The sequence below is a fragment of the Carlito syrichta genome, unplaced genomic scaffold, assembly GCF_000164805.1.
Source record: "Carlito syrichta isolate Samal-C Ts95f unplaced genomic scaffold, Tarsius_syrichta-2.0.1 Scaffold303726, whole genome shotgun sequence".
NCBI classification, from domain to species: domain Eukaryota; kingdom Metazoa; phylum Chordata; class Mammalia; order Primates; family Tarsiidae; genus Carlito; species Carlito syrichta.
Window position 1 is genome coordinate 771773 of NW_007247822.1, and position 129234 is coordinate 901006.

Sequence of the window (129234 nt, forward strand, 5' to 3'; positions counted from 1 at the left end):
TCAAGCCGGGCTCAGTGGCTCAGCCTGTAATCCCGCGCCTTTGGGAGGCTGAGGTGAGTAGATTGCCTGAGCCCGCGGGTTCGAGACATACCTGGGCAACTTGGTGAGACCTCATCTCTACAATAAATCAAAATGAGCCAGGAGTGGTAGCACGTGCCTGTAAGTTCCAGCTACTTGGAAGGCTGAGGCGGAAGGATCGCCTGAGCTCAGTGTGTCGAGGCTGCGGTGGCCGGGAACGGCCACTGCATTCCAGTCTGGGTGACAGAGTGAGACTCCAACTCAAAAAAAAAAAAAAGGTTTATTCAGTCTTTTCGTCAGGTATTTACATGATGCATATTTTTTCATTGTTTTACTTTCAGATTTTTTTAAGTTCTTAGTTTTAGTTTGTTCTCAGTCTTGTAAAAAAAAAAAAGGACTAGATTTTTTTCAAATCTGTTCATCTCTGTATTTTAATAGGTAGGTTCAATTACACTTATTATGCTTCCTGATATATTTGTATAAATTTCTATACATTTTCTGTGTGTGCGTGTGTGTGTGTGATTCCTATTTATTCTGATTTTCTCGGCTTCTCTTTCCTCCTTTTGTTTTTTAAACATCTTATTTGATTTAGAAAGTACTTGCTGTTCTGTTTTATTCCTGTCAATGAATGTGGAAGTTAAAAATTAAATTTGTGTTCTTTTTTTTTTTTTGAGTTGGAGTCTCACTCTGTCGCCCAGACTGGAGGCCACCGCAGCCTCGACCTGTTGGGCCCCGGCGATCCTTCCACCTCAGCCTTCCAAGTAGCTGGAACTACAGGTGCACGCTACCATGCCTGGGTGATTTTTGATTTATTGTAGAGATGAGGTCTCACCAGTTGCCCAGACGGGTCTTGAACCCGCGGGCTCAGGCAATTCACTCACCTCAGCCTCCCAAAGCGCTGGGATTACAGGCTTAGCCACCGAGCCTGGTTGATATCTCATTTTAAAATGGGGTAAGATGATGCTGAAGATGAAGCCCACAGCAGCAGATCAGCCACATCAATTTGTGAGGAAAAAATTAATTTCGTTCATGCCTGATTGAAGAGGACCAACAATTAACAGCAGAAACAATGGCCATCACCACAGACATCTCAATTGCTTCTGTTTTCACACGTCTAACTGAAAAATTTACATTGAGTAAACTTTCTACATGATGGATGCCAAAATTGTTACAACCAGATCAGCTGCAGACAAGAACAGAGCTTTCAGTGGAAATTTTAAACAAGTAGGATCAAGATCCTGAAGCATTTCTTTGAAGAACTATAACAGGAAATGAAACATGGCTTTACCAATACAATCCCAAAGACAAAGCACAGTCAAAGCAATGGGTATCAAGTGGTGCAAGTGGTCCAATCAAAGCAAAAGCAGACTGGTCAATAGCAAATGTCATAGCAACAGTTTTTTGGGATGGTCAGGAATTTTGCTTGCTGACTTTCTGAAAGGCCAAAGAACAATAACATCTGCTGATTGTGACAGTGTTTTGAGAAAGTTAGCCAAAGCTTTAGCAGAAAAATGCCCGAGAAAGCTTTACCAGAGTGTTCTTCCCCACAGTGACAATGCTTCTGCTCATTCCTCTAATGAACAAGGGCAATCCTGAGAGTTTAGACAGGACATCATTAGGCATCACGTTACAGTCCTGATTTGGTTCTTGATGACTTCTTTTTGTTCTATAATCTTAAAATATCTGTAAAGGGCACCCATTTTTTTCTTCACTTAATAATGTAAAAAAATAGGCTGGGGGCAGTGGCTTACATTTGTAATTCCAGCACTTTGAGAGGTCAAGTCAGCAGGTTTGCTTGAGCTCAGGAGTTCACGATCAGACCTTGTCTTTACAAAAAAATCAAAAATTAGCTGGGTGTAGTGGCACACACCTATAGGCCCAGCTACTTGGGAGGCCGAGATGTGAGGATCCTTTGAACTCAGGAGTTTGAGACTATAGTGAGCTATGCTAGTAGCACTGTACCCTAGCCTGGGTGACAGAGTGAGACCCTGACTCAAAGAAAACAACACCACCAAAAACAAAAACGAACTTCATTGACCTGGTGAGAGTCCCAGGCTTCTCAGTTTTTTAGGGATGGACTAAATGACTGGTATCATTGCTGACAAAATTTCTCAAATTTGGTGAAGCTTATGTTGAGAAATAAAGTTTGTATTTTTATCTTTTAATTCCATTTTATGAACTTTTGGAAGTCCTTTTATATGTCTTAAAGTATATTTATTTTACTCTTAATCTTGAATAGTAGTATAACTGTAAATAGAATTCCTACTACAGTTATTTCCTTTCAGCACTTTGTTATTGTCTTCTGGCTTCTCTTTTTACTATTAAGAAATCTGTTGTCACTCTAATTGTAGGCAATCTTTCTTTGTAGATAATTCCTGTTTTCTCTTTTCTTTCTAGTTTTATACAAGATTGTTTTTTATTTTCTTATAATTTTCTTCAGAATTTTATCAGTGTAAACTTAAATTAATTTCAATATAGTTTTATTTGTATTCATCTTATAATAATGCATAATAAAATACTACTGCTTTCTCACTGTATCTTGTGAATATAAACATTTATATCTTCTATCAAATATGGAATGCTCGCAGTCATTATCATTTTAATTTTTTTAGAGACAGAGTCTTGCTGTGCCACCTAGACTGGAGTGCAGTAGTGTTATCATAGCTCACTGCAGCCTCAAACTCTTGGACTCAAATGATCTCCCCTACTCAGCTTCCTGAGTAGCTAGGACTATAGGTGTGCACCATCATACCTTAGTATTTTTTTATTTTTTGTAGAGACAGGTTCTCACTATGTTGCCCAGGCTGGTCTCAAACTCCTGACCTCAAGCAGTTCTCTCACCTTGGCCTCCAAAACTGTTGGGATTAGAGGTGTGAACCATTGCTTCTGGACCATTATTCCTTTAAATATTGCCCTGTCATTCTTTCTCTTTGTTCTCTAATTCCTAAATGCCTATTAAATGTATATTGGATCTTGTTATTCTATACTGTAAGTCTCTTATCTGCTTTTACATTTTTCCATTTCCATATGTCTTTGTGCTGCATTCTAATTTCCTCAGACATATTTTCTACTTTGCTAATTCTTTCTTCAGTTGTGTCTAATTTGCTGATTAATCTGCCCCTCTAGGAGCTTGCAGATTTAATTATTTAATAAAAGAAAAAACTGCTCCTGTGGCAGGTACTAACTGGGCCATTATGTTCCTAACTGAAATAAAGCAATGCTAACAGAATAAAAACAATGATTAGATAAGGCTGCTCCTAGTCAATGGTTAGAATAAAATAGAAAGAACACTCTGCAGCCACAAAAATGACTACACATCTCATTCTTGACTAATATAAGTGACTGACTATTGATCCTTTGCCAGTGATAACTCCTCTTTTAGTACTCCTGTTACTTATATAAAATTTATCAAGATACTCAACCATCAAATTTTCTCTACTTCTTGACAACATCTGATTCAGAACAGACTACTGCTTTCTTAACCCCTGCTTACAATTATCCAGTTCAAGTACAAATCCTATAATAACCTCATCTCACAATTCCTCTAGTGTGTACTCTCTTTGCTTCAGGAAACCAAATAAAATCTAGTTTTCTTGATGAGCTTCAAAGATCAGATATGTCTCTGTTCTTTGGTTAGTAGATTTTAACATACTATATTTTTAATTTCTATATGCTCTATTTGGTTTGTTTCTAATTCTAACTATTCTGTTTTTAACTCTGTGTTTTTCTTTTCTATGTTTTCTATCCCTTATTTTGTAGTTTAACGACTTTAAACATATTTAATTTTATCCAGTTCAAGTCTATCAACACTTGTATTAACTGAGGTTGTGGGATATCATTCTTCTCTTCATTGTCTGCTAATTTTGTTCATATTGAATTGTTTCTCTGTGTATTTTATAATTTTCAGTTGTAATCCCATCTTCATTTTGAGACTGTGTCCTTCCAGAGTGAATTTGTGTTTGCTCCTGCTAGGTGAACTAGGAAAATTACCATTCCAACACCACCTATTTTTTATCAGTTAATTTTTTCAGTTATATTTTACATATGATGCAATTTACCTTTTTTTATGTGTTTGATGAGGTTTGACAAATGTGTACATTTGTGAACCATCACCACAGTCAAAATATGGAACATTTCTATCAAAGCATTCTCATGTTTGGCCACCTTTCGAGATACCATGTCATCTTGGAGACTTCTGGGTCATGTACATCTTATAAAGTATGTCTGTGAACCCTAAACTTCATGAGGCTTAGGTCTAGGTTATAACTTTTCTAAAGAAGCTCTTTAAAAAAACCAAACAGAAATCTGAATCCAATCTTAAGTAAACAAACTTCCTTGCTGTCTATTTATTTGCTGGTAAGGAGACTTTTCCCTCTAGTTCAGACTTTCCGTGTAGATGTAACTTTTTGATGCTTCCAGGATCTTGTAGGTGTCTTAGTTACATCTTCCTGCCTTTTATGGTCTCTCAAGTCCTGTTCTTGATAGGCACTAAACTCAAACTCCATGATTAATGCTTCTGCCCCAGTTTCAGCTGCTGCCAGACTTACTCTTCTGGTGTTTAGTCACTCCCTTTCCCCCTTTTGTGACCTATATAGTTCACTGAATTATAACATGTACAGAAAGGTACACCAGTCATAAATATATATAGTTCAACACCTTTTCATGAGAGAACATACCTAGGTAACAAGCACCCAGGGAAGGAAAAAGAACATTACTAGAAATCCCTTAGGATACTTCCAGTCACTACCCTCTCTCAATGCGAATTATTATTCTGACTTCTAACATTATTGATTAATTTGCCTATTTTTGAGCCATATATAAATGTAATTGTACAGTATATATTCTTTTACAGTGGCATCCTTATTATCTTGTGTGTGAGATTCACTCATGTTTCATGTAATTAGAGTTTGTTTTTTCTCATTGCTATTAATATTTATTATTCTCTTGTATGAGTATAACAGGATTGATAATGTAGGTGGACATTTGGATTGTTTCATTTCCCTTTTTGTTACGAGTGTGGAATTTCTCTTTTCTTTCTTTTGAGCCGTTGAGTATTGAATAGGATTTAAACAGCACTTCCTAGTCAGCAATTCTAGGTGTTCTGTGTCAGGACAAGTTTTAGGTATTACTGGCTGCCACAGTTCCAGACACATAAGTCATGTTTCACTTTTTTGCTGAAATTCTTTTTTCTCATTTGATTTACTTTAGCTGATGACTTATTCCTTTGGACGGCCATCTGTATCATGGTTTTAATTCCTATGAACCAATAATGAGTAGATGAAAACAGCAGGATAAAGATGAAATATGAAATTAATCTTATAACATGATCTCTTACCAAGGTGAGATGTGCAAGACTAGTTTAATGTTAATAAGTGCAAAATATTGAAAAGGCATGTTATAAAAATACAGTGACTGAAGACAGCAATAGTAGAAAGTACAGATGTGGGTGTCTGGGTCCAGGATCTCTTGGCTAATTGACGCCGGAAGTATAAAATGAGAGAAAAATTCTCTTGACAACTCAGCCATGTGCAAACAACGTACTGTCAGAAAAGCCACTCTGAAATGGAACTGACTTTGCCCTGCAAACGTCATTGTTCTACTAAATCATTTGTTCTCAACTGGGGGCAGCTTTGACGATTGACAATTGACAATTGGCAGTGTCTGGAGAAGTTTTTGGTTGGCATACTACTGGCATCTATTGGGTAGAGGCTAGGGATACTGCTAAACATTCTACCAGGCACAAGACAGCCTCCCACAACAAAAATTGATCCAGCCTCAAGTGGAAATATTGGCAAGGTTCAGAAACCCCTTGCTAGACTTAGAGACTAGACATAGCCTCTAACAAAGGTGTATTTAAATAAATATCTATGAATTACTACTTTTCAAGAAATGATAGTCTTACTCATTCCTCTATAATTTTATTCAAATTCTGACACTCTGTGATCACCCAGCTCATACTTGGCTCTCTACAAATCTTTTCAAAACTGTAACTGTGGGTACCACGATAGCTAAATCCACCCAGAGTTTTAATAAGATCACTCGGATCTAACATTAATGTAACTGGATATGTACAACAATTTATTTATAGGTATTAAAAATTAATCACGATTTCTTATGATTTATGCTATTATTTTGAAAGCACTAAAGTTCCAAGGCCATAGAGTAAATAAGCTGTAAAAACGGCATTAGACAAAGAAAGATTTTTATGTTGTGCCTTGCATTTAGACTACAAGATATTTTCCTTTGTTCGTGTATTTTTGCAGCTTAAATTTGGGGCAAAGCCAAATTTCATTATTTCTCCAATGGAGGTGATTACCTAAATTTGTCCCTTCTTCCTCCATATAGCACATACTACCATTTATTCTTCTGATTCATTTCCCCCTGGAAAGCTGAGAAAGAGTTTTATAATGATATTATTGGTTTTGTAACTGGTGTTTCCATTGTAATGCTATTACTGAACGAGTGTTGTGATAAATGATCTGTTTATAAGGGAAATCACTTTTACAAGAAGTAGAAAATTAGACACGCTTCTGCTTTGCAATAACAATAAAAACCACAGTGAAAAAATATTCCCCAGTTTATGCCCATCTGTACCAGCAGGGAAGCTTTAGAAGATGGCTTTCCCCTTCAAGTCTTCCAAACACGATTACTGCCTATGAGCACCATGTCAAAATGCAGATTTCCTCCAAATCTTATTGAAGACCAATGCATTCTTAAGCTTACCATGACGTGGGCCCTTTAAGAAAACCAGGCGCTTCAAACTCCACCCCTCTGCCGACTTGAAGCTGTCTGGCTGCCTCTCCAAGGCTGTTAGTTTTGTGGTGAAGCTAAGGGGGAGTTAATTTGCTCCCTGCTCTGCCTGGAAGGAATGCTCCTGTTGCAATAAACTCTAAAAGTGGAAGGTTTAAGATACTATGGGATAGGGAACAATAGAAACTTGTGAGGTATGGAAGCCAGACCTACTCTTAAAGATTCTATCACAGTGAATAAAGTGGAAAAATGCTGTTAAAGCTGAGTTTTCCCCCTGCAGTGCTCCTCCCTGCTAACTTTACTCTTCCATTTCACCCTTCAAGTGAGCTTTCCAGAAGCTGTTTCCAACTTGACACATTGGTTGTCTCCTGTACTAGATCCCGAAGAGAAATAGTGAAGGAGAGAAATCATTTTCAGTGAAAATTAAGTTGGATCACTTGTAACAGAATTATTTAGATTAGCTATATGTTTCTGAAGAGTAAAGCCAAGCACTTTTCTTGCTATACCAACTGAGTTCAAAAGCCCTCTAGTGCTAAACTCAGAAATACTTGGGAGAAATTTGGGTTTTAGCTGCAGTTGGCATTTCTGAGCTGTTTGCTAGAAGCAGCCATTTTGGTAAAAGATTATGTCATTTGGAACACTTAGTGTTATAGAATTTATTCCGAGGTACTAGTGTTCATGAGTTATTGAATCACAGTGTAATCATTAGATCAAATTTTGGTTTAAAGGCAATGAGGGAGTGGGAATAAGAATCATTTAAAATTATCCCATTATTTTTCCTAACACTTTAGAAATCTTTTTAAAAGTTCAAAGCAATAGAAAAAAATATATACTTTTTTTTCTGTTTCCATGTGTTTGTTCCTCCATTGACTAAGCTTGGATAATAAAACTAGTCTGGTCAGTTTCACTTTCCAATTTTTATACACAAGTGAAAGCTGTTTTGTGTCAACAGGGTAAAGGGTTCAGAATCATCTCACCTGCTGGGCCAATTTCCTGTAAGCCTTTCTTTGAGAGAAAGGAAGGGGAATAAAAGCTAGACCCTCGAATTAGACTACGTTAGAGTAAAATTTATTTGTTTTATTTTTACATACTAAAGTTTTCTGGGAGTGAGCAAGAGGATAGCAAAGGGGTGTGATGGCTATATTGTACTCTCACTTAATCGTGACTATTTGTATAGCATAATGTTACCTCTACAGTTATTTTGGAAAATTGGCACTTAGATGGTTCAACCCTTCCACAAAACATGTTTCTGTTTTCTTTTTCTTTCTTTTTTTTTTTTTTGATGAGACCAATGTTAGTCTTAATCCGATGTCGTGATGACGTGCTGGAAATGTTCTCAAGAGGCAAAGAGAGAAAGAAAAAAAAGTTGCACTTTAAATTGAGCGCAGTGTGGTTTATGAGATTGTTAGAGGGCGGTGTGCTTTTCCTACAAATTCTTTCTTAACAAGGTTAACCTGTGGCTGTTGTTGTTTCACCCCCCCCCCCCCTCGGCCCCTTGCAGGAAAACTTTCTGCCCTCAGCGCCATCCAAACCTTCCCAGTCGAAAGCACTTTGCTCACTGAGCAGATAAAACTGCGCGTACGTGTGAAACAGGCAGAGGGAGACACGCGCGCACACAGTCGGGTGGAAGCTGGGGCCACAGCACAGCCGGGGCTGGGTGCCCGAGCCGGGCTGACCTTTCCACGTGTCCCAGCACCTGCGAGGCTGGTGAAGCATTGGGTTTCCTTTTCCCAGGGCAGGCCGAGCCCAGACGGGGCTGGGCGGCCGTGGGCTTAGGCCAGGGGGCTCGGAGGCCCTCCCGCGGAGCACGTGCGGCCGGCGAGCTGGGCGGGGCGGAGGGTGGCCCGGCTTTCCCGCAGGGCCGTGTCCGCGCGTCCTCAGCCCGCCGGCGGTCGCCAGGCGGCGGCAGCGGCAGCGGGCGGGTCCCCGCGCTCCCGGCCGGCTTTGCAGGGCGGCCTAGCGAGCGCGCCAGGCCCGGCTGGAGCGAGCCCCAGTGCAATACTGCCCGAGCCCGGGCGGGGTCTCTGTTCTCTGGCAGAGGAGGTCCCTTGGCAGCGGGAAGCTCCCTCTCTTTCTCTCGCCGCCGCTCGGAGTCTGCGCCCTGGTGCCAGGCGCCCAGCTCGGCGCTCCCCTGAGCTCGCCGGCGCCCACTCATTCGCAGCCCAGCCTTCGCGGCCGCCGCCTCCCTGCTCCTCCTCCTCCTCTTTTCCCCAGCCCGCCGCGGCCATGGCGGACAGCGCCAGCGAGAGCGACACGGACGGGGCGGGGGGCAACAGCAGCAGCTCGGCCGCCATGCAGTCGTCCTGCTCGTCTACCTCGGGCGGCGGCGGCGGCGGCGGCGGCGGGGGCGGCGGCGGCGGTGGGAAGTCGGGGGGCATTGTCATCTCGCCGTTCCGCCTGGAGGAACTCACAAACCGCCTGGCCTCGCTGCAGCAGGAGAACAAGGTGCTCAAGATCGAGCTGGAGACCTACAAACTCAAGTGCAAGGCGCTGCAGGAGGAGAACCGCGACCTGCGCAAAGCCAGCGTGACCATCGTGAGTGCCCCCCGGGGGCGCGCTGCAGCGCCGACCTCCGCCCGCCCCGGGAGGGGCTGCGCCGGGATCCAGGCAGCCCCCCCCCGGCTTCCCCAGACTCCCGGGGACCCGCAGCGAGCACACTCCCTTCGGAGACCTCCCGGCCTCCGGGGAGAGAGGGAGGTGTCCCTTCGGGGCCACGCGGGTCTGTCCTCCTCGGGGGCTCGGGATCCCCGCGGAGTGCGGTGAAAGGCGACTGGGGGCAGCCACCCGTGGTGCCTTTTCGCCTCTAGGAGAAGGCCCCTTTGGGGCAGGGCTGGAGGCTGGCGGCGTGGCTGGGGGGCGGGGTGGGACTTTTTTCAGTCCTAGCATGCCAGAGGGGTGCGTCCAGAATCTGGGGAACCCGAGTCTGGCGGAGAGGGAGGAAACTGGGGTCTTTTCCTGGGGCCTGTCTCGTGGTGTTGGGAGTGCACAGCTGGGCTGGGCACTCAGCTGGCATCAGGACAGCGCTAGCTGGATCGCCCGGGGAGGGGGCGGGAGAGAGTGGCCAGGAATCCGGGAAGTGGAGTTTTCTGGCCAGGATCGAGAGAAAAGGGCGGGTACCGTCGCTAATGCTTCCACCTCCGTTGGAAGTCCTTTCCTTTGGGGTGGGAGGATGGACGGTGTACAGCAAGGAGAGTGCAGCATCTTGGCCTGGACAGGGCTGGGGCCGAAGCCAGGGGAAGGGTAGCGACTGTGACTCCCTTGCTGAGCCAGAAGTACGTGTGTTTACTTCATTGGTGGTGGAGTGGTTGGGAGTATCTTGCCTCTGAGTCCAGATACTTGACTAGAGAACAGGCCATCTGTTCGGTTTCTACCTGGCCTCTGGAGGCTCCCCAGAAGAGGGTATGATTAGGTCTGTAAGTCTGTCTCCCAGTGTAGCAGACGGTTAGAAAGGCCCCTATAGCAGTGATGAGGCGAAACATAACTAGAAAAAGTACACTGTATGCTCTCACCTAACATCCCTGCCAGCTCATCACATCATTAACATGCAGAATCCCCGCACAGACAACTCTATTCAAATCAAAACAGTTTCCTTGCCAGGAGCAGAGAAGGAAATGTCAAGAAATCAAGGGGATAAATTGCCACAGCTGCTGCACAATAGCTGATTAGACTGAACTTTGAGATGAAGAAAAAGGGATGAATTTGGGGATGGAGGGTCACACCTTAGAAACGGGGCGAGTTTGGGATGCCCCTGTGCCAGGAAAAGGTCTTCGGGAGAGGAGTGAGTATGTGCTTCCCCAATGATGGCCCATACATAGAACTAGATGGCGTTCTTAACTTGTGTAGAAAGCAGGTTTCCACCAAAGGTCATTGTGACCAGCATCCTATCTTACAACTGATTGCAGAAAGACAGTTTGCATGCTCAAATCCAGTCCCAGTGAATGGAATTGGAGCAACTTTCATCTCAGAGACCGTAAAGTTCTTGAAGTGCCCTTTTGGTAGGAAGGGGGAGGAGTTTGCAGAGGCAGCCACTTCCAAGCCTCCTGTGTAGCTTTCTTGGCTGAAAGAGATGTCTCTGCTGAGAGGGGTTGAAAAGAGAGAGAAGTTGGTGGAGGCAGTTTATTTAAGGTTTGAGTTAGTAAATGAGAGGGTTAGCTTCTTGGAGATTGTGAACCTTGGAAAGTAGTAAAACTTAGAGGAAACAAAATCTTCAGCCTCCTGCATACATTGAGCAATTCAGTCTGTTTTTGTTTGTTTGGGAAGGAGAAATGAGGGTAGAGAGACGGTGAAAGGGTTGTCTGTTTGACACTTCGACCATCTTATAAGTAGATTTGTAAATTGTGCACAGACATACTGGCTTTGCAGCGACAAACATGTTCATTCCTGGTGTGTAAGATCAGAGGCCTTCTGAATACTTGGCTTGAAGAGTGTATAAGGTGGTGGCTTTATTTCTTAGCACTAAGCCTCAAATAAAACTGACATCCAACCAAATGTACTTTGTGAAATGTTCTGTGGTGTTACTGCATGCAGTTGCAAATTTTTTTAGATGACAGCGTACAAGTACCAGAGGCCTCTCAGTTCTTTAATCTCTGACTAATGCATTCAGGGATACAAAAAAGTACTTGTGGTTTGCCTGGTTCCTAAGTACTTGGCAGGTGTAACCAAGGAGCTAAATGACAGATGCAGAAAAGAGAATTCTTGCCTCGAGACCCACCTGGGCAACTTGCGAGACCTCATCTCTACAATAAATCAAAAAACCAGCCGGGCGTGGTAGCGCGCGCCTGTAGTTCCAGCTACTTGGAAGGCTGAGGTGGAAGGATTGCCGGAGATCAGCAGGTCGAGGCTGCAGTGGCCGGGAGCGGCCACTGCACTCCAGTCTGAGCAACAGAGTGAGACTCCAACCCAAAAAAAAAAAAAGAGAATTCTTGAAGCTTTTCCTGTGTTGGGGTGAGCTTGACCTCTCAGGTATGTAATTTGGGAGGAGAAATGTGTGTGACTCCACAAAATAGGCTGTGGGTATAAGGAGTTCACTGAATAGCACTGTTTCATAGTTTATGTCAAGGTTAATCTGTACAATCCCTGACAACTCCAATCCAAGCATTACCCTTGCAAGTAGTTGCCAAGGAAGTCTATGACAAGGTCGAGATATTCTTGTTTTAATTTTAATTTTAGAGATGTGGGGAAGGCCTAGATTCAATTAAGTGAAGGTCTTGTTAGATTTTCACTATTTTAATTTCAAGGGAAGATGGTACCATAATCCTATTACTTGCCTTCCTGGTTCTTTTTAGTTTTTATAATTATGCTATTAACACTTACGTTCTTGAGCACTAAAGGTGACAATGGTTGTCTTTCCTTTTCCTTGAACATGTTCAAGTAGGTACCTTGCCTTTATGCCACACCCCGAAGAAGAAAGAGTCACCCTCTTCTTCTTTTTTTTTTTTTTTTTTTTTTTAAATAGACTTTATTTTTTAGGGCAATTTTAGGCTCACAGTAAACTGAACATAAGCTACAGAGTTTTGCCACATACATCCTACCTTCACACGACACAGTCTCCTCCCATCAACATCCTGCACCAGAGTGGTCCATTTGTTACAGTCAATGAAGCTACATTGAAGCATCATTATCACTCAGAGTCTACAGTTTACTTGGTCTTATATATTCTGTGGGTTTGGACAAATGTGTACTGACATGTATCCACCATTATAATATCATACAAAATAGTTTTACCGCCCTGAAAATCCTCCGTGCTCTGCCTGTTCTTCCTGCTCTCCCTCTTAACTCGTGACAACCACTTGTCATTTATTCTCTCCATGGTTTTTGCCTTTCCCAGAATGTCTTGTAGTTGGAATCAGACAGTATGCATCCTTTTCAGATTGGCTTTTTTCACTAAGCAATATACATTTAAGTTTCCTCCGTGTTTTTTTCATGCTTGATAGTTCACATTTTTTTTAGTGTTGAATGATATGTAATTGGATGTATTATAGTGTATCCATTCACCTACTGAAGGACATTGTGGTTGCTTCTAAGTTTTGGCAGTTATGAATGAAACTGCTGTAAACGTTCATGTGCAGGTTTTTGCCTGGACAGAAGATTTCAGCTCATTTGGTTAAATACCAAGGAGCATGATTGCTGGATCATATGGTAAGAGTATGTTTGGTTTTACAAGAAATTGCCAGACTGTCTTCCAAAGTGGCTGTAACCATTGGGTAAGAGTTGCTTTTGCTCATCAGCATCTGGCATTGTCAGTATCTGAAATTTTTTAAATTTAATTTTTAAGTTTTATTTTAGAATTGTGGGATGCATATGAAGATTTGCCACACAAGTATATATTGTGTGAAGGCGAGATTGGGCTTCTAGTGAGTCCTCTCTCCTGCTAGTAGTGGACATGGTACCCAATGGGTGGTTGTGCATCCCTTATCTCCCTTTTGTCCCTCCCTTCTTTTGTTTTTTTTGAGTTGGAGAGTTGGAGTCTCACTCCGTCGCCCAGACTGGAGTGCAGTGGCCGCTCCTGGCCACTGCAGCCTCGACCTGCTGGGCTCCGGCCATCCTTCCGCCTCAGCCTTCCAAGTAGCTGGAACCACAGGCGCGTGCTACCATACCCGGCTAATTTTTGATTTACTGTAGAGATGAGGTCTCGCCAAGTTGCCCAGGCGGGTCTCGAACCTGCGGGCTCAGGCAATCCACTCACCTCGGCCTCCCAAAGTGTGGGATTACAGGCTGAGCCACCGAGCCCGGCTGTCCCTCCCTTCTTTAGCAGTGCCCAGCATCTGTTGTTCCCACCTTTGTGCCTATATGCCCAGTGCTTAGTGCCTACTTGTGAGTGAGAGTCGTCTGGATTTTGACCATTCCAGTAGGTATGTAGTGATCTCATTGTGCTTTTTTTTTTTTTTCCCTAAGTCCAAAGGTCAATAGAAGCTCTTAACCAATGGTCTCCTCTGGTATATAAGTATTTATTCTGATCGAGCTACCCATTTAATAAAGAACTGGTTTATGGATTTGTGTTCTCAGCATTTTACAAAAGAGGTAATCATTGTCTGTGGGGAAGGGAAAACTGGAAGAAGTTTTTCATCCATGTCTACAAGTGCTAGGTGCATCTGTGAGTTGCACCTTGCCCTAGGCCATTTTATTTGGAACTTAGAGGTGAAATAGATTGTTTTGAGTGATTATCCAATTTCACCCATTAAATCGGCAGGAGAACCAGGCTACTGATTTCAGATCATAATTTCTTTTTTTGGAGTGGGGAAAATAAACAAAAAACAAATGCTTAGTCACCCTTTTGAGTAGCTTGTATATGTTAGGCTAGATTCATCTATGGAGCTTGTCCTGCGACTGAGAATGTGCTTGGAGATTATCTGATTCAGTGCAGGGAGGGTTGTGAAGGAGTGATAGTCTCTGAGAAGGCGAGGAAATGCAATTGTGGGCATTCATTAATGACTTCTGAGTTCTCATCTTGTTCCTGGTATGCTCAGAGAATATAAGCAGGGCCACAGGTGGTTCTCCAGGGTGTGTGCCTCTTCTGGGTAGGTTTAGACCTGTGGTATGTGCTTGGTTTGGAAAGAAAAGCCTATATTAAATCACTGTAAAATTAATTTTTCATCATAGAAGTTTAGGGAAATACAGAAATACAAAGGTGTTTTGAAGTCGTAATAGAAAAACATATTGGTATGGCATGATTAGAAACCCTGAACATCAACAGTGTAATAATGGTTTCATTAACCAATAAAAGCCACCATGTAGTTACTGTTGTGTATTTTGGATTCTTTATTCTGGAAGCCTAAAATGCAATTTTCAATTTTTAAGACTTCATTTTGGCAGACTCTCTGAAGCTATCAGGTCGACATTGCCTTGTAAAGAGGTGTTATGTCTTCCCCTTCTCCTGCACCCCCAGTTTAGAAAAAGTATTTCTTAGGTTCTTTTGGAAACAAACAGCTTTAGACACAACTTTGAGGAAAGTATGACTTCACAGGTCCAGATGTCCACAAGTCTTCTTGAAGAGGGTTTTCTTGTATTTCTCCTGCATTGAAAGTTTTTCACATTTGTAGGTACCTTCTGTGTGTTTCATATAATCTATTTGTATTTAAAATTTTTTAAAAATTAAAGGAGGTCATGCCAGTCTTTTACAATGCTGTCCTTATTTATTTGCTGGAAGTGGAGAATAGAAAATCCATAGTATCTCGTTTGTGGTGACTCTTGTTCAAGACCTGAGAGATTGGTTTACAGCAAAAATCTGAGGTCATTGCTTGCTTAAAAAATATTCAATGGCTCCCCATTGTTCTTGGATCCAGGTAAACTTTCTGGTGGTTTACCAGGCTCTGCATAATTGGAAAGGGCCCACCTGCTTCACAGCCACACCCCTTGCATGCATTTAGAGTCCAGTGTGCATTCTCTTAGCTCTTATTTCACCCCTTGAACTAGTAGCATGCAGAATTTCAGTAGGTTTCTCTGGCTCCTCAATGATGTACCACCTGCCTTTATTTTTTATTTTTATTTTTATTTTTTTGAGTTGGAGTCTCACTCTGTCGCCCATACTGGAGTGCAGTGGCCGCTCCCGGCCACCGCAGCCTCGACCTGCTGGGCTCTGGCGATCCTTCTGCCTCAGCCTTCCGAGTAGCCGGAATTACAGGCGTGCGCTACCACGCTCAGCTAATTTTTATTTTATTTTATTGTAGCAATGAGATCTCGCCTGCCCAGGCGGGTTCCGAACCCGCAGGCTCAGGCAATCCACTCACCTCAGCCTCCCAAAGGCACGGGATTACAGACTGAGCCACCGAGCCCGGCTCACCTGCCTTTTAAAAGCTCTTCCGTATACCTCCTCTCCCTTCTGCCTCTTAAATTTAGGTAGACTGTACTGTCTCCTCCACCTGAACAACCCCTTCCTCCTGTGCCCAGGCACTGCCACTTCATCGGCCCCACACAGGGGTATGCCCCTGCTCTTGTGGTTCCATGGCAACCCTCTGTCACAGACCCGCTACCCCGTAGATCTTCCCCAGTAGTTGTGTAAATTCCTTTAGGTGCAGAATTTGCTTTGTTCATCGCATTCCTCAATCCTGGCATGCGAGAGACACTCAGAGATCTGTTGAGTTGGCTCCAGAGGCGTGTGTGTGTGTGTGTGTGTGTGTATTTCTGGGGTGAAAGTGCTAATACTGTTCTTCTGTTCCAATACGTTGTCTTCAAAGAGCCACTCTCCTGCCACAATGGCAAACACCTTTATCATAGTCAGTGAAACAGACTGGATGGATGAGTAGATACACCGTATAATTTGGGGGACCACTGGACCAGTGTGTGCCCTAAGCCCTTGCCTTCTAGCCTTGGGTGATGTTGGAGGCTAACTTGTAGCACACACCTAGACATGCCCGATAGTTTTCATCTGAAGGTGTCTTTAGGTTCACCTTTCCAAGGGTTTCTCAGTAAGACTTAGAGGAAAAAGTAGTTCTGTTGGAGGTGTTCAGATTTGCTCCCTTGGTAATGATGACCTGTCATTATCATTCCAGGCATTTCCTGTGACTTTCCTTAATGTTAAAATGCCTTACAACTGCCACTGGAAAACAACTGTGGACCATCAAAAGGGGACACATAAATGCAAGCATCTGAAAACAGGATGGGGAGACTTGCCGAGTCCTTATAGATGTCTATGTGTGCCTTGCAGAGTGAAGGTGGGGTGGTGGTACAGTGTCACACACAGTGTACTTGTGTTCTGTGTGTTTTTTCCCCCTCTTAAATCATGCCTTGCAGAAATAATTGCATTTACACCTGGAAATGCTAATCTGAGCTATGAAACTGCAGCCGGGCTGAGTCAGGAATAACAATCATCTTTCCTGCTCCCTCTGCATACTTTTTTCCTCAGTGGATAGGTGTTGCCTTTTGTTTTCACTCACAATGTGGTTGTTTAGGTATATTGAATTATTGTCAAAACTGGCGAAGTAAATGTTCCCAGGTCAGTACGTTCCTGCTTGGTGGTGGTTGCAATTTTCTTGACAGAGAAAATAATGCTCTGGAAGATATTTTAATCATCAGGATCTTGGAGTGGTGTTAACTTGCAGATTCTTCTTACTTCCCTAAGACTGTCGAGTTTTCTTTTATGGCTGTCAAATCCACAGCCATGAAGTTCCTTCCAACCCTCATACCAATAAATTGCACATCACTCATCACTATAGGTTTGCTCTTTAGAGATAAGAATGCTAAAAAAATAAAATAAAAAGATTAACAATGTGATTGGTTGTTTAGAGTTACCTCTCCCCTTTATTTTTGGTTCCTAGATCCAATGTTTAGAGTGCAATTTTTAGTGATTTCAATCCATCACAATACTCATTTGTTTAATGCTGGGAAACTTTCTGAAACTCCTCTCCCCTGCCCCATCTTTGCTTCCTCAGTAAGTCACAAAAGGGCATGTAATAAATAGAGTTTTAAATAGGCAGGATTCAGCCTTCAAGAGCTTATTTACGACCTACTGTATGCCAGATACTCAGAAATATCCAAAAAGAATGTTAGGGCTATTCCAGTAGCCTAAGCAAGGATTGCACTTGATTGTCATTTAGCTGTAGGGATTTCAGAGCTGAGGAAAACAGTCTGTTTCTCTCTAGTCCAGAGGAGTGTGAAGTCCGAAGTAATTAACATATAGGTCGAAGCAAGCAAGAAGGAAGTTCAGGCAGACTGAACTTAGTAAAGTACTTCTCAGGAGTTCCAAGGGAGGGGAACTTTAACTTCCACCTTCCAAGATGAAGTTCGTCTAGCTCAGTGAATACCTTTAAGGAAAACAACGTGTCATATTCATTCACAGTTTGATTAGCTTGTAGTTTATTTTGTAAGGCAGAGACTGGAGAACTGTTGCCCAATTTATGCTGAGATAGCACATGGAGGCTTTTGGCTTGTTTTTAATTTTCTTTTTTATGTGGTGATGATTGAAAAGAAATGTGTTTGATATTTTAATTTTGTAACTTGTTTCTGTTAGTAGATTGAAATTACCAAGGTTTTTTTTTTTTTTTTCCTCTTTCTCCTGTATTCCTGTTATACTCTGGGGTCCACCCGTGTTCTTTTCATGGAATATTGTTGGATGAACCAAATTTCCTAAATGTTGAATCTGAAACTATCTGAAAGTAAAGACCTCTTATGGCAAAATTAATTATACTATTTGATGGACAATTTTGAATTCCAGATTTTTAAAGGAAGCAGGGCTGATTGATGGGCTAATCTTCCATGCATCTATCTGTTCCAGATCAAACCAGCCTCAGTGGTGCCAGGTGTGTGTCCAGAATGATCTGGTTTAACACCCACCAGGGCATTGCAGGGCACTGGGGATCAAATGAGGCCCCTTGGTACTGTGGAGCAGAGTTGGGATGTTCAGCCAGACATAGGTCATAATTCAAAAGTTTTCCATAGAAGGAAAGAAGAGAGTGAAAGAATGAAAACAGCAGGGATTATGAGTGAACTGAAGAAAATTCTTAGAAATCTAGTTACCTGTATTAAACACTTCACATGTTGCTTTTTAAGTGAACAATTTAAGTCTTTTATACCATCTACTTTTTGAGGTTGAATTAGAGGACTAAAAGGGACAGCCTTGAGAGAAAAATAATTATATCTGGTGTTTTATGTAGAAAGAACTTTCAACTCATGAAATTATTTTTATGTAAGCAGTGATTTCTTATTTCTGTTATTTTAATATACTAGCTCAAGTGATCATATTTATTTTTTGTTTTTTTCTGGGGGGATGTTCTTCACTAAACAAGCCTTAATTTATCTAAACAAAGATGTGCTGAGTTAAAACATCCTTGTTTCTGCTTCACTAAATATAGTTCCACTAAATGTTAAGGAAAAAAATTGACTAGATGAATTTTAACATCTTCGTTAACCAAAGAGTACAGTTTTAAGTATATACTCTGTAAAGTGGAGGGTTGGGCTTACTCAGGTGCAGATAACTAGCTGGAAAGGGGCCATTACCATTTGAAAAGTATATTAACTGTTTCACACCATTTTGAATCTTGAATACATGGAGTTTATTATCAAGAAACACCTTAGGTATCCCAAGAAGCGGGCCAGTGACTTTTTGGCAATTAAAAATAAGTCTGGGAAAATATATACAATGTACAATTTACCCCTTTAACCATTTGTAAGTGTACAATTCAGTGGCATTAAGTACACTTACAATATTTTGCAGCCATCACCATGATCCATTTCTGGAACTTTTTTCATCATCTTAAATAGAAACTCCTATCCATTAAACAATAACTCCTATTTCCCCTTTCCCTGGTAACCTCTATTCCTCGTGACTTTTAAACATTTTTATTTTTTAAAAGAAAAACTTCATCTGATCTACAAAAACAGCTAGTTGCTTTTTATTATCCTGGCATTGAAGTTATACATTTGGACTTAAAGTGTTTTAATAAGAGCACCACCCTTGATGTCTTCCTTCAACTTAGGTTTATATTGGCTATTAGCTGGGTCATGCATGGTTCTTTTGTGCCATTCAACAAATGTGTACGGTGCCTTAGCCCTGTGCTCAGCTCGCTCTCCTAATTTGTATTTAGAGTAAGCACCCAGATATGGAGGAGGCTGGATGAGGGAATAACTCCTAGGGAGGGCTTGTCCTTCAAGAAGGAAAGGACTTACCCCCAACACCTCACAGGTGATAGTTGCCTTTTCTTATTTTTTTTGGTAATAAAATGTGTTGTACGCATTTACTTTCCCTGACAGCATTTTGAATAAATCATAATTTAAGAACATTTGAAGGGAAAAAAAGCTTGAATTTGTATTCACTAGCCTTGTCCCACTTGCTGTCCCATTTTCAAATCTTTTTCTGTTACTGTGATAACAGCTAATGTTTATCCAGTGCTTACTATGGGATGGCATTGTTAGAAGGGGTTTGTGTACATCCTCTCATTTAATCCTCACCACAGACTATGTGATCAGTACCACTGGTATTCATAGCTGTAAACTTGCAAATTTAGGTCCAGAGAGGATGTATCACTTGGCAATCAGGTGGAGCTGGGATTTGAACCCAGGTCTGGCTTTAGCTTAAACACAGAATACACTGTCTGTGTGTTGGGAGTGGGAGAATATTATTTTAGGAATTTAGGAACAGTTTTTTATTTTCCTTTCCTTTTTTTTTTTGAGTCGAGGTCTCACTCTGTCACCTAGACTGGAGTGCAATGTCACAATCACAACTCACTGCAGCCTTGACCTCCTGGACTCAGGCGATCCTTCTGTGTCAGCCTCCTGAGTAGCTGAGACTACCGGTGCGTGTCACCAGGCCCACCTAATTTTTTATTTTTTATTTTTATTTTTGTAGAGATGAGGTCTTGTTATATTGCCCAAACTCCTTGATTCAGGTAGTCCTCCCACCTCGGCCTCCCAAAGTGCTGGGATTACAGGTGTGAGCTACTGTGTCTGGCCAGCAGTTTTATCTTTATCTCATTGTGGGCAGTTTCCTCTTAGTGGCTTCTGCACAGCTGTGTTCCTTCAGTTTGGGTAGTCAGGGCTGCCCCATTACCTCAGCAAATTCCCAGGATGCCAGGCCTGAGGGAGTGTTGCCAGGAAGCAAACTCCCTGTCTTGAAAAAAACAGTGATGGAGAGGGTGCCTTCACTGCATAGAGGACAGTCTCTGCTCCCCCTTCTGGATCTGTTGCCCTCCAGTTGGGCCTTGGTCTGTGCCACTCCTGCACCCCATCCAGCATACCCCAGGATGATGCCACCTCTGCGCATAGCATAGCCATATAACTCTTCCCCCTGTCTCCCTATCCCAGTCTGGAATTGGTTTCTTCCTTTGTATTTAGGTTACAGCCTGTACTTAAAAATAGTTTGATTAGCACAGTATAAGGGGATTTTTTAAACAAACATATTGAGTGCCTGCTGTATGCCAGGTAGTGTGTGCTCATACATAACAACTGGAATGAGACTGTGCCGGGGGTGTTGGTGGAAGGCCCCTGACTCAATCCAGGAGTGGGGGCCGTAGTCAGAGAGGTCTGGTTCTGGAAGGAGGGGATTTCTTAGCCAAGATCTACAGAGTAGATCGAAGTTAATCCAGAAGTGAGGGGAAAGTGGGGTTGGGACAAGGCACTCTTCCCATGCCCGAGCAGCACTAAAACATCCCAAGAAAAATGAGGCCAGGGAGGAGAGCAGGGGCCAGCTGGACAGGTGTGATGGGCAGTGCTCCTGGGTTCCATCCAGAGCTCATTGCAGAGGTTGGAGAAACACTGGGAACATTTCTGCCTTTTAGATATCTACTCTGGCTGCTTAGTACAGACATTTGTCTTTTCCTTCTGAACTGTTTGAAAATAGGTATTTTGTTATTTGTCTTCTGCAAGATGATCTGTCTTATTCTATGATAACTGCCATATGTTGCAGTCTTACTGTGTGCCCTGGTCCAGTTTTCAACCTTTTTCATTTAGAGACTCATTTGGTCCTTATGACAACCCTTTGTGATCTCCAAATGACAGGTGAAGAAATAAGATATAGGGAGTCTTGGTAACCCCTTGCTGATGGTGGTAGGCGGCAGAATAGGGATTTGAACATAGCAGTCTGATACTACCTTAGGTAACTGGCACACAAAAATCTCTGCTATTTGAAAGGTCTTTTGTGTTTCCCTACAGCCTTAACACGGTAGCAGTTCAACAAAATTTGTGCAATTTTTTTTGGGAAGTGCCCATGTTTACTCTTTGTACACTCTTTAGTGGAGTATAACATACGTATTGTATAGTACACACAAATTCGAATGCACAAATTTATTGAACAGTGCTCACTGAATTTAAAAAATTAGTTCACTGATGTAACTGCCACCCAGCTTAGGATACATGCGATTGTCAGCTCCCCTGAAACTTTTATGTGCTCCGTTCCAGTTAGTACCTCCCCTGAAAGTATCACTGTTCTGACTTCTCCCAATATAGATTGGTTTTGCTTGCTTCATATAATGATACACAATGTATTTTGTGTGGTCTGGATTCTTTGATTATCCTAGTTCGTTTACTAATATTAGACGGTATTCATGTTGTTGCAAAAGCAGTAGTTAAGTGTTTTGCTGTGCAGTAATCTGCATGAATATCTGTGGAATTGCAATTTTAGTGTCTGTCCCCGAGCTGGCCCCACCCAACTCCCTCAATGTTGATTGCTGGGCATTGGGATATTATGAAAGGTGTGTGGCACAGCAGAACTCACACAGGCCCCACAGGACTTTGGTTCCAGTTAATTGTGGTTCTAGCTGCCTTCCTAGCTAAGCTATACTGCTTTCAGAGCTTTTGAGCCTTGGTTTACTCACCTGTTGAAACAACAGTCTGTAGTTAACCTTGCTTCCATCTCGCTGCTAGGGGAGTCCACTGAGACGATCCACATATGGAAGTGTTTTGGGAATTTGTGAGTTATTCCCGTAGAAAATGATATTAAAGATTATCTGTCCTCCCCCACCCCCACACCCTTCTATTGTCCTCCAAAATACGTTTTAAAATCAATACTGCTCTAGATAATCCCATAAGATGATGATAGAAAAATAACCTCTTGAAAGCTGAGGGTGCAGTTGAGATGGCACCAAGTTCCCCTTTCACATCAGGCCGTGGAATGCCTTGGCCCAGCTCCTTAAGGCGGTGTCTCTCTGGTGCTTAGGGATGCTTGGGAGAACTTGGGTTTCCTGGGGTTTGATGAGCCAGGATTAAACTAGCCTGTGTGAAAGTAACAGGACTGAAGGAAGCAAACACACTTCCTAAAAGATCAATTTTTTTTTTCCTGAGGGAAGACTGTCATAGCAGGCTTTTTTGACCTGTGACTTTTGACCCTGTTTTGTGGAGGTACAGATTCCAGAAGGTGGACTTGGATGGCCAACGCCCTAGTGCCACTTCTGCTTAGCTGCTGGTTTAAAGAACAGAAACTAAAACATGAATCTTTAAAATAGGCTTACTTCGCAGGCCTGCAGTACCCACGTGGTGGAAGGACAGCCCCAGGTGATGAGCTGGTGCCAGGTCTGTGGAGGCAGTATTTTTCTCTGCAAGGGACTTCTCAAGTGACCTGTTTGCCTCTTGTTGCTTTGGATTTTTCTCTAGCAATAGCATTGGTAGCCTGGGGACTTTTTGAAGTATGAGGCGCAGGCATTCTCCCCAGGTACTGTTTTGGTTGTATTGGCTTTAGGATGATGAGAGAGGGCAAGGAGGAGGAGATCTGATCTAATTCAGGGACTCTGCTTGTGTTGTAAACAAACAAGTTAAAGTCAGCCCGAACTGAAGCCAGGAATGCCCTTCCCTATTTTGCTGTGGTCTGTGCGCCAGGGACATGGGGCTCTAGCCAAAACTGTTGCAGATTTCTGGTTTCTCTGCCTCCCTCCCTGCTACTTGTCTGAACACCTTCCTGTTGAACTCTTTTTCAGGTAAGGAAGATTAGCTTTAATGACAGTAATCCCTTACGTGGTTGGTTCTTACTTGGCCCAGAGCCTTGCAGTTCTGGGTCATGGTACCTGATGGATAATGTGAAAAGGGAATTGGGATTCACTTGTTAGCCCACAAATGAAAGCCAGTAGGTTTTCCTGCTTTCCATTAGTACAGCATACTCTTTCCCCAGTTCCCAAAGTCTTTTGCAGGTTTTTATGCCCTTTATTTTATATGTTGCAGATAGAATTCTCTATTAGGCCATCTGTGTGAACTTTCTGTCCTTACTATTTTATTCATGAACTCCTTCTGAATTTTCCTCCCCAGGGTTATTGGGAGGAACTCAGAATAATGGAAAGAGACTTAGAAACCAACTAGGGTTGCCAGTTGGCAAATAAAAACACAGGACACACAACCATATTTAAATTTCATATAAACAATGAATAATTTTTTAGTATTTGTATGTTCCAAGTGTGGCGTAGAACACATGTATTCTAAGAAATAATTTGCTGTTTGTCTGAAATTCAAATTTAATGGGGCATCCTGTGTTTTATCTGGCAGTCCTAAAACCTAGAGGACTTGTGTTAAAAAAACTCAGTTCTGCTTCTTCCTGGCTGTGTGATCCTGGGGCAACTTAGCTAACTAGAAGCCACCTTGCCTTCTCTAAAAAGGGATCATGATATCTTACCTCTTCAGTTTTGGGAATAAATGACGTGACTTATGAAAGCCCTCAGGAACCATTCAGCATGGATCTGTCTTCTCTCACTTTATCCAGTAATTGTGGGTTTGCTTCTTGCCTGTTTTCTCTCTTTTTCTTCTTCGTGGACCTGAGACCAGGTTGCTGTCTCGGAAGAAGCCAATGCAGTGTCCTCTCCTTCCTGGGGCTCTTTGGGGTCTTCTCTGGATGGTACCTTCACTTCTTCAGCTTTTCTCAGTTTGTTTTTGCCTGTTCTGTCCTTCCACCACAAACCCCCCTCCCTGGAAGCTGGCTTTGACTGGATGGCTCCGGTGTCACCCTTTTCTTGGCCACATGTTACCACCCTCCAATCACATGTTTCCTGTCTCCTTCCCTTGTGGCACAGGGAGAGCTAGGCCGCTCAGCCTCTCCCTATCTGTGGGACCACATATCAATCATGTATTTTTGGGGAGCTTCATTTTTCTCTTTGGTTTACTGAGAAGGTTGTGTTTAGAATTCAGGGTTTGCAAACTGGCAGCCTGCGTTTGGCCCACAGGTGAATGGTTTGGCTCCGAAGTTTGGGAAGACCTTTAAAGAGAATGCCTTAGTAAGGGCATAGTGTTATACTTTGTCATGGGCATTATCTCTCCCTGTTGTATCTCTCATCCCTGCAGCTTCATGTGCTTATTTTCTTTTCACTCTGATGGCAGTTGAGTTTGAGACCCTTCGAGTATGCTGTGGGTAATGACTAAGGACTGATGTGCACTACCTAATTTAGCCCTTTAAACAAAAACCACGGGGCACAGTTATTGCAATGTTCTGGACTGAGCCAAAGTGCAGAGAAGTTAACTTGCCGCAGTCATTCATCTGGTATGTGGTGGGGCCAGGATTTGGCAGCCTGGCTTGTGATCCTCTGATCTTAACCACACTGTGTTGTGTTCCTCTGACCACTTGCTGTTGTGAGTGAGGGTCTGTGACATTCCTTGTAGGAGTTTAGAATATAGCCCCAATTTGTTTTTTAAAAATTCATGACCGGGCTTGGTGACTCGGTCTATAATCCCAGCACTTTGGGAGACCGAGGCAAGTGGATTGCCTGAGCCCACGGGTTCGTGACCAGCTCGGGCAACTTGGCGAGGTCTCGTCTCTACAATAAATAAAAATTAGCTGGGCATGGTAGCGCATACCTATAGTTCCAGCTACTTGGAAGGCTGAAGCAAAAGGATCGCTGGAGTCTAGCAAGTCGATACTGGGGTGGCCATGTGTATGCCACAGTACTCCAGCCTGGGCAACAGCGTGAGACTCCAACTTAAAAAAAAAAAAATCTAGCCAGATGTGGTGTCTGATGTCTATTATCCCAGCACTTTGGGAGGCCAGGGTAAGAGGATTGCTTGAGCTTAGCAGTTCAAAATCAGCCTGGACAACATAGCGTGACCTTGTCTCTTTGTCTCTACAAAAAAAAAAAAAAAAAAAAGCTACTTGGAGGCTGCGGTGGAAGGATCATCTGAGCCCATAAGGTTGATGCTGCAGTGAGCTGTGACCATACCACTGCACTCTAACCTGGGTGACAGAGTGTGGCACCAAACTCAAAAATAAAAATAAAAAAAGCATAATCTTAGTCTTTGCCCTAAGGTCTAGGCGGTTGCTGTAATTCATGGGTGTTGAATCTTTATAATCAATTTCCCCTCAAAATAATCCTTCTATGATGTAAGTATGCTTCCAAAGTTTTTCTCTTCTTGAGACCTTCCTCTTTAACTTGCAGAGATTATGAGGTGTCCAGGCATTCATTTAACTTAAGAGTTTTAGAGGACGTACTAAATGTCAGCCAGTTATATACTTGGGATGCCCTTTTGGGAGTAAAGCAGGGTATGAATAATATCCCAGTGCCCTGTCCTGGACTGTGGGCATCTGAAGCCCGGGAACGCCTTGTGCCTGTTGTGAAGGGGCTCAGAGGCTATGGGAGAGTTGTGGAAAAGGGTGACTGCACAGTGGGTGAGGGAAGACGGTCAGTTTCTCATTCAGGGTTCACACAGGAAAAGAAATCACATGGTGTGAGAGGAAAGAATGTAATCCAGGGACTTGGTTGTCCCAGTGGTAAGTAGGGTTGCTGAGAAACCAAGGGTGAGGGCAAGTGGTGAGACCATCCAAGGTAAGCAGTAGCAGGACACCACTCCCACAACTTCTCTGGAGGATGAAGGGAGGGGGCAGTATTTTCAGAACCCAGGGTCTGAGGTCACCCAGAGAAAGCTGGAACCACAGTACACCTTGAGACAGAGGTGCTGTGCTGTCCAAGGTGGAGAAAGGGGAACAACACCTTGGGTTCTCTGTTCCTTCCACCCTTCCGTCTCTTGCCAGTGCCTCTCATTGGCTGAATCCCACTGGCTGACTTTGGGAACTGCAGGGTGCAGCCACAGAGGTCACCCCTACCTTGCAGAGCAGGAGAAGGACAATGAAGGCATCTTGGGCCAGACAGACCCAGTACTGACCCAGGAAGAAATGAAGATGGGATGACTGTGTTTGACCTGGGTAGTTGTTGAACACTCCAGATAACACAGACTTGGAGAATTCATAGATTTTCTATTCCCTCAGGAAGAAAAGGGTGTTCCAGAGGAAGGAACAGCCTGGACAAAGGCATGGCAGCTTGAAACAGCAGGCTTGCCTTGTAGCATCACATGCAGCTCCGAATGGCTCGATTGTGCTTGCAGTCTTTCTCATTCCTCTTTCTTCTGTTTCAGAAGTCCCTCCCATAAGAGGCTTTCTCATGTGTCCATGTTGTCATTTGTCATTTATGGCTGGTGCACATCTTCCTGCAGGGATGCCAGATGGGAAACCCTGCACCTGAATATCTTCCAGGCCAGCTGCTTCTGACACAAAGCATGTACCATTTAACTGGTGGTGAGCAGCTTGGGGGTGCCCCAATAGCACTAGAAAGGAGCTCACGGACAGTGCCAGTCACATTTTTGTTGAGTGAATGATGCCGGGGTCCCGTGGTCCTAGGTCTGATGAGAATGCTGATGTCCTGGGAGAAGAAATGGTTGTCCAAGTTAGTGACTTAGAGACCTTTTCTTCTAGCTCTGAATGCCTGGCACGTGATGAGGCTGTTAGAATACTTTTCTCACATTCTCCTGCTATGACATTTATTTTTATGACGATAGTGGATTTCGTTTAAACTTTTTTTATTATGGAAAATTTCAGGCAAACACAAAAATCTATAAGCCACCTGCTTCATCATTTATTGACACATAGTCTTGAAGCAGTTTCACCCATAAATAGTTCAGTTTGCATCTCTGATAAGGACTTTATAACCAGCATACCATTATCATACCTAACAAAATTAACAATATTTCTTCTGGCAAATTTGTGTCTGAAAGGTAAACAGCACAGGCTTTTCTGGGGTTAGATATTTTAGCCATGCTTCCTCTGTGCTCTTTAAGCCTTTACCCCTGTGCGCTGAGGCCGCTGGCCCCAGGTTTAAGCCTCTTCTTTCCCCCTAGAGCTGTTGAAAGCAAGCTTGGGGACCTTTTACCTGCTGCCTTATTCCCTGGTCCCCAGCCCCAGAGCATCCCAGTCCTGCTGGTTCTTCCCTCAGGAGGTATGCAGACTGACTCCCAGTCCCCATGACCCAGCTGCAGGAGTTTCAGGTCTCTACCTTATGTGTGTGGAGCAGGAGACCTAGCTTTTGGAGCGCCACTGTGAGGCATCCTATGCAATTTTCCTTGCTAGCTTCTAGCTGAGAAATGTCAGCTGAATATCCTGGGAGGGGATCATGCTCCAGGAGGAAGATGAACTGGCATCTAGGTCTTCCGGAAAGTCTGGCACAGTGTTAAGTGTGAAGCCACCCAAGGCTGGAGGGCACCAGACAGGAAGCTGTGGGCAGTGTGTGCAGACACATGTCTTCTGCACAGGTGCAGTTAATGAGCAGTCTTGGCCCAGAATCTCCAGCTCAGAAATCTGCAGTTTGGGCAGTGTCTATGGAGTGGTTTCAGCTAAATTATTTCAGCTGAGACTCACAGGAAGTCTAGGGGCGTAGTAGTGGGAGCCTTCTTCAAAACAAAGGATCTGAGTCTCAGGTGAAATGTTAAATTATTGGTCAGGGATCAGTGCTGGGACCGGTAGGGTTTCAAGGTAGGTGACTTGACTCCCGGGCCAGGCTTGTTTCTCCTCTGTTCGCTCCTTGACAGAAAAGACAATAAAGGGGTCTGGTAGTTTAGCACTTTGAAGTAAAGAGAATTGAATTCAGAACTTCTAAGCAATTCCAAAACTGCTTTTGACCCAGCAACAAAATTTGGGAACCATTAGTCTATGTGGGTTCGCATATTAATTTCTCCTGAGGTATGAAATAATGCCCTCCTTTTAAAATATTTTTCCAATAGAATATTTTGAATAAAAGAAACATCACCTGGTATTTTCTTCCCTTGCCTTTAACACAAGGTGTTGTACACCATACTATGTTCTTGCCTTTTCCCCGATTTGATTGTATTTTGGAGATTTTTTCCATGTCAGTACATTGATGCGTTCCTCATTTCCTTTTTTACAGTTTTATAGTAAGCCATTGGGCATTTAATTTGTTTTCAGTCTTTGGTCTCATAACGTTGCAGTAACTTTGAACTTGGATCTTCTTGCATGTGGGTCAGTATCTCTGAGGAAATAGTTCCCAGCTGCTCTCTTAAACCATTTCCTTATATTGACTCAATTCCCATATCAGTCCTGTGAAGTAGCTAGTATTATTATCCCCATTTTACAGATGAAGAAACTGAGGCTTAGAGAGGTTGGGTGCCTAAAGTCACATCCCAGAGAGTGGCAGTGTCAGAATTCAGACCTAGGCAAGCTGACTTCAGAGAAATTCCCTCACTTTATGATACTGCCTTTATGGGTAAATTTGTGGAAGTGACGTTGTTGGGTCAAATACCCTACATTTGTGTCATTTGAATAGATGTTGTTTGTACTGTTTACGCTTCCATTAGCAGGATGTGAGAGGGAGATGTGGCTTCGTACTACACTGTCAGAGGGTCTTATCAAACTGGGGTATTGTCAGTCTGGTAAATGGAGAATGACATTTTAGTACAGACTTTGCTCTCAAGGGGATGGTTAAACATCTTTTCCTTGTAAGAGCCATTTGTACATATTTCTTTTTCTGTTCCTGTCTCATTCATATCCTTTCTTATTTGTCTTTTAGAACTTTGGTCTTTCTTCTACCCATTTTTCTCAGCACTCTTTATATATTACAGTGGTTTGCCCTTTTTTTCAATTTTGAGTTGCAAAAAAATTTCCCACTTGTCATTTTTCTTTTGGCTTGGCTTTTGGTGTTTTTTTGGTTGTTGTTTTTTTGCCACAGTGAAACTTCTTTTATGCTTTCTTAATGTTCTTTAGAATCTACAGGAAATATTGTTAAGATGTATGGTAAAACTTTACTGTATGTCTACTTGTATATAACAAAAGTAGGACAAACTACTTTTGTTGTGTTTCTGTTTAAATGATATGCAGTGCATTTATGGGAGATGCAGAAGAAAGTATAAGTAATGATATTGGATACTCTTTTAAATTGTATACAACTACTTGAATCCACAGCTGAACATTAGAGGCACATCTCTTGGTGTCTTCCTCCCTCCCCATCTTTCGCTGTAATAACATTTTATATTTCATATAAGATCTTGAGTTACTATAATCTTCTATGACTAGTTGATCAATTACTGAATTGTTTGCATTTTGGATACTATGATTGTAGCCCTTTTTCTTCTGTCCAGAAGCTTCTTAAATGAACTCAAGTGTAATTGGCATTATTTCTCTATCCTGGTCAGTTTCAGGCTCTTTTTATCTGGTGGTTTCATTTTACTCTGCAGTATTTTCCATTTCCCCTGCTTAAAGATAGATTTAAGGTTGTGGCCCTTAAATTTAATCTTCTTCCGTATCAGCCAGTCGTCTTGGTTCATCTCACAGATATTATTCATAACACAAATATTACAGATCCTCTTTGTTCATTCTATAAATATTACTGAGGTTATTCTGTATGTGGGGTTATTTAGTTGTGCTAAGAGTTTTGGGGACAGTCCCTGCCTCTTGGAACTTATATTTTAGTGGGGAAAAATAGACATCAGACAACTGATTTCACAGTTACAGAATTTACACTGTGGTAAATGCTTTAAAAAATATGTGTTTCTTGGAGGATATGATGAAGAGACTGAATTACTTTGAGGCAGGCCAGGGAGCTTCCCCGAAGTGACATGTTGGCTGCCATTGTCTGTATATCATACAAACAAAAAGTTAACCATGAAGAGAACTGGTAAAAGAATGCTCTGGGCCAAAGGAAAAGGGCAAGTTTGAGGAACTGAAAGATGAGTGTGGTCAGAGTAGCCTCCAGATGTGGCCTGAGGAAGGATCTGGAAGTAGGTGGGGCTAGGTCTGACAGGGACAATTAGACCTGAATCTAATTCAAGGAGTAATGTGCTTTTTAAGTGAAAATATGCCCCCCTTCTCCTTGGACTATGCCAATCCAGAACTTTCTTCCACTAAATAAAGTACAAAAATGACACTTTAATCCACTCTTTTTAAGTTTTTCATTGGGATGTATTTTTGCCAGCAGTCTTCATGTTTTAAAATCCAGATGTGGCAAAAGAATTTACTGCTTTGTTAAGCAAACATCCCGACTTGGCTGAGGGATTGAAGAAGGAATGAAGAGGGAAGGACCATAGATGCAGCAAGTGTATCCAAAGTGGATTTCCTGCTTCCTCTCCGTGATCGACACTTTATTTTCTTTCCTTTCTAAGTTGAAAGGTGTGTAGCTCATTCTGTGCTTTCTTTGGACAAGTCAGACGAATATACCCTCTACCATCTACACCCCCCCCCCATTAGACTCTTAACTACCCTTAGTGGGATTTATTGGCATCATATGTGTTGAGAGTCCTCCAACCTGCACATCAAGTGAGTCAAAGACTCTAAGACCTTCCCTTATTGGAGCCTGTGGGTTTTTTTTGTTTGTTTGTTTTGTTTTGTGGTTATCTCTAAAATGGCCCCCATGCACATTTTGGATCTTGGCTGGCTATGCTGGGAATGGAAAGGAAGTCTGGAAGAGAAGTTGTGTTAGCCAGAACTGTAAATAAGGTGGGCTAGAGGCTGGGGTCAGAGAGGAGGTTAAGGTGAGCTAGGAGGAGCAATTAATATTAGAATCTTGGCTAGGCAGGCTCAGGTGTAGGAAAATTCCCTTGTGTGTGGATCAGCCACCTAGGGAGTTAAATGGAGAAGAATCAGGTTATCTAGGCATGATCTGGTTCTGCAGAGGGCACCAGGAGCAAGAGTGGACTTTGCTTACTGTAGGAAGTTAGTAAGTATAACTTCTGTGTTTCTTGCCCAGAGCTGTTGTATCTCTGTGTATGACTGGATTCTGGCCTGTAGGTGAAGAGCACCAGGAGTACCCCGCTGGAATTTTCCCCAGGAGATGCTCTGCATTGTTTCTTTACCCTATCTCATCAGTAAATGTAACTTACTGCTCATCTCTTGTCCCCAGCACTGAGCCTCTGCTGTTAGTTACTTACTTTGCAGGGATGTCTGAGGCTCAGCCTTCACTAATACACAATGCTTGGGCTCCATGTTAAAACTGCAAAACATAAATGGGTAGGTTTAAAAAATTAAGTGATGCGTATGGAACACAAGCCATTTAAAATTGAAGGGTAAGTCTCCCTTATCCGTGACCTTAGTTTGTCTCCATAGAGGTAACTACCACTGTTACTAGTGCCTTATGTCTTAAGTGTTTTTGTGGATATAGTTTATGCAAATAAAAGTGTGTACCTGTATTTTCCTCTTAGAAGACACTTAGAAGTGGGAGCACATTGTGTATGCTGTTTTGTATCTTGACTTTGTATCCACTTAACAGATCTCATGAGTTCATCCCTATCGTCAGGCATGGAAATCCCCTATTCTTTTCAAGGGTTTGCTATGGAGTGTTCCATGAATTGGGATCACTGTATTTATTTAACTCTTCTACTGATTGCTTCCAGTCTCTTGCTTAACTGCAAATAAAGTCACAGTCAACATTCTTTTAAAAAATTTTTTAGCGTAAGTCTTAGCATCAGTTTGTATTGTCTGTAGGATCTAGGAGTGAAAAGAATATGAACTTTTAAAATTTTCTTGTGAGTAATCATTTGGGTAGAATTCAGTCCTCTTTTACTTATCATCATCTGTCTGTTGACCTAAAATTCCTTCTTCTTTTTACACTCTTGCGTTTTTGTCCTGTAGGAAGAAACATATTTTTTGAATTTTGAAGGGATTGTTTTTACTTAGAAAAATCTGCCATGTTGGTTACACTTTTTTTTTCCTCCTGAAACTTCATCAACTTAGCATTGAAATCTCCTCTTTTGTTTAAATAACTTAGAAATACGTTGGAGAACAAAGAGAGTGTTTGACTTTATTGTCAAATTCTCCTCTTAGTAAGAATCTGAAAATTAGTAGATATTGGGAATTCAAAATTGTTTTTGGAGCCCCAATGAAGACCTGTCTCTTGCGTGAATCACTCCCTCAAGTCACATAAGAAGGTAGTGTCCTTTGTAATATACTAGGAAATGTTAGGTAATTTATTCAAAGTGTGGGGCTCTGTTAAAAGTGACGGCTTTCAACTTTGTCTACACATGCTCTATCTGGTTTATACTGCATACAGTTTCTTAAAACAGGCGCTATCCTGATCACCATCAGTTCACATGATAGGAATCTTTGCCCTCTGTTCTTAAATATATTTTGGAGAGTTTAAGAGCAAAATGGATTTCCTCATTAAATATATAATCAGTTGAGTTCACTCCAGTTTGTGTAAATTAAGTCATAAATGGAACACACCTTTTAATATTATGTTCCAGTTGGATTTATAATTTGGGTAACTTTGTAGTAAAACTTTTTAATTCATTAAGTTTTTTCCTATCATTAAGTTGGTGATTGATAGAATTGGAAAGAGCAAAGTGAAGAAAAGGGAAAGCCTGGATTTCTAAGCACAGAACCTCAGGAGGAAGGTAATGGCTCCCACAAAAGGTATTAGTACTGCTTCTAGTAACACTCTTGATAATTGGCTCATCTGGCTTAGTTTTTGACCCTGTCATCCTTTGCCAAGGTATTGATGCCATCATTTCACTTGGAAATCATAAAAGGGGAAAAGTATATTTCCCTTCCTTACTCCCTGTCCCTCAGCTTTCAATACCACATTTAATTCATTGCTATACTTTATCTAGTCTTTTGCACAGCTGCCATGTCTGTTTGATGCAAAGACCCATGGTGTTTAACGCAAAGACTAAGCCTCAGGAGCTATTGATGGCAGAAAAATGGAGACCACAGTGGGCTGTGGATCCCGTTGACATGACCATTTGGAGTCCCTGGGACTCACATTTTAGGGGTAAGAACATATACTTTTGTCTCCCCCTTTTTGTACTGAATTAAAAAGTGTTTTCAATTAAAAAGTAGATCAGTACAAGTACAAGGAACACCCTTCTACTCCTCACCTAAATTCGCCAATTTTTAACATCGTACCACTCCCACGTCACCACTTCGGCATCTCTCTGCCTCTCCCTCCCTTTCTTTCTCTCTCTGTTCCCTTTAGCCCAACCATCTGAAAGTAGGTTTCAGATATCAGGTCATTTCATTCCTAAGTATTCAGTGTGCCTCTCCCAGGGACAGGGACAAGGACAAGGAGTGAGGATATTTTTGAGGCTGCCATCCACCCTGTCACATAGTGTCCCCTTTATGGAGACTCACAGAAGAAATTGTTTTCTTAGGTCTTATTACCAAGTAAAACTCAGTTTTTGGGCGACAAAAACTACTATGCTTCCAGGACACTTAGAACTAAGCTTTCAAAATGCAGAGGACCTGTTGATTAGCATCTATGTACTTTAACTTTTGGTTTCATTTGACCGTTGGACTTTTTTCCCATCTCTGACCGTCTATGTCTCCTCCGCTTTTAAACTCGTGTACATTTATGCAAAGAACCCCAGTGACTCTTAGAATGAATTTGTGTGTAAAAATTAGCTCAAAATGAATCTGAATTTGTAGTAGGCCCTCATGTGACCCCTACGAGAAGAAAGGGTTATAATTGTCTCACCTCATTATACCTCCTTGGGACACCAAGACAAAGCAGGTGGAATTTCCCCTGTGTTAAGCCCCGATACTTGCTTTTTTCTTTTGGATACGCTGCCCTGATGTTCATCTTAAAACCATTTTAAGTCTTACAGAACACATCACACTTCTTAGGGAGGGGTCTGCACCTCACATTCTCTTAGCGATGGCCCTGCCACCTCTGGCCTGGGCGGCCATCGGTACCAGGAGCCTGGGACAGTGGTGAATGGTAGGAAGTGAGCATGCTTCATGGTGACATCTGTGAGAACACAATGAAACCAGTAGACAGGATAGTGGTTGATGGTGCAGACAGTAAGTGCTGTTGGAGCTTAGAGAGTGGGGATGGCTGCTACGATGGAAGACATTGTGGTGTTGGTCAGAAGGCACATTCAAAAGAGGTGCCTGGTGAGAACTGCTGAACAGGACCAGAGGGTCCTGGTTGGGGGAAGAGTAGTGAAGGGAATGTGTCAGGGGGTCAGGCAGACATTGCTTTGCTGTATGCCAACTTGTGGGAAGGGAGCCATCTCTGATCATGTCAGAGCTGGCTGTTCTCCTCAAGTTGCACAGAGGAGGCCCTGAACAGAGACTGGCCAGCAGGACGTCCAGGGGGGCAAATCGCCTTGTTGTGTGCACCAGGCTAAATTCAAGCACTAACTCAGGTAACTCAAAATGACCCTATGGGAATAAGCGGTTATCCTCATTTAAGATGGAAAATGAGGCTCAGGAGGTTAAGACACTGGCCTAAATTATGGATGTATGCTACCTTCAGTCTCAGTTAAGCAGAGGCTACTTTGTGACATGTTACTACTACTTTATCCTTTAAAAAAAAGAGCATTTTGGGGAGTATGATGTACATAATTTACACATATGATAAGTGTACAGGTTGATGAATTTTCACAGATTGAAAACACTTGTGTATTTTGCACTCAGACCAAGAAACAGAATGTCACTAACACCTTGGATCCCAATGTGCCCTTTCCAGCCCTTATCCCTGCAAGGATAGCCACTATGCTGATTTTGAACTCTACTTTCCTGGAATCAGGCAGTGTGTCTGTTTAGTGTTTAAGGTTTTTAGTGTTAATGTTTTTCTCCCAACGTTATGTCTGTGGGATTTTTCTGTATTGTTGATCTTTTCCTTTTTGAGTTTGGGTCTTAGGACCTAGAGTATTCAGAAAAAACATTTATACTATAGTGGTATAAAATCCCCTTTCTGTGCATTTGGTATCTTCAGAACTTGTAAGTTTGAAAATGTGGTTCGTTGATTGTCATGGTCTGCCCTGCTTTGAATTGGAAAAGAAAAAGCTATCTGGGTTTTTAGAGTTCTTGGCATAAGATTCTCTGTATGTTAAAAGGGGACGGTCTTCAGTGTCTAATTTTAAAGAATGACTTAAAAATCTCATTGTATTCAGAGTTTCTGCCAGAGTCATTTTGTCTTATAGCTATAACATGCTTGTCAGCAATAGCTAGGATCCTGAAAAGTTTATTTGTAAATGAAGTTAAATTTGGTTTTATCAAAATTTAAGCGTATGGTGGAGCTTGATGGTGATAGAAATGGGAAATTCATAAAATGAATTATTTGTGCTCTTCAGCCAAAAATCACCAGGAACATACCTGTCATTATAAACAAACTAGGTTTATTGCTCATTTTAGGAAAACACATAGAGTGAAAGGGGATATTAGAAATAATCTACTAGGGGCTTAGGGCTTTGATTGGATAATCTTGGGAGGGGTTGATGGAAGCAAAGACGTTCTTTTTAGATTGGGTGTTTTTAGAAAGTGGGAATAGTCTGTGACTGAGTATTTCTAGGGAGGGCAGATTAGAGTAAGACTAAAGCTGTAATTGGTAAGAAAATAGTAAGCAGAGGCTACTTTGTGACATGCTACTTTAAAGTCGTTAACTTTAACTGGTATTTTGTGGGTTTCACAGTGATCTTGTTTTGTCTCACTTGGTCATGGTCTCTGAGTAACCTTGTTTGATGTAGATGTTTTATGAGATTGTTTATGTCCTACAGGAGAACAATGTGACTTAGCTACTGAGTGTCAGATCAGTTTGTAATAACATTGAGGTCTGGATGTAAGCATCAGATCAACTCCTGAATGTTTTTTTGTTTGTTTGTTTTTTCAAGAAAAAAATTTCTAGGCTCTTGTTTTTCATAAATCTATAATTTATAATATGGATGTTCTTAAAATAGATTGACCGTTAGTAGTTTCTTATTTCTTAAGATACTAAATAACTGTTTTGAATAGGAAGTATATTTAGAGCATTACCCTTTAGATCCATGTTTTTGGACTTCTTAAGTGACTGGGGTTGCCTTACCTGGGCTGGTTTTAGAGGTTTTAGGTAATCCTTGTGAAGTCACATGTACCTTTGGCAATTGCTTAGTCACACTTGACCCTTCTTCTTTCCTTACCAGTTGAGTGAGGGTAATTATAATGTGACCCAAATTTCTTAATGGCCCCTTGTGAAGTAATTGTTGGATCTTACAATGAGATGATATCTGCTTATTTGTACTGCACCTATCTCCGAAAAGGATTAGAAGTGGCCATGAAGATGTGCCTTCCCTCTGAGCACCCAAATGCCATCCTTTCCTTTCTCTCATGGCTTGGCCTAAATGAGCAGTCAAGTCATTAAATAACTCCTTGCTCATGAAGAAAACATTTTCAGAAAGGAGACTCTTCAACTAAGAATAAATCATGGTGATATCCCATGGAGGTAATGAAATACAGTAAGGCCCCTACATATGAACCTTCAAGTTGCAAACTTTCAAAGACACAAACATTCATTGGCATATTCAAGTTAGTTCATATGTCTGGTATACATACAGCCCCTGTATCCAGGTGTTGTACTGTACTGTACTACTGTACTTATCAAGGTATTATACTGTAAGATTAAATATATTTGTTGCATTTTTTATTATTTGTGTTGAAAGTATTATAAACCTATTACTGTACAGCTGACTGTGTTAGTTGGGTACTAGGCTAACTCTGTTGGACTTAGGAACAAATTCAACTTATAAATACACTCTTGGAATGGAACTTATGATTGCTTTTAGTTGTTGTTTTTTAAATTATTTGTTTGTTTGAAATGGGTCTTGCTATGTTGCCCAGGCTGATCTCAAACTCCTGGCCTCAAGTAACCCTCCTGCCTCGGCATCTCAAAGTGCTGGGATTACAGGTGAGCCAATGTGGTTAGCCATAATTGCTTTTAAAGCAGGGTTTGAGGAGTAGACTTGATACTTTGGTGAGCCCAGTGTTCTGGTTGGGGCTTGTGTGTCACATTTGGGGTCACTTTAGACTGCTCAGTCTTTTCACATGGACTAGAAGTGGGACTGGACCTGCACATGATTTTCTCATTTTCTTGCCTAATGGTGCATTTAGCCTGAATTCTCTGCACCTTTTTGCTACTTGAATGCTTGTAAACCATAGCCTTATCTGAAAGCTAAGATTGTGTATGGCTTCTCGTCTGGCTTCAGGGAACAGTACATGAAACTGGTTTATGAGAATATTGAGTTTTCTCTTGCAATGTCCAACCTAACAATATTTCAGAAAGAGAAGGGGGAAGGAAGATGAAGAGAAGTGAGTGCTTGGATCAGTGAATCAAAGCTCAGGCCAATGCAAATAGATGAAATAAACAAGTGAGGAGCTGGACATGTAGATATTAATGCTGTCAAGTGCAGCACTTCTTGTGCATATTTTGAGGTAGATACCGTCTAACTTTGTCTAAATACAGTATATGGCCATTTATCCCATTGAAATGCTTTGAAATGACATCTAAGTTCCATAGATATCCATCTGGTCACATGAATTTTTCTGATTCCTTGATCTCTATTTTGATTATTATAACTCTATAATAGGTTTTGATATACTAAATGGCAAGTTCTGACTTGTTTTTTCAAAACTGTCTTGGTTATTATGATTTTTCTCTGCACATTACAACCCTTAAATCCTCTGGGAATTTTATGCTGGGGAGGATTTATATCTTAACCTCCAGTTTGTCTACCAATTAAGGCTTATTTTTTTCTTCATTTTAACCCTCTTGTGAGGCTTTTGAAAATACTTTCTTGCATAGAAGATTTACAGGTGATCAGTCTTCTTTCTTAAGTGCTTTGTTCTTACCATTGTGGGAGGGATTTTTAAAATGTTACTTTTTCTGTCAGGGGCACTGGCGCAAGCCTGTAATCCCAGCACTTTGGGAAGCCGAGATGAGGGGATTGCCTGAGTCCAAGGGTTCGAGAACAGCCCAGGCAACTTGATGAGACCTCATCTCTACAATAAATAAAAAAATTAGCTGGGAGTGGTAGCACATGCCTGTAGTTCCAGCTACTTGGAAGGCTGAGGCGGAAAGATTGCCAGAGCCCAGTAGGTAGACGCTGGAATGGCCGTGAGCATGCCACTGCACCCCAGCCTGGGCAAAAAAGTGAGACTCCAACTCAAAAAAAAAAAAAAAAAGTCACTTTCTCATTGTACTTAGAAATGATGTTGTGTGTGTTATTTATTTATTTTTTTTTGTAGTTGCTTGGTGTCTGGTTACCTTGAAGAACGATTATTGGTTGGGATTCTAGCACTTTCTGGGTGGATGAAGTCTGGAATGACAGTTTTGTGCCCCTTCTTTTCTAGCATCTTTTTAATCTCTTATTATGGAATCAAGTCATGCTCGAATTTAACTTAATATGTTCGGCTGTTAAGAGAGGGGGGTCAACCCCCTGGGGTTCCCTCCCACTGTGGGAGCTTTTCTGTCCTCTCAATAGATTCTGCTTTCTAAAAAACAACAACAAAAAAGAGAGGGATCATTTAAACAGGGCTGGCTCCTCCACTGTCTTTCTTACTCCACACACGTTTACAGGCCCTGGGTTAGTCCCCTTTCCTCAGCTGGCCACATCAGTTCCCTGTGCTTTGCCACTGGTGCAGGTTTTTCATAGAACAAAATTCCCTGACTCTGCCCCAGCCATATCAGAATCAAAGAAGACCCTACTTTCTGCCAATTCTCACTTACATCTTGACCTTGGAACCTATCCCCAACATAAGAACCTACCTCCATTGTATTTCCTGTTTATTGCGTTAGCTAGAATGTTCTGTACAATGTTGAATAATGATGATGATGATAGCAGGCATTCTTGCTCCCAGTTTTAGCAGAGTGATTCTGGTCCTTTATTAAATATGTTGTCTGATGAAAGTTTTTGGTGGTGCTTGGATGCAGGATGTTTGCTTGTTTTGTTTTTGTTTGCTAGCATGAGTGAGCAGACTTTTGTCAAATGTTTTGCATCTATTGAAATAATCATACAGTCATGTACTATGTAGGGATGTTCCAGTCGAGGGAGGACTACATATATAACAGTGATCCCATAATAGACTATCTTATTTTTCCTATATCTTTTCTATTTTTAGATACACACATACCACTCACTGTGTTACAGTGCCTGCAGCCATGTAGCCTAGGTGTGTAGTAGGCTATACTATCTGGGTTTGTGTAAGTGTACTCTAGGATGTTCGCACAATGATGAAATGATTAATGCGTTTCTCAGAACAAATTCCTGTTGTTAAGTGATGCATAACTATTTTTAAAATCTCAATGTTGAATAATTCACTTATTTCTTAGATGTACCTTACTAGGCTATGATTTTCTTATTTGATACATTTCTGTTTCATATTTTAACATTCTATTAAAACCTTTGTATATTTGCTATATAAAAGTAGCCTTTGTTGTACAGTTTGGAAGCAGGGCTACTTTTGGGTGGCTCTTTTTATTTTTTTTAATGAACAGGTATAGTTTATATGGCATGACAGTTATCTTTATCTTACAAGTTTGGTGGAACTTGCTTGTAAAAAAGCAAAACAAAACAAAACCACACCTGAGCCTGGCATCCTTTCGAGGTAGAAGAAACATCTCAAAAATGTCAGAAACTTTTATGATGGGAGAATAGTGGTGGCAAATAATCTATTTAGTGAGGCAAAAATGACGTGTGTACACACATACATGTCTTGTGCAAGCACATTGCGTATATACACCTGGAATTGTGAAATTTTTTGCTTCTCAAGGTTTTTTAGCAATGATTTTTTTCAGGGTTGTAGAATTTAATATTTTGATAGGCATATACAGCCTCAAGTTATGTCCAAATAGCAATGTCTTTTGCATGATATTATGAAACACATTCAGAATGCCATGTGGTGGGCTTGGGCCAGGCTGAGCTTTTGGCTTGGTCAGTTTTGGCCAGTTTCATGCCTATACAGATCTTATACATCAAATTGAGTATAGTGGTTTCTGTCCTAGTGGTTTCTGTCCTAACATGATATATGTGTCCCTGAAAAGCTTCACATTCTCCAAAATCACATATTCGAAGTATGAGGGCTTGAGGGAACAGCAGGGTTGAAGCAGGCTTCTCACTCAAACGTTTTGGCGTTGTAATTAGAGAATTACTAACAGGTTTTGGTTCTTTGGGAAATGCAACTTGGACTTGTGGAGTGGTTTTCAACAGATCAACATCTTTAAGATGAGCTGTTAATACTTGAAATGCCTACTGTGTGCAGGACTCAGCATTCACAGATAGAAGGATTAAAAAGTCTTTGTCCTTGAAGCATACCTGGATGTGCTCTTCGACTTTTTTTCCCCCTCTTCTTGTTCTTTGTCATCCTTTAGAAAGAGTTTATCTGTCTCAGACCTTTCCCGGTTTAGTCACCAAGGAGACTGTCATGGCCACTTTAGAGGAGCAGATCTCTTCCAGACTTTAAATAATTTTTTTCTGAAGATAAATAGTTATTGGAGACACTGAAAAACAGGTTCACTCTACAAAGACTGAGTCATGAGTGCCATCCCTCATAACCACCTCTACTGTTCTGATTTATGTGCATCTAGTCATTTCTATTTCTTTTTTTTTTAATTAGAGTCTCACTCCATCACCCAGGCTGGAGTGCAGGGTGCAGTGGCACGCTCACGACCATCCCAGCATCAACCTGCTGGACTCAGGCAATCCTTCTGTCTCAGCGTTCCAAGTAGCTGGATACGCAGGCATGCTCTACCATGCCTGGCTAATTTTTTGATTTATCATAGAGATGAGATCTCACCAAGCTGCCCAGGTTGTTCTCGAATCCGTGGGCTCAGGCATTTCTCTCACTTCAGCCTCCCAAAGTGCTGAGATTACTGGCTTGAACCGCCGTGCTCGGCCTATGCTTCTAGTCATTTTTAACACATCTGAAGATTGAGAATTTTTTAAGTAAAGTTGGGATCATGTTGTGGTTCCTAGCCTGTTTTTTTCTTTTTCCTGTTTGGACACATATGACATTTTTCACTTGTTCTTAATTATGGTAGCCAATTCTGTTGTCAGGATAAAGCATTATTTATCGGTGCCTGTATTGGTTTCCTGTTGTTACTGTAACAAACTATCACAAATTTAGTGGCCTGAAATAACACAAATTTGTCATCTTACATCTTAAAGGTTAGAAGTTCAACATGGGTCTTAATGGGCTAAAATCAGGGGATGGCAGGGCTTCGTTCCTTTCTGGAGGCTCTAGCGGAGAATCTGTTTTTTTGTCTTTCCAACTTCTAGAGGCCGCCAGCCATCTTTGTCTGGTTGCCCCTTCCTTCATCTTGAAAGCCAGCAATGGCAAGTGAAGTCCTGCTCATAGGGCATCACTCTGATCTCTTCTCTGTCTCCATTTTTTTGTTTTGTAGGACTTCTGTGATTATACTGGGCCCACCCAGAGAACCTAGGATAATCTCCTTCTTTTATTTTTTTTTTGAGTTGGAGTCTCACTCTGTTGCCCAGACTGGAGTCCAGTGGCACGCTCCCGGCCACCGCAGCCTCGACCTGCTGGGCTCCGGCGATCCTTCCTCCTCAGCCTTCCAAGTAGCTGGAACTACAGGCACATGCTACCACACCCAGCTAATTTTTGATTTATTGTAGAGACGAGGTCTCGCCAAGTTGTCCAGGCAGGTCTCGAACCCGCAGGCTCAGGCAATCCACTTGCCTTGACCTCCCAGAGTGCTGGGATTACAGGCTGAGCCACCAAGCCAGCCTAATCTCCTTATTTTAAGAGCAATTGATTAGTAACTTAATTGCATCTGTTCCCTTAATTCTTTGCTGTGTAAATAACATTTTCACAGCTTCTGGGATTAGGATGTGGACATCTTTGGGGAGGGGGGCATTATTCTGCCTATGCTAGTCTCCTATTGTTGATAAATTGGTTATTTGTGTTTGTATGAATGTGACATTTCCACAAAATCCTTTATACATTGATCTGTTTATCTTTGGTTAACGAGTAGACCACCCTTCTGTAAGTGGAGTATTTCAGAGTGATAATTTTAATATGTCTGATAAGAATGATCAAGTTACTGAAGTTCCAGTCTTCATTGGGTAGGAGAACAGAAGACAAGTTTAGTGCCAAAGAGAAAATTCCAGAACGAGGGAAAGATCCATTTTGTGCCTTTGTTACATTGCTGTTAAAGTGTAAAGTCCTGTCTCTCATGACAGTATTATTATATTTCTTGTACCTTCTGGCATATGAAATACACATAGGAGTTTATCGGTGTATGTTTGCTGGGTAATGTGTAAGGAACATGTTTCACCACTAACCACTTTCTTTCACTTTGTTTGCGTTTCAGTATTAGCTGTCAATAGTTCTTCTCCTTGAATTACTAAGCATGGTTAATTTTGCAGCATTTTGGATGTTGACAGCTGCTTTGTGTCTAAATGTGATACTGCCTTAACATCATTGAAATGAAGAACATTTATTCTTGTGTAAAGCATTTAAGATGTACTTGGATGATTTTAACTGTTCTGTCTTGCTAATTCTAAAGGCTGAGGATATGTCCTGTGTCTCTTTCTCCTTTCTTTTTTTTAAGCATTTATTATAAAATCTTCATAAGTTTAGATAGATACTCTTGTCCAGAAAATAGGAATCAATAAAATCTGCAGTAACTTTGAAATATTCAGAATGAAATGATATTATTAGAATATACCGCTGGGCATGGTGAGTCATGCTTGTAATGCCAGCACTTTGCGAGGCCAAGGTGGGAGGATTGCTTGAGGCCAGGAGTTTGAGACACCCTGAGCAACATAGTAAGACTCTATCTCTACAAAAAATATAAAAATTAACCTGTGTCGTGGTACATGCCTGTAGTCCCAGCTACTCGGGAGGCTGAGGCAGGAGGATTGCATGAGCCAGAAGGTCGAGGTTGCAGTGAGCTGTGATCATGCCACACTACACTGCAGCCTGGGTGATGACAAAGTGAGACACTGTCTATCCCCTTCCCACCCCCCACACACTCACAGAAAAAATTGCAGCCCCTTAGTCTCTTGTCTATGGAGTCAGATGTGTTTTAGAATTAAAGTTTTTTTTGGGGGGGAGGGGGTTTGCATATTAGTTTCCCAGGGATGCTGTGAAAAAGTACCACAGCCTGGGTAGCTTCAAACAACAGGACTGTATTCTCTCAATCCTGGAGGCTAGAAGTCCAAAATCAAGGAGTTGGTAAGGGCTGTTTTTTCCCCAGAATCCTTTGGGAGAGCATTCTTCCTTGCCTCTCCGGTTTCTGGTAGCTGTGGGTGCTCCTTGGCTTGTAGCTGCAGCACTTCAATCCCTGCCTCTGTGGTCACATGGTCCTCTTCTTGTATGTTTCTCTTTGTATTTTCCCTTCTTATAAGGTCACCAGTCTTACTGGATTGGGGCCCACACCAATGACCTCATCTTCCTTTTTTTACATCTGCAAAGACCTTGTTTCCAAATAAGGTCACATTCACAAGTACTTGGGGTTAGGACTTCAGTGTATCATTTTCAAGGACATAATTTATCCCATATAAGGGAATGGGGATATGGAAAGATGATAGATATTGAGCACCTGCCACATATGATGTAACACCCTCAGTGGGGTAGAACAGCAAACACATCAAACACTTCAGCAAAACACGTAAACAGACACACTAAAAGCCGCAGAGCCTCATGGCAACTCAGATCAGGCTTTGCCACCAAATGAATGCCAGCCAGATTGGTTGGTTTCCTGCCAAATCTTGAAACTTCTGGTTTTCAGTCTTTTGAATTTTGGAATTATGTTTAAAGGATTGAAGACCTGGGCTGGGTTTTCACCGTAAGTCCTAACAGTAGATTAGCAAGCTTTTTTAGAAGTTCTATCAGGAGAGAGTTACTCCTCATGAACTGTCTAATGTTGTGAACTTCTTTTTCTTTTTTTCTCTATCTGGGAAGTTCTCCTCTTTGACTGGATGCACACTCTCAACCTCAGGTCTGAAGGTAGTGACATAGTTTGACCAAAAAATCCTCTTGTCCAACCAGAATAGAAACTTTATGTCGAAAGTGAACCCCTTGCTAGAAGTTAAACCTTCCATTCATCCCTCTTTCCTCGCTGAAAACTGGAAAATCATCATACATCAACAACCCCCAAATCACAAAGCCAGCCTTCTAGTTAAACCAAAGCAGTGTGCCTTTTACGTCTTCAAAGGAGTTGGCTTTCCTAGAAAGTCAGCATTCAGGAACCAAACCTCTGGACACCTTTGAATGAGCAAGCAGACAGTGAACCCCACATAAATTGGCTACCATTTTCTAACCGGCAACTGCACAAAAAACGGACCAGCTTTGGAGCTGCAAATTTAGGCAGCTGTTTGGCTTAAATCCTCATGTCCCAACCGAATACTGATAACCAAGGTTGGGGAGTCTGCTGAAAGAAGCATGCAGTTTGTATGGTATCAGACATTGTTCAAGCATGTTCATTGTTGCAGTACCTAGGCAGAAGCTTTGGAAACAACTGGAAGGAATGTCAGACAGTATGGAGATGGTTTTGGCACATCGGTGAGATAGGATATTTGCGACATCAAAAATTATCAGAGAAACATTTAGTCATAGAGAATACTTAGAATATAATAAATGGGGTAAGGGATCCAGTGTGCATGTAATTTTGTAAAATGTGTAAGCATAGAGATTAGAAGGGATGGATAACCTTAGCAGGGCTTTTCATAATTGACTACTTATTTCCTTCCTTTTTTTTTTTTTTCTGTCAGAATCTCACTCTGAAACCAGGCTAGAGTGCAGTGGCATGCTCACAGTCACCACAGCCTCCATCTGCTGAGCTCAGGCGATCCTTAAGTGTCAGCCTTCCAAGTAGCTGGAACCACAGACGTATGCCACCACACTTGGCTAATTTTTTAAAATTTATTTTAGAGATGAAGTCTCACCAAGTTGCCCAGTCTGGTCTTGAACCCATGGGCTCAGGCAATCCTCTTGCCTCTGCCTATCCCAAGTACTGGGATTACAGACACGCACCACTGTGCCTAGCCTCTGTTTTCTTATGCTTGAGAATTTTCTAGTTTTCCATAATCTATTTTTTCCCTTTTCTTTCTGTCTTCTAAGTTCCTTGATCCAGGGGCGTTTTACTTTTGGGGGAGAATTTGTATTCTTATGTTTAATCAGTATGCTGCCTTTTTATCCTGCCAGTTAGCAATTGAGTTTGGGGGATTGCTGTAAGAATCGCTGTTCAAAGTCGCATAGATACCCCATTCCCTCGCAGGGCAGATGATGGATGTGGGAAGAACACTGAGTGGGGAACAGAACTGCTTGAGTTCTAGTTCAGTTCCCTAGTGAGTGACTGTCTTCCTTGGCCTCGGTTTCCTCTGATAACAGCCCTTCCCTAGAGTTCCTCTGGAGTATGTGACTGATTTTTATTAGCTGCTGTGCCATAAAGGACTTTAGATTATCTCACATTTTACAGATGGGGAAATGCAGGCTTAGGAAAGGAAACAGCTTGCCAAGCTTAATTAGGCATTAACTGCAAAGCCAGGACTATGCTGGGGTCTCCCGATTAGCTAGTGCAATTCCTTTCATCTGTTCCACATTCTCCCTAACTGTTCATCAGAACCCATCCCTCAGAGCTGACCCAGCGTGTCAGGTGGAGGGATCTGGGTGTCAGTAGTGTATCAACTTTTTAGAAAAATTAGGCGGTGCTAATGCAATCTTGATACTGGATTTTGGGAATCCATTGCCTGCAAGACAGACCCTTCCAGATTTGTGCGTATGGATACACACATGTAAACACAACGTGGATATTCAGTGTGTGTGTGTATGTGTGTGTGTGTGTGTCTGTTGCCCAGGCTGGAGTGCAGTGCCATGCTCACAGTCACCCTAGTGCCAACCTGCTGGGCTCATGTGATCCTTCTGTGCTACCACACCCGGCGATTGATTGATTGATTGATTGATTGATTGATTGTAGAGATGAGGTCTTGCCAAGCTGCCCAGCTCAGACAGTCCCCTCACCTCAGCTTCCCAAAGTACTGGGATTACAGGCTACCACGCCTGACCTGGATATTCATTTTTGCAGTACTTGAGTACTTTGTGTGTACAAAGCAATGTTCTCAGTTCTGTGAATGTAGTGTGACAAATTAGCCTCTTAACAACTCCAGAAGCACTGTGAACATTGCTTGGGCACAGTTCTATTAATTTTTTAAATATTTACAATTATATACATGATACTTAGATGCATTTATATGATATAAATCATTTACAGTGCATGAATACATTTTATTTATATATTCTTGTTAAATAAAACTTTACTCATGGGATCATAATGTGCATACTCTTCAGCATTTTGCCTCTCTAATTTACTGTATCTTGGGGAACTTTTCATTTCTAAACATAGATCAGACTGTCCTCTCAGGATGAGTTTTTGTTTTAGGAATTCTATTAGTTAGGGTAGAGGGAGTGCTGAAACGGAGTCCCGAAAATACAGTGGCTCAGAGTTTCTTGTGCTTCCACTTAGTAGTCCAGGGCTGGTGGGTGACTTTTTTTCCCTGAGTTGGTTCACTGGAGTCTTCCTATCACCTTGCTCCTCCGTCTTATGGGATGTCAACCTTGCCATTGTGGTGGGAGCTGGCTTATAACTTGTGGTCTGGTTCCAGCATGTGGGAAGGGGGAATAAACATGGATGATAACTGCTTCCTTTCTAAAGATGTGACTCTAAAGCTACATGCCACTTTCATGCACTTCCTCTTTGTGAGAGATTAGTCTTATAGCTTCACCTAGCTGCCAGGGATGCTTGGATAGGTAATCTAGCTTTGTGGTCCTGTGTCCCACCAGGATGTGGGAGGAGCCTGTTATAAAAAAAAAAACAACAAAAAAAAAACGAGGATGAGGAATGTTAACACTGGGGTTGGTTGCTTCCTGTTTGCTGTAACTCAATTCATTATCCAACAGTGGTGGCAGAACGGAAGAGTTAGAGCTACCAAGTATAGGACTATGTTTTGATATTGACAGCAGCTGTGAAAGTGGATGTGGGGTGTGAAAAACTGTGAAGGATCTGGAATTACTGGACAGTAAATTCCTCCAAAAGTAGTGATAGTAACCTTAACTATTTTTCTGTCGTTTGAACTTGACCCAACACTTTGAACTTCAGTTAACAAAGCAGAGGAGGATGGGAGAAAAGGCTCAGAGATTGAGAAGGCTTTTTCCACATCTTAGTGGTGCCCGTGTGTTAACCAGTGTTGAAGTGCTTGCCATGCCAGGTGCAGTTCTAGGCTCTGAAGCAATGACAGTTACCAGCAGACTTACCTCTGCCTCATAAGCCCATATTCTGGTCAGCAGTGACAGGGAACCATAGAAGTAAAAAGGTAAGTCTCTGCAGCAGTGTATACTCTGGATGGGTAGCAGTGTAATGGGGTGGTAAACAGTGGTAAGAGCTTTTGAGGCTTGGTGGTAGAGATAACCTCTTTGGAGAGACCTGAGGTGACAGGTAGCCAGTCTGCCATGTTGCTGAAAGTCTAGCTAGTGTCTCGTTCCCACAGCAGGGAATCATGAACCTGATGCTTCTGGAACAGATATATTCAAGTGGCCAGAGTGACATGAATGTGGCAGGAAGAGGCAGGCAGAGGCTAGATCGTGGGATGGCTGATCCAGGGGAAGGAATCACTGTTTCTGAGAATGATGGAGAAGCTATTGGAGGATTTGAGCAGGGCAATAAAGCAATCCATTTTCCATCTCTAAAAACACTCTGGATGGAGAATGGAGCGTGGATTGTGTGAGCACCAGAGTGGAAAGATCAGCAGGGCTGGGTAGGCAGTTGTTATATAAGCCTGATGAGTGACATGACGTCTGGAACAAAGACAGTGAGAAGGCCAGAGACATTCCAGATCTATGACCATTAGAAACAGGATTCCTGATGAACTAAGTGGGCACAAGGGCAATGAGGGAAAGAAAAAACCAAGGCTCACTTCTTGATTTTTTTTTTGGGGTGGGGGGGACTTGAAAACTGAATGCCTCAATGCTTAAGAAAGGTGAGGAGGAATCAGAGATGTGTTTGGAGTTGGCTATGTTTGAGATCCCTATGTGATCTCCCTTAGAGATGGTAAGTTGGCCACTGGTTAAAAGTCTGGAGGTCTGGGAAGCCTTTTCTGGCTAAGTGGTGTCTTTTCCCTCTTAGTCAAGTTGCACTTTACTGGATGCCTTTGGGTTATAGCTTATACCACTACACTAGGCTCATTAGGGCATGGTAGCTATGAAGAATGGTGTTTCCTATGGCTCCCTTGGCTTTCAAAAGATAGACCAAAGGCATTCTTTTTAGATACATGATGTGTCGGGAATCTCGGGACCATCCCCAGATTTGATGATTTTCTAGGAGGACTCATAGGACTCAGTATTTAGTAATATTCATGGTTACAGCAAAAGATTCAAAGCAAAATCAGTATAGGGAAAAGGTACATGGGACAAAGACCAGGGGAAACTAAACACAAGTGTCTGTGTCCTTTCCCAGTAGTCACACAGGATGTGTTTAAGTCCTCCAGCACTGAACTGTAACCACACATGTGAAGTGTTGTCTACCAGGGAAGCTCATTAGAGACCCAGACCCCAGAGTTTTTATTGGGGGCTAGTCATGTAGGCATTCTCTACTTAGCATGTACCAAAATTCCAAACTCTCAAAGAAAGGCAGGTGTTCATCATAAACCGTATTGCTCGTAAAGTTTAGGCACAGTGAGCCACTTTTATTGGGAGAGAAGGATGGAATTTCTCCCGAAATACAAGTTTCCAGTTACCAGCCAAGGACCAACCTTGTAGGCAGAACTTTCAAAGGATACCAGTTCCTCACTGGCTTGCTGGTGGCCAACCTGCCCCTGTGGCGTCTTTTACATGTCTATCCTTTACTCCCAACAAATACACCTTTATTCTGCGTCTGAAAGAGAAGGAAAGAAGAGCATGTGGTTGAAGTTAAATTAGCAGAGCTTGCTGTCAACACACAGGAACACTACCTGTGGTATGCATGCCATCAGGAAATATGTTTTCTCCCACTCGAATTGATGGTAGCAATAGCAGAAAGTGGCTCTTTTGCAGGTCTTAAAGAGTACCTGTCAGTCTCCAACATTTAGTTACCCTCAGTTTGGAAAGCAAATTGCTGGGTATCTCCTCCTAAAGATGAGCTGCTTTGTGATGCTCAGGCACTGGTGACAGCACAAATAGCGTTAGCTTTTGTTGTAAGTTAGTGGCTTTTGTTGCATGATGCTGCCACTCTTGGATTAATGGAAAGTATCATTACTAGATTATTGAGGTTAAACCATAGAAAGACTAGGAGCTTTGGATCCACTCATGGGTTTCAGTTTGAATTGTGATTCTCATACTTAATAGCTAGAGTCCTCAGGCAAGTACTTGACCTCTCTGAGCCCATTTCCCTGCATATGATGTGAGGTTGAAATGTGTGGAGTCCACATGTGGGTAAAATACAATACTGTGTGGAAGAGCCTGCCACGGTGCCAGAAATACAGCTAATACTTAAACATGGTTGGCCATTATCAAGTATTATTGTCCATAGTTATATGACTATATGCATATATAAAGTGTGTTTGTGTATGCTCCTCACTACTCAGGTGGGTGAGTGGATTATGTGACAGACCTTAGGTCTTGAATAGCCTCTTGTATTTCTTGCGACTGTAGGTGGGCAAAATACTTAGCTTTTTCTTCTGTGCAGCTTAATCCCATTTTAAATCTCTTTATTCTTCAGGCTATTTATATAGTAGCCAAGACAAGATCATTCCAAGGCCAATTCTAAATGTATGGATTAATGATGTTGCTTTTCTTTAGTTGCTAGGAGGATTATATAGCCCTTCAGGGCAGCAGCAGTGTCTGTGTTCCATGCCATGTCCACACAGTGTTTGCCATGTAGGAGATGCTCCGTCATATATGTTGAATTAAGTTTTAAAAATCTATTGATTGTAGCTTCTTTTTCTCCTTGGCTGCTGTTCTGGCTAGAAACTTATTATTGAGGGAGTGGTGGGGAGCACACGGGTGGTACCTTCCAAGGATAGGGTTGAGGTTTACCCTGCCCATGCCAGTGGTGGGGACATGTTTGGAAATACAGGGTTCCTGGTGTAGAGAAGTTTTGTGCTAAGTGCACAGTAAATGGTGCACAGCTAGTGGGCAGTCATTTTACAATCAGTCAACCTTCAAGGTGAGACTGAATGCCAGTGAGATTTATTCTCTGTTTGAATTTTGTTGTTGTTATTAATCGCCTTTAAAGTTTCTCTCTGTCTTTGGGAATGCATCTTGTGGGGGAAGGGTGGGAGGAGCCCTGGATGCCTCAGTCTTTGTAATTGGCTTTACTTCCTGTTCCAGAACTCACTTTATGGCAGAGCTCCCCCTATTGATCCTTTGATGTAGGTGGTGCTTGATGGACTTCTTTCTCTGCACTGGTGGCAACTCAGAAGCCACTGACTTTTCCAAGCATAGAGGGCTGTAGTTATGTCACATCCCTGTTCTACTTTGTAGGCCTCAGCCATTATCCCAGGACCAGATATGGAGACCTTGCGTGTTGGGGCTAGGTAGAGGTGTAGAGGGTGTGGCATTGATGGTTTTCTCGTAAAAACAAAACAAAACAAACCCTAAAAACTAGAGGCCTCCATTTTCACAACACATCTTCCAAGGGCAGCGACTAACTTCCCCCAGTGACTTCTGAGCTCTTAAGATATGTTTGGAGCGTAATAATTTTCATCAACTTGAAGACCATGTATTTAAATTAATCAGTGATGTGAATCACAAACACAGAATACTGATGTGCTCATTTCTCCCCTGTAATTTGTAACCCTTGTTCTTGCAAGTGTATGTGGTTTGAGACTCTGTTAGGCACAGATCTTTTATGTCTGATCTTTTTTATATATTGCTTATACATCTGACAATGTTCATACTGTTTCTCTCATTAAGAGGTGGAGACTAATTCCTATCCCTTGATCTTGGCTTTGATCTTGGGTCTATAGGTCAGGTGAACTTCGAGCTGAATGTGAGTGAACCTAGTGAAACCAGAGAGGGAGCCACCCATCAGCCCACAGCACAAGGATGAGATGTTGTTTACATAGCAATAGGTAACTGACTAAGGTTGTTCTGGGTGAAAATACTTAGGGTTTTATCATGCCCTTTTGCCCCCCCACCCAAACAGCCATAAAGGACAAGAAAAAAATTTTTCACGTTTTAGTATAATTTGGATCAATCTGATTGCTTTCTTCTGAGGAGTTGCCAGTGGAAAGGATTGCTAATTGCTGGCTTTGTTTTGTAAGGGAAAGCAGGTAGCTAATTTGTGGGCATGATTTATTTGGGGGAAAGGTTTGTTTGGGTGTTATGCTATACTGGGGTTAGGGACTTAAAGCAATTTGAGTAGACTTGTGTCATCTGGTAAGTGTAACAATAGGCAATAAAGAATTCTAAGAGGAAAAATAAGAAAATACCAAGGAAACTTTGAACGTTGTCTTAAACTGTTTCCATAGTAAAAGAGAGGGAAAACATCTTCCTTTCTCTTGCTTTTATGGAACATCTGCTTTTAGAACCCAGATTCAGGCTAATTCTTTTCATAGCAGAATTTGGTTACATTATTGACTTGAATGAGTTTTTGAAAGCTAGCCAAAAGAATTAACTGCAACTTACGTTGTTGTAGTTGAAAATGTTATCCTAACAGCCAACTTATAAATTAGAACATTTGTAACTTTTATCATTTATAACTTGGGACTTGCCTTTAACCATAGTAGAGAGGATATTTGAGAATGGGCTAGCTATATTTCTAAATATATCAAAATGATAACTATTAGACTTGCCTAATAATTATCTAAGTCAATGAATTATTATACTGATATAAAGTTAGGGCTTTTTTTGTGGTTTTTAAAATATATATATTACAAATTTAAGTCTGCATCTCTTGATGCTTTCTAAGACCTTTTAACATTTTCGTATTTTATTGACATTTCTGATATAAATGGAAACTTGCTTGTTAGAGAGCAATAATACTGTTTAAGAAAAATTATTAAGATAATTTGCATATAAAATTGTCCCACTAAAATGTACAATGGTTTTTAGTATATTTACAGAGTTGTGCAATCATTACTATAATCTCTAATTTCAGAACATTTTTGTCACCCTAAAAAGAAACTTTTTACCCACTGTCAGTCACTCTCTATTCCTCTCCCCTCCACCCTAATCTTCCCTTCCTCAGACTTATACAACCACAAATCTTCCTGTCTATAAATTCACCTATTCTGGACACTGCCTATAAACGGGTTCATATAATATGTAGTCTCTTGCATCAGGCGTCTATCATGTAGTACAATTTTATCCATATTAAGCTTTATTCATATTGTAACCTATATGCATTCTAAGAGGAAAAATGATATATCTACCAGGGCTGTATAACCATTGTTTAGCATTTTTATTATGTAACATTTTATTCAAATAAAATGATAAATAGACCATATAACACATAAGTTATAAAGTATGTCAACATGAGTATCTGGATTCCCATCACTCAAGAACAAAAGTGTACTGATATCACTGCATCTGCCTATGAATTTCATTCCTATCATGTTACTCCTACCTCTTCGTGTCACAAATGTATCCCTAAACAGTGTATCATTTCTTCTGCTTTTTTTAGTTTAGTAAAAAAATGTATTATTTAGAAGCATCCTTTTTTAACTCAGTACTGTGTTTCTTAGATTCACTCATATTATGTTTAATTGTATTTTTTGATTCCATTACTTTTTAATTTTTGGTGTGAATATACTGTTTTTCTTCCGAATAGGTATTTGAGTGTTTCTAGTATTTTACTGAAGAATCAAGAATGCAATGAATATTTTAGAACTCCTTTCTTATATATGTGGAAGGATTTATGTAGGGCATATACTTAGCAGTAGAATTGGTACATAGTAGAGTTTAAAAATGTTTTTTTCAAAATACTTGTACCAATTTACAATCCCATCTGCATTATATAAAAATTCCCATTAATCCACATTTTTGTCAACAGTGGATATTATCACACTTCTTATTTTTTTGTCAAGTTAGGGTGTAGGAAATTGTGATCTTAATTTGCACCTTCTGGATTACTTATGAGGGTGATTATTGATTTTTCCATCTCAGGCTTCATTTATTTATAATTCTTTATACTGTATACTAGTTGTTACATGGATTGCAAGTATTCTTCAGTTTGTGCACTGTCTTTTTACTATTTTATAGTGTCCTTGTCTCTGGCTGCCTTCAAGAATTTCTTTTTGTCTTTGATTTTCTGTGGTTGCATTATGATTATTAGGTGGTATATGTTTGTTTTCAGTTGTTTTGTATTTATTCTGATTGAGGCTTTCTGAACTTCTTGGATCTATGGTTTGGAAAAATTTTTGGCTTTCTTTTCAAATAATTTTGTTGCCTTATTCATTCTCCTTCCCTCTCTGTCTCTCTCTCTCTCTCTCTGTCTCTCTCTCTCTGTCTCTCTCTCTCTCTGTATCTCTCTTTCTTCTGGAACTGCAGACACACTAATGTTAGCCCATTTGGTATTTTCTCATGGATAATCTTTCTGTGTGTCTCTCACTTCCACCACTCTTTATTTCAGTTTGGATAATTTCTATTGACTTACCTTTCAGCTTACTCAGTCTTTCCTAAACCATGCTAAGTCTACTGAGAATCTCATTGAAAGAATTCTTCATCTCTAGTTTTTTATTCCTGTCATTTTCATTTTACTCTTCTAGTTTCCGTCTCTGTTGTTTCCTGGGTTTATGTATGTTGTTTGCCTTTTCCATTACATCTTCTAACATATTAAGCATGGTTATTTAAAATCATTGTATGATAATTCCTACATCTGGGTCACCCCTCAATCTTTTGTGTTGATTGTTTTATCTCTTGATTTTGCTTTTACATTTTTGTGACTTTTGCAATTCTTGTTTGAGTACCAGACATTGTCCATAGAATAGTAAGACAGATAAATTGTTCTTATACCCAGAAATGACCACACTTCTTTTGTTAGGCCATTAAAGTGGGATTGAGCTAATCTCATCAGTAATTGAGTTGGATTTGGTTTTCTTGGTGTTATTTCCTTCACTGTATACAGGGTTTAAATTCCTCAAGCTCTGGGCTGCTGTTACCTTATACTTAGGGTAAGGCCTCCAGTGCCTCTCTTTCCTCAGTGTTCCTGTTCCACCTTCCCAGCTTTTTTAGGAGTTCTTGACTGCTTGGGCTTTTGAATGCCTTCACTCCTTTTTCTAGCAATAGACCACTGTGGGTTGTTGCTCATTGCTGGGCTCATTGTAGAGGCAGGGGGATGATTCTGTTTCCTTCATCCAGTTTTAGGTCAGCTCTGGGTGCCTGGGTATGAAGATATGGTCATCTCATCATTCCTCCCCCTTTCTTCCTCTGATAGCCAAATTCTGCCTGGAATCTGATGTGGGCAGGAAGGTTTCCTGCCTTTCCTCTGGGGCAGGGGGTCTTTGCCTGAGTTCTGGGGATATTGCCTTATTTTCTTTTTTTCTTCTTTTCCTACCCTGGCTACACAAAGACTTTTTTTCTCCTAGTTTTCCCTTATCCTGAAGCAGTGACTCTTTGCCTGGACTCTGGGGACTGAAAGGTTTACTGTCCCTCTCAGAGTGGCTTAAGTTTTTTTAAAAAAGAAAAAGATATTACTCAAATACCATAGCATTCACCCTTTTAAAATACACAATGTAGTCATTTTGATCATCTACTTGTGGTCCTTATGAATTTGCCTATTCTGAACTTTTCACATAAATGGCATCATATAACATGTACTGGCTAGAATCTCCGAAAAACGTATTTTATCTTAAATTCTGATTAAGACAGATATATCAGGTACCTGATTTTAAGGGTGGGAGCGAAGGGGAGGGGGAGAGGGGCTGCTGTTTGCTTGGTGTACCTTTTCTATTTCTTTACTTTCAACCCTCATATTCAGGTGTTTTAAGTGTTGCTTGCTTCCCCCTCACCCCAATGCCACAATGTAGCTAACTTAGTCTACTTATATCTATTGTGATTACTGATATTTTTCTTATTTCTACCATCTTTGTTCTTTTTTAAATATTTATTTTTTTTATTTTTATTTTTTTTTTGAGTTGGAATCTCTGTTGCCTAGACTGGAGTGCAGTCGCACACTCACAGCCACCGCAGCCTCGACCTGCTGGGCTCAGGTGATCCTTCTGTGTCAGCCTTCCAAGTAGCTGGAACTACAAGTGCATGCCACCATGCCTGGCTAATTTTTTGATTTATTGTAGAGACGAGGTCTCACCAAGTTGCCCAGGCTGGTCTCTTGCCTTGGCCTCCCAAAGTGCTAGGATTACAGGCTTGAGCCACTGCACCTGGCCTTCAGTAATGTTTTTCCTTACTGGATTAAAATTTCTCCATTTCTGTTCTCTAGTTGTTCTTGAACTTTTTACCATATGTATTTAACTAAAATTCTGATATATTAGGTATTAATACAAAAACCTTGAAACATTGTTAATTCTCATCATTCTCTTTTGACTTATGATATAATTGTTCAGTATTTTAATCCTAATGTCATGAATTAGATAGTAGTTTTGCTGGCTTTTTTGCTTTTCTAAAAAAGTCACTGTATTTGCTCACCATTCCTTCATACTTTGTAGACCTTTATTCTGAGATAAACCTATCCTTTAGAGGCCTTCTTACTGTTGAGGATAAACTGTCTCAATTTTGGTTTATATTAGAAATGTGAGTTTTGCCTCTTTCTTGAAGGGTGGGTTTTTTTTGTACTCTATTTTACTGTTTTCTTTCCCTGTTGATATTGAGAAGTAGTTGCCAATCTTAGTTTCTTTGTGGATCATCTACCACTTCTTTCAGGTTGTTTTTGTTATTTTGTTTAATGTTGTGGTTGACTAAGGGGTGCAGGCCTCAGTTTTCCTCCCTCTGTGGTGTACATTGTGGTTCTAGTGTCTACAGATTCATGTCTCACATTAGTTCTGGGAAATTCCTGGGTGTCATCTTCATATATTCTTCCCCTCTTTTTCTCTGTACCCAGTGCCATAGTGTTTTCTTAAATATGCATTAAATCTTGTCATTGTACTTCCTGTGTCCTTTGGTGATCTTTCTCATTTTCCATCATCTTGTTTCTTTATGCCACATTTTGGATTAATTCTTAGGTTTTCTTTCAGTTAGTTGCTTTGCTATTTAGTGGTATTGGATTTGCTGTTGTAATACAAAATCCAAGAAGAATTTAAGCATTTATTTCAAGAAATTCTATATTCTTTTCAAGCCTGCTTGATTTTTTTGTGTTACAGTTACCTATTTTACTTACTTATTTATTATTTTTTGAAAGCAGGATTTTTTGAGAAAAGCTCCCACAGTGGGAGGGGACCTGAAGGGGTTGCCCTCCTATTTTATTTTTTAATGTTTATATCAAGCTATTTTATGGTTTATGAGAATTTGGATGTTTGAAGCCTTGTGGATCACGAGAGTAGGGTTGTAAGTAGTTAGTGTATATGTGTGGGGGCCTAAATGAATTGTTTTTGCTAACTTATTTATAGGGCTTTGTACCTTTGATGTGTGATTTTTGCTTGGGAGCCCATCATGAGACCCTTCTACCATATATATGTGTACATATGTTTATATATGTGTGCACACATGTATATATATATATATACACACACACACATATATACATATATACGTATATGTATATATAAACATATGTGCACACATATATAAACATATGTATATATATTCAAATCTGTTATATCACTTAACCATTTGCTGCTGGACATTTTTTCATGACGGTACATACAAACCACATGTTTTTAATGGCTCCACTATATTTCTTTCCATGGAGGTACATTCTGTCTCTTTTAGTTAAATGAGGGGATACTCCAGGAGCTTTCATTGCTTTCTCCTGTTCACGTCCCCTCTCCAATTTTTATATATTTTGAGGGCTTACTTGTGCAAAGCATTGTGATAAGCTGAATTATTTCAGCTTATCTTCACACCCAGCCCAGAAGGCGGTATGATGATTTTTCCTTTACAGAGGGGAAAACCGCGTCCTGGGGAAGCGTATATCTTCCCGGGATCACACAGCTGGAGATGAGCACAGCCACCTTCTAAACTAGGGAGTCTGACCCTAGAGTTTGACAGTGTGTATGAGCCTCCTCCAAAGAGTAGTCTGCGGACCGACACTTTGACTGTTTGTCACTTGCTGATGAAAACTTAAGTTCATAAATCCAGTGTAAACGTTTAATGACTTTTCTAGCAATTTCTTATTGCTCTATATTCAGGCAAGTGACCAGTAGACTTGTCTTCTTGAAACAATATGGACCAGGTCAGGTATTGTTGAATTTACGTGGTGAAGTGTGTATGTAGACCTGTGTTCTAGTCATGTGTGGTAGGATGTGCACAGAAGGACTTGAGTCTGTCCACCACAGATGGGAAGGTGAGCAGACACTATAACTGGTCTTTTACTACAGCTGGCTTGAGAGGCACCACAGGGTGATAATACTTGGTAACTATTAGAGTCTTTTTAAACCTCAACATTCTGATTTCTTATCTAGAAAGTCACACTTGGTGCTATTTTCTCTTTTATCCTGAAGTTGAGTAACAAAGACCTAGGCTTAGTATCTGAAGCAGAATTAGCTCATCTGCCAGGGTGAATAATGATTCTGCTTTGATCCCTGTGTATATTAGTCACTTACTGGCACTATTGGAGTGGAATAAATAATACGAGTGCTTTAATGTATCAATTAATTGCTTTTATTGTAAGCTAGTATATAGTATACTACAAACACAGACTTGGTCTAGTGTTTCCACAGACTAAATAGAGAATTGTAATTATCAGGCGTGAAATTGACATCCTCTCCTTGGTTCTTCTACAGAAGAAAGGAAGGTACACACAAGTGTGTCGTCTGTGTTCCCCACTACCCAGTCCCGCTGTATTAGTAATGTAATATTAAACACATTTCTAAAGGACAGTGGTATGTGTTGATAAACCCATTGGTATGATCGACATTTGAGCTAATTCTTTGAGTCGCCAGCCATCATTCAGGAGGGATTCGCTAAACTTTGACCATCTCCTAGAACAATCGATACGTACAGTGGTGCACCTAGAAAATGACCATTTAAAATGAACAAGGTTTTTTTTTTTTTTGAGTTGGAGTCTCACTTTGTCGCCCAGGCTAGAGTGCAGTGGCATGCTCCTGGCCACTGCAGCCTCGACCTGCAGGGCTCAGGCCATCCTTCCACCTCAGCCTTCCAAGTAGCTGGAACTACAGGCGTGCCCTACCACACCTAGCTAATTTTTTTATTTATTGTAGAGACGAGGTCTCACCATGTTGCCCAGGCTGGTCTCGAACCTACAGGCTCAGGCAGTCCACTCGCCTTGGCCTCCCAAAGTGCTGGGATTATAGGCTTGAGCCCCCATGCCTGGCCCGTGAACAAGGTTTTATTAGTTGCCTGGCTGCGCATTGGGAGGTACCTGCTGCCCTAGCAATATGGTTTCAGATGGTGTTTCAAACTGAGATTTACGATCATTAAAATTTGTATCATCAGTAACTAGCCAACAGAATATTAGTAAATTTAGATAATTGGAATAACACATTTAAACAGATTCCTACATTGAAACAGTTAAAATAATAAATACAGCCTGCCTGGATTCTTAAGCATTCAAGGTGTTGTAGTTTTATGATTCTTTGTTATTAAACCAAGTCAACACCCAATGTAAGAGTAATTTTTAAAAAATTCTTTCCAATGTGTTACTTTGGTCATCATTTGAACTTTCTCCTGATTAGTTCTTTTACCTTTGGCTGCTATCAAATAGATGTTTGCTTATAATTTCTCTCTCTCTCTCTTTCTCTCTCTTATGCTGAGCAGATCATGAGTTGCATCATCCTACATGATTTTGGTTTTGGCACTTGTATTTTCTCATCAGCAGTTGAGTGCTATTGTGCAGGGCTTTTGAATTCTCCCTTCTATACTAACCCTTGATCTCTAAATACCACTGATAAAAGAACAGAGACACTAAACAATCACACTGGAATCTCCTGTCTGATTTGTGCCCAGTTCATGGTAGCAGCGGGTCAGAACAAGCGGTGTTTTCCTTTTCTGCAGAAAATTATGCTCACTTAGAGTGTGGTCACCTAAATGTGTAGGGACACAGGAGAAAATAATATTTTGTAAGACTTTTTTTGGTGTTTATTTTTCCCAGATGACTTGGTAAATTTCTCCTGTTCTTGTCCCTCCTCTCTTTCTTTCTTTTTAAATTTCCCTTTTAATATATTGGAGTTTTGGTAGGATGAAGAAAATGGTTGAGAAATGCTTTGTGGTCAGTTCTCGCGTTAGCAGACATTGAATGGCCACTGCTGGGTGAGGAGCAATGTGTAAAATAGCAGACACTAATTAGTAAATATGATTATACCAAAACCAAATTCACTTCATTTCTAAACATAGCAACTAGAACCTGAATATTCAACATGAAAATATAATCACAGACTCTTTGATTTTTTTTCTCTCCAGATTTTTGCAATCAACTCTACAAACATAAACAGAACAGTAAGAAAGAGCTTCTTCCTCCAAAGAGTTCCTGATTTTTGCTGTTGTTCACATTTTCATTTGAGAATTGACAGAGTTATAGATAAACCTTGATTCACATATTTGGCTTTGGAAATAGAACTTTAATTTTGAATTTAGATGTGTTTAGGTATGCTGAGATTTTTCAAGCATTTCAAATAAAAAGAGAAATATACTGATAAAGCCTGATGTGGTATTTCATAAGGTAGCTTGTTGTATCTCTCCTCTGTTCGCTGCTGTCTGGTGGATCCCCCAAGCTTTACAAATGGTGGCTGGGGCTCGCTTCTTTGTTCTTTAACTGCTGTTTGTATACCTGCTCCTTGCTGGCTGGTACTGGGAGAAGTAAATTGGAAAGGTAATTTGTATTTCAGCTTAAATGGAAAGTCCTGTCTTGGGATCAGGGGGAGAAAAAACCAGGACTAAGATTGAGATGATCCTGAAAATACCATGAGAGCAAACCTGCAGGGAGAAGTCAGATAGACACTGAATGCTTTTGTATGATGCATGCTTCATTCTCCGATAATTAAGTTTATGCACATTGTCAGGACACTATTTGATTTTTAAAAAATGTTTTTATCTGGATGTTGAATACAGTATCTTGTATCCTCATTTATGTGTGTATTCTAAGATGATCTGTACCAACTGGTAAAGGAGGGAGCTGGATTTTATGTTTGGGGGACCTACAATTTTGTACTGATGGTTTTCTCTGGGAGTTTAGATGCCCTGAGACACAGGGTAGCACCCCCCAATTAAAACTAAAAAGTAGCAAAAACTTCACTAAGGAAGACCTCTGATAAAAGATGTGTTAGGCCGCATTAACCCTTTGTTAAGTTAGTTAGACTTTAACAGGTTTCAGCAGAACAGTTTCTCATGTTCATTCAGTGGTCCTGAGACTGGCATTTTCTATTAATGAGCTTTGCCTAGTAATAAGTGACTATTCTAAAATGGTGAATAATTCTGTTTGCCAAAGCCTCAGCCTCCCAAGACCTGTGACATGTCACTTACTTTGAAAGGCACTTTTAGAGCAGGTCTAGCCCTCTTCAGCATCCCCTCCCCCATCCATTTCACATTTTGCTGCTTCTCTTGGAAAGAATTGCAGCAGAAACCAATGTTCTGTGAAATACAGACCGTGCTAATTATCAGAGTCCTTTTCTTTAAAAAAAAAACTGAGATATAATTCACATACCATAAAACTCACCCTTTTTAAGTGTACAGCTCGATGGTTTTTAGTATATTTAGAAGGTTGTATAAACTGTTAGTATTGGATAATTCCAGAACATTTTCACCACCCCAAAAAGAAAACCTACAGCCATGAGCTACGATGCCCTTTCCCTGCAATCACGAATCTACTTTCTAGCTAAAGTTCTTTTTTATATTACAGTGAATCCATTGCTGTATGAAATACGGGGAGGGGGAGACACAAATAAACTCTTAGGGTTCATTTTCAGCTTCTTACAGGAATAAACTCTTAGCCTCTTATTTACAGCTGGTCACTTCTGGGCCCCTGTGTAAAGGGGAAGATGGTCTGCCTAGCCTCTGAGTTCACTTTATTTACTTTTACTGCTTATGATTAAATATACCAATAACCTAAAATATTAAATGTATGATAATATGCAAGAAGCCAAAACTGACCTGCTAATGGAATTAATTTATGGCAAACACCCTCTTGAATTCTAAGTCCAGAGTCACCAGCAAAAGCATTACAGTTCCTCTCAACCTTTCTGTTCTGTAACTTGTAGGATAATCAGAATTTAAATCATATAGGACATTGCCAGTCAAAACCAGAAAAACAGGTAGCTTGAACAGATTGCAAGCTTGAATATATGTGTCAAATATACCTTAAATAAATGCTTTGGATTCCTGCCCATTGCACTTGTATGAGATCTTGAAGTTGGTGAGTTTGGAAGATGAATGGGGGTTAATTTAAAGCTGGAGGGAAGTACCAATTCACAGCAGTTTCCCTTGACTACAGTGGAAAGAGTAAGACATTGCAAAGTGCTAATGAAATATGAGATGTGTAAGGGAACCACTGGGGGGACCTGGGGACTGCTCACCAGGTGCCCTTGGCTGGTAATACGAATTTATGAGCTGAAGGATGTGTGCTTTGTTGCTCAACTCTCCCGGAATATCCCACAATGGCTTCTTAAAACACTTGAGTGGTGGGCCTTCTCCCAAAGTTTCCACTTTTGGTGTAACTCTGTTTTTCAGTCTGAGTATTACACGTAGCCCTCTTTTGTAGGCTTGCTTGGCAACCAGCTCCAGAAGCTGGCATCCTTCCTCTGGGGCCACAGTGATGGAGAGCAGGGAATGCGGGCTCCACGGAAACCAGGGTGTGGGTGTTGGGGAAGCTGGCAGATAGATACAGAAATCCAAACTATGAGAGGTGGGGGTAATGGTTGAACTTTTTTACAGGAAGAGCTGGTAATTGTTTAATGCAGTGCCCTTTTGTCTCTTGCCTACCTGGCTGTTTTGTAATAATATAAATGACAAGTGCTGGAGGCTTGGAATTCATGTGGCTCTCCTTCCCTCAACTTGGCTGATAAAACAGGAATGTGTTATTTGGGATAAATACATCAAAATGTTGTGGCTTAAAAAGTGCTTTGAACAGAGTTGAGACCATTTGAAACCAGGACGCGCTTTCTGCAAAGATTAATTTCCTTCAAAGATGGCTAGGTTTTTCTGTTTAGTCTATTAAAACAGTCTATTTTTTTGAGGGGGAGAAGGGTATCTACATACGAATATTTTCTTCTCCACCAAGTTAGGCCTCATCCCTTTTCTTCTGTTTTTAAAATTAAGTAATGCCTGTTCTTGCCCTCACCTTCAAAAAATTCCCAATAGGATAATAAAGTAAAAAATAAAACTTCTCTCACCTGTCCTTGCCCTTCACCTCCTAGATTCCCACTATCTTGTAATAACTACTTTTTAGCCTTTTGTTATATTTCCTTCTAGTAACTATTCAGTGATTCAGTGAACATGTAAATGTATCTGTGTGTATCTGTAATACTTTGCAGATGGCATACCTAAACCCTTCCAGTGACATCCTAAATAGGTGACATGACTTTACTTTTAAGTGATGAACTTCACTGCTCCAGTAAAAAAAAAAAAAAAATGTGTCATTTTAAGAGTAAACCTTTGAGATGTAGTGGCATGCAGAGAGTTACCATGAATTGATATCCATACCACAGATTGAATTTGTCTGCTACATGAGAAAGACCCTTCTGTATTATGGTTATTGATTTAGGACTGTTGCTTAAAAACTGCTATATGATCTTTTACAATTTCTTTGAAAAATCTCCTTAAAAGGAAGAAACATACAACGGAGGGAGGCCCTTTGGGGTAACACTAATGTTTACTTTTATGGCCACTGCTGAGTTCTTCTGTTTTGTGTGTCTTGGGGTGTGTTGGTTCACAGCTAAGAATAGAGCTCTAATTAAAATGGGCATTCTCTCTAGAAGTAAGAACTATATCTCAATTAGTAAATTTCCTGTTTTCTTACATGTGTTTTTGTTTTGTTCTCTTCTAATTTTTTTAAACAGCAAGCGAGGGCTGAGCAGGAAGAAGAATTTATCAGTAACACTTTATTCAAGAAAATTCAGGCTTTGCAGAAAGAGAAAGAAACCCTGGCTGTAAATTACGAGAAGGAAGAAGAGTTCCTCACTAATGAGCTCTCCAGAAAATTGATGCAGGTAAATTATCATTTTTACACTCTCATCTTCCCTGCCGGCTTTCCTCTCTGAGAAAAAAACAGGACTTTGATAGAGCACTTTGCTTGAAACATTTGCTGATGAGGTTGTAGCTAAAGTTGTTCGTAGATTAAAAATACCAGGTAAGGATGGCAGCAGTGTGATACCCAAGACTGTGGTTCCATAGCTCATTTGCTTAGGCAAGGTAAGCTGTTTTGTACCCTGAGCATTTCACAAAATTGCTGATGAGCACGAGACTTTAGTATGGGAGACACTGTATGCAGCATTTTGGAACTTTGGGGATTAACACCAAATGTGAGATTGTTTTTCTCCTTTGATATTGAATTGATAATGAGTACATGAACTTTTTGGCACTCATCAGTGGGTCTTTTGTATTAAAATGAGGATATAAAGTAAAATGGCTAGGAAATAAATAGATATTCATGATAGTTAAAAATACACACAATCAATCATGTTCAAGTGAGTGAGTAATATGTTACTGGACAAATATCAGACTGCTAGTAAAACTTAACATTAATCACTAATATATAAAACCACACAAAATATATAGGAACGTTTGATTTCTCTAGTTCAGAGACTGATTTCCTTGCCTTCTCTCCCCCTTCCCTTTATTTTCTTCAAAACTTAACTGGTAAAGCACAAAAGTACAATTTGTTTAGGACAAGTAGTTTGTGGGTTAGTTATTATTAATTTAAGGATAAGTGGGATATTGAGTTTGCTTTGTTTAACACAGCTTGTCCAAAATAGCGAGCAAGTATAAAATTATTACAAGAGGAACAGTATTACCACTTTGTCCTCCTTAGATGTCTATGGAAGAAACATCTCCTTATATTTTCTATTCGTTGTCTTCACTAACAATTTCATTTATGAATTTGGTCCAAATGTATATTTTAGTGAGGTTGTAGTAAGATATCTGAGACTTTAAAAAAAAAAACTTTCTAAATTATTTTCTTACCTCCCCATGTAGAGATGATCCTGGAAGCTTTAGTATAGAACCTTTAATGTTAAGATCATGCAGTGGTCCAGGCAACTTTTATCCCAATTTTTCTTTTATTCTCATTTTTCTATCTAATTACTGAATAAAGATACTGTTAGTCTTATGCAAAAGTTGATTTACATGCTAGCTGTTGAAATGTGAAGAATATAGATACCTAGCCATTACTGTCTAGCAGAGATTTGTGGTACAATTTTTGCACTGCAAGTTTTTGTTTATTCATTTGCATTGTGATTCAGAGAAAAAAGGAGGAGGGTTAGTTTTACCTTTAACTATATCTCACCTTCATAGCATTAGATTAGGGGTCCCTAGGCCCCGGGCCATGGACCAGTACTGGACTGCACAGCAGGAGGTGAGTGGCAGGCGAGCCAGCGAAGCTTCGTCGGTATTTACAGCTGCTCACCATTGCTTGCATTACCACCCGAGTTCTGCCTCTTGTCAGATCAATGGCAGCATTAGATTCTCATAAGAAATCGTCTTTCTTCCATGAGACTGGTCTCTGATGCCAAAAAAGGTTGGGGACTGCTGCTGCATTAGAGGACTTATACATGGTGCTTCTAGAATTGTAGAGATGCCCTTTTATGGTTTGTTTTTTTCCTGAGTTCAATGTTTATTCAGGTGTTCTAATTATTTTTAAGAGGTAAGTTCTTGCTTTTTTGCCCAGGTGGAGTGCAGTGGTGTGATCATAGCTCACTGCAGCCTCAACCTCCTGGGCTCAAGTGATCCTCTAGCCTCAGCTCTCCAAAGTGCTGGGATTACAGGCATAAGCCCTGTACCTGGCCACTCATTTTAACACTGCAATTTTTCTTTTCAATGTACACAGTTGTTGTTATTTGGAGTATTTAACCAGCATATATTATAGAGCAGTCAAAACCTAGTCAGTTCGTGTTCTTTTTCTCTATAAAAAGATTTACCTTCAATGGGAGTGTTTGTGTATAGTTTATCACTGACCTCTCATTCACGTATAACCCACCTCCTTTCCAAGGACACTTGATGTCCCTTAAAATAAGATACTAAAAGAGAATGAAAACTTAAGAGCCACGTGTAACAGAAAAGGAAGTTACAAATATTACATATTTGGTGTAAGAAGGCTTGAACTTAAAATTTAAACTCTGAGTATTCTAAATATAATGTTATAACTTGGAGAAATATTATATTTGGTTTTTTAAATTAAAAAAAGTGGTTTTTTTGGTTCTATTTGGTTTTTTTTCCTAACCAAATAGAACTTTTAAAAGTTCTATTTGGTTAGGAAAAAAAATAACATGTTAAAAAATTAGAAAAATTTATCGGGGCGGGGGGAGTGGATCTTTCTAATGAGAACAAATAGTATACAAACTGAACAAAACAAAGTATCTTTGCCAAAAAGAAAAAAAAAGGCAGTATATAATGTATACCTGTAGTCTTTGTGTGGCCGTGTCTTATGTTTGGTCTCAGCCAAAGCAAAGAGCATAGTATGAAGGTGGGAGTCTGTGAAGACATTGTCTGGGGAGCTATAGATGGGTCTGTAGCTTGTGGTGATACAGTTTGTAGAATCTGGACAAATGGATGATTAGCATGGACCTGAGACAATCTCCCATGAATCCTGTCTTGGATTTTAGGCTTTTTGTTTTAATATCATGGTAAAATGTATATAACTCAAAGTTTGCCATTTTAACCATTTTTGAATATACAAATGCAGGGGCATAAAGTACATTTGCGTTGTTGTACAACCATCCTCACCGTTTATCTTCAGAACTTTTTAAAACCGAAACTCTATACCCACTAAACAATAGCACACCATTCCCTTCTCCTGGTCCTTAGGCTTTTGAAAGAAGATATACAGCAGGTAGTTTGAAATTGAGGTCTTCAGCAAGTTCTTGAGCTGTGTCCATGCTGTGATATGATAGCTGAACTATCACTTTAGACACCAGGTATAGCAACATACCCATTCTCTGATTAAATACCTGCCCTCTATTGTTGACCAGTTGGAGGGATTTCATAGGTGGGGGTGGGGGGTGGAGCTGTTCAGTTTATGATACTCATCCCCCAGGCTCCCAGTGTCTGTTTCCTTAATGGTTTCAACCAGTCCATTGATGAATGTCCAGTTTTTTGGACACCCAGCATGGAAGTACTTGCTTTTCATCTGGAAGATTTTTAGAGTAATTAATACCAATAGACTTTTCCAACTATGTAATTACTTTAAAATGACTTTCTAGGATGTTTGCTTCTGAATAGGACCTTGTTATGAAAAGCCTGCTAAGAGAAACCATGCCACAGGTGTCACCAATAGACAAATGGGTGAATTGACCTTTCACCATGAAAGTGTTTAGCATTTTCACCCAAAGGCTACTGAGAGGCTATTTAAGGAACAATTTAGGTTTTGTGATAGTGATTGGACAAAGCTTTTATGCGCATTTCAAAGGGATTCTTTGATCCTAAGAACAAAATGAGAATATTGCTATAGGGGAGGCGTGTCCCTTCCTATCCATTATGACCAAGAAGGTATCCAATACTTTTAAAATCAGGTTTACTTAAGTATAGAAGAGAAGAAATTAATTTGCCCTTTAGAAGATCAGGTTTGGGAGATAATTTAAACACGTCCAGAGATGTGAATTCTCACCAGCCCATACAAAAACACACATAGGAGAACATGTAGCTTTTCTCCCTTACTGTCTGCTGCATGCACACAAAATTATATCTTCACCACCTTGTGAAATCTCTTGGCTGAAAAATCTATACCTTCCTATATCTTCCTGAGCCCAGATTGAATAGCTTGGTGAGAAATTGTTCTATAAAGAACCTTCTAGTACATTTGGTAAGCTCAGCATGAACCTGCATCAGAGCTAAATTCTACTCCAGAATGCCTTGATGAGAGATTATAGTTTAATCATTATTTGTAACTGAAATTTACAAGAAATGTGAGGAGTGAACTCGTCATCAGAATTTGATGTACAGTAAGTCCTCACTTAACATTGTTGGAAGGTCTTGGAAACTATAACTTTAAGTGAAATAATGTGTAACAAATCCAATTTTGCCAGAGACTGATTATATAAACAAGAGTTAAATTCCTACTGCATGTTTCCAGTCACAAAACTATCACATTTCCAAATAAAGACCCAAACCACTGCTAATATTAAACACTGAAATGAATGTTTGCTAGACATACATTTAAGAAAGATTAATTAAAGACAAGCAAGATAATTATTTACTCAGTGATTCCAACTCAGGGTCATGGGTGGAGGCAGAGCTTTTCTCAGCACCTCAGTGCATCTCAGGGCACAAGGTGGGAACCCATCATGGCCAGGATGCCATCCAAGTGCAGGGTGCACTCTCACACACACACCCATACTCTCATTAAGGGGCCATTTAGACATGCCAGTGAACCTGATGTGCACATCTTTGGGATGTGGGAGGAAACTGAAGTACCAGGAGAAAACCCATGCATACATGGGGAAAACACAGTGGTCTCTGTGGGGAATTGATTTCTTTTTTCTTCTCATCAACAATACAACAAAACAATGTTCGTCCACAGACTGGGAAAAAAATATTTGCCAACTGTATGTCTGACAAAGGCCTAACATCTAGGATCTACAAGGAACTCAAATGTACTGAAAAGAAAAAAGCAACCCCATTACAAAGTGGGCCAAAGATATGAACAGACACTCTTCAAAAGAAGACATACAAGCAGCCCACAGATACATGAAAAAGTGCTCAGCGTCACTAATTATCAAAGAAATGCAAATCAAAAGCAAACTGACATACTACCTAACTCCAGTCAGAATGGCCATCATCAATAACTGAAAAAACAACAGATGCTGGAGAGGATGTGGTGAAAGGGAACACTTCTACACTGTTAGTGGGAGTGTAAACTTGTACAGCCTCTGGAAAACAGTGTGGCAATTCCTGAAAGATCTAAAAATCAACCTCCCATACGACTTCACAATCCCCCTACTGGGAATATACCTGAAAGAACTCAAATCACTCTATGAAAAAGATACCTGCGTACGCATGTTTATTGCAGCATTGTTCACATTAGCAAAAACATGGAACCAACCATGCTGCCCATCGAAAGAGGATGGGATTGAAAAAGATGTGGTACATATACATGATGGAATATTATGTAGCCAAAAGGAATTATGAACTTTGCAGCAACGTGGATGGACTTAGAGTCTGTAATACTGAGTGATCTATCACAGAAACAAAGAACTGAATATCACATGTTCTCACTCATAAGCAGACCTTGAACAATTATCATAATACTTTAAGAAAGGGATTGGTAGTAGTGGGAAACTGCCAGGGGAGGGGGGCATACCTCATCAACTAGGGTACCTGCATAATGAACATTTGTATACCTAACGCTATATTGTACCCCACTTCTTTAAAATTAAAAATTAAAAAAAAACTAAAAAGAGAAGAAAAATAAAAGAAAAAATAATATTATTTGAGGACCTACTGTATAAATGTACATTAGGGAAAAAGCCTATTCTCCAAAATGTTAGCAGTAATTATGCTTGGGTGCTGAGCATCATGCATTATTTCTGTAGCTAGAAATTACTTTATTTCTTATAAAGGGAACTTAACATTTTGGATGCCTGTTTTGTTCTTACCTTTTGAAACTACCTTCTGCTGGTCTTTAACTTCGAGGGTTCAGAGTCCTGCTGTCATAGTTGCATCTCTTTATCATGCCCGACAACACATTGAATCCCCCTGCAGGGTCAGGCTCATTTGCAAGTGATAGAAGATTGCTGGCTGCTCACATCACTAAGGACTAGTGTAATGAGAATGCTAGAATGATTAGCTTAACTGTCTTGTCTTTGTATGTTTCACTTCACTGGCTGTCTATCATAAACTTTTTTTTTTTTAATTCCTAATTTCCCTGGCTAATTGTTAATTACCAGTCACCAGTGCCAAATGGAAGACCTGCTACTGCTGAGATTGGTAATGACTTTAGCACTTGTGAAATTCTCACCTGCTTTTATGTAAACCTGATGTATCAGGGTCACCTCCTGCTCTTTAGGGAGCCCAATCAGCTTGTTTTGTATTGTTTCCCTACACTTCTCTCAACAAATACCACTGCTGAAATGTACTGAATACTTTTTTTAAAAAAAACCCTAGCACAGGCCAAGCTTGATGGCTCAGCCTGTAATCCCAGCACTTTGGGAGGCTGAGGTGAGTGGATTGCCTTAGCCCATGGGTTTGAGACCAGCCTGGGCAACTTGCTGAGACCCCATCTCTATAATAAATCAAAAAATTAGCTGGGCATGGTGATGTGTGCCTGTAGTCCCTGCTACTTGGAAGGCTGAGGTGGAAGAATCGCCAGAGCCCAGCAGGTCAGTGCTGGGGTGGCCATGAGCGTGCCACTGCACTCCAACTCAAAAAAAAGGGGAAAAAAAAAAAAAACCCTAGCACATGACTGGAATAAAAAGGAGATATACTGTGTATTATCTATATCTCAATCTTTTCCATCTAATCCAACTTTAAAATTTTAGACCTTAAAATAAATTGGTCTGTAGGATTGTGCTTTTGGTTTATATTTGAAATAGGATCTGGTTCTCAGAAAATAACACTCTAGCTATGATAAAAGTTATTGTACCCAGTTGGGCAAGGTGGCTCACACCTATAATCTCAGCACTTAGAGAGACTGAGACAGGAGAATTGCTTGAGGCTGAGAGTTCAAAACCAGCCTGGGCAACATAGCAAGACCCTGTGTCTACCAAAAAAAAAAAAAAAATTAGCCAGGTATGGTGGCATGTACCTGTAGTCCTAGCTGCTCAGGAGTCTGGGGCAGGATGATTGCTTGAGCCCAGGAGTTTGAGTCTGCAGTGAGCACTGCTTGCACCACTGTACTCCAGCCTGGTTGACAGAGTGAGACCTCCATCTCTTTTAAAACAAAAATTATGCCCATATCCTAAAATAGAGACACAGTCTTATTGATGATGGGAAAAAATTTTCTGGACCTCTTTTTTAAGTGGGGCATGGCATATTTTTATTATTATTGACTTTGTCCCTGGGGTTAGAATACCTCCTGGAACTAAAGTAGTTGAAGTTTTTGTAGCATCTATGGAAAAATGATTAACAGAGGACAGGAAGGAAGTTGTGGGCAAAAATTACTGCTGCAGCTACTGCTACCAAATGATTTATAGCAGTTTAGAAAGATATGCAACAGAATTATTCTTCCATCTCTATTTACACAAGAATAAAACTAGGAGAAAGAATTTCAGTAAGTCCTCAGATCTGCCTATTCATCTAGATAAAAGGCTTACTGCTTTGACTTCTCCCTCTCCTCTGCTTAATTCTGGAGAAATAGTTTCTCCTTCCAGTACCATCTTAATTGGTTCATTTTCTTTACTAGAGCTTATGCATACCTAATCCCCAAAGGGTGTGTCTCTGAGTAACATGACGTTTATCTGCAGGCAAAGAAAGTGAGTATAGACTCCCAGTTCCCTTCTTTGCAAGAATGTACACAAGAATCTGAGGCTACTTTTCCTCCTCCAAGAGTTTCCCAAGGCACTAAGATTGCAATGAAATTACTTTGTTCGTGCAGGCAGCAAAATCACATGTCAAGCTAATAAATAATGTATGAAACTCCATTTAGTTAATTTCAGGAGCACCAAGATTGCTGTTACATCCATTCAAATGAAACCTTGGATCTCCATATGCTAGAAGAGAAGAGATATTGAAATATGGTCTTCATTAAGATGGCCAGATCTGTGGCACTCTTGGCTTATAGTTTTTCAGACTATTAATACTGATGATATTTGCTTTCACATAATAGCTTTCAAAACAGTTGGACTAGAGTTTTTTCTTGTTGTTGTTTTTATTCCAAATTACCTGACCTCAGCTTTGTATGATCTTTACTTCTTTTCATGGAGCAAGGCTTACATGTTCCATTCACAGTATATCTACAAAGAGCTACTGAGTTGTTTTTAACGCATTTTAAGTGCTGCAACCAACAGTGGCCAAAATATAAGCCAGAATCCTCCTGTTAGAAGCATGCCAAAAATTTCTCACTGCACCATAATTTGTTTTGATTAGAAAATATAAACTTGAAGTAGTTCTTCAGTCTTGAAATTGCTGAGTTTCTTTTCAAAAAGAGTGTTGTGTGTGTATGCCCACACTACCATTATGGCTAGATTTGATATGCTAGCACAGATTCTGGAAAAATGAAGGACTAAGAAGCTTTCCATACTGGCTTCTTTGACATAAAATGTGAGAAGTAGGTAGAGGGGAAAATAAAGGTAGAAGAAAAATAAAGATAAAATAATTTGGTGAAGCTGGGGTGAAAGTTTGCTTTAGTTACCAGGGTAGGTGAGAAGCATTGTTGTTTCTAGTCAGAGAAGTGAATCTTGTATATTGAAGGATACTTGGTCCCCTGTAGATGGACTTTAGCCATCACTAGAAATGCTTTTCAAATAATTATAAACCATTGTGGTCATAAATGTTGCATTGTTTACATTTTACTTTTGAAATAATTTATAGGCAGACCAGTTAGTAATTACCTTAAAATAGTTATTTCTTGCTGCTGTCTTCACCTTCCTACTTCCTCTATTGATAAACTAGGATAAGAAAGATGAGGACTTTCATTTCAATTTCAATAATATCTCAGTTCTGAATGAATTATTTGGGCTAAACACACTATTCCTCAGAAGAAGCTGCTAGATTTTACAAAATGAATTTTTCAATGCAGTAGACTGACCCCAGAGCCGAAAGGACTTTTTAATCTTATTCATGGAGCATCTTCTTAAAACCTGCCTCCTAACCTGATTTATTTAAATATGTTAATGCTCTTAGCGGCATCATATGATTGGAAATCCAGGAAGCTCAAACTTAGCCCTTTCTGTGTAGATAGGAAACCTGATGTTATCCTGAAGCTGTCTGCTCAGAAATGAGGGTCTAAATCTAGTCCTCAGTGTTGAGAATGGTGACAAGGATTCAAAATAAAAAATAATTAATTTCTGGGAGGACCTAGTGGTTTTTTTCTCCTTTATAAGTTATATCCACCTTTTCCTCTAGAAAATGTTAGATTAGATAATTGATACAAACCTCACTGAGGATAAACAAAAACAAAACACTTTTAAATTTTTATTGAAAACATCAAAGAACTAACATGGTGTGAAGAACTATTGGCAGAGATCTGGGGGAGGATGAAACTCAAGAACCCAGCTTACCTTCAGAGGGCATTTGCAATTTATTCAGACACATCTCAGGTACGGAATTGTACTTTTGGTAGATGTGTGGAGCTGGGCCACAGAAGCCAATGATTGGAGCTGGCCATAGTTGGGGACAGTGATCAGTCACCCCCTACTTTAAGCTAGAATCATAAAGAGCTATTTCCTCAAATTAAGAGTTAACCAGTTTTGCATCAGCTGGGTGAATCGGGAACATAATACTTTGATTTTGGCTCAAGGTAGACCCAGAATTACAATACCTGGCAGGAGAAAATGATATCTTCTGTAGCAGGATATTATCATTGTAGGCCACAAGTTCCTCTTACAAATAATTTTTTAAATAAAATTCAGCCCACAGTCAAAAAGAGCTCTGCCCTTGGAGATAAAAGATTCCATGAAGGTAAATGAGCAGAAATAACAGAACAGAAATGGGCTTCACAGATATTTTAGATCCTGTAATTATCAGGCATAGATTATAAAGCAACCATGCTTACTATATTCAAATAAATAAAAGCCAAGTTTGAGATCTGTGGTAGGAAATTGGAACCATCACTTTTCTTAGAGGCATTCAAATGGTAAGTGAAAAACTTATGAATAGCTATAGGGCAATACATTTGAAATTTCGATGATATGGACAAATTCTTAGAAAAACACAACTTTCTACAGGTGACTGAGGAAGAAATAGAAAACATGAGGCTTTTAACCATCCAAGAAATTTAATCAGCTGGACACAGTGGCTCATACCTGTAATTCCAGCACTTTTAGAGGCCAAGGTGGGTGAATTGCTTGAGCCCAGGTGTTTGAGACCAGTCTGGGCAACACAGTGAAACGCTGTCTCTACCCAAAATCAAAAAAATCAGTGTGCCAGCTAGTGCTGTTGTGAGAGGCTGTGTTTGACTTCAGTGGTTTTTTTTTTTTTGAGGTGGCATTTCACTTAGCCCAGGCTGGAGTGCAGTGGCACATTCATGGCCACCCCGGCATTGACCTGTTGGGCTCAGGTGTCCTTCTACCTCAGCCTTCCACAGTGAATTTTTTTGTGGTAACAGGTGACTGGTTCTTCCACCATGACAACATACCTACCCATATTGTGCTGAATGATGAGCAGTTTTTGACCAAAAATGGCATGACCCCATGCCCTGCCCTCCCTATTCATCCGGTCTTGTCCTGAGTGACTGTTTTTTATTTCTCTGAATGAAAAAGGTCCTCAAAGGGAAATGTTTTGTTCATGTGAAAGAAGTGAAATAAAAAGTGGCAGAAGCACTAAAAGGCATCAAGATTGACGAACTCAAACACTGTTTTGAGCAGTGGAAAAAGCTTCTGGATAGGTGTGTTGCCTCAAACAGAGAGTACTTTGAAGGTGACTGAAGTTGAAACATGTAAGAATAAGTACACAACTGTTTATAAAATAAAGTCCAGTTTTTTGAAGAGGGTCCCCCTTATACAATACTTCTTGGTATTCTGTATTCTATGTGAAAGAACTTAGGCGCCAATAGCAACTCCACACCTGTTAGGGACCAAGAGATTTATTAAAGTGGTGGCTACAGGGAAAAAAGGAAAAGGGTCTGTAGCTGCAGGTTTAGGGAGGGAGAGAGAGGGAGGGAGGGAGAGAGAGAGAGAGAGCGCGTGTGAGAGAGAGAGATATGTAGGGTGAGGGCTGTATTTATGGACCTGGCAGGGGCTGGCCAGTGCCGCGCTTGGGCTTTATTGGAGGAGACTATGAGGTAGTATTCCTATAGGGAGAAGTTATTCGCGCACAGGTTTAAACTTGGCGCACGTGTGCGAAACCGTACAGGGAGAAGCCGGAGCTTAGGGCCTTTGTTGTCTTTGTGTGACTCTGTTCAGTGCCATCTTGGGAGACGCCCTTCTGACTGTTCCCTGCGCCCTTCACTATGTGTACTTTAACTTCTACGTCATTGCGACATTGTCATTCCATCAGCTCCAGTGGTTTCCTTAATACCTACCTAGTTGTTTTGTTTTTTCTGAGGCTTAACCTAGGACAAACAGTCCATATGAAGTGAAGATGTTTTCATTTAGCCAATTGGTATTTACATTCACAAGTCATTTTCTACATGCTCTGGAGCAGAGTTGAAGAAATCCTAGTCAATGCCCTTCATAGAGCTTGCGACCCTGTAAGGCTTATTGAGAATGTACCCAGGTGATCTCGGGTGGCTGCACACATCAGAGATAAGAGTGAAGGCTTTGAAGCCAGAGGCCTCGGTTTGAACCCTGAATTTACCCTTCACCTGTGAGGTTTCAGACAGGTCACCTAACCTCTTTAAGCTATGGTTTTATTCTTTACAAAATACAGATGATAATAGTATCTGCTGTAGAGTGATGGTGACTAAGCACACTGATGTGTATAAAGTGCTTGAGATGTAGTAAGTGCCCTGAAGTAGCTGATGAAAGAGATAGGAAAAATGCCATGAAGTAGACATGAAAATGCACATGAACAACAATGTGCTTGTCACAGACTAAAGGAGGGGGAGCGCACGTTATGCCGAGCATGTGTGGGAAAGCACTGTGGAAGTCTTGGGAGCCGCCCCCCAGTTTCAGTGAGGGTTTCAGGCCCTGTGGTAGAGGCTCAGCATGAGCTGGGTGTGGAGGCAGAGCGAATGTCAGTTTCTGTCATAATAACTAGAAGAGGTTGTAGTCTGTAAGCCCCTGGACCAAAGTGGTTTCTGCGGGTGGCCACCATGATGCATGATGGGCTTTACAAGTTTTCTCTAAAAAACAAAACGAAACATGAGCTCTGCCTTTAACCACAGTCACCACCACTTTTGCTTAGACCCACCCATCCTTTGTTTGCTGGATACCTGAACCCTGAAGGCATTTATGCTTGCAAACCTTGGACTGGGTGTCACAATAACACAGGGAAAGCATGGAAAGCTTGCATAGCTACTGGATTGTGGAAGGATTTACACAGTTAACACCAGCAAGTTTGGACTTAATCTGCGGGGGGGTAGGGAGCCATTGAAGGGTTTTGAGCAAGGCTTAGAGTAACAGGGCTTGTCTGTTAGGTCGATCTACAGTGGGCCTGGGGCAATCCATTAGGAGTTTTTGGTAGTAGCCCAGTGAGGAGAAATAAAAGGCTTGAACTAGAATGGGGCCATGAGCACAAAAAGGCAGGCATGTGTTTGACCACTGTTATGGAGCTGACTTCATGTTCCGTAACTGATGAGATGTGAGGCAGTGACCCAGAATAATGGTACCAGTAACAGAAGGGGAGGTAGGTGGGAATAAATGTGGACCCAAGAAGTCCTTCGTGGTGAAGTACTGAGTTTGAGGTGGAAGTCTGAATTTATGCTCAGACTGCTCAGTGGAGTAGTTGAAAAGTTGGCTCTTGACAGACTCCTGATGTTCCGAGAGAGATTTCTGAACTTTTTTTTCAAAGCTCATATTAATCGCCTGATAGTTGTTTTTGACAATCCATTGACTTAATGCGGTTATTGTCCTGTGGTGGCCTTTACTTGGTCCAGTGCAGGTAGCTCTGGTCCTTGGTAATTGTTAGTAAATCAAGGATGTTGGACTATGGGTAGAACAGACAGAGAAATATTAGTGTTGATTAGTGAAAGTGAAGGTAGGGTATCTTGGGTTTATTCTCAAGTTGCCTTGAGAAAGCTAGATCCTAGGGTCGTGGCTAGAAGGCTTGCTTCTATTGGTAAGGGCTGACTTGACCACAGGCCCAGACCTGTGACTATGAGTCTCCGTCTTACAGCCTGGAATCCAGCCAACGTTATGTGCACCTGTGGTAGCTGTTGGAAGAGGTTTTCAGTGCCTCTACCTACTAAAAAGAATTTCACTGAGAATAGAGTCATTCAGTGCAGAGTTCTTGAATCTCTTCATGTAAGAGGCCTGGCTCATTGAAGTGGTTCCAGAAAAACTTTGTAAATTATAAGAATGACAATTATTGGTAATTGGATGATGCTTAAGGCTAGCCTGCTTGAGATCAAATTAATGCTGCACTTGTGTTTTTTTAATGGGTTAGAAGTTTGCTTTGAGACTCTATCATCAGTAGATAATATAAGAAAATGCTCACATTTAGTACTTACATTTTAAAATTGTCCTGGTTTATAGTCGAGCATATAGTTGCATTTTTGCTTATGCCTATCAGTTATATTAATACATTTTTCATGCCAAATCCCCAAGGAACAAACTCTTATTTATAAACCCTGATTTCATTGAAAATGTGACCTGCGGGGGGGGGATCATCGGTTATATAATGTGATTCTGATTCCAAAGGGAGTTTGTCTTTGTTGGTGTTAATGATGTATAGCAGAAATGAGGGTTATAAAACTATCCCATAATCTTTGAAACTGACTTTTTAAAAAGGTGTATTTACAGAAAATTCTGATTTTGAAAAAAAGCTTTTAATCTGCCTCAACATTTAGCTTTGGATATACTTAAGGCAAATACATGAGTTTCATTTCAAACATATTAATAAAATTTGCTTGATTATTGACCTCTTAGTTTTCAGGATCTCTGACCTTATCGGAGGATTTGAAATTGCTCATATAGTAGTCCATTTAAGAATTATGATTAAAAATTTGACATCATGCCTTGGAATTTTTGCCTATGTTGAAGGTGGGTGGGCATCAGAGTTGAAGCTGGAGTTTACTTCTGAGAGCTGGTCTCCGGTCAGCCTGCATTCCTGTTAAGGTGTTTCTGTTTATAGTGTCATGAACTATCGCTTTAAAATGGACGGGTAAATTTGCGGTGTTGTTTCGAGCCCCATTGGAGCCAGTCTGCTTGAGTTTATGTGGCATCTGTCTAAAACAGACAATGCCTGGATTTTTCTTAGGCAAACGATTTGAGGCAAACTCTGTGGTTATTAGTTCCTCACAGTCCCTGCCCACACTTCTGCCTTCTCTCCCTTGTTCATCTTAACTCTTGTCTCATGATTTGGGGCGTTGGGGGTATTTCCATATTTCTCTCTGAGTTTGTTTGTTTCAAGAAAGAACCATGTTTTCAGTTTCTAGTGTTCTGTTCAGGAGCTCACTCCCTGCTTCTGTTGTGTGTCACTTGAGAGGTGACAGAATAAAACAGGCAGCAGAGCTATTTTTTTCTCTCTTTTGGGGATGATGAATTCTGTGAATCTATATAGTAAGCAGTTACATCTCAGGATGGCTTGATATCACATGGGTTAGTGTAACCCAGGGACCTTACTTGAGTTTGGATAATAACAGGTTTACCATCAAATTTTCCTTAGGGCATAACTCTTGAGAGGAAAAGCCTCCTAAAATTGAAAGCCTTGATAGCCTTTATTACAAGTTCAATCTGTAGTCTTAAAGGAAGAACCTAATCAGCTACTGACAGTGTTAGACCATCTGTCTAAATATGACTATTTTCCTGCGAACCAATGAGAGCCTTACCTCCCCTCAGATTAACATTCTGTGACAAATGCTGCCTGGTGAGCAAGCGATTTTTCAATGTAAGATTGCATTCTTTATTGTTTTAATGTACCTCAGGGCAGAAGCATAATACTTTAAAAAAAGGGGGAGGGTTTTTTCTAATAAAGATGGCAGCAATTGAAAACAGATTGGAAGAAAACACAGCTACTGTTAAAAAAAAAAAGTCTTTATGCAAATAGCGTAAAGGTTTAAGACTCGATTCCTCAATATCTCTCCAATAGCCGATGCTGATTAAGCTTAGTGTTAGTAGATAGGACGAGGATGATATCGAAATTGTTGTTTTCACCTACCAATAGCTTAGTACCTGCAGATAGAAGACACACACACATAGCCCGGCTCAGTGGCTTAGCCTGTAATCCCAGCACTTTGGGAGGCCGAGGTGAGTGGATTGCCTGAGCCCACAGGTTCGAGACCTGCCTGGGCAACTTGGCGAGACCTCATCTCTACAACAAATCAAAAAATTAGCCGGGTGTGGTAGCGCGCGCCTGTCGTTCCAGCTAAGCATGTACTTAGGTGTAGGTACATGCTTTTCTATTTTTTTTCCTCGCAAGTGATGTTTGTTGCATTGGGATCTTCTGTTTCTAAAATGCTGGGAACTCTTCTTCTTCTTCTCTGTCTGTGCTTAGTTCCTTTAAATGCTGCTTGGTCTTGCAGAACCTGAGTTTTAAAGAGCTAGCTAAAAATAGACTTGTCACTGTAAGCACCTCCTCACACCTGCGTTTCTCCTGGGTTCCTGAAAGATCGACCAGCATTTTTCGGATTTGCACATCAAAACAGTTGGAGGGCAAACAGCTTCTGTTTAGTCAACACTTCCAGTGTTGGAAAACGATGCCAGATTTTAAAACGAGTTTGTGCCTTAAGAGCAGTGGACATGGTCTACTGTGGAGAGGGATGATGTGGCCGTGTTGAGGTTGATCAGGCCAGCCTGAGCTTCCTCAGTTGTTCACTTCCACTGCACCCTACGGAGGGTTTACAAAAAGATAACTTCCTTTGCGCAAGAACACATGGCTTATTTTTCCTGTGTTTAATCATTTGACTTTCCAAACTTCAAGAGTGTGCTAGGTATTGACGGGTGGAGCAGGCTGAAGGCGATTTCTCAGGTTTGCTACTGTGAAAGAGCACTGGCTAGGGGTTCTGCTTTCTAGTTGTATTGCCTCTGCCTGGTCATCTGTTTCATCACATACAAAACAGAGGTGATCACATGCCAGTCTTAATGCATGTAAAGAGTCGGCCAAAAGAAAAGTTTTCAAACATAAAATTGGGGAGCAGTGTCATCGTAGGCCAAAAAATAAAACATTGTGAGCCACCGAGCCTGGCACCTTATCTTTTAATTGCATAAATAAGAGACTTTCCTCAGTTGGTTTTTAGGAAAGATGTAAAAGGTGTAATGTATGATCTCTTTATGGAAAGATAATGTATTATACCGATTTTTGTGAAAGCATGCTTGTTTGTATACTGGGAAATAACATTATGAATAATTTGCTAACTGTATTTTGTGATTGTGCCCTCTCTCCACACACATGATACAAATCTGAGTAAACTATAGTTCATTTACTAAAAATGAATGATGTGAAATTTCTATTTTCCAGATTTATTAATTTGTCCTCTATCTGCAGGTACTAAAATTTTTTCAAATTTATTAATTTTGCCTTTAATCCTAGCACTTGAAGAGGTCAAGGTGGAAGGATTGCTTGAGCCTAGGAATTCAAGACAGCCTAGGCAACATGGTGTGGCCTCAAAAGTTCAAAAAATTAACCAGGGGTGGTGGCACATGCCTTTAGTCTCAGCTACTCAGGAGGCTGAGGCAGAAGGATCGCCTGAGCTCCGGTGAGCCATAAAAAAAAGAGTGTGTATGCCCATGGTATAAAATGTCAAAGCTACCAAAGAATGAATGTATGTTGAAAAGTAAGTTTCATTCCTTGGTTATGTTGGAGGAACCAGTTAGGAGCAGGTTACTAGGTATACACTTGTGTATTTGTACAGAAATGAGAAGTGTAACTTTTGTAATGATGCCTCTTACTCGGTGTTATCACCTTTTGGAGCCAGTGTTTTCATGGCATTTGAGTTTATTGATTTCTGTATTTTTTTTTTTTTTTTAAATTTTCCAGTTGCAGCATGAGAAAGCTGAGCTAGAACAGCATCTCGAACAGGAGCAGGAATTTCAGGTCAACAAACTGATGAAGAAAATTAAAAAACTGGAGAATGATACAATTTCTAAGCAACTTACATTAGAACAGGTAAGCACCTATAGATTTTCCTGTCCATTGTTTTTTCCTGTTATCAGCTTGTTCTTTTAAGCTTTAAGATGCCCTGAGAAATAGAAGTGAAAAATATTTTTCAGCTGTTTCTCCCCAGAGTGGAGACTTTATTTTTGAAGTAAGCATTGACAAGTTGACAGAATTCTTATCATTCTCTCACACATTCTCTTATCATTCTCTTTCTTCTTTCTTTTTCTAAACCGCAGTTAATAAAGTTTCAGGAGATGTATTGTGATGTACTGATTTATAGCAGGAAGTGTCAGGTTCCTTTTTGCAAACCAAAAGGGGAAGAATGTTTGTAACCACCGGATAGTTTCCGTGAAAGTTCCTGAGACGGTGTTGCTATGGAACTAAAACTTTTCTTCCAAAGGTTCTTCAAAACAATCATATTTTTCTTCTTCGAATTATTAGCCACCTTATAGACACCCTACCTCCTCCCAGCTAAGCTTGTTGGATACAGATATGGAGTCATAGACTTGGTAACTCATCATCTCTGGTCAGCACATCTTAGGTCAGGTCTGCTGACCCAAGATTAGTTGTATGGCCTTGGATTAACTTCATTAACTTCTCTGGAACCCAGTTCTCCATTTGTAGGCAGAGCAAGACAGACCAAAATCAGAAATGGCAAATTTAACAAGGTACAGAAGGTGGGAGGTGAAAGCACACAGTTCTTTTGTCTGTTTCTCTGGGCGGGTGTTGGTGTGTGATCACAGTACTCGCCTTGAGAGTCCAGACTGATCTGTGTACACAGTCTTTATCATACAGAACTCTAGGCAGCCATTGTTAGTCCATCCAGGGTGTACCTGTTATTCCTAGCCTTGGTGTCCCCTGATACTTTTCTTACCCTAGCATCCTGAAATTTTATTTCCCCTAAGATGTAAGAGGCTGACCATGGTGTGCTGCTTCTTGGGTTTCCATGTAAAATTTGATAGATTGATTAAGACCTTCCAGCTCTTTTTATTTCAGATCCCAATTGCCATGATGATGATTTGGCTAAACCTTTCATATAGATTATCTCAAATTTAGAATCGTTACTGTGTATCTTTGTCCATGTTGATTGGTTCATCAGTCAGTCTCAATCATTGCTCTAGTTTCTACATTTTACCTGAGAATGAAACAGTGATGGTGTTTCAAGGCTTGGAGGAAGGTTGGAGTTTGTATTAAATTAATATTAACTATATTCTGTTATTTGTGTTATTCTTGTATCTACTTACATAAAAAAAGGGGGGTGTTGGGTTTTACAAGACTGGACAGTGGCTCTAAAATATTTATTTATCCTTTCAATGTGTAAAGGACAAAGAAAATTTAGCTTTCAAGTGTTGGCTATTTTATACATGTCCAGATAACCCCATTTTTACCATTTATCTTTTAGATTGAAATGCAATGTCTGAATTTAGAAGACCACCCCCAACCCAACCACTTCATCAGTTTAAAAACATTTTATTCCAAAATTCTCCTGTTTAATTCCCAGGATAGGCAGTCGTTCCAGTTCTGTTCAAGTTAAAGCTTTGAGATTCTTGTTTAAGTCCCTCACATACCAAGTATTTGCTTGTTAATCAAGAATTAACCAAGTGTTCAAGTGAAGTTCTCACACAAAGCTGGTCTTGGGAAGAGCCTCACCTGGCCATGCCTTTCACGATGATTATTGTCAATATCTTTTTTTTTTGAGTCAGAATCTCACTCTGTCGCCCACGCTGGAGTGCAGTGGCACACTCAGGGCTACTGCACCCTTGACCTACTGGACTCAGGCAATGTTCCTGCCTCAGCTTTGCAAGTAGCTGAGGCTAATTTTTTTTTTCTTTCTGTAATTGTAGAGATGAGGTCTCACCAAGTTGCCCAGGCTGATCTCGAAACCCTGGGCTCAGATAATCCTCTTCCCTCCATCTCCCAAAGTGCTAGGATTATATAAACCACCACACCTGGCTATTGTCAATATCTTAAATATCTTCTCTGTGGTATTTATTCACAGGCTCCTCAAGGACACGTTAAGACTGGAGCTGTGACCCTAAGGGTTTAGCTATGGCCACAAGGGGGAGGTAGTGGCCTAGAGTCAGAAAAGGATAGTCTGACCCTACAGTTTCAGGGAGAGAGGGGACTGACTGTCTCACGATCAGACTTTGCAGACTTTAGTAACTGAACCCCTCTACACCAAGTTATTAACTTAGTGAACTTTTGGGCTTATTTCAGACCTGGACAGTCAATAAATGGATATAATAAAATATGTGTGTTGCAAGCCTCGCACTAGAAATTAGCTTCAGATTCAGTATATGAAGCCCATATTTTAATTAAAATGGAGAAATTTAACATTGCTATAAAAATTTTTTCCCTTTTTGTTTTGTCTGTATGCAGGATGATTAAATATTGGGGATTTTATTCTGTTTTAACTATAAACAATTTAATCAGTGTTTAGGGGGAATATTTGTCTTTTCCTTTCAGTAGATATAAATTTCTTTGGCGTTTTCACGGATAGGCTTGTATGATATTTGTATAACATATTATACAAATTATTATGATAATATTTGTATAATGTATATTATAAAGCATAACTTATACTATATGCTATTGTCAGCAAAGCAAAGATGTACTGCACTGGGTATTATAATGATTTATATGTAGCATATGCCTTATGCTCTTCTGACAGTAAACATTTTTTAAGCTATAAAATATTTGAAGGCAGTTGCCCTGTATGCCTCGCACGTGTTCTCTGTAGGCCCCGCACATTGCTGTTAGAACAGTTTAATAGTAGGTTTGGGCATGTGAATGGAGAGAGGTCATCTGATTTTAGTAGTCAGTACAGGCTAGCGTTCAGGACCCAGATGCAGACTCAGAAGCAAGCAGGTGCAAACCTGTTTCCTCTGCTTAATATTTTAAAAGTTTTAGTGAGATATAATAGTAACATACAACTCACCCATTTAAAATGTATAATCGAAAGGTTTTTAGTACATTTGGAGTTGTATGGTCATTGTCATGGGTTTAGGACACTATCATGATCTCAAAAATAAACCCTGTACCCTTCATCTGTCACCTCTAGTCTCTTATTCCCCTTAAGCAACCACTACTCTACTTTCTGTCTATATATTAGCCTATTCTGGACATTTCACATAAACAGGTTTGTATAATATGTGGTTTTTTTGTGACTGGCTTCTTTCATTTAGCATGGTGTTTTTGTTCCTGTTGTAGCATGTATCCATACTTCCTTTTTCTAGCCAAAGAATCTTTTGCCATATCTTATTTATCCATTCTTCATTTGATGGAAATTCAGGTGTCATTATTATATACTAATCTTTTGATGATTATGAATAATGCTACTATGAATATTTATGTACAATTTTTTGTATGAGTATATGTTTTCATTTTTCTTGGGCACGTACCTAGGAGTGAAATTGCCTCGTCACATGGTAACTCTGGTTAAGACTGTACAAAATGTAATTTAAACATAATCCACATTGTATATGAAGTAGGCTGAACCTGCAGAAAGAATATTGGACAGCATCCTGCTATGGATCTGAGTTTGCCTTGACGTTGGTTTTGAAGGTGTAGCTTGTGTTGTCATGGTTTTTAAGTAGGTACCTTCCTGTTCTCTGTAAATCAGAACTTAACTAGGTTGAGCTCCTTCCAAGCATTAAAAAGCACACATTAGCTTATTTACTAAGTGAAGTTTGGCTTAGCAGAGAGGAAGGCCTTCTGTGTGCTCAGGTTAGAAAATTATCTTGGGAGAAGATAACAGTGACCATACAACATGTGTACCACCGTTATTAGGTAGTACAATAGAAAATTAGTAGAATAAATGAGTGGAGGGTTACTCGTGTAATTCAGCTAACAGGTAGGTAGACCCCAGTTAACTCACTTGCCAGCAGGCCCTCACTGTAAGTTTATTTCACCTAAAGTCAGACCTTCAGCATGGACTCTTTAATTAGTCAGACAGCATTTATTCTTCTCTTAGTTCTAGAATCTGGAATCCTTTTATTCTTCAAATAGAGGGTGTTACCAGCTTGCTCATTAAGATCTCTGGGCTATAAATGGTTCTGTTGGTGTTTTTTCAGTATATGAGTATGAATTCATAGAAGGCCATATTGTGAGGGTGAAGATTTTTCCTTTGTCCCCAGACTCTAGTGGGGACATGAGAAGGAGGAATTTATTTTGGTTACCTTTTGGGCGCTTATTTAGCATTCTAAATGCTTGATGTCAAAAGTCAATTTATAAGTAGATGTGAAAAAGCGTGTTCAGAATAATGTAAAATTTTGAGGTCATTTCAGTACACGGTATTAGTCTAATAAATTGGATTAATCTAGTCAACATGACTTTATTGCTGTGAGGACTATTTTAAGCAAACGTTGGTGGCCACTGCCGTTAGCCCTTAATTGAAGATTTCTGTTCAAACATGTGGTCACTGTAAGTTTAGTTGGTATTCACATTTTCTTAGGTGATGGGAAGAACATTTAGAACTTGGAATTTTCTATGTGTCAAGAAATCTTGATCTGAATAATATGTTCTGCCAACTAGGGAAGATTTTTTTTTTATTTGCCTAGCATTGAAAAGCACACATTATCTTATTTACTAAATGAAGTTTGGCTTAGCAGAAAGGAGGGCCTTCTGCGCACTCAAGTTAGAAAATTATGGGGAAGAAGACAACAGTGACCATACAACATGTGGACTAGACACTCTACCGTTATTAGGTAGTACGACAGAAAAATAGTGGAATAAATTAGTGGAGGGTTAGTCATGTTCAGCTAACACTTATATGATGAGTAGGACTGCCTAGCGTGTATCAGATCCCTTACTTTTGTCCTTCCTGTAATTGACTTGATATATCTTTCTCAGTTACTCCTGGAATTTGGGGGCATAGTCCCTAATCTAAGATATCTCCCCACCCACCCAGAGCACTAAAACCCATATCTAAAGGTTGGATTTAGAATTAGTATGGTCATTTTAATTCATTAGCATCCATTTATAATGACAACATCTTAGCCCATCTTAACCTTAGGGAAACTTCCCCGGGTTCAAATCTCCCTTTTATCTTTAATCAATTGTATGATGTCAGGCATGTAATTTGACCTCTTTTGAGGAGCAGGTGTAATTCTTATTTGTAGGTTTTTGGGGAGGATTAATTTTCCTTTCTGCCTCTCCTCTCCATGTGTATTAAAGTTCCTTCTGATGCAAGATTGTTCAAATGTGGACTATACAGCAAGAAATAAATCTGCGTGCTAACCTAGTACACCGATGATTGTGTAACTGTATTTGACTGCAGTGAGTTTCATGAAACAATACTTACACGCGTTACATCAATTTTCTATTCAGTCCTATTTTGTTTTTAGAAAAATGTGGGTCACAAAAGACTAAATTAATTTTACAATCTGGTAATTGGTCATGACCTGAGTTGTTTTTTTTTAAAGGAGAAGTACTGTTTGACTGCACATAATCTAATCTACATAAAATGTGTAAAGTTTTGCTAAATGCTTAGTTGAGCTAATAAACAAGTTTATCAGTGTCACAAGATATAGTCAATATGCAAATTAAATTGTATTTTTATAAGTAGCAATCAAGAATCTGAAAATTAAATTTATTTTGTTTTTTAAATTTGTTTATTTGTTATAGAGTTGTGGGGTACAAGTGAGGATTAACTGCATAAGTAGGCTGCATGCAGGTGAAGTTTGGGCTCCCAACTGGTCCTCACTCCCCCTGGTAGTGGACGAGGTACCCCTTGTGTTGTCACATGCCTCCTACATTCCCCCTCCTTCCTTCCCCTAGCAGTGCTGATCTCACCCTTGTGCTAATGTGACTAGTGATCAGGGCCCACTTATGAGTGAGAACATGTGGTATTCAGTTCTTTGTTTCTGTGATAGTTCACTTAGTATGATGAAGTTTAGGATTTGGGAGCTTTTTTTTTTTTTTTTGAGTCGGAGTTTCACTCTGTTACCCAAATGGGAGTATAGTAGCATGATCACAGTTACCAAAGCCTAGACCTGCTGGGCTCAGGTGATCCCTCTGCCTCAGCCTTCCAAGAAACTGGGACTGCAGGAATATGCTACCATACCCGGCTTGTATTTTTATTGTAGAGACAAGATCTCACTGTGTTGCCAAGGCTGACCTTGAACTCCTGGGCTCAGACAGTCCTCTTGCCTCAGCTTCCCAAAGTAGTGGGATTACACACGTGAGCCACTGCACATGGCGTGTGACCTGCCGGTTGAAAAATATGCTCTGCTATGCCAAATGCTTTGCTGCTTCCAGACCTTCATGGATCTGTTTCCTCTGCCTGGAACACTTTCTCCCACCCCTGTCCCATTGTTTTGCAAGCCTTGCTAACATCCCTCTTCCAGTCAGTCAGGTGTCTGTGCTATGAAGTGTTTGTGTAATATTCAGCCCTGTTCTTATTACACTCAGTATGCTGTTTCTTTCTTATAAGTTTCCTACAAGGCAAAGGAGGGGAGGGGCAATGTAGACCATAGCAATGTATCCCTGGTGACTCTCCTCTGTAGGCTTTCCAAAAATTGTACCTGTTGACATTGATGATGAACATTGTCATTTAATTCCTAAGGAATTTTCTCTACATATTTTCCAGGAAAATGAGTGGACACGTTATGCGAACCTCAAGTGTCTCACTACTTTCCTTAAACTGGTTACCCATCCCTTCGATTTATTGATCTTCAGTTATGGACATATGTATGCCATATGTCATTTGTGACCTGGCTCTTTGACTTCTCTTGCGCTAATGCTGCTGTGATGCAATAGGATGGCACACATCCTACATTAGTTCAACATACTTGTTTTTTGTTTTGTTTTGTCTTGTTTTGTTTTGAGTTGGAGTCTCACTCTGTCGCCCAGACTGGAGTTTTGTTGTTTTTTTTTTTTGAGTTGGAGTCTCACTCTGTCGCTCCCGGCCACTGCAGCCTCAACCTGCTGGGCTCCGGCGATCATTCTGCCTCAGCCTTCCAAGTAGCTGGAACTACAGGTGTGCGCTACCATGCCCGGCTAATTTTTGATTTATTGTAGAGATGAGGTCTCGCCAAGTTGCCCAGGCGGGTCTTGAACCCGTGGGCTCAGGCAATCCACTCACCTCAGCCTCCCAAAGGCGCGGGAGTTCAACATACTTGTATTATGTGCCTTCTTCCATCTGACACAAACTCTTTTAAGAAAGATGACAGGAGAGTCCCTGGCCTTGAGGAGCCTGGTCCAGAGAGGCCAGTGGATCTGTGCCAGTACTGAGGGATGCACTGGGCGGAGCACTGGGGTGGAGGGGAGCAGCATTCCCAAAGTAGCACAGCAGTCCTCTAAGCAGCAGGGAAAGCCTGAGACTGACCCAGAAGAAAAGACACACACTGGGTAGTTAAGTCGAGGTCCAGTTATGTTGCAGGGAAGCAGAGATGAGAGAAAATGAGCAGTAAAAAATGGTTTGCAGATTTTGTAGAGTAGAGATGCTAAGAACAAAGAGCTTGCCAAGGACATGTGAAGTTGAATCACTGCTCTTTACGGGGCGTGGAGAGAGAAGGGGTTGTGGCAGCTGCGTGCTGTATGTGTATTCGAGGTCTTGCACTTGTCTTTACAGTGAGTGTATTCTAGAAAGGCAGCCACGTAGTATGCCAGTACCTACGCAGTCCTCACGACTAACAGTGCCCAGTGGTACTTTTCAGCTTCCAGACAACATCAGGTAATTACCTTAAGGGCTTGACAGGGCCCCAGTTTCCAGTGGCTGTATAGGGAGTGACCCCCACTTGTCTCAGTGCCCCACGCCATCTATAGCTGCACCAAATCACAGAGGCTGGGGTTTAGAATGATGAATTGAGTCCTTAGAACAAAATTTTATGTTTATTTTCATAATGAAGCAGGGATATTTTTAGTGTATTTTAAGTTCTATCAGGAAGAAAAGAAAACTGCCCTCGCATAATCTGGTAGTGAGAGGAATCTGTGGTAATAGTCCTCGGTAAAGCACCTGCTGATTTCCGTGTGTCATTTTGAAAACACAAAGAACAAACATGTTCCTTGAGGGTTCACTTGCATTAAGGAGATGAAATGTGGTGATCACCATGCATACTTTGAGTTTGGCTTTAAATATGAATATCAGATTATAGAAGTCTTTTAAATCAAACATTTATATTATGCAAGTAATTCATTGTTCTTTCAGAAAAGGTGGTGAATAAGTAAAAAAAAGTAGGACAAACATTACCTAGATGACAATCCCCCCAGAACGACAGCTACTGATGCTTTTTCTTCTTCATCTTCCCCTCTTTCTCTTCTTTCTCTTCTGCCTTCTTTTTTAGTGTATACATAATTTTCTGCCCTGCTTTTTATAAAATAAAACATCATAACCTGTGCCTGTACATTGGATAAGCTGCACTGGAGCACAGGCAGACATGTCATGTAAACCCTGAAGTCAGCTTGGCAGGCATTAAATTGTTGCAAATCCTCTAGAATATTCTGGTCACTTGAGAAGCTTGGGTACAGCCACTACTGCTTATTCAGGAGAGGTGGAAAAGAAACCTCAGATCAGAGCAGAAAAATAAGTGGAATTTTGTGTTTTGGAAGTCTACGTCAATACAACATACCCAAAAAGAAACTTCAGCAGGCTCCCTGTTCAATCAATGATATGTTTTGCAGTCCAAGAGTTGCTGGGAAGTAATGAAGTCCACTAAGAGGCCCAACTTCAGACCTGTGAAAGTGGACTCTGAGCTCTGTCAGGGTACAGACACGCCTCTCTGAAGGGTATAAAAAAGGAAGAAAAAAAAACCCCACAGAATTCCTTTCCTAAACTCCATTTCAGTTAAATAGAAAAACCTGCCATGTTGTATAAGACTTTATTTTGAAGCATCAGATGACATCTTTCATGTAGATCAGTTACACAGATGATGTTACATGATGGGAGGGAAAAAGTCCAAAATGTATTTCCTGTGTAAAAGGAGAGCCACCTCTTCATAATCCAAGAGTGTACATTTTCTGGTCACACCTGAGGGACAGAGACCTTGCCTGTTCCATTGGAGGGCATTGGCATGCTGCAGTAAGGCAGTCAAATCTAGAGATATTATATTGAGACTTTCTAGTGTTGTAATTTTGGAATGCATGAAGCCTGTTTCTTTATGATCAGAACATGAATTTGGTTGATGACTTAGGTGTTCTCCTTAGCTGAACACACATAGCACATGAATGAAGGGCTAAGTAAATTCAACATCTCTATGTAAGGAAGTGGGATGAAATGTGACAATGACAAGAAATAAGCGATTCATTTTCCCAAGGAAACTTCCATCTTGGATAAAGCACATCAAGAGAAGATGCCCTAATGTTATTTTCTTAAGCTTATTTTAAATAATAAAATTATAGTAGCCACTGATCTGTATATTTGCAACAGTTGTAGATGTTATTTCTTTCCCAAGGATTTCTCTACTGAACTCTTGATGTAACAAAAGAATGTATGCTTGATATTTTCAAAGTTGCTTTCCAACAATGGTCATTATTTGGTAAAAGAATCCCTTAGAGTAATGAACCCAGAATGCAAATTTGTATAATACTATAGATAATGTCAAAATGTTGAAAACATTAACTCCAGAAGCCATATTAATCTGAGTAATTAAAAGTGTATCTATGTTGTTAAAAAGTTCCTCATTTCTTAACATTATTGAAAGACAAAATTTATTGAACTGGTAAGCTACAAAATAGTGTCATTTTCATATATTAATAATGATGGCATATTAATATTGTTCCAAAGTTATATATCAATTTTAAATAACAAATCTAATTTTTATAGGAACATGATTTTCATGAAGAAAAAAAGAGATAAACTATAGCAGAGAAGGTTAACTGTGGGCTTTCTGGAAAACTCGGTCTTCCAAATAGCTGAGTCTTCACTATAATTTATCCTTCAGAGGGTTATTGACCTATCCTGTATTTTATATATGCAAACTAATACCTTATTAATGGATTACTATTTTGGGATTTACTGTTACTTCAATTATATTAGGAAGCTAAGTTTTTTAAGATGAGATGTCTAAGTTTTATTATAAAAATAGTAGATGTTCATTAAGAAACTGAGCAGGGCAGGAAAAGGTAGGAAGATAAATTATCAACAGCATCACTTTCACCGAAGGCACATGTTGCTGTATAGTTTATTTTATTTTATTTATTTATTTTTTTGCTTGCATATTTTTCTTGTCTGATGTATGCAGACATACTTCTTTTCAATTGTAATTTTGACCTCCTTGACCTAAAAATTACCATCCTTCCTCCTCTGTTTTCTTGCTCCTCACTGGCAAACTTCCATCGGCCCTCTCTGTGCTCAGCATTGTACAAGCTGTAGTGATGACCTAGAACTTGTTCTTAATTCTGAAGGCAGTCGTAGCTTAATTAATCAAATAGACACCTTGAGGGGTTATATGGTCTATGAACACCTGTTTGAATTCATCTGTAACACAAATTGCGTGCTTGATTTCTTCAAACTAATATTTTAAAGGCAAGGATCAGTGGAGAATTGCCAAGGCTGAGCAAAATTCCACTGATTACCTAAGTAAATGCCAACCCAGGCATTGTTGAAGTTTTACCTTACTAGTCTCTGTTGCTTTACCTACTAGTCTCTGTTGTTTCAGCTATTTTCATGTTAGTTGCACATGATATATTTTAATAACTACCTTGTGAACCCTATTAGTCACTACTTTCCAATGTATAGGCAAAATCTGGGTTAACTCGGATATATGGAAAAATAGGATGGAATGACTTTGTCTCTGCTCTTGTAGTAGAAACAAGAACCAAGACTGTGTCCATTTTCTATGACTTTGGTTTAGTCATTTTTTTAATATTGTGATTTTATTTTCCCAGGTGAGTCTGATGTGCTACCAGGTTAACACTTTGAGCACTTGAATATCTACGATATTACTTAATAAAATGATAAGAGATTGTGCTGAGCTATTAATGGCCTTCAGATATAACCTAACCTAGAAGGCTTGAGGGGAAGGTTGTTGTGTTAATCTCTGACACACACTTGTTTTTTTTAGGATTTGCCTCTTTCTCATTAAAAAAAATGTCTGGCCAACTAAGAGTTTGGCTAATGTAGGTCAGAGCATATTCTGCTCTTTTTTTAAACATTAGGCACACTTCTTATAAAATCATCATTTTAATATATGCTGTGACAAACTTTGTGTTCTGTTTGATAGCCTTTATGTTATGGGCTTTTCTTCTCTTTATCATGCCTGGATTAGTAAATGTCTTACTTGTAAGGGACTGCTTTCCAAATTTGTGTATTAAGTCAAGTGTTGGGGTTCAAAATACATATTCTTATAGTAATGATGAGACTATGGTAGTTAGACTAAAACCTTTCAAAGTAACTTGAAAAGTTCCACTGAAAGCTCTCAAAGTCCTATAGCAGAGCATGTTCACAGTTGAGTTCTCATCTGGCTTTTTTGACAGTCATTTCTTACTCCCACCACAGTATATAGTCCTCTTTAAATGGGAAAATGCTACAGTGTGAAACACACATGTTAGCGGTTGAAAGCCATCTCTTGACTGCCCCCTACTTTTTCTGCTGCTTTGGTGGGGGTCAGGATCTGCCTGCTGAGAAGACACATGTAGGACCACTATAAATTCAAAGAGCCAGCTGTGCTTTTATACATTAAGTTTATTCAATGAAGAAGTTCTAACTTTATTTGGGGACATAATAAGAACTCATGGTCTGAAAACTTGCAATGAGAAGTAGAGCTACTGAGGGAGGGAATACAGCATTTGGCAGTCTATTGAACTGACTTAATTATGAGGCATCTTTTCAAATGAATATTCTACAAATCAGTTCTGTCTTTTGGTGCTGGATGCTTGTAGAATAATCACAGTCAGAAGGGGCTTGGGTTAGCCTGAGAATTAGATGTTTGGCAGTGGATGAGTGGGTACTTTTTGCATGAATATCAAATTTTTCCAAAAGTGATCAGATACTATTAGGAGATGGGGGAGATTATTACTGGTGTACACCATCTCATGTTTCCATCTCAAACAAGAATTTCCAACTTATTATCCTGGAAACTTAACGTATACTATGAGATTATGCAATGACCAGAATAGCATAAGCACTGAAAAATCTGCTGTCTGAATTGACAGAACTGATGTGTATACTTTGGCTCAAAATATCTAAGATGTCGAATTAGGTGGGCAGAAAATGATGGTGGGGAAACTGATAAAGAACTTAAAGGGAAATAAATGAGTTAATATGATTTCCTTTAATTTCTCTGCTATTTAAAGTCAGCTAGAGTTTCTCAGCAGTTTTTTAAATTGAGATCTCAATTTTAAAAACTGAAAAAAAAAACAAGAGACACTGTTCTTTGTAAGATTAAAGATAATATGGATTCTTATAACTCTGCCAGCTTAGGTAATGAAATACAGCAAGTCCTTACTTGGTGTCATTGATAGGTTCTTGGAAACTTTGACTTTAAATGAAATGACATAGCAAAATTAATTTTACGGAGGACAATTGATATATACAAGAGTTAAGTTCCTATGACATATTTCTGGTTATTAAAAAAAAATCACCAAACTTCTAAATAGAGACCCAAAATACTTGTAATATTAAACATTGAAATAAATGTGAGCTATGCATACATTTAAGACAGATGAATAAAAACAAGATAATTATCTAATTTTGGTGAATGAATAAAAACAAGATAATTACCTAATTTTGGTGAATCAGTGAGTGATGACAGTTGGCGTGGTGATGGGTTTAAATCAAGAAATAAATGTTAGCCGGGCTCGGTGGCTCAGCCTGTAATCCCGCGCTTTGGGAGGCTGAGGTGAGTGGATTGCCTGAGCCAGCGGGTTCGAGACCCACCTCGGCAACTTGGTGAGACCTCATCTCTACAATAAATCAAAAATTAGCCAGGTGTGGTAGCGCGCACCTGTAGTTCCAGCTACTTGGAAGGCTGAGGCGGAAGGATCGCTGGAGCCCAGCAGGTCGAGGCTGCAGTGGCCGGGAGCGGCCACTGCACTCCAGTCTGGGTGACAGGGTGAGACTCTGACTCAAAAAAAAAAGAAAGAAAGAAATGTTTGTGAAGTGAAAATTATAAGGAGCGCCTCCTACCACCAACAGTTAAAAGCAAGCAGTACCAAATATAGCAGGCTCGCTGAGCACTTTCATCCACATCATTTATTTTCTTTTATTTTGGTTGTAAACACATCATTTCTTTTCATGCATTTGTATGATTATCATATATTCCTTTCTGGCCTACCTATTCTGTCACTCTGCCCAATCTTTACTATGAATCTTTACAATAATTTGTATTTATTCATTTTCTAACCTGCTTATTCCAGTTTAGGGTTGAGGGTGGCTGGACCCTATTAAGACCACAAAGTGGGACCCAACCCTGGATAGGATGCCATCCTATCCAGGGATCACACACCCATGCTCACTCAGACTGAGACCATGTAGACACCGCTGGTTTACCTAACATGCACATCTTGGGAATGTGAGAGAAAATTGGAGAACTGGGAGAAAACCCACGCAGACATGGGGAGAAGATGCAAAGTCCACAAAGAGAGTAGCCCTGCTGAGAATTGATGTCCTCTCCCCCTCCATGTTACAATGAAATGATGTTGAACACTCAAGGATCTGCTGAGCTGAGGCATCCTGTGTTGCCTGCTTTGTGGGAATAGTAAAGCAAACTGGGACAGCAAACCCAAGTTTCACACCCAGGGAGCCTAGTTCGCTGAGGTGGCAGTAGATTGATAGCTGGTGACTCTACCAACAGGTACCAAGGACAAGCTGAAATCCACATATATTTTCAACCCACACTTTCCTATACTCATCTGTTTCCAAATACTCTCATAGACTTACCAAGGGACCCTTATTTCCCTGCCATCAACCACCCTCCACTCTGCTACTGTCAAGTATTGTTGGCAAAGGAGATAGGATCACAGAACACAGCATAGTTTTCCCTAAATCCACGTTTCCCTCAAGATCCTGTGTACTTGCTGGTTGGATGGAAGCCAGCAATTTTGGCTGCCATGGTGATTGATATGCATTCTTATCTTGGTGGTATGCTTTTTCCTGAGTCACATCATCTCCCAGGCTACTGGTTTCTTCAGCTCTAAATGGAAAGGGTGGATTTAGATTATCTGCCTTGCTACTTCTAGTCCTAAAAATCTGACTGAACTAGCAGACTGAAGCAGCTGTCATTTTAAGATTGGGCAGAGTGTTAGAATAGATAGACCAGAAAGGAAACTTAGGAGTTATCCAGACCAACTTTTTCATTTTATAGGTGGAGATGCCAAGGCTCACAGCAGGTGAGTGACCTGCTCAAAGTCACATGCCTAATAAGTTCCACATGGGTAAAGACAGCTTTGTCTTGATTTTGTTTTTCAGTGTTCTTAATTAGTATTATGCATGATTACTCAAAGTAATTGGGCATGAGTTTTTCTACTAGACATCACACTACAAAATGATGCCTGGTTGAATTTTTTTTCTGCTTACCAACTACCTCTTATAATGCTTTTAGCTTTTCTTTAAACAGTGAAACAGGATCCTTAAGGGCCTTGGGACTTTGTTTCTTTAAAGAAATGACTGTGGATTGTACTTCAAAGCTTAGCCAAACATGTGATAAGCACAGAGAATCACAAAGTCTAATAGGAGTCCTGTGAGGTGTTCTAGAGTTTCTCCTCCTTGCTGCAAGCAGGAACTGCCCAACATTCTGAGAAACAGTTGTACATCAGTCCACTCCCAACTTCACAGCACAAAATGTTTCTGACTTATTTGGACTCCTTGCTCCCTCCTTTCTTTTGTCCTTGACTTCAGAGTTACATTCCACCACACAAAAAATATTTTGAAGCACTATTTTCAGTTTACTATGTGATTGATGATCATGGCTCATACTCTTGTCGAATAAGCTGTCCAATGCCTGGAGTCCCAGCTACTCAGGAGGACAAGGCAGAAGGATTATCTTGACCCAGAAGGTTAAGGCTGTGGTGAGCTGTGATTGTGCCACTGCATACCAGCCTGGTTGATAGAGTGAGACCTCAAATCAAAAAAAAAAAGAAAAGAAAAGAAAAAGAATGCACTCTTTAATATTTATTGGTAGCCTGTAAGGTCTCAGACATTATTCTAGATACTGAAAATGTACCAATGGAGAAACACACAAGGATATAAGTTTTATGAAGCTTAAACTCTGGAGGACTAGAATAGAAGTAGAACGGATATCTAGAGATGGTGATTGTCATCGCCAACAAGTATTGAGTGCTTTCTAAGTGTCATTCAGTTATGGATGATTTGCATGGGTTTATACATTTGGTGTTCTCAATAACCCAGTGAAACAGATTATTTTATTTTATTTTTTTTGTGTTAAGAGTCTCACTCTGTCGCCCAAACTGGGCATGCTCACAGCTACCACAGCCTCGACCTGCTGGACTCTGGCAATCCTTCTGCCTCAGCCTTCCAAGTAGCTGGAACTACAGGCACGCGCTACCATGCCCAGCTAATTTTTGATTTATTGTAGAGACAAGGTCTTGCCAGGTTGCCCGGGCTGGTCTCGAACCTGTGGGCTCAGGCAGTCCATTCACCTTGGGCTCCCAAAGCGCTGGGATTACAGGCTGAGCCACCGAGCCCAGCTCAGACATTATTTTCATCCCTTATTTTACAAATGATGAAATTGTATCTTGCAATTTTCTCAATATTTTTTAACTAGCAAGTGTTGGAGCTGGGATTTGAACCCAGGCATTTGATTCAAGGATTGTGTTCATAAAAGAGAAGTGTAATTTTCCTTCCTAATATATTGTCTGCTGGTTTGCATATGTATCTAGTTATCAGAAATACTTTATTCAAATGACCAGCTGTTCTACAGCTATTTCTGTGCTATTAAGAGGAGAAGGGAAATGCCTAGAACTCTGCTATCTCATGAGAGCATTTTCCCCATTTGTTTGAGACATCTTTTTTCCCTCTAAACTTAGACATGATTATTTTATTACCCTTATATCATTTGCTCCCAGGTCTTGATTGTCAAGTAGCTGCTTGTTTTCCTAGGGCTATCTTGTTTCCTTGTATGAATATGGGCAAGTCTTTTGCCCTCTCTGAGCTTTTTCAGGACCCTGTTGGGGTTGGCCATACTAAGCATTTCTAGGGGTTGAAATTTGTGCTTCTTAAAACTAAGCTACTATGAGAGCAGTTTCCAAAAGGAGGACTTCTTTTGAGTGTAGAAATAAAACCAAACTTTGAATATTGTTTTCAGCTGTTGGATGCTTTAATTGCTGTAAAAGGCTACATTTTATATGCATTATTAGTTTCTTACTGTTTATACAAGGGACCTTTGATCAGTGAAGTACCTGCCTTTGTGACTCGCTAAGGAAATGTGAAATCTGTTGACATCTTTGTAGTTATGGAATCAAAAGTAATTTGTTTATTCAACCATAGAAAAGGAGAATTGCCCATTGGTTGAAAAGATAGCATGGTGGTAGTAACATAAGCTTTCTGTCTTAATTTTGTTTTCCTTTTAAAATTATGTAGTATCTCAAACATGCAGACAAGTACAGAAAATGATATGACAGTATTACCTCTACTTGTTGCTATGAAAGCTATTTATCATTACACTCGCTCCCTCTTACCATATCTGTTTCACGTTCTTGCACAAATATATAATTTACTTGTTTCATTTACTGTCTTGACCCCCACTAAAAAGAAGTTCTATGAGGACAGAAATTTCTGACACTGGTTCATTACTATATTCCTATTATCCAGCATTTGGCATTGTTCTCAATATTTATTATGTATTTTTCAATATTGATTCATTAAATGAATTTTCCAAACTGAAATAAAACAGTTTGGGGTTTCCACCCTAATCTCATACCCTCCCCCAAATCAAATTTATCTTTTTTCTTAAATCCTCAGAGGTAATCTGTATTGTGAATTTGGTATTTTTCATTTTTATGCGTGCTGTTTTTATATCTTAGTATGTGTTCATTTACTTCCATTAGCCCGTATATAGGGTGGGGGATTTTTAAAGTTATTTATAAATAGTAACATAACCTTTCTGGTTTACTTTTGAACTATATGCAGGACTAAGGGACAAGTCCAGAAAAGTGCTGGTATGATTAGTAAACAGAGCTCCTCCAAAACCCAAGGAGGTCAAGGCTTTCCATGTTGAATAAACGTTGAAACCAGAAATGTAACGCTAGACAACAATTAAGCATTAGCATCCAAGAATGAATCTGTCCCAGTTTTTTCAATAAAAGTTTAAGAACTAGATGTACTTAACGTGTCTGTGCCAGAAAATTGGCCGCGTCTGTGCAGTTTTCTCCAAGTAAGGGGTCCCGATTGTTCAATGTAATTAGTAAAGTTTAAGGGGCCAATCATCTCAGTAAAGCATTTTTCCTTCCTTTAGTTGCGACGGGAGAAGATTGACCTTGAAAATACATTGGAACAAGAACAAGAAGCACTAGTTAATCGTCTCTGGAAAAGAATGGATAAACTTGAAGCCGAAAAGCGGTTTGTTTAGTCTTACTGCTTAATATGGGTGTGTGTGTGTGTGTGTGTGTGTGTGTGTGTGTATGTGTGTCTAGAGTACTGTTCTGGATGTGACTGAGGGATAACAATGGGACATTTTAATTACTTAGGTGATGTACATTATTTTAATTTGCCAAAGGAAAAACAAATGTTGCAAGCCTTCTGAACTGTTCCCATGCTGGTTACCTCTTTATTCTCTGATATTGTTCGAGAAGAGTTTCTTTTCATTTGATACTACAAGGCTGTGACGAAATTGGTCACGATGCTATTGTTCACATTTAAATTCCTTTCAAGGATAGTTGCAATTTCAACTTTTCAGCTTATTGAACTGGCTTCCCCAGTACTTTGACTTTCTAAAGTACTTAGTTGCTGTAAAAAGACTACATTTTATATGCATTATTGGTTCCTTACTGTATGCACAAGGGGTCTTTGATCAGTGAGGAACTTGCCTCTGTGACCCACTAAGGAAATATGAAATATATTGACATCTTTGTAGCAGTGGAATCAAAAGTAATTTGTTGATTCAACCATTGAAAAGGAGAATTGCCCATTGGTTGAAAAGACAGCATGCATGGTGGTAGTAACATATACTATTCTATGTACTGTTAATTGTGTATCTCTAGAATTGACTTCATTAGGAAGGCTGAGATTTTAGTAGAAAAATTACTATTTGTTTTAAAACTTACTGTTTTAAAAGAAATATCTTACCTGCTTAAGGATAGGATTCTTTGTGCTAAAAGCATATATATGGATATAGAATGTCACTCAACAGCAAAATCTTCCTTGAACTTTTTTGTGCAAGATAGTGTTAGGTCCTTATTCTCAACCACTGTGTATGTTGGATGTGGGTAGGACAGGGCTTGTAAGGATGGCAGGTTCTATAAGTGGGATGTACATATGGTTGTATAAAGGTCATTCATTTGCTTCATCAGGATCTTTTGTTTGCTACCCAAAGTCCTTCTGCCTTCAGTGTTTGGTTTGGATGTATATTCATAAATTATTTAGCTTTCATCTCAAGATTTGCAAAATATAGATATGCCACATAGCTTTAAGAGAAATGAAAATTAGAGTTATAGCTACAGGAAATATTTAAGCTATAAAAGAACCATTATGTTTTGCATTATTGTAGCAGTGCTAATAAATTGAATTATAAAAAGTTATTTTATGTAACAAATGTAGAAACTGTTACAATATTTAACATACTAGTGTTCTCAGCAAGGGTAGACCTAGAGGTAATTCACAGTTTGAACTTGGGCAAACTCAAAGGTACAGCGTTAAAAATAAACCCAAAACCCCAGGAGCTTATGGAAAGGGAGGTGGAGATCTGTTGCCAGTCAATCTTCCTTTGCAGAAGGCAGTTGGAGGTTTTACATATATTAGGACCAAATTATTGGGTTGAGGAATATGAAATTGCTATTTTGTAGGACAAAAGCTGTTGAATGTCAGCATTTTATATCTTTTTAACCTAACAATAATTTGTGAAGAAGGTGGAACCACCATAATTTACCCAATTATTTTGATTCTGTTTTCAACTTTTTAACTTTCTATGGCCAAACACAAAGGGCCCTCAGTCTAGTTTGACGTGCCCTCTCGGGATTGGTCTTGCAGGAGAGATATTTGGAAGCTGAATCTCTTTATGTGACTTCACCATCCAAGGAGATTCGTAGTAGTTCGTAAGTTTAAACCAAAAGTGGAGGGAGAGTGGAATTCCTTTGGCATTTTCATACCCTAAGCCCAACATGTTGAACATTTAGTCGGCAGGTAATTCTGAGTGGATACTGCATTCCAGGCCTCATAATCAAAACCAAATGTTAAACAGAGACTTTCAATATTGCATAATTACCTGTGGTCATCTCAAAGAAAAGAAGATCAGATCCTTCTGCCATTTGACCTGAGATAGCAAGTAAGGACAAACAGAAGTTGGTATAAAATGGACAGAGGAGTTAAGCAACCCTGCAAATTCTGTCGATGAACAAAATCTTGCTTTCAAAACAAACCTGCCAGTTTAGTGTGTTGTTTTGTCTTTTAAAGACCGACTGTTTTTAATCACTGGCATTTTTCTTTTCAATGAAGGATACTGCAGGAGAAATTAGATCAGCCTGTCTCTGCTCCCCCATCACCTAGAGATATCTCCATGGAGATTGATTCTCCAGAAAACATGATGCGTCACATCAGGTTTTTAAAGAATGAAGTGGAGCGGCTGAAGAAGCAACTGAGAGCGGCTCAGTTACAGCGTACGTGGCTTCTGGTTTCATTAGTGTTCTTCCTATAGAATTAATACGTTTACCAACTACAGGGCGTTTTATGCTGATGTTGAATGACTGTTGAGTTTGCAGTAACTATATCCATGCTATATTTTATTACTGATAACATATTTATATAAAATTATCATCCTGGAGTGGATTTTTTTTTCTTTAAGAACTGTATAGTAGGGGAGGGCAAAACAGTTTAGAACCCTAGAGGGTCCAGGATCACAGGTAATATTTTTAATCTCCTCTCTCATGTTCCTCTCTAGGAGTGTGCTAAGAGAAATATTGCAGGAGACCTCAATGCACTTTTGAAACATTAAGGCAGAGAATAGTGTCTACCTTTCTTACTACTAAACTTAACCTTAGCTGACTTTTGTTCACAGTACTGGAAGAATAAATGCTTTTGAAATTTATACTCAATATTTTGGAAGAGGCCAAGATGTTGAGTTGAAAAATCAAAGGAACTAGATTTTTGAATACTTTATTAGGTCCTCTCTGTTTTCTTGATTTTCCCCTATTTCTGTATTGTAGCTGCTTAAATTTATTTTTTTGAATAGATAATCTGGTAAAAGGTAGGCAGTGACAAAATAGGTCTTTTTCTCAGTCCTAGTCTTTAGCCACCCAATTCCCACAATTATACATTTTTACTATATTCTTTCAGATATGTATATGTGTGTATGTAAAATTATTTTATATAAATACAGTTGACCTTAAAACAGTGCAGGTTTTAAAGCTGGTGTGCTTTTATGCAGATTTTTTTTTTTTTTTTTTTGAGTTGAAGTCTTACTCTTGTCACCCAGGCTGGAGTGTAGTGGCATGCACACGGCCACCGCAGCCTCGATTTATGCAGATTTTTAAAAATACAGTCATCAGTCCATATCTGCAGGTTCCACAACTACAACCAAAGACAGATAGAAATACAGTATTCATGGGGTGTGAATGTGAACTCTGTGGATACTGTAACTATTTCTTATACCATAGGATACTTTTTGGTTGTTATGCTACAACTACAGTAGACATCTTTGAACACACGTTTGATACCTGTATAAGAACTTCTTCAGAATAGATTCCAGGAGGTGGATTTGCTGGGTCACATGGAATGTACATTTTAAAGTTCAGTGGTTCTTTTTTTAAATTTTTTTTTTATTTTATTTTTTCTTAATTTTTTATTTTAAAGATATGGGTTACAATTCAGGGTTAGGTATACAGATGTTCATTATGTGGGTACCCTTGTTGATGAGGTGTGCTCCCCCTTCCCCTGGTAGTTTCCCACTGCCAATCCCTTTCTTTTTTTTTTGAGTCGGAGTCTCACCCGGTCGCCCAGACTGCAGTGGCCACTCCCGGCCACCACAGCCTCAACTTGCTGGGTTCCGGGGATCCTTCTGCCTCAGCCTTCCAGGTAGCTGGAACTATAGGCATGTGCTACCATGCCCAGCTAATGTTTTTGATTTATTGTAGAGATGAGGTCTCGCCAAGTTGCCCAGGCGGGTCTCGAACCCGCAGGCTCAGGCAATTCACTCACCTCGGCCTTCCAAAGTGTGGGATTACAGGCTGAGCCACCAAGCCCAGCCACCAATCCCTTTCTTATAGTATTACAATAATTGTTCAAGGTCCACTTATGAGTGAGAACATGTGAGATTCAGTTCTTTGTTTTTGTGATAGGTTACTCGGTGTTATAGACTCAGTCCGTCCAACTTGCTATGAAGTTCATAAATCTATCCTTCTTTATGGCTGCATAATATTTCATCATGTATTTCTTTTTGTTATGTTTTCTTCTCTGAAGTTCATTGTGGGTTCTAGTCTGATGCTCCGGCCCAAATGCCAATCAGTGCAGATGCATCAGGATCCTCCCTGGAACCCTTAAGGAGTATGGTATATTAGTTGCTTATTTCTGCTATAACAAATTACCACAGACTTAGTGGCCCAAAACAGTATAAATGTATTGCCTTATAGTTGTGGAAGTCAGAAGAAGTCTAAGATGGGACCTGCTGGGCTGAAACCAAGGCATAAGCAGGGTGGTATTCCTTATGGAGGCTTTCAGGAAGAATCCATTTTCTTGCTCTTTCTGGTTCTAGAGGCCATCTGTACTACTTGACTCATGGCCCCTTCCTTGCCTCCCACCTCTGCATCTGTTGTCTCATTGCCTTTTCCCTCCCACTCCTCTGTCTCCCTTTATTAGGGTCCTTGTGATTATATTAGCCCCACCCTAAGGATTCAAGGTAATCTCCCCTTCTCAAGGCCCTTAACTTAGTCACATCTGCAAAGATGCTCTCATCATGGGAAGCAGTAGCATTTGCAGGTTTTGGGGATTCTCATGTGGACATCTTAGGGAACCATCATTCTAACACCACACCGGTCTCTGGGCTTACGCTGGGAGTAGAGCCTGGTCCTCTGAATTTTTAAAAAATGTAAGTAAATTCTGGTGTTTACCTCAAGGTTCATAACTACTACATGCATTCTGTGAAAATAAATAAGTGAGAGTTCTCAAATATTAGTTGTCCTTATATATTTTTGAGTTTTTGCTGTGTTGGGTAGACAGATCTCTGTTAGCAACTTCCTGAACCCTTTCTGATGCTGTCAGTTTGCGTTTTTCTTTACTTTTTCTTTATTTTAAAGTTGGGTACAATTCAGAGTTAGGTATACAAATGATCATTGTTCAGGTAAAATTTGGGCCTCACTTTGATCCCCACTTCACCTGGTTTGAGATAAGGTACCCTTATTGATGAAGTGTACTAAACCCCCCCCCAGCAGTTTCCCACTATTGCCAATCCCTTTCTTATATTATGATCGTTGTTTGTTCAGGGTCCACTTATGAGTGAGAACGTGTGGTACTCAGTTCTTTGTTTCTGTGTTAGATCACTGAGTATTGCAGACTCTAAATCCATCCAAGTTGTTAAGTTCATAATTTTGTTCTTTATGGCTGCATAAAATTCCATTGTGTGTGTGTACCACATTTCTTTAACCCAGTCCACTTTCAATGGCCAGCATGGCCAGTTTGCATTTTTCTTCCTCATTTACAATTGCTCTATTGTGTCCCAAGTAAAGTTTTTAGAAGAAATTTGGGGATAATTTTTTTATCCTTACTATTTGTCTTGTGCTGTACTGTTTGATCTTTGAAGAGACTGCAGATACCAATAGAGGCATCTGTAAAGTGCTATTTTAATTTTTTTGAGGACAGGGAAAGCTTAACTAAAGAAACACTTAGCTGCTTGCAGTGGTTTGGATTGAGCTTAGAGGATGACTGAATGACTTTTCCTCTTCCATTTTCTTCATTCTCCTTAGGCCAGGTGACTCCTACCTCTTTTGGGTGCAGCTGTGACAGGTGCCTCTTCACCCTCCAAGCCTCACTGCATCTGAACTTGAACCTCTCTCTCAATAGTTCTCAACAATGGTTGAACCTTGGAATTTCCTGAGGAGCTTTTAATAGACCAGTGACTGGGGCATCCTCAGGGATTCTGACTTAATTGGTTTGGGGTAGGGTCTGGGCATTAGTATTTTCTAGCTGTAAATTTGAAAAGGAATGCAAAATGTGCAGGTCACCTTTGGATCATTTAGGAGCCACCTCTTTGGAGTGTGCCTGGAAGTCATCCTCATTTCATACTATCTTTGACTAAATATGGTAAGTCTTCACAGTGTCATCAGTGGGTTCTTCGACACTGTGACTCTAAGTGAAATGACATATTTTTTAACCAAACCAAATTTATTATAGACTAATTGATATAAACAGGAGTTAAGCATACATAAGCTATTTTGTTTAAGGTCACAGTTTACAGGAACATAGGAATGACATTAAGTGAGGACCCACTGTGTTGCAAGGTGGCTGAGGATGGGGGAAATGAAAGCTATGGCCCCTAAGTATTAAGAAGCTCAGGGGGCAAGAAGGAGGGAGGATGGCTTATGGGAACAGATCTAGTTGAGTATGGCTGTGAGTCAACAGAGGGCACGCAAGGAATGCTATAGTGTTAACCATCTGTGCCTGAGCCTGTGACACTCAGAGGTACTGGATCTGGTACCTTCTCTGTGCCTCTGTCTTCTAGGTGAGTTGCTGAACTGGCAGGAAGTCTTCCCAGCTAATCACTTAAGGTGACATTTTTATCTGTAGATTATTGGTTAAGGACCCCCCTGCTGAACTCCAGATACTGAAGAATTGCCATTTTCTTTGAAAGATCGTGTTTCCTCTTAAATGATTGTTCTTAAAGTCTCATGAATCTTCAGTTCTACGAGGGATTCCTTGGCATTGTCCAACACCCTTCCGATAAAAGGCATCAAAGTATTCCTATTACAGAAAAGAAAGCTTGCTCTGATGGTCGCCCTTCAAGTTCTAGAAAAAGTAAATACTCCAAGGGGCCAATCTAGTGCTTCCTGTAGAGCAAAGTGAAAAATTCTGCACGCTTGCATATTTGGGATGAAATAATTTAAATCGTTTATATTAAAAGCGTACTTTGTAAATATTTTCCCAGCATGCCTTCAATTAAAGAGATTTTTCTGTCTGGATTAAGCAGCAGGGTTTCTGGCTATGATGAAAACCACAGAGGGATTTAGTGTTTAGTGCACGTAATAGTGTTTAATAATTTTGGTATTTTTATTTGAATTTCTGAAATAGGGATATCCAAGAGCTTTTATATGTTCTACAATGATGCTGTCTTAGAAATCATTGACTCCTTATCATTAAAAGTCTTTATTTGATGAAAAGTTGGACCCTCTTAGAGTTGCTTAAAACTGAAACTAATTTGATGAACATTGGGAGCTGAAGTTAGGGCAGTTTGTGGGAGAGAAATGCTCAATGTGGTATTCAGTCCTTCTCTTTTTTCTTAAATTTGAATTGGGTTAATAATGTGAAACAGTAACTATATGAAACTCTCTTAGACATGCTCATGGCCACTCTATCAGAAAAGAGAAGCATATGGAGATTTTACTTTTCCTAATTTCATTGACTGAGACAAGGAAAAGTAAGGAAGCAAGATGATGGGTAGACACTGAGTTTTATATTAAGATTATTTTGGTTAGTTGGTAGCAACAGATTCTGTCTGAGATAAACTAGGGAGGAATGAGGGTAATAGAGGAGGAAGATAGACGTGTTTTGCCTTTTATTAGAGGGGCGTGGAGACTGGATGGAATAACCTCAGAAGAACAGGAGTTGTGATGACTCCGGGGAACTTCGCTGAAGGAGACTCCAGAGCCCCATAAAGATGTCATTTTCTCATTTCAGATTCTTGGGAGAAGGGACTATAGGTGGCTCAGCCTGGGTCCAGCATCTCACCCCAGGGCTAGTCAACTCTATTCTGGGAGCCAGGTGCTATAGCAGAGACCTGGACATATGGGGCAGCTCCTGAGGTAGGGGTATTTGTCATAAGCAAGACACCATCCCACGTGGTGCCTGCTGAATATACAGGTCTTCACCTGCTATCTGACTCTGGCCACATGTGTGTGTCAAGGAAACAGAGTAGCACATTGCAACACATTAATATTTGAAATATTTATCCAGAGTGTCCTTGTTTACTGTGGCAATTTACATCCTTCATAAAAAGAGTGTTAACTGTTACCAAGTGTGTTCTACTAGTGTGGTGGTTCTTGGTGTGCCTCTACCACCATTCATGGTGGGCGTGCTGACAAGCATGACTCTAGGTGACCCCAACGTGTCTGGAGTTGAGAGGCAGCTGAATTGGTGTCCTCCTCTCCCTGCTCCAGCAATTTAGAGAAGAGCGTTGGGAGCTGCTACTTCCAGACTAACTACATTTCCACCATTTTCTCTTTCTCTTAGAGCACTGTAGAATGCAAGTGAGGGGGAGTGAAGATGCCTAGCCTCCTAACACTGCCTCTTATATTTTTTTCTTAGATGTACATCATTGGTAAGCTTTGATACTTGGGATAAACTTTCAATCCAGATCTCATCTGCGTGCGTGAGAGCATGACTGTCTTGCAACAGTTCTGTATGCCTGTGGCATAGGAGCTGAATTAAAGTCTCCTTTTTTAAGATTTGGAGGTGATTTCATGAAACATGGTTTAATTGGGAATTCTGGCTTTTCAGATTCAGAGAAAATGGCACAGTATCTGGAGGAGGAACGTCACATGAGGGAAGAGAACTTGAGGCTGCAGAGGAAGCTGCAGAGGGAGATGGAAAGGAGAGAAGCCCTCTGTCGACAGCTCTCTGAGAGCGAGTCCAGCTTAGAAATGGATGACGAAAGGTGAGTGTGTGTGTCCTATGAGCCTTGTATTTTTTTTTTTCATTTGATGGGGGAGAGAAGGGGAGGGAGGAAAGGCTCCATAAGACCTCTCTTCCATCATGCTAGATGTGGAAGGAGATGGCTTAAATATTTATTTAATGTGCTGATGAATACCACCTCATTAAAGTAGATGCTGAGAATGGGGTACTTTAAGGATATTTTCCTTAAACACAAAAAGAAGAGGGGAAAAAGCCCTTTCTAAAACTATTTGGTGGGGAGAGAAATGGGGGCAGGGTTATATATGGAGAGGCAGCAGAGTTTGCAGTTGTTGTTGAATCAGTTTAATCTCTGTGTTATGCCTGTTGGAGTCAGGGGAGCGTATTAATTCCTGTACTGTGTGTGGATGGGCAAGCGACAGTGCACCTTGAGGAAACAAATACATGTGTAGGTGGAAAGATCTAGCAGGACACTGGAGGAAGCTGTCAAAAACCCAAGCACTTGCCTTAACACATAGATGACTTTTGAGACTTTTTGCAGAACAAGTACATTGCGTTCGTCTGTCCAAGTGTTGTATCCCCTCATTGCCGCACTATAAATGTCCGGAATAAGAAAGTCACCCTTTGGTTAACTGGAGGAAATGATCTCGGTTTTTGTCTCTTCTCCAGCTCCCCCTCCTCTTCCTCCTTCTCCAAGCTTGTGATAAGTTGGTTGTTAAGATAAGCAATAAGTGTAATTGGAAAGAGTTGTTCAGTCAGCCGAAAAACCCAGCAGTTAGCCATTCTCTGAACCAGATCATTTCTGCAAGAACACTTTCCATTCTGGATCAGGGATGGGGCTCTTATGTGTACCATATCTCTGTGTGAAAGGTAGATCTCTGCATCCTCAGGGCCTTCCCAGCAGGACCAGGCACTTGGTGTCTGAGACAAGTAATGCTGTCTTTTGATTCCAAAACATGTTGTCCAAAAACACGTAGGCAACGTTAGCACATCAGCTTTTGATCAGTTTGCTGTGAATAATGGTATTATTGTTTCAAGAAAACATAAGATTTGGGTATCATGAAACTCTGTATTTTTCTTTCTTTTTTTTTTTTTTTTTTTTGAGTCGGAGTCATCTGTCGCAGACTCGACCTGCTGGGCTCAGGGGATCCTTCCACCTAAACCTTCCAAGTAGTTGGAACTATACACGTGCCACTATGCCTGGTTAGTTTTTTTTTAATTGATTATAGAGATGAGGTCTTGCCATGTTGCCCAGGCTGGTCTCCAGCCTATCCTCTTACTTCCACCTCTCAAAATACTGGGATTACAGGCATAAGCCACTACACCTGGCCGAAAGTCTGTATTTTCATAATGAGCAAAAAAAATTATAAAAACAATAACAGGCTGTTCTATTTTAAATACTATGCATGTGCTTCATTTAAAAAGAATAAGTATGATTCCTCCTCAAAAGTTTGTATTGGTTGGGCATGGTGACTCACTCCAGTAATCCCAGTGAGGAGAGAGGATTACTTGAGCCCAACAGTTCAAGACCAACCTGAGCAACACAGTGAGACTTCGTCTCTACAAAAAATAAAAAATTAGCCAGGCCTCATGGCGCATGCCTATAGTCCCAGCTACTCAGGAGGCTGAGGCAGAAGGATCCCCTGAGCCTAGGAGGTCAAGGCTGAGGTGAGGTGCAATTGTACACTCCATCGTGGGCAACAGAGTAAGACTCTGACTCAAAAAAGAGGAAAAAAAAAGTTTGTTATAAAACTGAGGTTTTCCATTCTCTCTAAAATCTTTATCTTCTGAGAACCAATTAGCTAAAAAATTCAGCTAGAATACTAAATATCTTATTAACTAACTACCTTAAGACACAGAATAGGCCATATATAGCATCCTGTGCCCAATTTTGGATAAGGTACAATAATCTGAGGGACAATTTCATCTCAGTACAGTGATAATACTGAAGCAATCTCAGACTTCCAGATAAATATTTTTTTTCCAGAATTGGTACTCACTCCAGAAAGTTTGCCCTACCTCCTGTAGGTCAGATTTCTCAAATAGAGTATATCTGACTCATTAAATACTTCTCTCCCTATTAGTAATGACGGTATCACATTTGGGAGAAAGAAAATAATCTGACACTTAAGTCTACAAGAGGCATCTTAGCTATCTAGTGAATACAGAATATAAGAAGTCCCACGTGGTGCCACAATGGTGGGCTGCTCTGAAAACTGTAGGAGGAGTTAGTGGTGGATATCTAGTGGAGAGATCATGTCAAATTAGGGAGCCTGGTTTTCTTCCTATTTGGAATAGCTGTATTAAATTTCCCTCACGTGAACTGACGAACTCCAGGGCTGAGATCGTCCCTGGGATAAAAATGCACGCACATGTAGCCACAAGGCCCGTGGAGGATGGTTCATCAGGAAGTCTTTCAAGCAGAAATTTCTCCTCATCAGCACTCTGTGCTTGTTTCACAGAGTGAAAGCTGATGTCCAGGTGATCACACTTTAGCATTCTCAGGTCTGATGTGACTTCTGAATAGAAAGAAGTGAGGCTCAGCATGGTGTGGCTAGGCGTGGTGACCTGCCCTGGGTGCTCAGTACTCGTGTCTTTTATTGAATTCTAATCTGTGACCATCTGTTAAACAAAGCTTACTTGTAAATGGTTGACATTCATCTCACAGGAATATGTACCTTTAAGTTCTAATTTGATGACATAAATTGCAGAGGTCTTGCTTGATTTTGAGTTTCAAGCAACAATTTAAATATAGCCATTAAAATGTCTACAAAGACAATGGAGGCGAATTTCTACACAGCTGTTATATGATGGAGAAAAGGTTGGTCTTCTCTATTGTAGGGTGCAGCTCTGTCACCGAGCCTCCATCCTGAGCTAAAACATCTTTCTAACCTTTGCCTCTGTGGAGTGGAACAGTGTAACTCAGGGGTTCATTATGTAAATATTTCCTAGCTATAGCATCGCTCTCCAGACACTCAGGATTTTGACCTCAAGATGTGAACTCCAAACATTCTCTCATAAAAAGCTCACCTAAGAACTATTTAAATGCAGATGGTTTTGATCATTTCCTACTTTCTCCTCATAGGTATTTTAACGAGATGTCTGCACAAGGATTAAGACCTCGCACTGTGTCCAGCCCGATCCCTTACACACCTTCTCCAAGTTCAAGCAGGCCTATATCACCTGGTGAGTACATGGCTACTTCAATGACTGATTTCTGGTACATTTAATAAACAACCCTGATTATGTTCCCTTCTATCATATAAAATATTATAAACAGAGATCATGGTCATATGTTTTACAAAAGCATCAAAAACATATCACTATCAAGGCAAAAGGTCCTAGCTTGAAAATTTTAAGCATAAATGATATATTGCCAGCTGTTGTTTTTCTTCCTCTTTTTTTTTTAAACCTGAAAGGAATTTGACTTTAAAATACTTTTTTAAAAAGACAACTGTCTTTGACTATGATTTTAAGCTAGTGGGTGGATAAAAACCTTGGGGTGTATTTCCAAGATGCCTCCTAGCATACCTTTTATGAGTTTTTTTACTATATTCCACAAACATAAATCTCATTTTTAGCCTTAGGGATAATTAATGTTGGCATTATTTTCCCCACGTTAAAATGGGGAAGCAGCCATTTGGAGGTTCCCTAACTATTGGTCACATGGCCAGGAAGTGGCAAGGCAGGGCGTGTCTATTTCAAAAGCCTATGTGTTCTTTCTAGCATGGGCTGCCTTCTAATATTTCTAGCCATTCTTGAGTGGGACCGGCCCCAGTAGGCAGGCTATACATGAAGGAACAGACTTCTGTCAGGCAGTCTGCTTCTGGCTTTGCTCTCAGGAGCCTTTCCCTCAAAGGCTTGCTTGTCTCCATCTGACCCTGAAAACTCTCTCCCGAGGTCTCTGGCTCAGTCCCAGCACTGTGTGGGGCTCTCAGGCCAGGAGGGCAAGTAAATGATCCAGCAGGGGAGAAAGAGGAAACAGAGGAGGGGGTGGGTGGCCCAAGGAGCAGGGAGAGGAAAGAAAAGGTAGCAGGCCAAAGGATTGTGTCTTGTGACCAAAATGATGAGACTGAATTTCTTGTGCTTGCTGGTAAACAGATTTTTTTTTTCAACAGAGTTGGGGGGGAAAAGTGTGTGAGAGCAAGGAGGAAGATAGAGGAGGAATTTCACAGTAGCTTAGAGAGAGGTAACTGCTTTGAAGGGTAGGAACATAAAAGTTTTTTGTTTTGGGGGGAGTTGGGGAGTTTTTTTGGTTTTTTTTTTTTTTGAGTTGGAGTCTCACTCTGTCGCCCAGACTGGAGGGCAGTGGCCGCTCCCAGCCACCGCAGCCTCAACCTGCTGGACTCTAGGGATCCTTCCGCCTCAGCCTTCCACGTAGCTGGAACTACAGGTGCCTGGCTAATTTTTTTTTGGTATTGTAGAGATGAGGTCTCACCAAGTTGCCCAGGCAGGTCTCGAACCCGCGGGCTCAGGCAATCCACTCACCTCAGCCTCCCAAGGCGCAGGATTACAGGCTAAGCCACCGTGCCTGGCTTTTTTGGGTTTTTTGAGTGGGAGTCTCACTGTGTCACTCAGGCTGGAGTGCAGTGGAACGCCCACAGTCATTACAGCCTTGACCTGCTGGGGTTAGGTGATCCTTCCACCTCAGCCTTCCAAGTAACTGGAACTACAGGCACGTACTACCATGCCCAATTAATTTTTTTTTTATTGCATAAAGGTTTTATAAAATAAAACACCGCCCTGAAGGGAAAATGGTGCTGAAATGTGGGTTGCCATTGATAAAGTCTGAGAGAAGAGGCTCGGTTTTGTGAATTTAGGAGCCTAGCAGTGTGATGCTGTGCCTTTTTTTTTTTTTTTTTTTTAAGAGGAGACAGTCAAAAGATAAAGTCTAGCAAAGAGTGGCAGCCTTTGTACCTTTGGGCCAATGTGCTCTCTGGCATCAGGCAGGGCAAAGAGGGGCTGTTCACAAAGCAGGACTTTCTATCATGGATCAATGGCATGATCATGACCCCTTGTTCTTGCCAGAAGGATGTTCCTAAATCTTTGTTTCTCCTACCCTCCAGCAGCCTTAGGTTCTCTCCAGAAGCTTCTTTTCCCAGCTCCCTCAGTTTTCCCAAAATAGTGCTTGGGTTTCATTTCCATGACAAAGGTCATTTTGCAGTCTGATTTATTGATGTAAAAGAAAGTCAGGAGTCAGGAAGAAACAAGATGGTGGGTTATTTTGTAGTTGACGGTGATGCTGATTCATATTAAGTATAATTTAATACCCTGTTTGATTTATTTAAACCTAAAAAAAATCCTTAGAGGTATGCAATTTCTAAGTGATTAAAACAATGATGTAATCATTGAAAAAAGAAAAACAAATGTCAGACCTTGTTGGGAATATTACTTCTATTATAACAAATATTCGCAAGAAAAGCTGAGGCAAAAGAATTGCCTGAGCCTGGGGGTTCGAGACCAGTCTGAGCAACATGGCGAGACTTCATCTCTACAATAAATCACAAAACTAGCTGGGCATGGTGGCGTGTGTCTGTAGTTCCAGCTACTTGGAAGGCTGAAGTAGAAGGATCCCCTAACCCCAGCAGGTCAAGACTGTGGTGGCCATGAGCATGCCACTGCACTCCAGCCTGGGTGACAAAGAGTGAAACTCCAACGCAAAAAAAGAAAAAGAAAATCTTATTCCATTTAAATAAATTTGACTTTCAATGCACCTGTCCCTGTCGTGGAACCTACATCAAGTGTGAGGCTGACTTGGATGGATAAGCTATTTGATTTTCCTTAAACTGTGTAATAAGTAACACCTAGACATTTTTTTCCTTTCAGCTAGGCTAAATGAGATTTTTTTTTTTTTTGAGTTGGAGTCTCACTTTGTCGCCCAGGCTGGACTGCAGTGGTGTACTCATGGCCACCCCAGCGTCAACCTGCTGTGCTCTGGCAATCCTTTCACCTTAGCCTTCCAAATAGTCAGAACTACAGGTGTGCACTACCACGCCCAGCTAATTTTTTATTTTATTTTTTTATTGTAGAGATGAGGTCTCACCATGTTGCCCAGGCTGGTCTCGAACCCACAGGCCCAGGCAATCCACTCGCCCTCTGCTTCCCAAAGTGTTGAGATGACAGGCTGAGCCACCAAGTCCGGCCATGAGAATATTTTTATCCTGTTTTAGGTTCTATAATATCATCAAAGTAGATTTCATCTCCTTTTTGGCAGCAGGATTACTCCATTCTAATCTAGTACATTTTAGTGCTATACATAGTAGATCGCCAGAACCCGAATATTCCAGTTTTCTTTTCACTTTGGTTTTTATTGAAGGAATTTGTGATTTTCAGTATGAAGAATATCTAATCCTTCCTTAGTGGAAATATGCTGTTTGAATAGTGATCATTTCCAGTTTTGGCTCTCCTTCCCTTTCCACTTTTGTTGTAACATTGGAAATATTGCATTTTCACTAAATTCTTGATTAATATTTTACATTCCAGTTTACAATTTAATTAAAAGATACACAGCATAGAACTTAGGAAATCTTCTCTTCTTGATTATATGTGGATTTCTCTATGTAAATTATATATGGAAAGAGTGTTAATTTTCAACAGTCATTTTTCAGGTTGTCCATTATTTTATACAGCATAAGAAATGGAGATTCCCAATTAGCATGTTATGGTGTGTCTATATCAGAGACAGGCCGTATTGAGGTCTTAAAAATAAATCTGTACCCTAATAGCAGTGAGAATACTTGTGCCCAGATCTTGGTTTCTAATTCCATTCTCCAGTAAAAAAGAACTAGGGGTCTTGTAGAAATGAATGTTTCTAGGACTGGGACATGAAATATATAAGGTGAGCCTGGAACATCAGCCAGCTGTATTAGTGTAGTAATAAATAAGTGATGCCCCAAGCCAAAGGAGCCTTCTGCACCTAACTCTCCAAAGACCAGGGCTGCTTATGCTGCACATAGGTGAAAATGACTTTGAAAATGTTTTAAAAATATGACTGAACCCCAACCCAGACCTGTCTATTAGTAAGGAAAGTCTGGACATGTGTACTTTTAAAAGACTCTGGAGCCGGGCTCAGTGGCTCAGCCTGTAGTCCCGCGCCTTTGGGAGGCTGAGGTGAGTGGATTGCCTGAGCCCGCGGGTTCGAGACTCACCTGGGCAGAGAGACCTCATCTCTACAATAAATCAAAAAATCAGGCAGGCGTGGTAGCTCATGCCTGTAATTCCGGCTACTTGGAAGGCTGAGGCGGAAGGATCGCCGGAGCCCAGCAGGTCGAGTCTGCAGTGGCCGGGAGCAGCCACTGCACTCCAGTCTGGGCGACAGAGTGAGACCCCAACTCAAAAAAAAAAAAAAGACTTTGGAGATATTTCTGGGCTTCTAGATGAGTCTAGGGTCCCAGAATACAGAACATTATAGTGGGCTGGGTGTGGTTTTTTCCTTAAATATCAGCTTCTTTCAGGGAACATAGGCATAGAGTACAGGGCTTTTGTTCCCTGCATTTAATATCCTCAAGTTACAAAGTTCTCATTGGTTGTGTTTGCTGTTATGGCTGCTACACACATGCGCACAATGTTCCTGTTGTCTTATTGTTGATGTATCTTTTGACTCTTTCCTTTTTTTGCATCAGACTTTTATTCCTTTGCTCTATTTTTTCCATGTCATTCTTGTTTTCTTCCTCATGTATTTCTATTCCTTTCCTGCTTTTTAGTTGAACTCCTGACCGAGATTGACTTTAAAAACAAAATTATCATTGTGGTAAGAGCACTTAACATGAGATCTTCCCTCTTATTTTTAAGTGTACAATGCAGTATTGTTAATTATAGGCACAATGTTGTACAACAATTCTCTATAGCTTTTTGTCTTGTTAACTGAAATTTATTTCCATTGAACAGCAATTCTCCATTTCCTCCTCCCCTTGTCCCTAGCAACCACCATTCTACTCTTTCTATGAGATTAACATTCTAGATTCCTCATATAAGTGGAACCAATGCAGTATTTTTCCTTTTGTGACTGGCTTAATTCACTATCATAATGTCCTCCAGGTTCATTTGTGTTGTTGCACGTGACAGAATTTCCTTCTTTAAGACCAAATAATCTTCCATTATATGTCTATATATTACTTTATTTTTGTCCCACTCATCCATTGATAGACAATTAGACTGTTTCCACATCTTGATTCTTAGAAATAATGTTGCAGTCAACATGAGAGTGCTAATATCTCTTTAAGATCCTGATTTAAATACTTTTGGATAAATAACCAGAAGTGGGATTACTAGATCATGTGGTAGTTCTAGTTTTAATTTTTTTGAGGCATCTCCATACTGATTTCAATAGCAGCTGCACCATTTTACAATCCCACCAACAATGTATAAGAGTTCCCTTTTTTCCATATCCTTAGCAACAACAACAACAGAAAAACCTCAATCTTTTATTTTTTTGTTTTTTTTGAGTTGGAGCCTCACTTTGTTGCCCAGTCTGGAGTGCAGTGGCCGCTCCCGGCCACCGCAGCCTCGACCTGCTGGGCTCCGGCGATCCTTCCGCCTCAGTCTTCCAAATAGCCGGAACTACAGGTGCACACTAACACGCCCTGCTAATTTTTGATTTATTGTAGAGATGAGGTCTCGCCAAGTTGCCCGGGTGGGTCTTGAACCCGCGAAATCAGGCAATCCACTCACCTCAGCCTCCCAAGGCGTGGGATTACAGGCTGAGCCACCGAGCTCGGCTGTTTTTTGATAATTGCGTCCAAACACATGTGAGATGATAGTTCATTGTGATTTTGATTTGCATTCCCTGATGATTAGTGATGTTGAGCATCTTTTTTCTATATCTATTGGCCATTTGTATATCTTCTTTAAAGAAATGTCTATTCAAGTCCTTTGCACATTTTTTGATTGCATTATCTTGGCCTTTTACTATTGAGTTTAGGAGATACTTAATATATTTTGGATACCAATCCCTTACCAGATATATGGTTTACAAATATTTTCTCCTATTCTGTTGGTTGCCTTTTCACTCTGCCAATTGTTTTCTTTGCTGTGCAGATTTTTAGTGTAATGTAGTTCTACTTGTTTAATTTTGCTTTTGTTTCTGGTGATTTTGGTGTCATTTCCAAGAAATTATTGCTGAGAACCAACGTCAAAGAACTTTTATCTTTCTGCAGGTAGTTTTACAGTTTCCAATCTTACATTTAAGTATTTAATCCATTTTGAGTTGGTTTTTCTGCATGGTACAAGATAAAGTCCAGTGTGATTCTTTTACATGTGAATATCTAATTTTCCCACCACCATTGTTGAAGAGACTATCCTTTCCCCATTGTGTATTCTTGACGCCATTGTTGAAGATCAGTTGACCGTACATGCTTGGGTTTATTTCTCGAATCTCTATTCTGTTCCAGAGCTTAACTTTTATATCCCTTGTTTTCCACCATGCCATTTAGCAAGCCCACCAGTCTTCTTGTCTGTTTGTATTTTTGTGAGTGATTGAGAACTTCTACATTTTAAAACCTCCTAGACAGTTGAAGACACCGGATAGTTGAATTAGAAATGATATTTAATTTGTTGTTGCATTTCAGGTCTGTCATATGCAAGTCACACAGTTGGTTTCACACCACCAACTTCTCTGACTAGAGCCGGAATGTCTTACTACAACTCCCCGGGTCTTCATGTGCAGCACATGGGTACATCCCATGGTATCACAGTAAGTGTCCACCGGGTGTTTTCTCCTGACAGTGGTACTGACCCATCCTCTCTGGGAGACCAGGATAGATCCCCTTAAACAATTACCTTTTTTTCCTCACCTCTCTCCTATCAGTTCATCTTAAAACTGTATAGAGACTTCCCAACAATTTGATCACCAAATTCTGGTGTTGAAACTAAAATTCTTCCCAGGAGACAAAACTTCCGCTTCAATCTGTGAAAAATTACCCTTTGTGAAATATAACTTGAAGTCTGGCCAACGCTTTGATTGAACTCTGGCCAGCTCCTTGCTATCAAGAATTATTGCTGGTTGCCATGATGTCTAAAGATATTTATTGTTTGCACCTTCACAATTCACTGACCCTTGGTATTCTTCCCCAAATTATCCTAATTTCTGGTTTTACTCAGAATGCTTTCTCCTGGAATTAGAAGGAAACTTAAGTGCATCTGGTTCAAACTTCACTCAAGTTTTTTCTTTGTAGTTGACACTTAGAGTCGTTAGAAATGTAGCTAATCGAGTGAGAGAATCTAGGGTATTTTCAATAAGACTATTTCAAAGAGGAGCCCTATTCTAAAGAAGCACTTAAGGTATTTCTGAGGCTATTGTGCTAGTTTGATGGACTTTATGTAAATGAAGGAATGTTTTAAGCTGCGGGTTTCAGGAAAACTTATTTGAGTTGAGTGATAGAAGGGATAGGGGACACACACTGACAGAAGACATTTCAGGGGATAACATGACAGCTGTTTTTTATTTTTTTTTTTTTATTTTTATTTTTATTTTTTGAGTTGGAGTCTCACTTGGTCACCCAGACTGGAGTGCAGTGGCCGCTCCCGGCCAGCGCAGCCTCGACCCGCTGGGCTCCTGCGATCCTTCCGCCTCAGCCTTCCAAGTAGCCGGAATTACAGGCATGCGCTACCACACCCGGCTGGTTTTTTGATTTATTGTAGAGATGAGGTCTCGCTGCCCAGGCGGGTCTCGAACCCACGGGCTCAGGCAATCCACTCACCTCAGCCTCCCAAAGGCGCGGGATTACAGGCTGAGCCACAGCTGTTTTTTAACTTTACAACTGTCTCACTGAAGGGCCCAAGCGTAGTACTTTGATCACTGCAAGTTTGGGAGTAATATCGTGTCGCTTTTTCATAGGTGGGATAACACTTCCTTATTTAAGTTTTCATTACTAGTTCGGACATGAATAGGGATAAAGAAGAAATACTCTGGTCTCTTGTCTTGGGTCAGTGTTTCATGAGCCTCAGCGCCAAGTCAGGCTGTGACAGACACGAGCCGTCTGTATCTAGACTGACCAGCTGTTCCTGTCCTCTCTGCAGAGGCCTTCACCACGGAGAAGCAACAGTCCTGACAAGTTCAAACGGCCCACGCCGCCTCCGTCTCCCAACACACAGACCCCCGTCCAGCCACCTCCGCCTCCGCCTCCACCACCCATGCAGCCTGTGGTCCCCTCGGCAGCCACCTCGCAGCCCGCCCCTTCGCAACATTCGGTGCACCCCTCCTCCCAGCCTTAATGCATGAGCTTAGTCTGAATTTCAAGTTGGGACTCGTCCAATGGAGCCGTCTACTCAACGCCAAAGGCTTCCTTCCCTGGCATATTTGGATCTGACTTATTTGCACTGAGGTGTTATCTAGGCTTCACTATCCATTGTGTTGTAAATGTCTGTGGGAAATGCAGCCAGTGTTGTGGGTCTACAACACTAACCAGACGACTTTTTCCATCAGTGTTTTACTTGAATTTTCATGTACGTCCATTCCCTGGCTGGAACATTTGCTATTGGTGTTTGGTAATTCAGCAGCAGTGTGCAATTTTTGCTTGGTCCCAGAGCTTCATTTTCCTGGCTTTTAGGTTTGTAAAAGAAAAAGGGATATCTTTTCTATATTTTTTTCCCATAAATTTGCAGAAAATTACCGAGCTGTTGTTACCCCTTCTCCCGTTATGGTGGTATTTACCAAACATACCAATAATTCCGCACTACAATTCAGACCTTTGAAAAATCTAAATTTCCATTTCTGAGTAGAATGGAAAGTTAGATGAATCAGTGCCCATGAAATATTTTCTGTTTAATAGGCCTTTCTGTAGATACACTTCTTATAGGTTGTTTGCAGTATATATCGACACCCATGTCTCTCCCGTCTAACACGTGGCCTAAAGAAATGAATCACGTGGCTGTACCTTCTCCACATCCATGGGATGGATGATCATCATATATTAAGATGTGATTCTTTGTCCTTAATGTTACTCTACCTAGCCCAGGCCCCTCTAACTTCAGTCGTTAGGTGTTGTCTTACCCACCAGGGGTTTTGATGGCTGATTAGAATGTACTATTTGGCTTCTGCTGCGGAAGGCAGTGTGATTGTAACAAAAAACAATGTGGTTTCCCCTTCCACTCATTTGTGTTCTCCTAAGATAGAGTTCAAACAAATATTTTAAGGGTGCAAAATACTTTATTGGAAAATACTATTTGAAATGGACATTAGAGGAATGTCTTGGCATAATGACCAGAAAATATTGTATTGTTTGGCAGAAAAGAAGTCTAGAAGAAAGTAGCACATTAGCATTGATGACTGTTTATTTTGCCCAGTATAAGCAAGTGCAGTGTACAAAGAAGTATATTCTGAATCCATTATTTCCATTCATTTAGCACAAATAAATTGTTTGGTTTCACTTTGCAGTGAAACATTGTGAGTCACTCTCAGTACTTGCAACCTCTTAATTTTTTGTTTTTTTCAGCAGTTACTGTTTTGTACTTTGGTAGTAAAGTGATTTTTACCACCTGTGTTTGCATATTTATATATGCTGTGGATGAAAATAACTTACTAGAGAATGTATATTTTATGATGAGAATGTGTATCTGTTGGATATGATCAGAGGACTGAAAACTAATTTATCAGTAATTCTTAAGAATTCATGTTTTGTGACAACCATCTCTAATAGCTAACTCTTTACTGAACACACTCCTAAAAATAAGGAACCATGACATTGTAGATATTTAATACTGTACAGTATAGAAACCTCCATTTTTGCCTTCGAATGCATATTTAAAAATTAACAGAATGGAAAAAAAAAGTCTTGATAATAGTGTTTGACTAGCATTCTAAGAACCTGAGAGTAAAAGCAACAATAAGATTTTGTTCTCCTCTTCCTGCTTCTACCCCCAAGCTGAGAACATCACTCCTCAGTTGTTTGGAAGGAATCATAGGCCTATATAAATTTTATTTATAATGTATGTACATGATCATAGTACAGTTCTCAAATAAGGGGAAGAAGTTTGGCGTTTACTTATTTAGGTTTTTAAGTACCATCAGACTGGGCCATGTGAAACCCAGGATTTTCACCAACAGCTCACTGACTGACCCTCCTGGTACATTGCCATTCCAAGGAATTCTGAGAGTAGGCAAAAAAATGTTGCCTTTATGGTACAGTTCTCGGTTTTTCTTATAGGAAAAATATGGTATATGTTTACAAGAATCTTACAAGATTTTAGATTTCAATGCTGTGGCCAGTGTCTTTCACTCAGACAAGAAAGTCCATGATGTAGTGCTCTTTCCTCAGCTTCCTGTCAATTTAGTTACCTCCTGAAAGCACAACAGTTAAAACATTGCCATATGATAAATTTTTTGAAAAAGCACTTGGAGTGAGCAAACTGTTCCTGATAAATGCCTTTTAGAGATAGGTTGTAGATATTCGGACTTCTGCAGAAATGTACTGCTGGTTCCCTAGACTAGACATTTCACTTCAAAATAAAACATGGCTTCTTCAGCACTTTTTCAACCTAAATCTAGTTGCCTCTTCCTGCGGACGCTCAGAACTGATAAAACAAACACTACTCTTTTGAATTTGATGTTTCATGTCCTTTTAAAGTGTTTTACGACCCCCTGTGGAGCCTGTAACACTTGGGCAGTACCTGCCAGCACAATTTCTTGGCAATTGTTTAGCTACCAGGGACCCATAAGATTCAGAGGCTGAGCCCATAAAGGCAAGAGGCCCCACTCTTATGGGAAGGGAAGCTGACGTCCCTCAGTTGAGCACGTCTCATGAAGGCTGAACATGGTTACTGCCTTTCTGTTGCCCGCTTACCCAGGTGAGCACTGAATTGACTCCCAGAAGGCCTTTGTAAAAATCAGTAGCCATCCTGCAGGCAAGAGAGAGCAATGGGGGCTTCAGTAGCTTCATTTTCCTGTCTTGCGGACAGAGACCCTTGGCTACCACTGTGCTGCTAATAGATAAGTGCTCTGTTGCCAGATTACCATGCCTTTTATACAAAACCAAATTAACTTACCTAATACCCGACACCTCTCTGGGCTCTGAACTGCTTTCTCTCACCAAGCATGCTGGCATTCTAGACAGAATTCTAGAAATTTGGCAGATGGTGGAAGTATTTAAGATTTAATTTACTCCTTTGTTGATTGAAAGGAGGTTTAAATTCTGAGCTCCTGAGATACTGACTAGTAACCATGGAATGAATGTGTGACCAGAATGTGGCTTTGACACCAAGTGCTGCTGTCCCTTTGTAATTGGCTTCTAACAGATTCAACCAGAAATAATTGATTAGTGAATTTTTGTTGATTGTTCAATTGTAGGAAAATAGAACATGTATCACCCTTTGTTAGGTAGACATGAACTTTTCCTGCACGAAGCCTTGCTTGTAGAAGATACCCAATAAGGCAAGAAAAAGCGTAGTAACTTGTGCTTTGAGAGCTCAATATTTGTATCTTATCAGTACAGAAGAAATATTGCTTTGTAACTTGATCTTCTGTCTAGTACTTGTCTTATAGGTAACCAACACTGAAAACTTTGTAGTGATGACTACCAAAGAAATATATAGTAAAACAACCTTTTATTTCCAAATTGTTAAAAGAGCCAGCCATTGACGCTGCTACATGAGTTCCATGCTTAAGAGCCATTGTAAGAGATTAAGGGGTTTTTAGGTTTTTGGTGGGTTTTTTTCTTTTAGTTTTTTCTTTTTTCTCTAATTTTTTTTTGATCAAACATACACACAGCGGTTAGCATAAAGTTATGGGGAGCATTTTCTAAAATGCTCAGCAGTTGTGATTAACTGCCAAGCCCAGTTAAACGACTGCCCGCTAGGCAGTCGAAGGAATCCTGTGTTCACAACAGCGCGGGTGCTGTGTGTATATGCACGTGTGCGTGTGTGCATTCATGCCTTAACTCGGGTTACTGCTCAACTTTAGTTCTTGACTTCGTCTGCACCGTCATCTAGATTGTATTGTACATCTCGGTCTGAACTTCATCCTGGCAGAAACAAAGTTGCAGGCACAACTGTTTAAGAATGCATTCCTCCAGAAGAGTATCTGGTCAGATTGACCCTGAGCCTTCTTTGGACTTTATTTGGAACTTAGCCTGGAAAGCAAAAGTGGACTGTCAAACAGAAAGATGTCAACAAGAAGAGAGGAGAGCCAAGTGCTAGCATGCCTTTTGCCTCTGCGTATCCGTGCACACTGTATGTTGTTCATGATAGCTTGTCTACAACTTGACTAGGTTGGAGTTCTGGTAATAGTGGCAATCTTAACATTCTTGGTCAGAGTTTAGAGAGATGTAAGACTTCCAATTAATGTCTTATTTACTCCTTTATGTTGATTAGTCTTTGATACATGTGCTGAATCAGAAACCTAAATAAAGATAATTTTTTAAAATGTACCTCCAGATCCTCACTCCCCATTTCTTTCCGGTCTTTGAATAGAAAATGAACATTGTGACATTGTTTTCCTGTTGCTTCACACAGATCTCTAATTCTAAATGCTAAAGGCTGTCTTAGAAAGTAAACAGACTGTTCCAGAGGGGCCTGCACGGTTTTGTTCTTCAATCAGGATTCTGACTACCTGGGTGTATTGAGTTTTTGAAAAGTCATTGAGCTATACATTGATGACTTGTGTACTCCTCCGTGTGTGTCGTATATCTATTTAAAACAGTAATCCTGTTTCATAAGAAGGAAAGCCACACTCCTAAAATGTTACATATAAACACACACCTACATACATGAACAGGATTTGGGTGTCACATTTGGTATATAATTTAAATCCATGTGTGTGGGTGTTTAGGTTTGTTTTTATTTTTCCTACTTTGTAGGACATATAACTTTAAGATCAGTTCTAGGTTTGACTGCCAGTTCTTACCCCCAGGACAGTTACTTAACCTCTCTGGGACTCAAGTTCCCTACCTGTAAAATAATATTTATATGCCTTACTAATATTTATATACCTTACATTTATATGAGAAAATCCATATGAAAGTACAGTACAGTTCCTCACACATACAGTAAGACATCGACCAGTCCCTTTCACATGTATTCATTTAGGAAAAAATGAATATCTGGGGTGATGTTTTATACATGTTTGGGAGGGTGTATGGTTCGTCAGTTGCATTTTGGTAAGCCGGTAGCAGTTAGCGTCCACATTTTGTGGAAAAAATGCACAGTATTTAATAGCACCCTCTCCTAGGAGTACAGGTTTTAAGGACTCATTCATGATACCATCTTATGAGAGCAAACTGTTTAAATCTAGGCCCTTTTCTATATAAAAGTAAATAAAACTTCAGTGAGTCTTGACTCTTGCTTTAAGCAGGATTCCATTTTAACTATTTGTCAATGCAATTAATTTTTAATTTGGTTAGTCATTTGGTGAGTTGAAACGGTCAAATGATAAAGCACCTCTTTACACATGGCAGCTGGATTTTTTATTTTTATTTTTTGTTTTAAAAATGTGGGGTACAATTCAGAATTACCTAATATATAAGTGGTCATTGTACAGGTAAAGTTTGGGCATCCCTTTGGTCCCCACTTTGCCTGGTTTGAGGTCTGGTATCCTTATTGATGTTGTGTCCCTCCCCCCAGCCCTACCCAGCCAGTATCCTGCTACTGCCAATCCCTTTCTTATAGTGTGGTAAATGTTCAGGGTCCACTTATGAGTGAGAACATGTGGTACTCTGTTCTTTGTTTCTGTGATAGATCACTGCGTATGATAGACTCTAAATCCATCCAAGTTGTCAGCTAGATTTTAGTTGTAACTTGGTGAAAATATTGACTATGGAATTACTCAGGACCTCTAGATTCAAGTCTTAGCTTCATCCAGCTTCAGTTTTCTAGTCTGTATAGCAGAGATTGACGAAAACTTTAAACAAAGTGCTTTAAAAACAAAGTTGACCAGGCTCGGTGACTCAGCATGTAATCCCAGCACTTTGGGAAGCCGAGGGGAGTAGATTTCCTGAGCCCGTGTGTTTGAGACCCGCCGGGGCAACTTGGTGAGACATCGTCTCTACAATAAATCAAAAAACTAGCCTGGCGTGGTAGCGTTCACCTGTAGTTCTGGCTACTTGAAAGGCTGAGGTGGAAGGATCGCTGGAGCCCAGCAGGTCAACGCTGGGGTGACCATGAGTGTGCCACTGCACTCCAGCCCGGGGGGCAGAGTAAGACTTCAACTCAAAAAAAAAAAAAAAAGTTTAAGCTGCATGTGCACTTTTAAAAATTTTAATGCATTTTAAAAGCTATGTCCATATGTTGCTTCTAAAATTGAAGCAGTTGATTTATAGTATTTTTTACGTGTAAAAAAAGACTCTATGAGTAAATCTGGGTCCTTGTTTTAATGTCTAGGCTATCTAAATAAATAGTTGTGAAACGCAGTTGTATTCAGTCACTAATGTCTAATTCAGACTCAAACTTTTGGCTTATTTTTAACATTCTCTTTAGAAATACAGTAAGAACTCGGTGCATGGTAAATTATGGTTTGTGTCTGATGTATATGTTGACGTGAGAGATTTAATTCTCATTAAAGTTTTCTTACATGTCATCTCTAATTTTATGTAGCACCGAGTACTATTGAATTAAGTATATTTGGATCCCTTTCCAAAGATCTTATTTTCTAATACCCTACTAATAACTTAGAGCAACTTTCAAGATTACTAATTACCCCAAGAGGAGATTTTAGTAATCTTTAAGTTTTTAATTTTAAAAACAAAAAAAAGGAAAGCCAGACTCAGAAGTGAGACATGGCAGAATAGATGTGAAAACAGCAATTATAAACATTCTCCATGTGTTCAAGAAGGCAGAGGGAAGTAGAGGCATGGTCTGAAAAGTTGATTTCTGAAAGAACTAGAAATTGACCCCCCCCCCAATTGGGAATATACCCAGAAACTCTAGTCATTCTACCAAAAAGATACTTGCACATGCATGTTTGTTGCAGCTTTGTTCACAATAGCAAAAACATGGAATCAACTATGCTGCCCATCGAAGCTGGACTGGATTAAAAAAAGTGGTACATATACACAATGGAATATCATGCAGCCATAAAGAAGGATAAATACATGAAGTTTACTGCAACTTGGATGGATTTAGAGTCTATCATACTCAGTGATCTATCAGAAACAAAGAACAGAGTACCGTATGTTCTCACTCATAAGCGGACCTTGAACAATTATCATAATACTATAAGAAAGGGATTGGCAGTAGTGAGAAACTGCCCAGGGAGGAGGATGGGATTGACAGTTGAGGGAAACTGCCAGGGGAGGGAGGGCGCACCTCATCAACAAGGGTACCTGCATAATGAACATTTGTATACCTAACCCTGAATTGTGCCCCACATCTTTGAAATAAAATTTTTTAAAAAATAGAAAATAAAAAAGATCCAAAAATGGCCTTTAGAGATACAAAATACAATATCTGAAATTTAAAACAATAAGCACTTATTTTAAGTCTTCTGTGGATTTAAGTTTGTGCTCTTTAAATGTACCTAAGAGACATTAAAAGGTAACTGCTTAATTGTAAGTTAAGCCTAGTTGACCTACTTTTCTCCCCTCCAGGAGATTTGCTTGGGTTCTGGTAGACCACTGTGGGGAAATCATTAACCTCATGGCTTTCACTACCCCATTAGTCACTTTATTGTTGGGTGTGAAGCCTCAAGGTGTGAGGGAGCTAGGTACCGTAGAAAGTATCCTATGAGTTCAAGTCTGGTCTAATCATGGCAATTTTCTGAACTCCCATTTCCTCATCTATAAACTAATGAGAACAGTGTCTTTCAGAGGATCCAATGTATATATTAGTGTTAAAACTTCAGAGAGCCTAAAGTTCTTTGTAGTAGTAATTTACTATTTCCATATCATTTAATTCATTGACTAAATACTCCTAAAACACTGTGTTAGCCGTTGTACACAGTACTGAGAATGCAACGGACAGCAAGAAAGCTACAGTTCCTTCTCTTTTGGAGCTTGCAGTTTACAACTGTAGTAAGTGTTGGAATTGAAACCCACCTCTGCGTTAGAAGAAAGAAAGGGACAGAGAGGACTTCCAAAGGAACTGATTTTTAAGCAGTTTTGTGAAGAATAGGTGGGATTTAGGTGAAGGGTCTAGGACAGAAGAACCAGCCTGGGTGAAGACTGAGAGGTAAGAGCCTTGTTCAAAGTGATGACTGTTTGTGTTCCCTGAGACAAGGACCTGGGCACAGGAAGCTTATCTGTGAGGTCATTTCAGGAAGCAGAATTAGAGTGGAGAAAGTGAGATCAGTGAAAGGTAAGCTAACGAGCTGGTTAGCATGTAGGCAACCGGAGCTCAAGTCCACTGGGGTATCTCCAAGGAATAGCTTAGAACATGCCTCAGAATTATCCCACCAGAAGAGAAGGCTGCTGGGAATGGGATCTGCCAACTCCTTTCACCCATTGGTTGAAGGTCTTGGGGAGAATGACCCTCACATTTGGGTTTTCCATGTTGTGCTTAAGAGGCTTCCTCGAAAGTCCGAAGTAGCAAAGCCATGAGTGACTGCTCCATACTTGACGAGGGATGCCAGCAAAGTGAGTGAGTATCCACAGTGACACTCGTGGAGAGCAGAGAACACCTGCCCCTCCTCAGAGCCACAAAGAGGGCAGAGAACACCTGCCCCTCCTCAGAGCCACACAGAGTGGTCACTCTGCCCACACATGGTTATTACAGCATAGCTCCTGCAGGCTTTTGAGTTTGTGATATCCGGGCATGGGATATTTGAGGGGAATGAAGGACATTTGATATGGCTAGAGCCTGTGTGTATGAAAGAGGAAAGGTGAGAATTGAAGCCCAGTTTGGGAGAGGCCTACGCTGGAAGTCTTTTGCACAAGTCCAGCTAATATTAAAAAGGTGTTGTGTAGACACAAGGGACTGTGCTAAATGAATCATTTTCTGAGTCTCAAGGCTAGATGAGATATGTGGTAGGATGAACGTATTACTGGGTTCCCTCGGCTGTGATGCTACTTTTCTCCTTACTGTCCCCAAATTCAATATAACACAGAGATGTCAGGCAAAGGTATGTTGATAAGTATTTAACAATTCTGTTTTCTGGGAAAATAGCTCTGATGTGCATGACTTGCCAATTTTTGTGGTGTAAATACTCCCTCCATGACTGATTTCAAGCCTCCACTGTGAAGTCACTGAACTTGGAGAGAGTAATGCAAATACTCCCCACCATGACTGATTATTTGGTGTAAATACTCTCCACCATGGCTAATTTCAAGCCATCACTGTGAAGTCGCTGAACTTGGAGAGTGATGTGCAGCATCACACCATTACATAGTTTTTCTACCATGCAAATATATTAAATAGAAATAACCTTAAGAGCAAGATAAGAGTACCTGCATAATGAACATTTGTATACCTAACCCTGAATTGTATCCCACATCTTTAAAATAGAAGAAAAAAAAATAGAGCAAGATAAAAGTTGTAAAATCATAACATCATTAGGAAGTGGAGTGTTTTGTTTTTATTACCTCTGTTTTTAATAAGCTTTTGAACTATAATTCTATAAAACTTAATTTTTAACAGTGTCTGTTTGATGACTCTCTCACAAAATTCTTGGAAATTTAACAGTCAGTTCTCATGAGCTTTTTGAGCCTGTTCTAACACATCTCTGGCCTGGGAGGTCAGTAGAGACTCCTTTACCAAAAGACCTCTGGTGTTTATTTATTTATTTATTTTTAAATAATTTTTTTTTTTTTTTTGAGTTGGAGTTTCACTCTCTCGCCCAGACTGGAGTGCAGTGGCATGCTCCTGGCCATCACAGCCTCAACCTGCTGGGCTCCGGCAATCCTTCTGCCTTGCCCTTCCAAGTAGGAACTACAGGCACGCGCTACCACGCCCGGCTAGTTTTTTATTTATTGCAGAGATGAGTTATCACCAAGTTGCCGGGTGGGTCTTGAACTCGCAGGCTCAGGCAATCCACTGGCCTCGGCCTCCCAAAGCACTGGGATTATAGGCTAAGCCACTGAGCCCTGCCTTTTTTTATTTTTTATTTTTGAGTTGAAGTCTTACTCTGTTGCACAGGCTGGAGTGCAGTGGTACGCTCATGGTCACAGCAGCCTCAGCCTGCTGGATTCAGGTGATCCTTCTGCCTCAGTCTTCCAAGTAGCTGGGAACCACAGGCATGTGCCACCATGCCCAGCTGATTTTTTTGATTTATTGTAGAGATAGGGTCTCAGCATGTTGCTCAGGCTGGTCTCAAACCCCTGAGCTCAAGTAATCCTCTTGCCTCTACCTCCCAATGTGCTGGAATTACAGGCATGAGCCACCGTGCCTGGCTAGGCCTCTGGTGTTTAAAAGTCTCATTGCAAATGCAGTGGTGACAGTGGGGAAAGTGACTTATTTTGGGAAGCTCAAATCCCAATCACAGCTGCAGACTCAGAACAAGTTTGATGTCAACTTGGCAAAGGAAAAGGGGTTGGGTGAGACTCCCTTGGGAGTCTCAAGACAGCTGAGGCAGCTGCTTGTGTGGGAAGAGTCCCTCTCATGCGCCAAGTGCAAAGCTATGTGTTATACTGGGGCATGCTCACCTCAGTGAGTTTTTCAGGCTGCGTGGTTTTTACATTCACAGTTTTTCCACCCTGACCTGACTTTATCTCTCCTCTTTATCACCCCAACTTTCAATCAGGACAAGAGGTCAGAAGTTCATTCTGCAGAAACAGGGATGATACAAGGAAGCCTGAGGGGCTCCACTGGATGATCACTTTTCTGTCAGCTTCCTTGTTGTCAGTTAGTCTAGACTAGACTGGCTGCCCCTCATCCCATTCCTCTTTGTCTTGGTCTGACTATAAACTGAGACAAATACAGTTTAACTAACTTGCCCAGAATCATGCAGTAAATGACAAGGCCAGACAGTCTGGCTCCAGAACATGTGATTGTAGCCACTTGATGGGGAAAAAAAAACCAAAAACGTGGGAACAAGGTGGGTGTATCTATTGTGAGGCAGGCCTGACAGACTCAAGGAATTTCAGAGCAGGGGCATCGGCAGCATTGGGAAGCTGTTGGAGACACAGGAGCAAAGAGGAGGGGTCCTGATTTTGGTTCAGATTGGAGAGAAGTGCAGCCCGTGAACTCAGTTGGAGAGGTGTATGGCTTACATGTGTGCATATGTGTGTGCTGGCAGAGTGTGCTCTCAGAAACAAAGAGACCCACGTTTCCATGCTCAGTTCAGTACCTGCATGACCGAGGATGCCTGGACCAATGGTAATGGAATGTACACTCCCTGGATGGTGATATCAAAGAATGGTGGCTAATTTCTTTTCTAGCTAAGATAATGGTATAGTGACTATTTCCTTTTTGTTGTTTAAGGTGGTCATCCTAGGCTATGGCTATTTCCCTGAGAACCTTGACCACCGATCCACAGGAAATGTCAGCACCCTGATATGAACGTGCTGGGGAAGTGCATGTCTCACATCCAGGGAAGATTCCAGATTTACTATGAGAACTTTCTCCAGGGCTTTGGGCAGATTGTGTATCTGGGAGAGCTTTTCCCATGATTGTCAGTTCAAAGGCTTACACAGTTGAGTCAACAGGGAGACAGATGATAGGGTTGCCCAGGTGGTACCAGTTGTGGATGGAAAAGGGCAGAACTCCAAGCAACACACGTTGCAGGCTTGAGGTGGACTCTTTCCTGATTATAGGAGCTCCTAGATCTCTCTAATCCTTCCATGTTACTTTCTTTCTTTTAACCTTTTATTAATGTCTAAGATGCATTCAGCCTGTTTCTTGTCAGTATGATAAAAATATTTTTGAAATATTTGTATCTTTAAGAAGTTTGTAAATAAAATATGCACAGAGACAATGACACGATATCTTGGACTTGCTTTAAAATAATTCATAAGGAGCGTGGAAAAGAGGTTGTGAGTATAGAGGAAACAAGATGGGCTGCATGGCTGTTGCCTAGACTAGGTGACGGATACCTAAGCATTCATTACCCTCTTCTCTACTTTCTTTCTTTCTTTCTTTCTTTTTTTTTTGAGTTGGAGTCTCACTCTGTCACCCAGACTGGAGTGCAGTGGCCGCTCCCGGCCACCGCAGCCTCTACCTGCTGGGCTCCGGCGCTCCTTCCACCTCAGCCTTCCGAGTAGCCGGAATTACAGGCACACGCTACTACGCTCAGCTGATTTTTTGACTTATTGTAGAGATGAGGTCTCGCTGCCCAGGCGGGTCTCAAACCCGCGGGCTCAGGCAATCCACTCACCTCAGCCTCCCAAAGGCGTGGGATTACAGGCTGAGCCACCGAGCCCAGCTCCTCTTC

At 40.5% G+C, this 129234-nt stretch overlaps 1 protein-coding gene across 1 annotated transcript; it reads left to right on the top strand.

Moving 5' to 3' along the window:
* Positions 1-8647: 8647 nt before the first annotated feature.
* Positions 8648-121366, top strand: CCDC6 (coiled-coil domain containing 6). The gene is made up of 9 exons (XM_008059130.2): positions 8648-9303; positions 63181-63330; positions 80006-80134; positions 97477-97580; positions 99672-99832; positions 105876-106032; positions 109093-109193; positions 115574-115698; positions 117024-121366. The coding sequence occupies exons 1-9, from the start codon at positions 8995-8997 to the stop codon at positions 117216-117218; spliced, it is 1431 nt and encodes a 476-aa protein (XP_008057321.1). The 5' UTR covers positions 8648-8994; the 3' UTR covers positions 117219-121366.
* Positions 121367-129234: the final 7868 nt, after the last annotated feature.

Coding starts and splice junctions, on each gene's coding strand:
- CCDC6 (XM_008059130.2), top strand. CDS start 8,995: ATGGCGGACAGCGCCAGCGAGAGCGACACGGACGGGGCGGGGGGCAAC. Junction 9,304..63,180: donor GCAAAGCCAGCGTGACCATC/GTGAGTGCCCCC, acceptor TTTTTTAAACAG/CAAGCGAGGGCTGAGCAGGA. Junction 63,331..80,005: donor TCTCCAGAAAATTGATGCAG/GTAAATTATCAT, acceptor TAAATTTTCCAG/TTGCAGCATGAGAAAGCTGA.